The 123,322-nt window shown below is 43.6% G+C and overlaps 2 protein-coding genes and 1 pseudogene across 2 annotated transcripts; 2 read left to right on the top strand and 1 right to left on the bottom strand.

The window, feature by feature from the left end:
• Positions 1-4,397: 4,397 nt before the first annotated feature.
• LOC106573784 (interleukin-1 receptor-associated kinase 4-like) lies at positions 4,398-9,722 on the top strand (annotated as a pseudogene).
• A 98-nt stretch (positions 9,723-9,820) lies between these two features.
• twf1 (Twinfilin-1) lies at positions 9,821-24,061 on the bottom strand. Its single transcript, NM_001140132.1, is given in 9 exon segments — positions 9,821-10,988; positions 11,242-11,363; positions 11,536-11,686; positions 12,084-12,209; positions 15,365-15,469; positions 15,876-15,971; positions 20,808-20,986; positions 21,195-21,275; positions 23,995-24,061. Coding segments are annotated over 9 exon segments (1,053 nt in total). The 5' UTR covers positions 24,020-24,061; the 3' UTR covers positions 9,821-10,820.
• A 15,433-nt stretch (positions 24,062-39,494) lies between these two features.
• Positions 39,495-120,770, top strand: LOC106573612 (transmembrane protein 117). The gene is made up of 8 exons (XM_014148813.3): positions 39,495-39,661; positions 43,930-44,236; positions 70,010-70,142; positions 95,309-95,408; positions 103,103-103,200; positions 111,563-111,722; positions 117,227-117,356; positions 118,254-120,770. The coding sequence occupies exons 1-8, from the start codon at positions 39,572-39,574 to the stop codon at positions 118,931-118,933; spliced, it is 1,698 nt and encodes a 565-aa protein (XP_014004288.1). The 5' UTR covers positions 39,495-39,571; the 3' UTR covers positions 118,934-120,770.
• The last annotated feature ends 2,552 nt before the right edge of the window (positions 120,771-123,322 follow it).

Raw genomic sequence — 123,322 nt, forward strand, 5'->3', positions numbered from 1 at the left:
CAATTTCCAAATGCCTGAAGGTACCACGTTCATCTGTACAAACAATAGTACACAAGTATAAACACCATGGGACCACGTAGCCGGTCAGGAAGGAGATGCGTTCTGTCTCCTAGAGATGAAGGTACTTTGGTGCGAAAAGTGCAAATCAATCACAGAACAACAGCAAATGACCTTGTGAAGATGCTGGAGGAAACAGGTACGAAAGTATCTATATCCACAGTAAAATGAGTCCTATATCGACATAACCTGAAAGGCCGCTCAGCAAGGAGGAAGCCACTGCTCCAAAACTGCCATAAAAAAGCCAGACTACGGTTTGCAAATGCACATGGGTACAAAGATCATACTTTTTGGAAAAATGTACTCTGGTCTGATGAAACAAAAATAGAACTGTTTGGCCATAATGACCATCGTTATGTTTGGAGGAAAAAGGGGGACGCTTGCAAGCCGAAGAATACCATCCCAACTGTGAAGCACGGGGGTGGCAGCATCATGTTGTGTGGGTGCTTTGCTGCAGGAGGGACTGGTGCACTTCACAAAATAGATGGCATCATGAGAGAGGGAAATTATGTGGATATATTGAAGCAACATCTCAAGACATCAGTCAGGAAGTTAAAGCTTGTTCGCAAATGGGTCTTCCAAATGAACAATGACCCCAAGCATACTTCCAAAGTTGTGGCAAAATGACTTAAGGACAACAAAGTCAAGGTATTAAAGTGGACATCACAAAGCCCTGACCTTAAAATTTGTGGGCAGAACTGAAAAAGTCTGTGCGAGCAAGGAGGCCTACAAACCTGACTCAGTTACACCAGCTCTGTCAGGAGGAAAGGGCCAAAATTCACTCCACTTATTGTGGGAAGCTTGTGGAAGGCTACCCAAATCGTTTGACCCAAGTTAAACAATTTAAAGGCAATGCTACCAAATACTAATTGAGTGTATGTAAACTTCTGATCCACTGGGAATGTGATGAAAGAAATAAAAGCTGAAATAAATAATTCTCTCTACTATTATTCTGACATTTCACATAAAGTGGTGATCCTTTTCGTTAGAGCTTGTAAATAAGCATTTCACTGTAAGGTCTACACCTGTAGTATTCGGCACACGTGACAAATAAACTTTGATTTGAACTCTAAATTAAATAATTATATACGTAGCCTAGCTTACAAAACTAAAACAATCCATATGTTCCAGAGTCCCTGGTGCCGACAGATTCAGAAATCAAAAGATGGTTTATTATTTAGTTTAAAAGCTCTGACGAAGGCCAAGAGAACAGGAAACATTTTTCACTGAGAAAACAGAAATTCACTTTGTATAAACATAAATAAAAAAAACTTCTGTTTTCAAAGATGTAGCCTACGATGCAATGCTTGTGATCATTCTAAGGAGAACAAAAAATACTTAGCCTACATTAAAACACCACCATACAAGCTTTGGGCACATTTAAGCAATAAGGCCCGAGGAAGTTTGGTATGGCCAATATATCACGACTACGGGCTGTTCTTATGCAGGACACAACGCAGAGTGCCTGGATACAGCCCTTAGTCATGGTATATTGGCCATAAAACACAAACCCGCGAGGTGCCTTATTGCTATTATAAACTGGTTACCAATGTAATTAGACCAGTAAAAAAAATGTGTTTGTCATACCCATGGTATACGGTCTGATATGCCATGGCTTTCTGCCAATCAGCATTCAGGGCTCAAACCACCCATTTTATAATTAAGAAATAAGACCCGATGGTTGTGTGGTATATGGTCAATATACCAGGGCTAAGGCCTGTTCTTAGGCACGACACAATTTGGAGAGCCTGGATACAGCCCTTAGCCGTGGTATATTGACCATATACCACAAACCCTGAGGTGCCTTATTGCTGTTATAAACTGGTTACCAACATAATTAGAACAGTAAAAATAAATGTTTTGTCACACCCGTGGTATATGGTCATAAATAACACAGCTTTTAGCCAATTAGCATTCAGGGCTCAAACCACCCAGTTTATAATCCCAATTAAGAAGCCTAGTTTTGGCATTGGCTACTTGAAGAGAACTAGGGCCTATCACTTACAGCCTACCTTTTCCAATGCATAGAAATGTCATATACTATTAAACATTATAGTTTTGCATAGTGAGAATGCATCATGCATGATTTCATTGTTTCCTGCTATTCGTTGATTTTGGTAGCGCATCCCCAAATCTAATTGATCAGCTGTTGTCAAAGCCAAAATTAGTTTGACATCCGGGAATTTAAAGTATACTAGATTTTTGAAATGCCGCATACTATTAAACGTAACTTTTTCGCATACTCAAAAGCCTACTATTTAGGACACAAGTATGGGTATTCGGACGCAACCAAGGTCTGGGTATGTGACAAACCGTAACCTAGCAACCCTGACAATGTGGCTCCTTCACTGCCCCAGCACCGCCACAACACACTTTTGTTTCACTCACGGAGGTCCTTCCATCACATGACTTAGTATTACCACATCGTACACTCACTGGGTTTCTCCCTGGTGATAGAACCTGCGTTGGCACTTCTCTCCTCTGCCCTTGTTCCTAATCAGTAGGGGGATCCCCCTGTCTCCCTTCAGGTCAATTCAAAGGGGCTTTATTGGTATGGGAAACGTGTTTACATTGCTAAAGCAAGTGAGATAAACAATAAACAAAAGTGAGAAGACACAAAACAACATCAACAAAAAACTATTAGAATTTAACAGTAAATATTGCACTCAAAAAGGTTTAAAAAAGATAGACATTTCAAGTGTTATGTTATCAGCTATGTACAGGGTTTTATCAATGTGCAAATAGTTGTTGTATGAATAATAGGGGAAGATAAATAAACAGATAAATATTGGTGGTATTTACAATGTTGTTTGTGCTCCACTTGTTGCCCTTTTCTTATGGCAACGGGCCACAAATCTTGCTGCTGTGATTGCGCAACTGCAATATTTCACCTAACAGAATTGGGAGTTTATCAATGTTTGATTTGTTTTCAAATTCTTTGTTGGTCTGTGTGATCTGTGGGAAATACAGTATGTATCTCTACTGTGGTCATACATTTGGCAGAGGGTTAGGAACTGCAGCTCAGTTTCCATCTCATTTTGTGGGCATTGGGCAGATAGCCTGTCTTCTGTCAATAACAAGGCTATGCTCATTGCCCCAGAGTCTCCCTCCTCTCTCCCTAGAGTTCCCCATGTCTCCCTCCTCAGGCGTTTGGTCACTGTGAATTAGAACCCTGCTCTGGACCCAGACTGAGTCCCACTTCTCCCTCTCTGTTGTTTCTCTCTCTCTCTCTCTCTCTCTCTCTCTCTCTCTCTCTCTCTCTCTCTCTCTCTCTCTCTCTCTGTCATTTCTCTCTCTCTCTCTCTCTGTTGTTTTTCTCTTCCTCTCTTCCTCTTTCCCAATTTTCCAATCTTCCTCTGTCTCTCTCTCCCTGTCTCCCTCTCTCACTCTGCTCCAAGAATCAACACAAAGAAGAAACCAGAGCTGGCCTTACTCCCTGCGTCTGGGACTATGCGTGTGAAACGTGTGAGCGGTAGTGAGATCCTTGGGGGAAAACACAGGAGACAGTTAGGGACTTCAAAGGGTCCTGTGTGCAGGTGTGAGGGCCGTCTGACACAGAGCTCTACTCTGAGGGCCCTGTGTGCAGGTGTGAGGGCCGTCTAACTCAGAGCACTAATCTGAGGGCTGTTTGTCAGTTGCACACCCATGTCAAACATGGAACTCCTTTGAAAGTCTCTCAGGCATAATGCAATATCTTTACATTCCAAACAACACACCTAGTTGGGTGCACCCTCCAGCTTGTACACACACACACACACACACACACACACACACACACACACACACACACACACACACACACACACACACACACACACACACACACACACACACACACACACACACACACACACACACACACACACACACACACACACACACACAAGCAGGCACACAGACGCACACACTGCAGACACACGTACTGTAAGCAAACACACACACGCTCTTGAATATACAATGAACTCATAAACGTGTTGTATTTTGTCAAGGAAGGCCTCTATGAGAGACCCATATTTTCGGCCTCCGCCATTCTGTTAATGGTTTAAATTATGTTGTTTCATAGAAAATAAAAATAAATAAAACAATTTTACACATGGATGGTTTGCATTGTTAATTGAGTCCTCATATGCGTTATTGTTGGTAGATGTAATCAGTAGTAGTCTCTCTGAGGTGTCGTGAAATAATTATGGCCGCTGTGGGAACAGAGACAAATACAGTGTTTACAATGGAGAGTGTCACTTGGTCCCTTATGCAGGCTTAGTAAACAGAGTAGAGCATGTCAGTATTTCTCGGTCCTATCAGTATGGGTAAAGTACATACATCTGTATTCATAGGTGGCCATGGGTGGCCCTGTGGCCTCAGGGTCACAGTCAAGGTGGGCCTGACCCTTATGATTGTACTTCCACATATCAAATCAACCACAAGGTTCATAACTAAACACTGAGGCTATGAGTCACATGCACAGCACAACATCTCATCTATTCCATCTACAGAGTGGACCCTGGGCCTCTCCTTCACTCTCAACCACCCAGTCAGCCATACAACCTACCACCCAGACTGACCAACCCACAACTCCAGTCATCCATCAAGCCAGCCAGCCACCTTGCCAGGCTACCAGAACCCAGCATCAGCATGTGTAACTGATCATAAATCCTCAACCGACACACCCAGAGCAAATAGCAACTAGCAGGCCATAAACAGATCAGGTACTGCTTATAAAGAGAGAGATAATTAGTCTCACTGACTTCCAAATAACAATCAAATAGCAAGCACGCACAGCATTCTGTCATGGTTATTTCATCATAATTGTTGATGTGTAAGTATGCGCCAGACCTCTGGACCTAATCACAACAGCATCTTGACTTGCATGCTTCCAACATTAATCTCGGATACAGGAATGGAAAGTCTGTCTTCTGTACTATATTAGTGGAGAATAGTGGAACTTTAAAATCCCTGCAGATATCGCAAGATTGCCCACAAGAGGGCACTGATGTTAACCTACATGCAACAGTAATGACGAATGTGAAACCAGGTCACATGGTGAGCCTAAAAGGTTAAACTTTAGAGATATTGCTATTTTTTTTAAAGAGTACTTCAATGAACAAGGACATAAATTATTTTGATTTCTACTCCATGAGTTTGCAAAATTTTAACATTGTAACGCTTGCCTTTGAAGTGAACCTTCTGGTGTAAAAAGGAACTGTCCAACATGTGTGATCATTATTTTCCAGGAACAATACAATAAAATCGGCTACATTTATTCGGAACCTCAACTATGTGGTTCGACGAAAATTCTCAGACTACTTGGACCCTCAAGAGAGCTGGAAAGACGTTCTTGTTTCTATACACAAACCCACAGGGGAGCCGAAGTACTCTCAGGTACTCGCATTTAAGGTCATGTGCTAGTCATCTACTGTACTTCGCTGATGGGAGTGACACCAAAGTTGTCATCTTTCATGACAAAATTGTTACCTTCTATCAAAGCTGTCTGTTACTTTGCAACATTAGCATTGTAATCATCAGATGCTGGTTTTTGGTTGTTCCAGTCATGGTCTGCTCTATTCTTGAACCTACCTTCAAATGACAGGAGATTTGAAGCTGGGGGACATCTAACAGCACTGTGGGAGAGGTGGCATCTTGATAAGCCACAGGTTAATGGCTGCAGCCAGTATTCTGCTACCGGGTATACTACGGTCAACGTGTGTGTTTCATCAAATATCTTGTATTGACTGTCTATTCCACTCGCTGGTCGTCTTGTATAGATTTCTTATCTATGATTTCACCCAGACATAAACAACCTCCGCTCAACCATCCCCCAGCCACATCCCAGCCACCTGTGTCTCCAGGGGAAAAAGAGACGGTAAACAACGCTGAAACCAGAACCTTGGGAAGGACAGAGGAACAGCCACTTCCAGACAGCACCTCAGAGCAGCAGGAGGACCCAATGACACTTCAGGTTTGGACTAATGTTGTATGAATTGCATATGCATGTGTTATAACCACTTGAGGTGTTATGAGCACCCAAAACATAGTAATACATGGGGTTATATAGATTATAGGTTATTTTACTAGATATGGTGACAAGAAGCTATTATAGATTGTGTTTAGTGAAATTTGACTGATCGATTGATCCTGTTCAGAAATGTGTCACAATGCACACAATATCCAGTAGATGGCAGCATTTGTGCAGTGCTCAAAAAAACGATGGTAGTGTACCAAGACTATCCCTTATGAACAGGTTGGTCCATTGATTCTCAGGTTTTCTTAGGCTTTCTTTCCAAGAGCTGAAGAAGATAACTGGTCATTTTGATGAGAGGCCAGTGAGTGACGGTGGGAGCAGACTTGGTGAGGGCAGCTTTGGAACGGTCTACAAAGGCCTCATCAATGGTAAACCTGTGGCAGTGAGGAAACTACTCTCAGTAGGTGCCAATATTATCTGTGGCAATAACACTATTCATATTGTACACAGAGTATACAAAACATTAAGAACACCTGCTCTTTCCATGACATAGACTGACCAGGTGAATCCAGGTGAAAGCTATGACCCCTTATTGATGTCACTTGTTAAATCAACTTCAATCAGTGTAGATGAAGGGGAGGAGACCAGTTAAAGAAGGATTTTTATACCTTTAGACAATTGAGACATGGATTGTGTATGCATGCCATTCAGAGGTTGAGTGGGAAGGTAACATATTGAAGTGCCTTTGATAAAGGTGTTCTTAATGTTAGGGTTAATGTTTGGTGTATTCAGTGTGTGTATGAGTTCTCCACATTTAATTAAACAGCACATTCTAAAAGGTTACTAAAACTTCAGTTTTTTACTCTTTTAGATGGAAGACATCTCACTAGAGGAGCTAAATGTTCAGTTCATTCAAGAGGTCCAAATTCTTATGGCATAAGTGTCTATTTTCCTCTCTTCTACTGTTCTATTGTAGGGAGTCCTTATAAACTAACTGACCTACTGTGCGACCATTTCATAACCATTGCAGCTCTATTTCTTTAACAGAAGCAATAGCTAGTGTGTGCTTAATATCTCAATAACGCAACTTAATGGGTCTCTACTGTAATAACATCAACAGAGAAATGTCCTGAGAGAATAGCTTTTACTTAGGAGCTGTCCAGATATCGGTTTTAGATTGAATGGATATTACTAGATTTGATTTAGCTTGAATTGTCTTTATGGTTTACTGATTTGGAAGAGAGATGTTTTACAGGTGCTTTCCCTTTAGGATGAATATGTTTGTGTGGTTGTAGGACCGTAGCCCTCCTATGTCCTGGAAACAGGAGATGTCTCACTGCCTTGGGAACAGCCAGAGGCTTGGATTATCTGCACAGCAGCAACCATGTCCACAGAGATGACAAGAGGTAACTGGAAGTTTTTAATAAATGCCTTTCCTATGCCACTTGATCAAATATTTGACATTTTAATCATAGTCAGACATGAAAATGAGTCTCCGCACACTCAGGATCAATGCACAATTTTCAATTTATTTAGGCAGAGTTTTTGGTCATCAGACCTTCATCAGAGCATGACAAAATGCATTTTAAATTGTGTATTGATCCTGAGTGTGCGGAGACCTTTTTATTTCAGCGTTACTCTTTATCCCCTGCACCTCAGCTAGGGGCGGATGTGCGACAGATCCTCTCAAAAACCATAGACAGACAACCTTGTCATATCAGTCTCAATAGTAGTTATTCATGAGTTCTAAACATTTGTGTCTGGCTGCAGAAATATTTTTCTGGATAAAGCATTGACTTTGGGCTGACACAGGCCTCGGCCATGCGGTCGTCTTCGACAGTGATGACCGAGAGGATTGTGGGTACAACAGCGTACATTGTAAATGAGGCATTCTGGGTTGAGATCACTCCCAAATCAAACATTTACAGTTTTTGGGTGGTACGTTGTACTTTACACAAACACAAATCTATGGAACTAACACAATATAAAGACATTATACAATGTTGTGTGAAATCCACACCAGCACTGATTTGATTATCACCATTGTGACACTACATGACAAGCAATTGCGACAGCACCTCATGTGGCTACACCCCTAAACATTATGCCAAACAGGTCAAGCCTTTCACACTATCACTTTAAATACCTAAATATAACCCAGAAGATACAGTGACAACAATATTGAATTGATGATGAAACTGCAACGTAAGTCAAACTCATGAAACTGAATTGCCAGTTCAGCGGTTTACCTCAGTGCCAGACTCCAAAACCTACTGACACACATAATTGTTGGACCCTTAAGTGAGAATTAATGCAAGTCAGTTAAGAACAAATTCTTATTTACAATGACCGCCTACTCCGGCCAAACCCTCCCCTAACCCGTACGACGCTGGGCCAATTGTGCGCCGCCTTATGGGACTCCCGATCATGTCCGGTTGTGACACAGTCTGGGAACAAACCAGGGTCTGTAATGACGCCTCTAGCACTGCAATACAGTGCCTTAGACCGCTGCGCCACTCGGGAGGCCTGCACTGAAACATGCACCTGTGCCCATCTACCAGCCAATTAATGTCAAATTAAATACCAATAAATTAAAGGTTGCTGCTCCTCAATGATAAAAGAAAACATGTTGGTAAATGTTGATGGAGGCTTATAATGGAAAGTGTGGGAACAGTACTGTATGACATAAATTATGTACTCTGTCAGCAGTCCAATGTGAGGCCAGGTCATCTGTGTGTTGGACTGATTGAACCTCATCATAAACCAACAGCTACTGTCAGTGTTCAGCCTGAACCCTGGGAACAGTAGCGTACAGTATCTTAGACATAGCCTGCTATATTATTAATGAAGGGTAATAGAGGGCTGTTGTTGGCTAGAGCCGGAGCCAGCCAGGTGGTTAATCTAAGGTCTCTGTCATCCACAGGTGTTGCTAGAAATATTGTCTGGAGTCCTGCCAGTTGATGAAAATCGTGATCCTAAGTTCCTGGTGAGTAAGCAGAACAATGGAAGCTTTCTCTTTAGTACTCGTCTGTCTTCATCATACAGTGGGATGAATGCATATGATCTGAAGAAAGAAAATATTTAACTTTTTGTATTTACTATGCAGTGTCAATCAAAAAGCTAATTACGCAGAATTACTTAGTTTCTACTCTTCGCTCCCTGTTGACCATAAGGCCACATTTGTACAGTATACAGTAGATGGCAGACAGTGTTGTATATCTCATCTGTCAGTGTAGTTACCACTGCAAGCAGTAGCTGAAGGATGTATTGCTGCTGTTGATTGGTATGACTTGTTATGACTGTCACAGATGAACATGAAGGATGAGATAGATGAGGAAGAAATGGCCCTGGAGGACAAGAGGATGCTGTCTCAATGACAGAAAGAACAAACAGCCACTGATGAAAGAGATGTGCGATGCCAGTACAGTTGCTAGCACTTTAGTTGACAGTACTGTCTCCACTGGTATATCAATGGGTACTTTGTGCTTCTTAGTTATAGCTGGGAGCCAACGCTTACTACCATGTGCTTAATTGTCTTTCTCACATTGAAATAATGTAAATATTTTAATAGGTCCTGACGGAGCTTGAAGATGTTGTCAAAAGCATTTCACTGGAACAGCTGGGACCCAAGAGGGAAGCAGACAACATGGAGACTATCCCATGCCTCCCACTTTTTCCTTAAACAAAGTTACTTTGCTCTAGAGCAGTGACCAACATTTTTACAGTCTTCTGTATTTTTTTTTGCTTTAAGAATAAACAGCATATTTATTTTTTTATATATGGAAAAACAGAGCATACAGTATGTTTGACGTAAATATTTTTATTTTTAAAAAGCGCTGTTTTAAGAAAAATAAACAACTTAAGACCAAACATGACAGTTCTCATGAGAGTGTATTCCCTTGTCCGAAGATGAGGTGTTAAACTAGTGATTTGCCAAATTCCATTTGGAATCACTGTCTCTGGGACTCCCACCTTGCATTCACACCATAGGAGCTGGCACAGTAGCATACTTAGCTCTGATTAGCATTCGAGGAAGCTATATCAATGATGTGAAATACTGGAAGCCCCTGTTCTCTCCGTTACGTGACCCTCATTGACACCATAGATAGACAGATCAGTACAGACAAACAATACCTTTTCATCACAGACAGAGCAGAACACCTACATGTACAGCACTTGCATAGAAAAATACGTTTCTCAGCAGATGTGTTTTATGTAAACCACAGTTATCAAAAAAGAAATGTTCCAATATAAAAACAAAATGAAAAATGACAGGAGCAAATATTACATCTTTAAGGGGGGTTTGGACCTCTTCATAGCTGTGCACACATCGATGGAGACATTTTACCAACTTTAGGTACAGGAAACACATAACAAATTGGCATTGATCTAAGAGGAATGCAAGGAATGATTGCAAGCATGTGAACTCAACTCATGGAGGGTTCGTCACATTGGCACAAATTCACATTAGTCGCACTAACATATTTTTTTATTCTCGGCAACAGTGTAAAAACCTTTCTTACTTAACTTGTTCTAACCTCTGAATAGCTCAGTAAAATACTTTGAATGAATCACAGGCTACAAATGGACATTCTCAAGTGTGTGTTTCAGCTCAGTTGTCCATTGGCGTGCATAGTTCAGTCTCTGGGTGGGCTTCGAGGGTTTAGAAGTTTATTTTTATTTTATTTTATTTTTTTACAAGAGGTTGTTTCAAATAATCTTTCCCTCCATCACTTGGAATGTTCCATTATGGAGCGTGTGGGTGTGTGGCGGGAGGGGGGGGGGGGGGGGGGGGGGGGTCTGTTTAGTCATCCTCTTCTCCATCTCCAGGCGGTCTGGTGATGCGGCGTCCTCCCTTCTTCCCAGCGGGGCCCTTGGGCTTGGCAAAGGCCTGCTTGTGTGCGTGCTGCTTGGGATGGACTTCCTCATACAGGAAGTCACCAGTCAGCTCTTCCCCGCTTTCAATCTCGAGCTATGAACAGTCACACACGAATAGTGAGGCGTTGGACTGTTAACCAAACCAGGGTTGGAGTCAATTCCATATAAATTCAGTAAATTTAGGAAGTAAACGCATTGAGAAAAAAATGTTAAAATAGTGTCAGTTTGCATCGCGAATTGAAACGAAATTAACCTGAACCAAACCTACTGATTTTTTTATGAACCCTAAGACACATGGAACACTTGTATTGGTGTTAAGATAAAACAATTGGTGTTTTGGTCCTTACCTTCTTCAAAATGTCAATTTGCATGTTGTTCTCCACCATGTCCACCAGGGGATTTTTGCAACTGGAATAGAGCATCCTCTCTTTGATGCTGCACTTGTACCCCGGCATGGAATAAATGAACACTGCAAAAGGCAAAATAACAATGGAGGATGTCTCATCACAATCACAGATATACAATGCAGTAAATATGAAAGATGTATTTTGTATATAGGTATGATGACAGCTGTGCTTGGTGTCTTCAGTTGGTTCTCTTCTATTGTTCTTTGTGAAAACAGTGAATGTAAATATATTCACCTGTGGACTCCAGGTAGTCTCCCTCGTGGGAATGATTGTAGCGGAAGAAGTGATAGCGAGCAGACTCTGTGGGGATCCTCTTGGGCAGGTCTTTCACCTCGGTTGGTTCAGTGTTAGACAACCTAATGAGTTCTTTGGCAAAGTCTATTTCCTATCGAGAGTAAAATTAAACCGTACTATGAATTAACCAGATATGACAGTCGGACAATTACGCTCTAATAAAGTGTCATTTCATCTTTGTGTGATTTATTGAATAGCTCTTTTGATAATATGCCCATTATGAGAACAGGGCAGAGCCGGTTCGACGTGTCACAATTATGCCTTTGTCCCCAAATCTGATCTTGTGACACAAGCCCTTGAATTTCAATGAGAACTGACACAATGACATTTTGGTAAACAAAGAAGAACCACATCGTACTGTTCTCAATAGAACTCCTGACACCAAAATTCCTTTGACAGTCTACAGAGAAGCCTGAGGATAAAAGAGGAACAGAACTTGTTCTCAACTGACTCACCTGGAAAAGCGACAGAGGGAGAGAAGTACTTACAAGTTGTACGTAGTTGACTTGCTTGTCTCTGAATCGTTTGAGCGCCTCGAATGCGTCTCCATGCATGGGGAACGCCACTCCCTGCAGTGTCTGCTGCTTGGTGTCTACACTGATGTCAGTCTGCACCTGAACACAACACAGAGAAAACAATGTAAGACAACTGAACCTTTACCATAGTCAACACACAGCTCGCTAGTGGTAGTGCTAGTGATTCCATCAATATTTCATTTAACCAGGAAGTCCCTTTGAGGTCATTACATCTCTTTCCAAAGGGAGAACTGGCCACCTTAAATGAATATGAAGTAGATATGAGGCAAACAAATCCAGAACATTTACTTCCTTACTTTCTACTGTTCAGATTCTCCACATTGGGGATAATGACTGATGGGGCTGATGTTTCTATATCTGGACAGGAGAGACAGGAGTGATGATAAAATCACCTTAAAGACTGGAAATGGAAGGGGATTATACTGATGGATTGCACCTATTTTTAGAGCCCTGCTGGTTCCCTCGGAATTAGAAGCTCTGTCGTGTACACATGATTGAGCAGCCGATGCAGTGCACCCACCTCATGTACCAGAAGGATTGGGGGTTTATCCATCAACTTAGTCAAGGCAGTCTCTCTCTCTCCTGGCACATGAATGATAAATACAGTTGAAGTTTACATATACCTTAGCCAAATACATTTAAACTCAGTTTTTCACAATTCCTGACATTTAATCCTATCACCACCTTATTTTAAGAATGTGAAATGTCAGAATAATAGTAGAGAGAATGATTTACTTCAGCTTTTATTTCTTTCATCACATTCCCAGTGGGTCAGAAATTTACATACACTCAATTAGTATTTGGTAGCATTGCCTTTAAAATTGTTTAACTTGGGTCAAACGTTTTGGGTAGCCATCCACAATAAGTTGGGTGAATTTTGGCCCATTCCTCCTGACGGAGCTGGTGTAACGGAGTCAGGTTTGTAGGCCTCCTTGCTCGCACATGCTTTTTCAGTTCTGCTCACAGATTTTCTATAGGATTGAGGTCTGGGCTTTGTGATGGCCACTCCAATACCTTGACTTTGTTGTCCTTAAGCCATTTTGCCACAACTTTGGAAGTATGCTTGGGGTCATTGTTCATTTGAAAGACCTATTTGCAACCAAGCTTTAACTTCCTGACTGATGTCTTGAGATGTTGTTTCAATATATCCACATAATATTCCTGCAATCTATTTTGTGAAACGCACCAGTCCCTCCTGCAGCAAAGCACCCCCACAACATGATGCTGCCACCCCTGTGCTTCACGGATATGGATACTTTTTTACCTGTTTCCTCCAGCATATTCACAATATCCTTTGCTGTTGTTCTGGGATTGATTTGCACTTTTCGCACCAAAGTACATTCATCTCTAGGAGACAGAATGAGTCTCCTTCCTGAGCGGTATGACGGCTGCGTGGTCCCATGGTGTTTATACTTGCGTACTATTGTTTGTATAGATGAACGTGGTACCTTCAGGCGTTTGGAAATTGCTCCCAAGGATGAACCAGACTTGTGGAGGTCTACAAATTTTTCCTCTGAGGTCTTGGCTGATTTCTTTTGATGTTCCCATGATGTCAAGCAAAGAGGCACTGAGTTTGAAGGTAGACATTGAAATACATCCACAGGTACACCTCCAATTGACTCAAATGATGTCAATAAGCCTATCAGAAGCTTCTAAAGCCATGACATCATTTTCTGGAATTTTCCAAGCTATTTAAAGGCACAGTCAACTTGGTGTATGTAAACTTCTGACCCACTGGAATTGTGATACAGTGAATTATAAGTGAAATAATCTGTCTGTAAACAATTGTTGGAAACATTACTTGTGTCATGCACAAAGTAGATGTCCTAATCGACTTGCCAAAACTATAGTTTGTTAAGAAATTTATGGAGTGGTTGAAAAATGTGTTTTAATGACTCCAACCTAAGTGTATGTAAACTTCCGACTTCAACTGTACATATTTCAAAGCCTCTTTGCTCCCACACAGATTAATGTTGTTTATCTTCCTTTCAAAAGCTGGTCAATTGGGAGAAATGCTAGCCTGTTTTCGCCTGTCTAGCTTGTTATTGATTGTATTTAGGAGTGTGACTGAATGCTTCTCAGACCACTTCCTTATATGGAGTTGGATACATTGTTCATGTCAGACAGTCACAGCAACTAGGTTGTTTCCTCTTTAAGAAGACTGACTTTGGTTTGGTTGGAATCACGAGCCACTGTGTGTTACTTTCTCTTTGGTTAATCACATCTTACAACTACCAAGAGAAATGCAAACTTGACCAGCTTCATTGTTAGTAGCAAGTCAAGCACTGGCTATCACATAACAGTGTACCCTGATCTTATCAGTGGAGCCAAGCCCAGGCAGTGGTGTGACCTTGTCCAAGTGCTTTCCTGGACAGAATTAATGCAAAGTATCAATGCAAATGAATGATCATTCATCAACTTTCAAAGGTGGCCCCTCATGTAGGCTGACTATACAGAACATTTTAGTTCAAGACCAGTGTATTTAGTGGGAGATCTCAACAACAACATCCTATTGCTTACAGTGCATTGTGTGGGGTTTTTTTTTACACACAGAAAACACCTATTTATATAGCTATGAGTCTCGACCCATACAGGGGTAATAGAGAAAGGGGATACCTAGTCAACTGTACAACTGAATGCATTCAACTGAAATGTGTCTACCTCATTTAAACCAACCCTTCTGAATCAAATCGATGTCCGCGTCATGAGAGCCCAGGGAATCATTTTGGTTGGAGGTTAACTGCCTTGCTCAAGGGCAGAAGAGCATTCGAACCAGCAACCTTTCGGTTACTGGCCCAGCGCTCTTAACCGCTAGGCTACGTGCCGCAGTTAGTTGTCCATCTGCCAACTTCCTGTAGTTCTAATGAATCACAGCACCTTACCAGTGACTCTTAGTGCCAGGTCGGCATTTTGCACAGCTGTATTGCTGACCTTGTGGTCTTATGGGGGAAGGTATCACCAGCCGTCATTAATATTCAACACTGTCTTTCGGATTGAACACAATTCAAAGCATATGCTATGAGTTTACTGTACATGTTGCTATGAGTTGCTCAGAATCACTCCCACTATTAAGAGAAATTTGGCTAGATGTCTTGGTTTCAAAGCTTATAGGTTTGAATGCACACCCATTTAACAATGACACTTTCAACCAACAGAATTACTTTTGCACAGAATCACTTTTAAACATCACAGGAAGTGTGAATACTGTTCTCTCTGTGTGTATTTGTGTGTACCTCACTGAGTTTGATCTGTCTCAGTTCCTCCTCAGCAGCAGTGAGTGGTAGTGGTGCGGCCTTGGTCACCAGGTACTTCTTGTAGCCACTCAGAGACACATCCTCCTGGGGGAGTGGGGATAATCAGGAGGGGAGAGGGGATAATCAGGAGGGGAGAGAGGATAATCAGGAGGGGAGAGAGGATCACATACCAGTTAGCCTTTTATATACACTATTATAAACTGGGTGGTTCGAGTCCTGAATGCTTATTGGCCGACAGCCATGGTATATCAGACCGTATACCACGGGTATGACAAAACGTTTCGTTTTACTGCCCTAATTACATTAGTAACCAGTTTATAAGAGCGATAAGGCACCTCGGGGGTTTGTGATATAAAAAAAATTGACATATTTCCATTACAACAACCTGAATGACAAAGCAGACAGAAAATCTGATCTTCAAAGTTCATTTCAGAAAAGCATAAGAGGATTTCACAACACAATCTAGGCTAATACAGATAATCTAACCAACCTTTGTAGTGCCAAAGAGCTCATCTTTGATAAGCCCCCCACCAAATTCCTTCTTTAGTGTGGCCCTGGTAGCAGCGTATAACATCTTATGTCGCACCTGTTTGAAATAGAATGTATTAGTGAATACACAAAGGGTACTGGAAAAGCAGTCTGTTTACATTTAACTATACCATCCACTTTCTATAACTCAATGACATTCAGTGATTTTATTAATTTCTGATTCTGATCTTGCTGCTGCAACATAAGCCCCCATTCTTTTTCCCCATAGGAGAGCAAACTGTGCCTGGATAATCACTAAATAAATGCATCCCATTTGGATGTTTCAGTGAGTACTTTTACATGCACAGTAATCATTTCTATATTAAACTGATTATGGCAGGTAGGCAGATTACTATTGCATAATGTAAACAGTATCTTAAATTGGATTACGGTCAAAATCGAAGTAAGCATACGCCAATTAAAACACCCGGTGTTCTGTGAAATCCTTTGAATTATTAGGACATGTAAACACCTTACTTCGCGTTCTTGCGATGTATTTGATCTGCGCATGTGCGAGCACCAGCCGAGCGAGCCTCCCTCTTTAGCGCGAGTGAAGTGAGTTCGGAACAACTGAATGTATGCATCTTAGAAGTAGTTCACACACAAACTTTTTATGTCCGAACTCAGAATACAATTTGCTTCACAAAAATTGTATGGTCGCTGTGGTATAACGTTTATTTTGATTGCCAATTTTCTGCATCAAGTGGCCTGATTTCGGGTGTGTCCATGTAAACAGGACTATTAGGGAAATCATTCTTCTTGAAAAGCATGTAAACGTTTTAAAGAAAGTGTTATATTAATCTGACTATCCACAATAAATCGGAGTATTGTGTGCATCAGGGTTTCCGTTATGAAAAGGTGGCACCGGACAATTGAGAAATTTCTCAGACCCATATGCATTGGGTGCGTACCCTGATTAGGGCGTCCACCCACAGTGCTCAGAATGACAGAAATCACATTTAGATTATGGTAATTATTTGTAACAAAACATGCAAATCGAGGACGCAATGACGTGTGTCCTTACCACGCACTTTGAAGATGTTAGAATAACTGTCCACATGTACTTTTCCACAGCCAACAACACGAGTAGCGAAGAGAAAAATCACTAGCCTATACATAGGCGGCGGGTGAGTTTCTAGTTTGAGGAAGCAAATTTTCACCATAAAAATGCACCTTTATAATAAAGCATTCCATGCATCATCGCATTTGCAGATTTATGTAAAATAGCCTACTATTCGTAATGTGAGAAGTAGATTGTATACCGTAGTCTTAATTTAGGCTAATAATGTAACTAGGCAACAACCCTACAGTGCATTCAGAAAGTATTTAGACGCCTTGACTTTTTCCACTTTGTTAAGTTACAGCCTTATTCTAAAATTAATAAAATCGTTTTTTCCCCCCTCATCAGTCTACACGCAATAACCCACAACGACAAAGCAAAAACAGGTTTTTAGAATTTTTGCATATTTATACTTAAAAAAAAAAAAATGAAATATGACATTTATATACGTATTCAGACCTTTTACTCAGTACTTTGTTGAAACACCTTTGGCAGTGATTACAGCCTTGAGTCTTCTTGGATATGACACTAAAAGATTGGCACACCTGTATTTGGGGAGTTTCTCCCATTCTTCTTTGCAGATCCTCTCAAGCTCTGTCAGGTTGGATGGGGAGCGTTGCTGCACAGCTATTTCCAGGTCTCTCCAGAGATTTTAGATCGGGTTCAAGTCCGGGCTCTGGCTGGGCCACTCAAGGACATTCAGAGACTTGTCCCGAAGCCACTCCTGCATTGTCTTGGCTGTGTGCTTAGGGCCGTTTGTCCTGTTGGAAGGTGGACATTCACCCCAGTCTGAGGTCCTGAGCGCTCTGAAGCAGGTTTTCATCAAGGATCTCTCTGTATTTAGCTCCCTCGATCCTGACTAGTCTCCCAGTCCCTGCCGTAGAAAAACATCCCCACAGCATGCTGCTGCCACCACCATGCTTCACCGTAGGGATGGTGCCAGGTTTCCTCCAGATGTGACGCTTGGCATTCAGGCCAAATAGTTCAATCTCGGTTTCATCAGACCAGAGAATCTTGTTTCTCATGGTCAGAGTCCTATAGGTGATGTTTGGCAAACTCCAAGCGTGCGGTCATGTGCCTTTTACTGAGGAGTGGCTTCCGTGTGGCCACTCTACCATAAAGGCCTGATTGGTGGAGTGCTACAGAGATGGTTGTTCTTCTAGAAGGTTCTCCCATCTCCACAGAGGAACTTTGGAGCTCTGTCAGAGTTACCATCGGGTTCTTGGTCACCTTCCTGACCAAGGCCCTTCTGCCCCGATTAATCAGTTTGGCCGGGCGGCCAGCTCTAGGTAGTTTCAAACTTCTCGGAAGTTCCAAACTTCTTCCATTTAAGAATGATGGAGGCCACTGTGTTCTTGGGGACCTTCAATGCTGCAGACATTTGTTGGTACCTTTCCCCATATCTGTGCCTCGACACAATCCTGTCTCAGGTCTTCGACCTCAGGCTTCGTTTTTGCTCTGACATGCACTGTAAGCTGTGGGAACTTATATTGACAGGTGTGTGCCTTTCCATATCATGTCCAATTGAATTTACCACAGGTGGACTCCCATCAAGTTGTAGAAACATCTCAATGATGTTCAATGGAAACAGGATGCACCTGAGCTCAATTTTGAATCGCATAGCAAAGGGTCTGAATACCTCTGTAAATAAGGTATTTCTGTTTTATTTTCTTTACAAATTTGCACATTTAAAAAAAAAAAATTGAATCGCTTTGTCATTATGGGGTATTGTGTGTAGATTGGATTAAATAGAAGTTTCCTCATCATTTCAGAATAAGGCTGTAACATAAAATGTGAAAAAAGTCAAGGGGTCTGAATACCTTCCGAATGCACTGTAAATATAACTAAATCACTGTTCACAAAAAATACAGTTTTTTGCATGGCTGAGCACTTGTAGCGTAGAAGCCTGGGCTATAGGCTATGTCAGATACATTTCTTATTTCTTTGCACAGGAATTACACATTTCATGCAATGCTACTACACTTTATGACTGGAGTCATTAGCAGAATCTTACATTTCTTAAAACAACAAATTATAGGGTAGCCTACTCTGCTGACACTGACAAACAGACCAAGAAAAACGACGTCGTCCATATAATAGGCCTACGAGAAGGGGAAACACGATTGGAATATGACGTCCATCTAAACTGGAGGAGGAAATTATTGTCCAAAAACAAACTTTTAAGTGCCACTGACCCAACGATAAAGAGTGAATATGTGAACTGCGTACTCACTGGAGATATGGCCGATGCTCTCCGCTGGTGCCAATAAGATAGGCTATAGGCCTACTGTTGTTCGCTCAATTAAGTTAGAATTTTGATAACTAAAAGACAGATTAGAGTATTTTCATTGTCTTCTCTTTAAAGCAATAACTATTTGCTTTCCAAACAATGTTTTCCCGCGATTTAATTTAGAAATATTGCGATATACCTGGTTGGGTCTCTACTTTTCACTGACAGTCGCAACTCAGCAATCATCTATTTGGTATTTGCCGCACACGCTGCCCAAATTGTGCATGCTGCCTTTCCTTCCGACTGTAGGCAATGCGATTTAAAACAACTTATTCATGTTTTAAGGCTAGGGGAAGGTAATGATCCACTGTGTCCAAATCATGCTTCAGTAGCATATTTTGAATTATTTTATTTAGTTCTGTACAGACAGAAGATTAATTAGGCTATATCATTTTGGTCATTTAAATACATTTACTTAGGGAAAGCTCAGCTTCCCCTAGCCTTATGGACGTGCTATAAGTTTCCAAAGTGGTGTATGACGCATTGATGAAGCCTGCCTTCCGTTGCTTATGCATTTGAAAGGCATGTAAATGGGAAGCGTGCTTCAATTACCAGTTGGGAAATAAAAATGGTAGCTATTTTTAATCGTTGCCCAAAAAATATTTTTAACACAGGATTGCATTTAGAATTGTTGCACAATGATTGGGCTTATAAAAGCGCTGACTAACAGATTTTCTGCTCAAAGGCTCTATCTGTATGCTGTGCGTGTGTGATGAGATATTTACATTTGTATATATTTTTTTATTTAACTAGGTAAGTCAGTAACCAAGATATAACAAATATACACGCACCAATTCAACTCCACAAAATTATGCAAACTAACCCACAGACCGGAATGCATGACCAGTCAAATGTATTTACATAAACTGCTATTTCCATCAATGAATAGACTAAAGAGTATTATTATTTCGCAATGGGACTTTATTTCTTCTCCCAGACAATTGGCCAGTGCCAATTTTATTTATCAGCTTTTCAAAAAAATAAAAATACTTCCAAAAGCCAGCTATTGGAAACTCTGGTGTACATGTAACTGTATTCAGTCTTAGAACATGTGCAAGTGTTTTGAAACCTCTGCAGCTTTCCAGACAAGCCTGGACCTGTGGCACTCAGCCTACGGATAGTGGGTAGGAATGTCGAGCCCTGTCTGCTAGAGTAGGATGCAGTCAGTTCTCCCTCGGTCTCTAGTCTCTGCCACATGTTATTCAGCCTACTACAGCCAGGGCACATTTCTCTCCTTGTCTGTGCATCATTCCTCTGTCTTAATTGTGCCAACTCATTCAATCTGGTAATGCTAAATTCCTTTCAGTCTCTGCCATTACATCAATTTGCAACAGTTGTGATGTTATCTGTATCAAGAGGTGGTCAAAAGCTAAATGTCACATTTGCACTTAAGTACAAACTACATATAACCAACAACAATCAGTAATAAACACAAAACATATCTGCTAAGGGTCTGTTGTGAGTCGTGAGCATGAAGAGACTTGTCATTGACATGACCGTGCAACATAATTAGCAAACATCTGTGTGTGAGAGGAGTTGCTTACAGGAGAGTGGTCAGGTGACCAGGCCATGAAGATCCACTCATAGCCCTGGTTGTTGGAGGAGTCCAGTCGGTACAGGATATAAGATGGCAGGTCGTCCTGTAGTAGAGGCAGGACTAACGAGTCATACTCTTGTTCCCATGTCTTTGATGCTTGCCTGGTCTCGCCCAAAGCTAGCTGCTCTGTAACACAAATATTATTAGAATTTAGTGGCTGAAGATTCAAAGTGAAAACATAATTTTGGTGAATAGAATCTCTCTGGGCTTTCCAACATTTCAGAAACTGTTTTAATTCTAAAAAAGATCTGTAATATATCCTTGAGAGACAACCTTGGTGACAAACATTAGATATGTTTATGGTCAGATCAGTAAAAAAATAAACACTTCTTACCATCCTCAATCACAATCTTTAAGAGTCGATATTGGTCTCCACACCTCGCACTGGCAAAGATGTCCTTCACGTCGTTACCAGCTAGAAAAACAGTGGGGAAGTGAGTTTGGTATCGGCACAAACATGCAATGTGTTCTACGATGGATGTTTCATAGTAGAAGCCTCACCACTGAAATTGGGCTTAAAGACATTTTTCAAGCTGTAATGACTTCAGTTAAACCCATGTTAAAACCTTCCAAAGAACAAACCATGCAATTATCTTCAGCCTTATCTATTTAAAACAATCTTTGCCACAGAAGTTTGGTCCACATATAGAGTTGAAGTTGGAAGTTTACATACACCTTAGCCAAATATATTTAAACTCAGTTTTTCACAATTCCTGACATTTAATCCTGTCTTAGGTCAGTTAGGATCACCCCTTTATTTTAAGAATGTGAAATGTCAGAATAATAGTAGAGAGAATGATTTATTTAAGCTTTTATATTTCTTTCATCACATTCCCAGTGGGTCAGAAGTTTACATACACTCAATTAGTATTTGGTAGCATTGCCTTTAAATTGTTTAACTTGGGTCAAACATTTCAGGTAGCCTTCCACAAGCTTACCACAATAAGTTGGGTGAATTTTGGCCCATTCCTCCTGACAAGAGCTGGTGTATCTGAGTCAGGTTTGTAGGCCTCCTTGCTCACACACACTTTTTCAGTTCTGCCCACACATTTTCTATAGGATTGAGGTCAGGGCTTTGTGATGGCCACTCCAATACCTTGACTTTGTTGTCTTTATGCCATTTTGCCACAACTTTGGAAGTTTTGGAAGACCCATTTGCGACCAAGATTTAACTTCCTGACTGATGTCTTGAGATGTTGCTTCAATATATCCACATAATTTTCCTACCTCATGATGCCATCTATTTTGTTAAGTGCACAAGTCCCTCCTGCAGCAAAGTACCCCCACAACATGATGCTGCGACCCCCGTGCTTCACAGTTGGGATGGTGTTCTTCGGCTTGCAAGCCTCCCCCTTTTTCCTCCAAACATAACAATGGTGATTATGGCCAAACAGTTCTATTTTTGTCCCCATGTGCAGTTGCAAACCGTAGTCTGGCTTTTTAATGGGGGTTTTTGGAGCAGTGGCTTTTTCCTTGCTGAGCGGCCTTTCTGGTTATGTCGATATAGGACTTCTTTTTCCTGTGGATATAGATACTTAGTGATCTGAGTAGAGATTTCCTCCAGCATCTCCACAAGGTCCTTTGCTGTTGTTCTGGGATTGATTTGCACTTTTCGCACCAAAGTACGTTAATCTCTAGGAGACAGAACGCGTCTCCTTCATGAGCGGAATGACGGCTGCGTGGTCCCATGGGGATTATACTTGCGTACTATTGTTTGTACAGATGAAAGTGGTACCTTCAGGCGTTTGGAAATTGCTCATAACGGGCCACAGTGGCTCGTGGGTCTGCGTACCAACATCCATACCCCTCCCTTTCCCTCGTGACAGCAGCCCCCCTCGTGATAAATACATTTAGTTTTAAAGTTAATTTCCTGCAATTTTATAACTAATTTCATGCAATTCTACTAATGTTGCCATGGGGTGGAAAGAAATGTGCATTTTCACAGCTAATTTCCTGCAATTCTATACATTTTTGCCATAGGGTGGAAGCAAATGTTTGCCGTTTTTAATATGACAACTGATGGTCACTGGGCTCCTCCCTGGTTGGTAATTAGACCATGCTTATTACAAGGTCAGATAGCTGGCCGCTAGACTAATTTACCAATCTAAAAATATTTTACTAACATGGGCTAATTGAGTGACTGCTGATTCACAATCACATTTCTAAATTGCACCTTGTGTATTCTATTATTTTAACTCTCAACAGTATATCGCGACCCCGACTGAGTTGCCCATCCCTGGCCTAAGCCTATCCCTCACATAAGCCCATACTGAGTATAAGCCCATAGTAGGATGAACGCATGCGACCTACAGCAATCTCCTTCCCACTCACAGATTTGAACAATGTGGCACACCACTATTTTACATGCATGTCGTCAAGTTCACCATATGAACCTTTTAACCCAAGTCGTGTGCGTGTTGCTTGGTGAGTAGGATCTTCACTTATTCCCCCCCCCCCTAAACAAAGGTCATAGTACAAAAACAGGATTTGAAAAAGACAAAAAACACTCCAATCTTTTTCTGACAACAAGCAGGAACGTTGGTGCCAGACAGCTAAAATACAAACACACATTGGCAAACTGGAGCAAGGCAATCAATCAATCAATCAAACACACACACACACACACACACACACACACACACACACACACACACACACACACACACACCACAACAGTATCACTTGCTTAAATAATTGTGCAAATGAAAAATACAATATTGATATCTGTCATTGGGTTGAAAGCACTCAGATACTTTGGTTTAGGCTATTTGTCAGCTAATTTCTTATGTAAATGTCTGTTACATTTGAATGCCAGATGTTTCAATAAAGGCGTTGCCCAAGTCAAAATGTTATTTTTTTACTAGAGTAGAAGCAGAGACAAACACACACTTTTAGGACACCTAGCTACATAACTACCGTTGCTACTTCTTAGCAGAGCATCAAATCAATTATCACAGATAGCTTGCTAGCTAGCTACCGGCGCTAGCTAGTACTTAACGTTACTGTACTACAGGATGAAATGGTGCATAAATAGTAAAACATTGTACATCGATTAAAAACAGATTTTTCAATTAAGATGTATACAGTTCAAACACGCTAAGAAAGCGACAACATAACTTAAATGAAATAGCTACCTTGTATGCCCGTTTGGTGGGACATTTTGTATTTTTATCGCAAAAAAGGTTGATGCAAGCAGAGAACCAAGCCAGGATAAGGAAGTAGGAAGCGGACTAGGCTAAATTCATGTGTCGTCATCATCAGCAAGGTCACGTGGTTCAACGGTGCAGGGGTGACGACGAGGTATACAACAACTCGTATTATTAAAATCCTGCGTTATTTAAATGGTAAACAGCAAATGCGATGCTTTGACCTCAGGAAGTCTATTGATATTCTACACATACACGCTAGACTGGAGGAGCTAGCTATTTTATAGGCTACTACCAATGACTGTATATATGAAGTCTAACGTTACTTCTCTGTCTAGCATGAGGGGATGCCACATTTGTTCCATTGTATCCGCTCCAGTCTAGACTGAAATGTAACGTCTGATCTGCAATGTTACATTTACAATGTTACATTTTGCAATGTTACATTTGTAACTTTTGCAATGTAGCCTATTGTTTGTGATGCAATGCTACCAGTGGCAGACTGGGACAAAAATTCAGCCCAGGCATTTCAGCCACACCAGCCCACATCACACTTCTACATTCATGTGGATGCTACCATGATTACGGATAATCCTGAATGAATTGTGAATAATGAATTACAGACACACAAATTATATATGATATTTATGCCTCTATAACTTTCTCAATCATCAATATTCATGATTTTTTTCAGGATTATCCATAATCAGGGTAGCATCCACATTAATGCATAAGGGTTTAGAAACATATTCTATTCTTATTTACAATAAAAGTGACTCTAAAATGACACAATAGATTATTTACCATTAATTTCTATTGGGCACAAAATTATTTGAAACACCCAAAACAAACAGCAAATGCATCCAACAAATTTGTAGTCACAAGCTTCATGTAATTATTGTGTGCTAGGAATATGGGACCAAACACAAAACGTTTGACTACTTTAAAAAACAAATAAGTGAATTTGTCCCAATACATTTGTTTCCCTAAACTGGGGGGACTTTGTAACCTCATAGTAACCTCATTGTATCATTTCAAATCCAAAGTGCTGGAGTACAGGGCCAAAACAACAAAAAAATATGTCACTGCAAAAAAATGTGGCAAAGAAATTAACTTTTTGTCCTGAATACAAAGCGTTATCTTTGGGGCAAATCCGACACCACACATCACCGAGTACCACTCTTCATATGGTGGTGGCTGCATCATGTTATGCATATGCTTGACATCGCAAGGACTATGGAGTTTTTTGGGATAAAAAGAAAAGGAATACAGCGACACGCAGGAAAAATCCAACAGGAAAACCTTGTTCAGTGTGCTTTTCAACAGACAGGGGGAGACAAATTCACGTTTCAGCAATAACAGGACAATAACCTAAATCACAAGGCCAAATCTACACTGGAGTTGCTAACCAAGATAACATTGAATGTTCCCGAGTGGCCTATTTACAGTTTTGACTTAAATCGGCTTGAAAATCTATGGCAAGACTTGAAAATAGCTGTCTAGCAATGATAAATTAAATCAAATTGTATTTGTCACATGCGTCAAATACAACAGGTGTAGACCTTACAGTGAAATGCTTACTTACAACCCTTTAACCAACGATGCAGTTTTAAGAAAATACCCAAAAAATAAAAATGTAGAAAAAAGTAAGAGATAAGAAAAACAAATAATTAAAGAGCAGCAGTGAATAACAATAGCGGGGCTATATACAGGGGGTGCCGGTACAGAATCAGTGTGCCAATGTGCGGGGGCACCGGTGTCGAGGTAATTGAGATAATTATGTACATGCAGGTAGGGTTGTTAAAGTGGCTATGCATAGATAATAACAGAGAGTAGTAGCAGCGTGGGGAGGTTGCTAATAGTCTGGGTAGCCATTTGATTAGCTGTTCAGGAGTCTTATGGCTTGGGGGTAGAAGCTGTTTAGAAGCCTCTTGGACCTAGACCTGGCGCTCCGGTACTGCTTGCCGTACGGTAGCAGAGAGAACAGTCTATGACTAGAGTGACTGGAGTCTTTGACGATTTTTAGGGCCTTCCTCTGACACCGCCTGGTATAGAGGTCCTGGATGGCAGGAAGCTTGGCCCCGGTGATGTACTGGGCCGTTCACACTACCCTCTGTAGTGCCTTGCAGTCGGAGGCCGAGCAGTTGCCATACCAGGCAGTGATGCAACCCGTCAAGATGCTCTTGATGGTGCAGCTGTAGAACCTTTAGAGGATCTGAGGACCCATGCCAAATCTTTTCAGTCTCCTGAGGGGGAATAGGTTTTGTCGTGCCCTCTTCACAACTGCCTTGGTGTGCTTGGACCATGTTAGTTTGTTGTTGATGTGGACGCCAAGTAACTTGAAGCTCTCAACCTGCTCCACTACAGCCCCATCGATGAGAATGGGGGCGTGCTCTGTCCTCTTCATAGGTGTTCCTTTTGTCCAGGTGTGAAAGGGCAGTGTGGAGTGCCATAGAGATTACATCATCTGTGGATCTGTTGGTGCAGTATGCAAATTGGAGTGGGTCTAGGGTTTCTGGGATAATGGTGTTGATGTGAGCCATGACCAGCCTTTCAAAGCATTTCATGGCTACAGAGGTGAGTGCTACGGGTCGGTAGTCATTTAGGCAGGTTACCTTAGTGTTCTTGGGCACAGGGACTATGGTGGTCTGCTTGAAACATGTTGGTATTACAGACTCAGACAGGAAGAGGTTGAAAATGTCTGTGAAGACACTTGCCAGTTGGTCAGCGCATGCTCGGAGTACACGTCCTGGTAATCCATCTGGCCCTGCGGCCTTGTGAATATTGACCTGTTTAAAGGTCTTGCTGACATCGGCTGCGGAGAGTGTGACAGTTATCTGGAACAGTTGATGCTCTCATGCATGTTTCTTGACAAAGCCTGAAGAGTTTTAAAAATAAAAATGTGCAAATATTGTACAATCCTGGTGTCCAAAGCTCTTAGGGACTTTCCCAGAAAGATTCACAGCTGTAATCCCTGCCAAAGGGATGTAAATACTTATGTAAATGGTATATTTTTGTATTTCATTTTCAATACATTTGCAAACATTTCTAAAAACATGTTTTCACTTTGTCATTATGGGGTATTGTGTGTAGATGAGTGACAAAAGAAACATCTAAAAAAATGTTGATTTCAGGCTGTAACACAAAAAAATATGGAATAAGTCAAAGGTTATGCATACTTTCTGAAGGCACTGTATATTAGACAAATAAGAAAATCACTGAATAAATGCCTTGTAGATGATCAGTGGCTTATATAATACCTTATAACAGCCTAACTACATATTTCAAATTATTGCATTTCAAGTGTTTCCCCTGCCCACATTAGATACGTGTTTAAATATGAGGCTACATATAATTCAACAGAATAAAACTGAGAGAGAGAGAGAGAGAAGGAGAGAGACACAGACAGTTCCTTCATGTTTTGTCTCTCTCTCCCTCTCTCTGTTCTTCTACTGAATTCAATATTAAACCTTCTGTGTTTGTCAAAGAACGATGCCGAGACTAGTTTATGTGGATGCTGGTAGTCTCTCTCTCTCCCTCTCTCTGTTTTCTTCTATTGAGTTCAATATACAACCTTCTGTGTTTATCAAAGAACTATATCGGGACTAGTTCATGTGGATGTGTATCTCTCTGCCAAGGAGTGACCAGGCTTTCAACAAATTAAATAATCTGGAGATAGGCGGGTCTTTTCAGCAATCAGTGCTGTGGCTATGTTATGTAATCCGACACCAGAGTTACTTCTTACTACAACTCATAAGCTCACATGCTGGGCTGAGACTGAGATTCAGAAGTGAATAAACATTGATAAAACAATAAAAAATACACAGACAGTCCCCAAATGGACCTTTATTGTAATACATGACAACTTGTGTTTACTAAAAAGCACTGTATGTATGCCTAGTAAATGACTATTGCCTTACCTATGTGTTATAAAAGCCAATCTAATGACTTGCTACGTTATTTTGTACACTAAGTGTACAAAAAGGGAGTTGCATCCCTTTTTCCCTCAGAACAGCCTCAATTCGACGGGGCATGAACTCTACAAGGTGATGAAAGCGTTCCACAGGGATGCTGGCCCGTATTGACGCCAATGTCTCTCACAGTTGTGTCAAGTTGGCTGGATGTCCTTTGGGTGGTGGACCGTTCTTGATACACACGGGAAACTGTTGAGCGGGAAAAACCCAATAGCGTTGCAGTTCTTGAAACACTCAGACCGGTGAGCCTGGCACCTACTACCATACCTTGTTCAAAGGTACTTAAATCGTTTGTCTTGCCCATTCACCCTCTGAATGGCACACACAAAATCCATGTTTCAGTTCTCTCAAGGCTTACAAATCCTTCTTTAACCTGTCGCCTCCCCTTCATCTACGCTGACTGAAGTGGATTTAACAAGTGACATAAATAATGGGTCATAGCTTTCACCTGGATTCACCTGGTCAGTCTATGTCATGGAAAGAGCAGGTGTTCCAAATGTCTTGTACACTCAGTATTTAATTAATACAATATCCAGCCAAAATATTAGACCTAACTGGCAGTAGTAGGGTAAATGATCTGTGTCAGTGTGCGTGAGTGTGTCTTTCTCTGTTTTCTACCACAGCAAATTATCTGTCATTCCTCACAGACACAGCAGAGACTTTTTTTTTGGTCTCTCTAACTTTTTTGGCACCACCCTTCCGTTTTTCTGTATTGACTGAGTGACTGACAGTGTCAGATCGGGTCTCACTCTCTTTGATGATGCGCATTTAACTTTGAAAGTGAATTTGCGCCACCACAGCAAATCAGAAAACTGGGCTGGCCCATCTTGGTAGGGGGGCTAGCCGTTTCCCACTGGTCAGCTAAATGGTCAATACAGACGATTATGACAACAGAGAAATAACACAAAAGTCTCAGGCTCATGGGCCACCGTACATGTCCATTTTTAAAAATAATTTATATATACTTTTTTGGTCAGTTTAAACCAGCCAACCCTAATAAAAGATGATCCCGGCCCTCTGGAAGTTGCCAGAATTGCCAGACCACCCATGAATGTTACAAAATAGCATTACATCACCCATTTAATGATATTTTCAGATTTACTGTTTAAAATCTAGTCACTATAAATTAGCCTGTTTGCTGTCTCTGTTCAGCTATTCTACTCCAAAGACTCTTTGGCAGCCCACTGGGCACATATGTCAATTCAACTTCTGTTCCACGTTGGTTCAATGTCATTTCATTGAAATGACGTGGAAACAACTTTGATTCAACCAGTGTGTGCACAGTGGGAGGAATGGAATGTTAGCTAAAGATAGGATCAGTCTGCACATTATAGTCAGTATCAGTAGGCTATTTGTTGGCTGTGGACAATAACTTTAACTATAGACTAGGCTAAATATAGGCAATAGGAAGATTTATTACACATTGCAATGACTAATAGCCCCAGTGCCTTGGGAAAGTATTCAGACCACTTGACTTTTTCCACATTTTGTTACGTTACAGCCTTATTATACAATTGCTTTAATCGTTTTTTCCCCTCATCATTCTACACACAATACCCCATAATGACAAAGCAAAAACAGGTTTTTAGATTGTTTTGCAAATGAATAAAAAATGTAAAACTGAAATGCAACATTTACAGAAGTATTCAGACCCTTTACTCAGTACTTTGTTGAAGCATCTTTGGCAGTGATTACAGCCTCAAGTCTTTTTGGGTATGACACTAAAAGATTGGCACACCTGTAATTGGGGAGTTTCTTCCGTTCTTCTCTGCAGATCCTCTCAAGCTCTGTCAGGTTGGATGGGGAGCATTGCTGTACAGCTATTTTCAGGTCTCTGAAAAGATGTTAGATCTGGTTCAAGTCCGGGCTCTGGCTAGGCCACTCAAAGACATTCAGAGACTTGTCCCGAAGCCACTCCTGCGTTGTCTTGGCTGTGTGCTTAGGGTTGTTGTTCTGTTGGAAAGTAAACCTTCACCCCAGTCTGAGGTCCTGAGCGCTCTGGAGCAGGTTTTCATCAAGGATCTCTCTGTACTTTGCTCCGTTCATCTTTGCCTCAATCCTGACTACTCTCCCAGTCCCTGCCGCTGAAAAACATCCCCACAGCATGATGCTGCCACCACCATGCTTCACCGTAGGGATGGTGCCAGGTTTCCTCCAGATGTGACGCTTGGCATTCATTCCAAAGAGTTCAATCTTGGTTTCATCAGACCAGAGAATCTTGTTTCTCATGGTCTGCTTTCCGGAACACCTTACAGAATCATCCCATTGTCTCAACACCCAACATGATACCATTCTAAATAGCTTAAGAACACCACTACATTAAACACAGAATGAATGACTTTTCCTCAAACTCAAATTGTCCTGAGACCACATTTTTTCAGTCGATACTGGCAAATTGGGACACCTTGGTTGGCAAAGAGGTACACTTAATTATTTATTGTAAAGAATGATAAATCAGAGAGTATATGAGTAATTTTAATATTTTAATGATAAACTTGAATTATAAATACAAATGAAATGTATTAAAACATTCTTTAAATCAAATCAAATGTTGTTGGTCACATACACGTGTTTAGCAGATGTTAGTGCGGGTGTAGCGAAATGCTTATGTTTCTAGAGCCGACAGTGCAGTAATATCGAACAAGTGATATCTAACAATTTCACAACATTACACACAATACACACAAACCTAAAGTAAAGGAATGGAATTAAGAATATATAAATATCTGGATGAGTAACGTCGGAGCGGCATAGACTAAGATACATTTAACATTTAAGTCATTTAGCAGACGCTCTTATCCAGAGCGACTTACAAATTAGTGCATTCACCTTATGATATCAAGTGGAACAACCACTTTACAATAGTGCATCTAAATCTTTTAGGGGGGGGGGGGTAGAAGGATTACTTTATCCTATCCCAGGTATTCCTTAAAGAGGTGGGGTTTCAGGTGTCTCCGGAAGGTGGTGATTGACTCCGCTGTCCTGGCGTTGTGAGGGAGCTTGTTCCACCATAGGGGTGCCAGAGCAGCGAACAGTTTTGACTGGGCTGAGCGGGAACTGTGCTTCCTCAGAGGTAGGGGGGCCAGCAGGCCAGAGGTGGATGAGCGCAGTGCCCTCGTTTGGGTGTAGGGACATATCAGAGCCTGAAGGTACAGAGGTGCCGTTCCCCTCACAGCACCGTAGGCAAGCACCATGGTCTTGTAGCAGATGCGAGCTTCAACTGGAAGCCAGTGGAGAGAGCGGAGGAGCGGGGTGACGTGAGAGAACTTGGGAAGGTTGAACACCAGACGGGCTGCGGCGTTCTGGATGAGTTGTAGGGGTTTAATGGCACAGGCAGGGAGCCCAGCCAACAGCGAGTTGCAGTAATCCAGACGGGAGATGACAAGTGCCTGGATTAGGACCTGCGCCTCTTCCTGTGTGAGGCAGGGTCGTACTCTGCGAATGTTGTAGAGCATGAACCTACAGGATCGGGTCACCGCCTTGATGTTAGTGGAGAACGACAAGGTGTTGTCCAGGGTCACGCCAAGGTTCTTAGCACTCTGGGAGGAGGACACAATGGAGTTGTCAACCGTGATGGCGAGATCATGGAACGGGCAGTCCTTCCCTGGGAGGAAAAGCAGCTCCGTCTTGCCGAGGTTCAGCTTGAGGTGGTGATCCGTCATCCACACTGATATGTCTGTCAGACATGCAGAGATGCGATTCGCCACCTGGTTATCAGAAGGGGGAAAGGAGAAGATTAATTGTGTGTCGTCTGCATAGCAATGATAGGAGAGACCATGTGAGGATATGACAGAGCCAAGTGACTTGGTGTATAGCGAGAATAGGAGAGGGCCTAGAACAGAGCCCTGGGGGACACCAGTGGTGAGAGCACGTGGTGCGGAGACAGATTCTCGCCACGCCACCTGGTAGGAGCGACCTGTCAGGTAGGACGCAATCCAAGCGTGGGCCGCGCCGGACATTCCCAACTCGGAGAGGGTGGAGAGGAGGATCTGGTGGTTCACAGTACCAAAGGCAGCAGATAGGTCTAGAAGGATGAGAGCAGAGGAGAGAGAGTTAGCTTTAGCAGTGCGGAGAGCCTCCGTGACACAGAGAAGAGCAGTCTCAGTTGAATGACCAGTCTTGAAACCTGACTGATTTGGATCAAGAAGGTCATTCTGAGAGAGATAGCAAGAGAGCTCGCCAAGGACGGCACGTTCAAGAGTTTTGGAGAGAAAAGAAAGAAGGGATACTGGTCTGTAGTTGTTGACATCGGAGGGATCGAGTGTAGGTTTTTTCAGAAGGGGTGCAACTCTCGCTCTCTTGAAGACGGAAGGGACGTAGCCAGCGGTCAAGGATGAGTTGATGAGCGAGGTGAGGTAAGGGAGAAGGTCTCCGGAAATGGTCTGGAGAAGAGAGGAGGGGATAGGGTCAAGCGGGCAGGTTGTTGGGCGGCCGGCCGTCACAAGACGTGAGATTTCATCTGGAGAGAGGGGGGAGAAAGAGGTCAAAGCACAGGGTAGGGCAGTGTGAGCAGGACCAGCGGTGTCGTTTGACTTAACAAACGAGGATCGGATGTCGTCGACCTTCTTTTCAAAATGGTTGACGAAGTCATCCGCAGAGAGGGAGGAGGGGGGGGAGGAGGATTCAGGAGGGAGGAGAAGGTGGCAAAGAGCTTCCTAGGGTTAGAGGCAGATGCTTGGAATTTAGAGTGGTAGAAAGTGGCTTTAGCAGCAGAAACAGAAGAGGAAAATGTAGAGAGGAGGGAGTGAAAGGATGCCAGGTCCGCAGGGAGGCGAGTTTTCCTCCATTTCCGCTCGGCTGCCCGTAGCCCTGTTCTGTGAGCTCGCAATGAGTCGTCGAGCCACGGAGCAGGAGGGGAGGACCGAGCCGGCCTGGAGGATAGGGGACATAGAGAGTCAAAGGATGCAGAAAGGGAGGAGAGGAGGGTTGAGGAGGCAGAATCAGGAGATAGGTTGGAGAAGGTTTGAGCAGAGGGAAGAGATGATAGGATGGAAGAGGAGAGAGTAGTGGGAGAGAGAAAGCGAAGGTTGCGACGGCGCAATACCATCCGAGTAGGGGGCAGAGTGAGAAGTGTTGGAGGAGAGGGAAAAGGATACAAGGTAGTGGTCGGAGACTTGGAGGGGAGTTGCAATGAGATTAGTGGAAGAACAGCATCTAGTAAAGATGAGGTCAAGCGTATTGCCTGCCTTGTGAGTGGGGGAGAAGGTGAGAGGGTGAGGTCAAAAGAGGAGAGGAGTGGAAAGAAGGAGGCAGAGAGGAATGAGTCAAAGGTAGACGTGGGGAGGTTAAAGTTACCCAGAACTGTGAGAGGTGAGCCATCCTCAGGAAAGGAACTTATCAAGGCGTCAAGCTCATTGATGAACTCTCCAAGGGAACCTTGAGGACGATAAATGATAAGGATGTTAAGCTTGAAAGGGCTGGTAACTGTGACAGCATGGAATTCAAAGGAAGCGATAGACAGATGGGTCAGGGGAGAAAGAGAGAATGTCCACTTGGGAGAGATGAGGATTCCAGTGCCACCACCCCGCTGGCCAGATGCTCTCGGGGTATGCGAGAACACGTGGGCAGACGAGGAGAGAGCAATAGGAGTAGCAGTGTTATCTGTGGTAATCCATGTTTCCATCAGCGCCAAGAAGTCGAGGGACTGGAGGGTAGCATAGGCTGAGATGAACTCTGCCTTGTTGGCCGCAGACCGGCAGTTCCAGAGGATGCCGGGGACCTGGAACTCCACGTGGGTCGTGCGCGCTGGGACCACCAGGTTAGAGTGGCAGCGGCCACGCGGTGTGAAGCGTTTGTATGGCCTGTGCAGAGGGGAGAGAACAGGGATAGACAGACACATAGTTGACAAGCTACAGAAGAGGCTACGCTAATGCAAAGGAGATTGGAATGACAAGTGGACTACACGTCTCGAATGTTCATAAAGTTAAGCTTACGTTGCAAAAATCTTATTGACTAAAATGATACAGTACTGCTGGCAGTAGAATAGATACAGTAGAATAGAAAAGAAAATAGAATAGAAATAGAATAGAAAATAAAACAGTATACATATGAGATGAGTAATGCAAAATATGTAAACATTATTAAAGTGACTAGTGTTCCGTTATTAAAGTGGCCAGTGATTTCAAGTCTATGTATATATGGCAGCAACCTCTAAGGTGCTACTGATAGCTATTTAACAGTCTGATGGCCCTGATATAGAAGCTGTTTTTCAGTCTCTTAGTCCCAGCTTTGATGCACCTGTACTGACCTCGCCTTCTGGATGATAATGGGGTGAACAGGCAGTGCCTCTGGTGGTTGTTGTCCTTGATGATATTTTTGGCATTCCTGTGACATCGGGTGCTGTAGGTGTCCTGGAAGGCAGGTAGTTTTCCCCCGGTGATGCGTTGGGCAGACCGCACCACCCTCTGGTGAGCCATGCGGTTGCGGGCGGTGCAGTTTCCGTACCAGGCGGTCATACAGCCCGACAGGATGCTCTCAATTGTGCATCTGTAAAAGTTTGTAAAGGTTTTTGGTGCCAAGCCAAATTTCTTCAGCCTCCTGAGGTTGAAGATGTTCTGTTGCACCTTCTTCACCACACTGTCTGTGTGGGTTGACCATTTCAGTTTGTCAGTGATGTGTACGCCGAGGAACTTGAAACTTTACACCTTCTCCACTGTGGTCCCGTTGATGTGGATAGGGGGGTGCTCCCTCTGCTGTTTCATGAAGTCCACGATCAGCTCCTTTGTTTGGTGACGTTGAGTGAGAGGTTATTTTCCTGGCACCACACTCCCAGGGCCCTCACCTCCTCCCTGTAGGCTGTCTCATCATTGTTGGTAATCAGGCCTACTACTGTTGTGTCATCTGCAAACTTGATGATTGAGTTGAAGGTGTGCGTGGCCACGCAGTCATGGGTGAACAGAGAGTACAGGAGGGGGCTGAGCACGCACCCTTGTGGGCCCCTATGTTGACGATCAGCGAAGTGGTGTGGTTTCCTACCTTCACCACCTGGGGGTGGCCCGTCAGGAAGTCTAGGACCCAGTTGCACAGGGCGGGGTTCAGACCCAGGGCCACGAGCTTAATGATGAGCTTGGAGTGTACTATGGTGTGGAATGCTGAGATAGTGTCAATGAACAGCATTCTTACAGTACATAGGTATTCCTCTTGTTCAGATGGGATAGGACAGTGTGCAGAGCGATGGCAATGGCGATTGTATCGTCTGTGGATCTATTGGGGCAGTAAGCAAATTGAAGTGGGTCTAGGGTGTCAAGGTAAGATGGAGGTGATAAAACCTTGACTAGTCTCTCAAAGCACTTCATGATGACATAAGTGAGTGTTACAGGGCGATAGTCATTTAGTTCAGTTTCCTTTGCTTTTTTGGGTGCAGGAACAATAGTGGACATCTTGAAGCATGTGGAGACAGCAGACTGGGATAGGGAAAGATTGAATATGTCTGTAAACACTCCAGCCAGCTGGTCCGTGCATGCTCTGAGAATGCGGCTAGGGATGCCATATGGGCCGGCAGCCTTGCGAGAGTTAACACACTTAAATGTCTTACTCACGTCAGCCACAGAGAAGGAGAGCCCACAGTCCTTGGTAGCAGGCCACATCGAAATACGGACTCCACTTTGTCTATATACTGACGTTTTGCCTATTTGATTGCCTTACGGAGGGATTAACTGCACTGTTCATATTCGGCATTTTCCCAGTCACCTTAAATGCGGTGGTTCGCACTTTCAGTTTTGCGCAAATGCTGCCATCTATCCACAGTTTTGGTTAGGGTATGTTTTAATAGTCACTGTGGGTATGTTTGGTGACTATACACTTCCTGATAAACTCAGTCACCATATCAGTGTATTCGTCAATGTTATTTATAGCTTCCCTGAACATATCCCAGTCCGCGTGATCAAAACAATATTGAAGCGTGGATTCCGATTGGTCAGAACAGCGTTGAATAGTCCTTAGCACTGGTACTTCCTGTTTGAGTTTCTGCCTATACAAAGGGAGGAGGAAAATAGAGTCGTGATCAGATTTGCCAAAGGGAGGGCAGGAGAGGGCCTTTTAGGCATCCCAGAAGTTGGAGTAGCAGTGGTCAAGTGTTTTAGCAGCGCGAGTACTACAGTCGATGTGTTGATAGAACTTCGGTAGCATTTTTCTCAAATTTGCTTTGTTAAAATCCCCAGCTACAATAAATGCGGCCTCAGGATATGTGGTTTCCAGTTTGCATGAAGTCCAGTGAAGTTCTTTGAAGGCTGTCGTGGTATCAGCTTGAGGGTGAATATGTGACTATAACCAAAGACAATTCTCTTGGGAGTTAATACGGTCAGCATTTGATTGGGAGGTATTCTAGGTCGGGTAAACAAAAGGACTTGAGTTCCTGTATGTTAACACAATCACACCCTAAGTAGTTAATCATGAAACATACACCCCCGCCCTTCTTCCCGGAGAGATATTTATTCCTGTCTGCGCGATGAACTGAGAACCCAACTGGCTGTACGGACTCAGACAGTATATCCCGAGAGAACCATGTTTCCGGGTAACAAAGTATGTTACAATCCTTGATGTCTCTCTGGAAGGAAATCCTCGGGCTGAGCTCATCAACTTTATTATCCAGAAACTGAACATTAGCGAGTAATATACTCAGAAGCAGAGGGTGGTGTGCACGCCTTCTGAGTCGGACTAGAAGTCCACTCTGAATACCTCTTCTCCGGCAGTGTTTTGGATCAGCTTCTGGAATCAGTTCAATTGCCCTCGGGGTTACGAACAAAGGATCCGATTCGGGAAAGTCATATTCCTGGTTGTAATGCTGGTAATGCTGGTGAGTTACCGTCGCTCTGATATCCAAAAGTTCTTCCCGGCTGTATGTAATAACAACAAAAATTCTGGACTAATAATGTAAGAAATAACACATTTAAAAAAAACAAAATACTGCAAAGTTGCTTAGGAGCTAGAAGCACGGCTGCCCTATCTGTCTGCGGCATTTATTTGTGGAAATTGTTTGTGGAACTTTAAGAATTTAATGTACTATTATTATTATCATTATTATTAGTATTATACTTGATTATAATTATGATGTAGCCTATATGTAATTATGTAGCCTATAAATAAAATAAAATGGGCTTCATCTAGGCCTATCAGCTCAACATTCTCAACACTACACTATAGAGTACATTTTTTGTTGTTGAATGAAACCAGAAAGACCTCATCCCTCAAAAATGACAATTCATATTTTCATCAGGGTCAAATACAGCAAAATAAACTTTTTTAGTCATCATATACCTGTATGGTTATGAATATAGCCAGATAGGATTTTTATTGTTAGTGGGGTAATATCTTTCTAAGTAAAATGCAGCTATGCTACTGTAGCTTTTGCTAGCAAGTTAGCTGATAGCAGATTAGAGGAAAATGAAATGTAACATTTGATCCTATTTAGAAAATGTACTTCATAATCCCCAGAAATATTTTTTCTGCATTAAAATGGCCTAGAGGAGTGTCCCAGTTTGACAGTAACAGGTTGTCCCAGTTTGACAGTAGGTGATTGGCATACTGGTGTCACGTCCTGACCATAAAGAGCTCGTATTTTCTATGGTAGAGTAGGTCAGGGCGTGACTGGGGGGTTTAATCTAGTTTATTTAGTTCTATGTTGTTTTGGTTCTAGTTTATTTTTTCTGTGTTGGGATTTTTGTATGATCCCCAATTAGAGGCAGCTGGTCATCGTTGTCTCTAATTGGGGATCATATTTAAGTAGTTGTTTTTCCCACCTGTGTTTGTGGGAGATTATTTTGAGTTAGTGCATGTTGCACCTCTTTTGTCACGGTTTGTGTTTTGTTTGTAGTTTATTGTTTGCTTTGCAAAGTTTCACATTAAAATAAAAGATGTGGAATGATACACACGCTGCGCTTTGGTCTCCTTCCTATGACGAACGTGACAATTGGGACACTGTCAAAATGTCAATATTCTAAAAAGGTGAGAGTAGTAAGAAAACCATTTACAATCATTTTGATTTACAATTACATCCCATTACAAAAAACACTATATATACAAAAGTATGTGGACACCCCTTCAAATGAGTAGATTTGGCTATAAAGACGAGCACACAGCCATGCGATCTCCATAGACAAATATTGGCAGCAGAATGGCCTTACTGAAGAGCTCAGTGACTTTCAACATGGCACCATCATAGGGTGCCACCTTTCCAACAAGTCAGTTCGTCAAATTTCTGCCCTGCTAGAGCTGCCCCAGTCAACTGTAAGTGCTGTTTTTGTGAAGTGGAAACGTATAGGAGCAACAATGGCTCAGCCGTGAAGTGGTAGGCCACACAAGCTCACAGAAAGGGACCGCCAAGTGCTGAAGCGCATAGCTCGTAAAATTGTCTGTCTTCGGTTGTGACACTCACTACCAAGTTCCAAACTGCCTCTGGATGCAATGTCAGCACAAGAACTGTTCATCAGGAGCTTCATGATATGGCTTTCCATGGCCGAGCAGCCAGCGTCAGCTGGAATGGTGTAAAGCTCGCTGCCATTGGACTCTGGAACAGTGGAAACGTGTTCTCTGGAGTGATGAATCATGCTTCACCATCTGGCAGTCCGACAGACAAATATGGGTTTGGCAGATGCCAGGAGAACGCTACCTGCCTGAATGCATAGTGCCAACTTTGAAGTTTGGTGGACCAGGAATAATGGTCCGTGGCTGTTTTTCATGGTCCAGGCCCCTTAGTTCCAGAGATGGGAAATGTTAACGATACAGCATACAATGACATTCTAGACGATTCTGTGCTTCCAACTTTGTTGCAACATTTTGGGGAAGGCCCTCATCCCCAACACCTTTGGGATGAATTGGAACAATAACTGCAAGCCAGCCCTAATCGCCCAACATTAGTGCCAGACCCCACTAATGCTCTTGTGGCTGAATGGAAGCAAGCCCCGCTGCACTGTGGAGGCTGTTATAGTAGCGAAGGGTACCAACTCTATATTAATGCCCATGATTTTGGAATATGAGATGTTTGAGGACCAGGTGTCCACATACTTTTGGTCATGTAGTGTATGTTGTAATGAGACGCTGAATATCATTTCTTAGTTTTCTATAACCATAACATTATTTAACTCAGAACCCTATGCAGTGTCGATTTTAGCATGTAAATCACCCTAAATTTGCCGGCGTTCTATAAGAACTCCTCCGTGTTCTGCCACCAGCGTGCGCCATTCGCCCTCGTGCGACAATGTTTGCAAACACAGAAAGGGGTAAATATTTGTATGTTCTATGAACATCACCATGCCGTCAGTGGGAAACTCAATGTGTTTGCTATATTGCAATGCACTGATGGTATGCGCCAGTCGTGGGGATAGAAGCATCCAGCCATCCACCGCGCGACTCTCCAGCTGCATCACTCATCATCATCATCATCATCATCACACATAGAAACCTGCGAGCCGCTCCGGCTGTGCAAAGCAGCGCCTCGCTGCCCTGCCACGCCGCTGCATGGACTGCCAACACAATGGCAGAGGATTTGGGGGTGCATCTGTTTTAGCAACAACAGATAGCATGGATAATCCCGCCTCAACCGATTCAGCTCTCGTCGTTACGATGATTAGAGCGTCACTGTCGCCTCGCGGGGCATGATAGGCAGGAGAGAGAGCCGTGCGGGAGCGGGGCTTCTCGTTTTGACAGTACTTTTTGAGAGGGAAACGCAAAGAAGCGTGGAACAGGTAAGTGCGTGGAGTGCGTGTCTGAAGGCCTATCCATATCAAAATACCATTGTGCACTGAGGTAGGTTTCAATTTTGTAATCAGATAATTCCATTCGGGATTGATAAAGCATATGGATTGAGTATTATCTGAGATGGGCTAGATGTGCCCTGTCATTAGACACAGCATCGCTTTTGTGACGATGGGGAGGTGCATCTGTGTATCCAGTTCATCGGATTAATAGAGTTGATGTCTGCGCCCACGCGGAAACTTAATTAGCATAATACAAAAATCCCCATCAAAATCTGTTTGTTTATACTAGAGAGATCTGTTTTTGGGGGGGAGTTGGCTGTCTCAACCCACCGCACCAGCCAATGGTGGCCTTCTGCATCTGCTGTGGAAGGAGGCCGAGTTACAGCGGTGTTTGTCAGATCATGAGACATCCCGAAAATCGGTCTTCTCACTTAAAGGTCTGTAGCGTCCGAACGGTTTGCTCTACTTGGGGCTCCCACAAGCGTCTGAGGTCGGTACCGCCGATCTGCCAACTTCCGTCTGTAGGTCCGAACAGTTAGGGCTACACACTAATACGTCCCCTCTATGGAAAAGGAAAGACTCTCAGGAACAGGTAGGCCTACATGGGTTGTTCTGCTCTAGAACGCTCACAAGCCTGGTTGTTTTGCTGTAAGACACATACAAGCCTCATAATACGAGTCTGAGGGTAGCCAGTACAAGTTAAAATTATTAATGGAAGTATACACTAAGTATACCACAGTTGTGTCAAGTTGGCTGGATGTCCTTTGGGTGGTGGACCATTCTTGATACACACAGGAAACTGTTAATAAGCTTGAAAAACCCAACAGCATTGCAGTTCTTGACACAAACCTGTGCACCTGGCACCTACTACCATACTCTGTTCACCCTCTGAATGGCAAATATAGACAATCCATGTCTCAATTTAACCTGTCTCTTCCCCTTCATCTTCTGAGTCGCGCAGTGATCTAAGGCACCGTATCTCAGGGCTTGAGGCATCACTACAGACCCTGGTCTGATTCTAGGCTGTATCTGTCACGGTCGTGATAATGGACGGACCAAGGCGCAGCATGTGTTGAGTTCCACATCTTTATTAAAAGTAAAACTTCTCAACAATAAACAAGCACCGAAACGTGAAGTAACGTAGCGCAACAAGCACATACACAAACAATATCCCACAAATGCAGGTGGGAACAGGGACACGTTAAGTATGATCCCCAATTAGAGACAACGATAATCAGCTGCCTCTAATTGGGAACCATACTCAAACCCAAACAGAAATATATCGACTAGAACACCCCCTAGTCACGCCCTGACCTACAACACCATAGAGAACCAAGGGCTCTCTATAATCAGGGTGTGACAGTATCACAACCTGTCACACAATTGGCCCAGCGTCGTCCGGGTTAGGGTTTGGACGGGGTAGCCCGTCATTGTAAATAAGAATTTGTCCTTAACTGACTTGCCTAGTTAAATAAAGGTTAAATAAATATATATATATATAATGCTATGCTAACTTAATTATGCTAATTAAGGTTCCGCGTGGGCGCAGACATCGACTCTATTAATTCGATGAACTGGATACACAGATGCACCTCCCCATCGTCACAACAGCGGTGCTGTGTCTAATGACAGGGCCCATCTCAGATAATACTCAATCCCTACTGACTGGAGTGGATTTAACAAGTGACATCAATAAGGGATCATAGCTTTCACCTGGTCAATCTACCTATGTCATGGAAAGAGCCGGTGTTCTTAATGTTTTGGATGCTCAGTGTATATGGAAGTAGTTTTGTGCCAAAAAAGGGGTTAAATATGGGTAAAAAATATATAATAATTTCCTGATCTTTCTTATATCGCTCAGATATACACTACATGACCAAAAGTATGTTTTTCTGCTCTTTTGCACACCAGTATTTCTATTTGCACATCCTCATCTGCACATCTATCACTCCAGTGTAAATTGCTAAATTGTAATTACTTCGCCACTATTGGCCTATTTATTGCCTTACCTCCTTACTTCATTTGCACACACTGTATACAGATTTATCTATTGTGTTATTGACTGTACGCTTGTTTATCCCATGTGTAACTCTGTGTTGTTGTTTATGTCGCACTGGCCAGGTTGCAGTTGTAAATGAGAACTGGCCAGGTTGCAGTTGTAAATGAGAACTTTTTCTCAACTGGCCTACCTGGTTAAATAAAGGTGAAAAAAATATATTAATGTGGACAAATGCTTGTCAAACATCACATTCCAATATCATGGGCATTAATATGGAGTTGGTCCCCCCTTTGTCGCTATAATAGCCTCCACTCTTCTGGGAAGGCCCTCCACTAGCTGTTGGAACATTGCTGCGAGGACTTACTTCCATTCAGCCACAAGAGCGTTTGTGAGGTCGGCACTGGTGTTGGGCGATTAGGCCTGGCTCACAGTCGGCGTTCCAATTCATCCCAAAGGGGGTTCTAGAATGTCATTGTATGCTGTAGTGTTAAGATTTCCCTTCACTGGAACAAAGGGGCCTAACCCGAACCATGAAAAACAGCCCCAAACTATTATTCCTCCTCCACCAAACTTTACAGTTAACACTATGCATTCAGACAGGTAGGGTTCTCCTGGCATCCTCCAAACCCAGATTTGTCAGTTGGACCGCCAGATGGTGAAGCATGATTCATCACTCCAGAGAACGTGTTTCCACTGCTTCAGTCCAATGGCAGCGAGCTTGACACCACTCCAGCCGACGCTTGGCATTGCGATGGTGATCTTAGGCTTGTGTGCAGCTGCTTGGCCATAGAAACTCATTTAAAGCTCCCGACGAACAGTTCTTGTGCTGACGCTGCTTCCAGAGGCAATTTGGAACTCGGTAGTGAGTGTTGCAACTGAGGACAGACGATTTTTATGCACTACGTGCTTCAGCACTCGGCAGACCTATTCTGTGAGCTTGTGTGGCCTACCACTTTGCGGCTGAGCCGTTGTTGCTCCAGACATTTTACAAACTGACTTGTTGGAAAGGTGGCATCCTCTGACGGTGCCACGTTGAAAGTCACTGAGCTTTTCAGTATGGCCATTCTACTGCCATTGTTTGTCTATGGAGATTGCATGGCTGCGTGCTCGATTTTATACACCTGTCAGCAACGGGTGTGGCTGAAATAGCAAAATCCACTCATTTGAATGGGTGTCCACCTACTTTTGGCCATGTAGTGTAGGACAGACACTTTAAAACAAACTTCTTTTTGATAAATGTTTTGACTATCTGTTTTTCCATGTATGAATCTGTTATTCAATGGGCCATGGGCTTATAGCAGTAAGGACAAATTCAATGTTTCCTCATAAAATGTTTTTATATATATATATATATTCTAAATCAAGTAGCTTAAAAAAATCCATATGTTAACTTATTTGTCATAAACCTCCCCTGAGTCATAACATCAACAACACCTAGGGTAGCACATTATACCAAGGGTACCACATTATACCACCACATGATGCTGGTGAAATGTAATATCCACATAGCCCAGTTTGACACTGCTGCATATCTGGGGCCTTACATCATCATACAAATTCCCAGTATGGATATTTTAGGAAACAGGGTCGGAGGAGACCGGAGGGAAAATATTTGAGACCGCCAAGAATGTGCACGGCAGTGAGTGAGTGACGAGGTGGAGTCCTGGAGCGAATAATAGTCCACAGATTTAAAAATACTCACTGTCCTGTTGAGAACTGACCCAAGCACTGCCTGGCAGTGGAACCAAAATATCAGCATGATGGTGCTAAATCTGAGGGTGGGAACAAGACAAGCAGCTAGGCAGTGAATGTGAGGGAGCTCCAAGAGACTGCCTTGTGTGATACTGTATCTTTAGATCATTTTATTGATTGAGTGAATGGTCTCTGGAAAACCTCTGATGTCAAAGGTCATCCCTGGCGAAGTAATAGATTAAAAGGAAGAGAAATGTAAAATAAATACAAATGTGACACCATTTGAGGAGTAGATGACCATAATGATGCTCTGAAACTACACTGTTGACCCGACTGATAGACGTTTCTCAGATAATCTCAGTCTGGATGATAGACCACTTGTCTGTCCTGCTGCTCTTAGTGTGGTGATCACGCTACAGAATAATCTGAGTAGTCTGAATATAGAATAATCTCAGTCTGGATGGACGTCTCTAGTTTTTCCTCTGTAATCTCATGAACTCTGTAGTATTTCCACTGTAATCTGTTGCAGATTTCACTCAGGCAACAATCTTCTCTCCCTCTTCAGGTGGACTGTGGCTTGGGGTCCTTCAAAATGGATATAGATCCCTGTTTGCGGTACTATTTCCAGCATCCCTGGTCTCGTCTGTTTGTGGCCTACCTCGTCACTTTCTGCAACTTCCTTATCTTTGCTGAGGACCCTGTCTCCCACAGCCAGACAGAGGCTCACATGATAGTGGTGGGAAACTGCTTCTCCTTCATAGTGAACAAGTACCCTGGTGGAGGATGGAGCGTCCTCAAAGTCATCTCGTGGCTGATGGCCATTGTCACCGGAATGTTTGCCGGGAAGTTCATATTCCACCGCAGGCTCTTTGGTAAGTCATCAGTCAATCATTTCAATGTATTTATAAAACCCTTTTTACATCAGCAGATGTCACAAAGTGCTTGTACGGAACCTAGAGAGCAAGCAATGCAGATGTAGAGCCACGGTGGCTAGGAAAAACTCCCATGAAAGCCAGGAACCTAGGAAGAAACCTAGAGCGGAACCATGCTCTGAAGGGTGGCCAGTCCTCTTCAGTCCTCTTCTGGCGAGCCTTAATGAGAAATACAGCCCTACAAAGACAACTGAAAAGTATTTTGTCATCTTAGGGTAATGGTTAGAGTGGCAAAGAAAACCACGTGACATGCTAAGCACGGACACACGCGCACACACGCGCACACGCACACACACGCACACACACGCACACACACGCACACACACGCACACACACACACACACACACACACACACACACACACACACACACACACACACACACACACACACACAGAGCATAAACAGGATATGAAGGGATCATGACTCTATTCCATGTGCTGCTCTCTATAAATATTGAATGGTGCAGTCTTCACTTAGGCCAGGAAAGAGAACATGTCTTGAGTGCTATTATGTTTCCTCTATGCGGAAGAATAGGTATCTGATAATGTAGCTACTCTGTCCTTCCACATTTTTCAAGCCTTAATCTATTGAATTACCCTATGAATTACCTGGATGATTCCACCATTTACTTTTAGACTAAAACTAAATGTCAGAGTTTGAAGCCACTTAGCCATTTCCCTCCTACACAAAAGCAAGCATCTTAAATGCATTTACAACACTATAGTTGCGTTGATCGTTCATAATTGCTAGGATTATTATGTCTTCAATCGGCATTCAGCTTGGCTTTCCTTTGAAAGTCATGTCAAGCCTAACTGCTTGTCTGGTTCCCACCCTCAGATTCAGCACCATTATGACGCAGCAGTCTAAGCCACTGCATCCCATTGCAAGAGGCGTCACTACAGTCCCTGGTTCAAATCCAGGCTGTTTCACATCCGGCCGTGATTGGGAGTCCCATAGAGCAGCGCACAATTGTCTCAGTGTCGTCTGGGTTTGGCCAGGGTAGGCTTTCATTGTAAATAAGAATTTGTTGTTAACTGACTTGCCTAGTTAAATAAAGGTTAAAAATAAAATTAAAAAATGGGGGCAGTCTATTCAGATCAGAGTTTAACACTTAAAGCCCAGAGCTTCAGGGCACATAGCGGGAACAGAGAGCAGAGTAGACCTCCCATCTCTCTCTCTCTCTGGAGCTGGAGCCAGGTAGGGCCAATGCACTTCACAGGCCACAGGGTAGAGCAGCGCAGGGCACAGAGTGCAGGAGGAACAGATGGGGGTGTGTGTGTGTGTGTGTGTGTGTGTGTGTGTGTGTGTGTGTGTGTGTGTGTGTGTGTGTGTGTGTGTGTGTGTGTGTGTGTGTGGGCTTGAGTGAGTGTGAGATAGGGAAAAGTGGGGGGAGATACACATGGAGAAATGGAACATGAAGAGCGATGGTGAGCGACAGAGGGGGCTTCAGCACAACATTTCTGCAATGGCGTTATGTAATCCTAAAAATGAGAGATGAGCAGAATATAGAGCACTCTATACAGTACTCTGCAGCTCCTCTTCTCTCCTTTACTACCTACACTACAACATGGTAGGCATGCACACTTAGTTAATTACAAGTACAGTAATGTCTCATTTATGAAGAATTCTTATGAGAAATTCAGAGTGTATTTATAATTGTAATGAGAGTCATTTGTCCAATAAATGCCAAGCTTTTTATCTGGTCACTGATATTTCAACTTATTCTTTGTTTATTTGTTTTATTTTTCCAAATGAAAGCCCTTGTCTTTCCTGCGTAATAGATGAAGTTATTCATTCTGCTATTTCCATTTGTATTCAACTATGTATCAATTTGTAACTAAATGGAAACCAGACAATGTGTTGCTTGCTGACACATTCCGCTGCATCATTTATAATTTATCATGGCCTAGAAAAAAAATCGGAATATCACAACCACAAATTTTACGTTGAATTACACCAACTCATCCCACTGGCAATGTTGCTTTTTCACAGAGGACTATACGCAATACACAATTTACCTTGTTTTTGTTAGCAATAACGTTGGCTGCTACCTAGTGGAATGAGAGGAGGTGGATGGAGATCACAGTGGGTTTGGTTTTTATTCTCCGGTAGCACAGCCAGCCACTTATCAGTTTCTCTCAAAGGTGATGGATGGTTCGTGACAGACGAGGTTTAAGACTACCTCCCAGGCATATATACTACCGATGCTAATTCACCCAGCCACTAAAGGCTATGTGCTCTCCCATTGAGTGGCATGTCTTCTGGTCATTCAGTGAGAGCTTGTCTGTCTCTGTGCCTTTGTTATTACAACAAGGACATGGGGAATTTGATTTGTATGCCCATGTGAGATTGTATTGTATTCCATTTTGTATACTGCGTTTTCTGTGTCGTAAACCAGTAGGCATACAGTACATACAGCATACCTTTTTCTTTTCCTCCCTGATCCAGCACAGCACAGCACAGCATTTCATGCTTACAGCCTTCATTGTAAAACAAAACGCCTTTTCATCAAGGTAATGCAATGGAATCTGCTTCTCATTCCATGTTGTGCAGCACCAGTTTCAGATTAACATAATGTATGCACTTTTGTTTCCTGTGCATTTTCCAAGACTTGTGTTCTCAGTGAATGTTTAGCATCCTAACAGGAGTAGGTATCCCATTGACCATCTTTGATTCAGTACTATGAGCACAGGGCTTCTTTGCTTTGAGTCATCACGGTGGATTTTCCAGCTCACACAGCCGCTCAGAATAGTATAAACCCGTTTGAGAAAAGACTGAAATGGGAGACCCAGTTTTTTTGGGATACTTTGATGGTTGAAGATATTTTGAAGTTAACATCAATGCCCTGCTGTGAATGTGTGACTATTGCCTATGGTTGTTCCATTGTTAAAGCGCTCTCCACTTATGAATGCTCCTCCTGCCTGATCCTGATCCTTGACTGGAGCTGTAGCCTCAGAGATGCCATCTGGACTCTGTGACATGTTGTTACAGTAGTGATTTATGGGTACGATGGCCCTGTGCTGTGGTGGCCAAAGGTCAGAGTTTGCTTGAGCGTGTGGGTTTAAGTCTGTGTGTGTTTACTTTGCATACGTGTGTGTGTGTGTGTGTGTGTGTGTACATCTGGAACACAGCATATAACCCTATGCCTCCTTGTTGTTTCTTCTGTTTAATACACAGCAACAATTAAGTTTAGACCTCCCTATGTTAGTTGTCACTCAGAGGCTGGCCTTTCACAGTAAATAATAGAGTATTGTACTAGTGCCAGGACTCAAATATTTAAGACATGGACCAGCAGGCCGGCTGCTGTGTTGAGACGGATGGGTTGTAATGTAATATTGATGTTTGTAGCAGAGATTTGAGCAGAGGGGAATCTGCCACTATCATAGACAGTAGCTCTGTCTTACATTGGCATGTTGTTGTTTTAGAGTGAATGGATTTTTTATGTTTTGCTGTTTGATACATTTTGCATAACAGCATTAAATACGCATTAAATATGCACTAAATACGCTATATTTAGCAGAATCTTAAATGTGGTCATGATCTATTATGTGTCCAGGATCAATTGTAAACAGTGAAGTTTATCCACAAGACTGGTTTACACTCAAACATTAATAAGTAACCTCCTTTCTTGTCTTGTATTCAGACAATGAAAAGTGTTTTATTTTTTTGTTATTCATGAAGTAAACTAACTCTAAACATCTGTCTGCTTTGAATGAAAGATAAAATGGTCCAGGTGTTTGCAAAATCCAGGGAGAGAGAGAGAGATTGAGAGTGTGAAAGAGAGGAGGCAAACAATAAATTGGGCAAAGGAAATTGCTTGTTTACTTAAGATTAACGAAGTCTTTGGTACAATACTGTAGCTCTTACGACTGGGGAAATGATTTAACAAACCTCTCTGGCAGTAATCAGATGTGGCTGTTAAAACAGCCCCAGCTAGACACTGGAACAGCTGCTTTCTATTGCACATTGGAGGGAGGGAGGGAGGTAACGATGGAGGGAGGGAGTCTCAATCTTACAAGTACGCCCGCCTGTCTCTGTTTTATTGGGGAGACTTGTAGTTACCAAGGGCTGCAACTCTGGGGATCCCGGCAATGTTGTCATGGTAATTCCAATGTTGAGTGTGACGCCTTGGCCACGGTAACACAGCTGGCGATGTAATAACAGGGGGCTGCAGTGTAAACTCTGTGATATCCAGGTGGAGCGGAGCAGGGCTCTCTCCTCTTCTATCCAGCCCATCTAGGTTTGTCAGAGGGAAGCAAGTCGTCTGTTCTAGGGTCCCTAAGGAGGGCAGTAACTGTTGTTATGTATGTGTGTGAGTGGACTAACAACCACTTTGATGGTACAATACCCCAAAACAGGACACCCAGTTATAGACTCAACAGCATGTAAATTAATTGGGCTATTTTTTTTTACCCGGTAAGTTGACTGAGAACACATTCTCATTTACAGCAATGACCTGGGGAATAGTTACAGGGGAGAGGACAGGGGATGAATGAGCCAATTGTAAACTGGGGGATGATTAGGTGGCCATGATGGTATGAAGGCCAAATTGGGAATTTAGTCAGGACACCAGGGTTAACACCCCTACTCTTACAATAAGTGCCATAGGATCATTAGTGACCACAGAGTCAGGACACCCGTTTAACGTCCCATCTAAAAGACAGCACACTACACAGGGCAATGTCCCCAATCACTGCCCTGGGGCAGATTTCCATTGGGGCATGTTTTCTTGACAGGACCTACGCTGCACAATTATTTTTAAAACTAGAACCACTGGGCCTCGATGGACCCCCACTTCAAGCTAATAAGCAGTCATTCTGAATGCAACATTCTAGCAGTGTAATTAATACATGTCATGTACAGTTGAAGTCGGAAGTTTACATACACCTTAGCCAAATACGTTTAAACACAGTTTTTCACAATTCCTGACATTTAATCCAAGTAAAAATTCCCTGTCTTAGGTCAGTTAGGATCACCACTTTATTTTAAGAATGTGAAATGTCAGAATAATAGTAGCGAGAATGATTTTTATTTCTTTCATCACATTCCCAGTGGGTCAGAAGTTTACATACACTCAATTAGTATTTGGTAGCATTGCCTTTAAATTGTATGACTTGGGTCAAACATTTCGGGTGCCTTCATCAAGCTTCCCACAATAAGTTGGGTGAATTTTGGCCCATTCCTCCTGACAGAGCTGGTGTAACGGAGTCAGTTTTGTAGGCCTCCTTGATCTCACTCGCTTTTTCTGTTATGCCCCAACAATACCTTGACTTTGTTGTCCTTAAGCCATTTTGCCACAACTTTCGAAGTATGCTTGGGGTCATTGTCCATTTGGAATAACCATTTGTGACTAAGCTTTAACTTCCTGACTGGTCTTGAGATGTTGCTTCAATATGTCCACATAATTTTCCTGCCTCATGATGCCATCTATTTTGTGAAGTGCACCAGTCCCACCTGCAGCAAAGCACCCCCACAACATGATGCTTCCACCCCCATGCTTCACGGTTGGGATGGTGTTCTTCGGCTTGCAAGCCTCCCCCTTTTTCCTCCAAACATAACGATGGTCATTATGGCCAAACAGTTCTATTTTTGTTTCATCAGACCAGAGGACATTTCTCCAAAAAGACGATCTTTGTCCCCATGTGCAGTTGCAAACAGTAGTCTGGCTTTTTTATGGCGGTTTTGGAGCAGTGGCTTCCTCCTTGCTGAGCGGCCTTTCAGGTTATGTTGATATAGGACTTGTTTTACTGTGGATATAGATACTTTTGTACCTGTTTCCTCCAGCATCTTCACAAGGTCCTTTACTGTTGTTCTGGGATTGATTTGCACTTTTCGCATCAAAGTACGTTCATCTCTAGGAGACAGAAAGCATCTCCTTCCTGAAGGGTATGACGTGTTTATACTTGCGTACTATTGTTTGTACAGATGAATGTGGTACCTTCAGGCATTTGGAAATTGCTCCCAAGGATGACCCAGACTTGTGGAGGTCTACAATTTTCTTTCTGAGGTCTTGGCTGATTTCTTTTGCTTTTCCCATGATGTCAAGCAAAGAGGCACTGAGTTTGAAGGTAGGCCTTGAAATAAATCCACATGTACACCTCCAATTGACTCAAATGATGTCAGTTAGCCTATCAGAAGCTTTTAACGCCATGACATAATTTTCTGGAATTTTCCAAGCTGTTTAAATGCACAGTCTACTTAGTGCATGTTAACTTCTGACCCACTGGAATAAGTGAAATAATCTGTCTGTAAACAGTTGTTGGAAAAATTACTTGTGTCATGCACAAAGTAGATGTCCTAACCGACTTGCCAAAACTATAGTTTGTTAACAAGAAATTTGTGGAGTGGTTGAAAAACGAGTTTTAATGACTCCAACCGAAGTGTATGTAAACTTCCGACTTCAACTGTATGTTCAATTGTATTTTTCATACTATAAAATAATGCCACTGAATTCTAAGCAAATCTTGTCTGCTAAATGAACCAGTGTAGCCCACAGCCAAACTGTATGGCATAGCCAGATCAGGGCCTAACCTATGGACAACTCAGAGTATGCTATTCTGTTCTTCGGTAATAGACTACATTTTCTTCATATCATGTTTCTTTAGACCTGTCTAAAATAAATAATGGATTTATTGTGATGGTGTAGGCTATATTTAAATGGATTTATTAGACTTTTTAAAACTTAGATGTTCCAGAGGTCTGCATCAGTGGCTTGTAGGCTATGCGTGGATGCCAGGAGATGATAAATGTGTTTATGTTAATTAACGGTCAATTCACACCCCTTGATTTTTCCCCTATTTTGTTGTGTTACAGCCTGCGTTTAAAATGGGTTAAATTGAGATTTCCTGTCACTGGCCTACACATAATACCCCATAATGTCAAACTGGAATTATGTCTTTAGACATTTTTACAAATTAATAAAACATAGGGCTTTGGGGGTTTCCAATGCTTCACAAAGAAGGGCACCTATTGGTAGATGGGTAATAATAAAAATAGCAGACATTGAATATCCCTTTGACCTTTGAACATGGTGAAGTTATTAATTACACTTTGGATGGTGTGTCAATACACCCAGTCACTACAAAGATGCAGGCGTCTTTCCTAACTCAGTTGCCGGAGAGGATGGAAACCGCTCAGGTTTTTCACCATAAGGGCAATGGTGATTTTAAAACATTTACAGAGCTTAATGGTTGTCATATGAGAAAACAGAGGATGGATCAACAACATTGTAGTTACTCAACAATACTAACCTAATTGACAGCGTGAAAAGAGTGAAGCCTGTACTGATGTAAAAATATTCCAAACATGCATCCGGTTTGCAACAAGGCACTTAAGTAATACTGCAAAAAATGTGTCAAAGTAATTAACTTTTTGTCCAGAATACAAAGCGTTTGGGTCAAATCCAACACCACACATCATTGAGTACCACTCTTCATATTTTCAAGCATAATAGTGGCTGCATCATGTTGTGGGTTCACCAGGACAATAACCTTCACCAGGACAATAACCTAAATCACTAGGCCAAATATACACTGGAGTTGCTAACCAAGATAACATTGAATGTTCCTGAGTGGCCTAGTTACACTTTTAACTTAAATCGTCTTGAAAATATATGGCAAGGTTTGAAAATGGCTGTCTAACAACCAACTTGACAAAGCTTGTGTGCAAAGCTCTAAGAGACTTACCCAGATAGACTCACAGCTGTAATAGCTGCCAATGGTTGATCTTCCCGTCTAGGATGGAGAAGCTGTCATCATTAAAATATGGGGATTCTATAGGGGGAATATTGGTAGCACACATGAGGACATTTTGCTCCGTTGAGTTAATTTCCTTATTTATTTCTAGCCAGATGTAAAATGCTTCTGGTTTGACTAATTTAATAGAGTGGGTTAGGACTGATTTATACCAAGTTAGCATACCCCCAGAGCCTCTTCCCTGTTTCACACCTGGTACAGTAGTGGATGGGACTATCAGCTCTCTGTAACCTAGATGGCAACCAGTGGGTCCGTCTCCTCTATACCATGTTTATTGTAGGATGACAATGTCTGTATTTCCAATTTATTTGATGAAGTCTGGGTTCCTGCTCTTTCGGCCAAAGATAGATGACATAAGACCTTGTATATTCCAGGATGAGATAGCAAACGCATCTGAAAAATAATCAGAGTCAGCGAAACAGCGCCTCTCTGTCTTACTATATCTAGCCCATGTATCTGATGCTGTCTGGACAAAAATAAATTATCAATATTTAAATATTTGATTTGGTTGGGCAAGGAGGAACGTTAGGTGTGCCAGGCCCACTAACGCCTGCACATTACACCGGCCCTTAATATGTGTCTTTTTAGATCATCAAATAAAACGATCAAACTATTTTGTAGTTTACTAAATGAATTGAATTGAATACAGCTGACTATAATAGAAGGCCCTTTCCACTGTCAGCCCTCCACCCCTACCCTCCTGCTACGCCTGCAGCATAGCGCCCTGTGGTGGCCCCTCCTGAGGGCCTGCAGTCTCCTCTGGAACCTGTCACTGGCCAGGATGTACAGCATGGGGTCCAGGCAGCAACTCACACTGCACATGGCCTCCAAGAACTCATAGGAGGCATAGAGGACGTGCACGTTGGCGGGAGTTACCTGGTTGTGGATCCTCATGAATACCAGGGTCATGATCATGACGTGGTAGGGCACGAAGGACACCACGAACACCAGCAGGGCAGCGGTGATGAGCAGCAGGGGCTTCCCCACCCACTGACACCCGCCACAACCCCTTCTCTTTCCCCGGGGCATTCCTCGTAACACCCGCACTGTCATCACATAGAAGGCCAGCATGACACTGAACGGCAGGGCGAAGCCCAACAGAGTCCTGATGATGGAGATGGTTTTGACGTAGACGAATGGACCCTGGATGTGGTCCATGCACACGGTCACGTTCCCCGGTCTCTGGATGGCGAAGGTCACGAAGAGTTCAGGGATGGAGCCCAGGAAGAGGAAGACCCAAACGCAGGTGGAGCAGAGCTTGGCTTTGCCTACGTCCCACCACAGGCGGGAGCTGATGGGGTGCACGGTGCCGGCGTAGCGATCGAAGCTGATCAGAGTCAGGAAGAGAATACTACCGTAGATGTTGATGTTGAAGAAGATCTTCTTGAGTTGGCAGAAGGTCTGGATGGCCTTGAGGAAGGGCCTCTGGAGGCTGAAGTAGATGGTGAAGGGCAGGGTGAGGATCCAGGCAGAGTCACACATGGCCAGGTTGAGTAGGAACACATTGCTGGTGGACAGACTACGTGTCCTCCTGAAGCAGGTGTAGTTGAACAGAGCCACCACGTTACCCAGGATGCCCAGGGGCAGGGTGAAGGTGAAAAGAACGAGGAGGACGTAGCAGTACCAATGGCCGTTCTTAAACTGGCTGCAGAACGCTTCCGACTGGTTTAGGGGCAGGAACGGTACTGTGGGGGTGGGAAAAGACAATAGACAGCCACTTAAAAAACATATTGATTTCAAACAGCTTGCATTTACCCCAAAACATTACCTCTGTTGTGGGATGGGGACATTTACAAGATCACTTAATACAGTATAAAAACATAATCAAGGGTAGCCTTTCATGCCATATATAATTACATGCATTTCAGTTGATCCACATCAAGGTTATTCTAGCCAAGGTTCAGCCAGGATATATCATTATCATTAAATCAGTCCCCTGCCTGCCTGTCTCCAAACCTTCTCAACCCCATCCACCCCCTCAGTCCTGCTGTGACCAGTCACCAGGAAGTGACAGTCTGGCTATTGTACTGTATGTGCTGAGAATAATGAGCCCTGGATTCCACTGTTGATCTATTACCTTCAATATGGAAACGTGCTGTTTGCTTTCAATCAAGACTGGCTATTTATGTTGACTATGCATGCAAAGGTTACATTAACTTTTATCACATTTCAACATAGTGTCTGTGACGCTGAGAGTGACAGGATAGTTTTTTCTCTCTCGATCTTTAGAGATGTAAACACTAATTCTGAACTTTATACACATGGAATGCCCTAAATGTGTTATTAAGTATTTTTTGTGGACATTTTGAATTTTCTGTCATCTTTCTCATCACAAAACTTTCCAAACATACTGATAAGCATTTTGCTAATTAATACTATACCCATTCAAAAGACCACATTAGGTGCATCAAAGCTGGGACTGAGAGACTGATAAACAGCTTTTATCTCCAGGCCATCAGACTGTTAAACAGTCACCACTAGCCGGCCTCCGTCTAGTACCCTACAGTGAACCTTAGTCACTGTTACTAGCCGGCTACCAGCCGGTACTCTACGCTGCACCTTAGCGACTGCTCCCTATGTACATAGTCATTGAACACTGGTCACTTTAATAATGTTTACACTAATTTACCCAATTTATATGTATATACTGTATTCATGCCTCATCCTATATAACTACTTCAGTATACACCTTTTCTATTCATATACTGTCCATACTGTCTATACACACCATTATTTGTATATATATTTATATAGATTATACAGTATGTATTTATATTTATATTCTGGACTCTGACATTGATTGTTTTGATATTTCTTAATTTCTTATTTAAAAAATCATAATCGATTGGTGGATTATGTGGGTTTTGTTTTTATTGCTAGGTATTACTGCACTGTTTAAGCTAGAAACACAAGCATTTTGCTGCACCTGCGATAACATCTGTAAATCTGTGTACGTGACCAAAAAACTTCAACACCAATAACACAATAAATAATGTTTTGGTGGCCACAAACTACCGTCATTGCTCAAAAATATATGTATGAATGTATCTGTACAGGTATACACCATGATGTGTCAGTGAATCATAATGTGGGTGTGAAATAATGAATGAGGAGCTGTTCTTACCATGTTTAATAAACAGCGAGTTATTGATGAGCAGTGGTATCATGATGACAGGAGAGACAGTGTTCGGGTCTCAGGTCTCACTCACTCATTCTGTCTGTCACTCACTTAGTTGAACACCTCCACCAGCTGTGTACTTCTCATCAGTCTGGGGCTGAGGTTGGTGACAGGCTGCCTGTCTGTGTGTGACGCCCACTGTGTGAGTATGTGTGTGTGTGTGTGTGTGTGTGTGTGTGTGTGTGTGTGTGTGTGTTTGATTGATTGCCTTGCTCCAGTTTGCCAATGTGTGTTTGTATTTTAGCTGTCTGGCACCAACGTTCCTGCTTGCCTGCTTGTTGTCAGAAAAAGATTGGAGTGTTTTTTGTCTTTTTCAAATCCTGTTTTTGTGCCATGACCTTTGTTTAATGTTCATTATCATTTATTATTCCACTGGTTTGCTAGAATTAAACAGGGAAAACAGCGTGGTCATGCACATACCACGTTTAACGATTTCCACATTTACATGATGGTCAATGTTAATGCTGTATAATTACAAAAGGGGCCCCTTTTCAGTTCTGTGGGACTATCACTATATCACCACTAGATGGAAACAACCACACATTTTAGAATTTTGATGGAAGTTGTAGTGGCCAAGAGTCAGAGTTTCAAAATTGAATCAGATTTTATTTGTCACATGCTTCGTAGACAACAGGTGTAGACTAACAGTGAAATGCTTACGGGTCTTTTTCCAACAATGCAGAGTTAAAGATAAGATGAAAAATGACATCAAAAATAGAAATTGTGACAAGAGGAATAAATACACAGTGAATAACGAACAAAAATAAGAGTAAAAATAACATGGCTATGTAAAGGGAGTACAAGTACCGAGTCGATATGCAGGGGTACTAGGTAATTGAAGTAGCTATGGACGGCTCATAATAATGGCCGGAATGGAGTAAATGGAAGTGTATCAAACACATGAATGGGTTTGTTACCATTCTATTCACTCTATTCCAGCCATTAAAATCCATTCCAGACATTATTATGAGCTGTCCTCCCCTCAGCAGCCTCCACTGCTGTACATATAGGTAGGGGTAAAGTGACTAGGCAACAGGATCAGTAATAGATAGTAGCAGCAGTGTATGTGGTGAGTGTGAAAGTGTGTGCATGTTATGTGTGTGTGGGCGTATGTAGTATGTGTGTGCTGGGGTGTCAGTGTAAGTATGTGTGGGTAGTGTGTGTCCAGTGTGTGTGCATAGAGTCAGTGAAAGAGAGTTGGTGCAAAATAGAGTAAATGCAGGAGGTCCGGGTAGCCATTTGATTAGCTATTTAGCAGTCTTGTTTAGCAGTCTTATGGCTTGGGGGGAGAAGCTGTTCAGGGTCCTGTTGGTTCCAGACTTTATGCACGGGTACTGCTTGCCATACGGTAGCAGAGAGAACAGTCTGTGGCTTGGGTGGCTGGAGTCTTTGACCATTTATTGGGCCTTCCTCTAACACTGCCTGATATAGAGGTCCTGGATAGCAGGGGGCTCGGTCCCAGTGATTTACTGGGCCATATGCATTATACTCTGTAGCGCCTTGCGGTCGCATGCCAAGCAGTTGCCATACAGTACCAAGCAGTGAACCAGCCAGTCAAGATGCCCCAGATGGTACAGCTGTAGAACTTTTTGAGGATCTGAGGGCTGTCATAACTTTCCCGTGAGAATCCAAAGATCAGGTTACAATGGATCAGGTCTACCAGATCCCTCTCACCCGCAGAGGGGAGGAGGAATTGATGTAGGGGTTTTGTGACACCTCACGCCCGGTTGTAAATTGTATGTAAATTGGACTCTTTTTGGTCTTTAGTAGTGGTGATTGGAATGTCCCTTTGTTAAAGAGGCATTTTGCCGTCCAAAAACTCTAATGTCCAAAAGTGAACACTGGGACAATATTTCTAACATCTGAATGTGGGGAATGATGAGAGATGGTCTATGGAAAACTAATGTTGATTTGTGATGTCATTAAAAATGGTATAAAAATGTTATGACAAAAATATTGTAACTTGAACTGTATATGTCAGGTTTTCGTCCTTACGCGTAGGAAATATCAAAGATGATGAGAATATTTATGTTAAGATATGAATTTGAGTTTAGTTTTTAAACGAGATCATAGTTTTGATGATACATTGCCCAGTAAGTAGCCATGCTCGAGGGAGCTCAAAGAGCGTGTCAGCATGATGGAAATGCCCCCTTTTTGTCAGAGTGTATAAAGGATGAGTTGAGAATTAACATATCAGACCAGAAGGACTCTAGCTGCAGCCTAGATCTCCATTGGTTAAGACGAGGTGAAGACGGCAAAGTAGCCTCTCTAGCAATCAATGTTACGGCTGAGTAGCTGTTCTAAGTACTGTATCTAAGAAAGTGAATTTAAGTAGGACCATCCTATTACTCTCTTCAAATCCTTGTCAACTACACTACTCTCATCACCCCACTGGGGATCATTGACACGGCTGATTAGCTGCGTTCAGAGGACCCCTCTCCCTGGGAGTGAAAGTAAACAATACCCTGTTAGTCTGCTTCAGACTACAGGACAAGGACATTGTGACCTCTTGTGTACAATCAGAGCCTTACACTTAAGAGCTCGGGAAAAGGCCAACGGAACCCTTTTCACGAAGGCATGGGTCCAAAAGAGATAAACGACGAAGGAAGACATTCAAACACGTAAATACATTCATTACTTCTTACCCCAAATGGGCGTAGTTCCAAGTATATAAGTTTGTCTCTCTTTGATTCTCCCTTTGTTCCTCTCTACTCCTCCCTCTTTTGATAAACAAGCAGTCATGTTGTTGTTAGTCCGCAAGGGACCTGTTTCCATCGTATTAAGTTTCTAGTCAATAACCTATACCGTGTGTGTGTGTATCCTGTGTTATCATGTAGTTAGGTAGTAAATCAATAATTAAATACATTTTTGTGGTACGGAATGATCTGTAAAGCTGGGGTTTGTGCATATGCAATGAGTATGTGACGTTCCGAATTATGAGACTGATATGAGGTAATATTAATAAATTACTTTTATCGATATATATCATCTGAACTTTAATTTGGGAAATTGTAACTCGTTAAACAACTTCTTCAGTGTTGCACTAAATCCTAATGAGTTAACTGTTACATGATGAATTTAATCGAGTAACAATTAAACCTAGTTAGTTGATTTGATACATAACAGTCATCAGATGAATGTTTAGTCACGTCACAACAGGGCCCATGCCAATTCTTTTCAGCCTTTTGAAGGGGAAGAGGCGTTGTCGTGCCTTCTTCACAACTGTATTGGTGTGTTTGGACCATGATAGGTCTTTAGTGATGTGCACACCGAGGAACTTGAAGCTCTTGACCCGCTCCACAACAGCCCCGTCGATGTGAATGGGGGTGTGCTCGGCCCTCCGTTTCCTGTAGTCCACGATCGGTTCTTTTGTCTGACTGATATTGAGGGAGACCTTGTTGTCCTGGCACCACCCTGACAGGTCTCTGACCTCTCTATAGGCTATCTCATCGTCGTCAGTGATCACCGTTGTGTTTTTGGCAAACTTAATGATGATGGCCACGCGGCCACGCAGTCGTAGTTGAATAGGGAGTACACTGTACCTCTGAGGGGCCCCAGTGTTGAGGGTAAGCATGGCGGATGTGTTGTTGCCTACCCTTACCACCTGGGGGTGGCACAACAGGAAGTCCAGGATACAGTTGCAGAGTGAGGTGTTCATTTCCAGGGACCTTAGCTTAGTGATGAGCTTCGAGGGCACTCTTATCCAGAGCGACTTACAAATTGGTGCATTCACCTTACGATATCCAGTGGAACAACCACTTTACAATAGTGCATCTAAATCTTTTAGGGGGGGGGGGGGTTAGAAGGATTACTTTATCCTATCCCAGGTATTCCTTAAAACCTGTTAGGGCTAGGGGGCAGTATTGACACGGCTGGATAAAAAACATACCCGATTTAATCTGGTTACCACTCCTACCCAGTAACTAGAATATGCATATACTTATTACATATGGATAGAAAACACCCTAAAGTTTCTAAAACTGTTTGAATGGTGTCTGTGAGTATAACAGAACTCAAATGGCAGGTCAAAACCTGAGAGATTCCTTTACAGGAAGTGGCCTGTCTGACCATTTCTTGAACTTCTTTTCCATCTCTATCTTTTACTAAGGATCTCTGCTCTAACGTGACACTTCCCACGTCGTCCATAGGCGCTCAGAGCCCGGGAAAAAACAGAATGTCGTCATTCCAGCCCCAGGCTGAAACACATTATCGCCTTTCTCAAGTGGCCGATCAAGGGACTCTGGGCTTATGCGCATGACCCGACCGCCCCTGCCTTTGTGATTTTTTCCTCTGTTTGCCGAAAAGGAGATTCCCTGTCGGAATATTATCGCTTTTCTACGAGAAAAATGGCGTAAAAATTGATTTTAAACAGCGGTTGACATGCTTCGAAGTACGGTAATGGAATATTTCAAATTTTATTGTCACGAATTGCGCCATGCGCGCGACACTTCTTTACCATTTCGGATAGTGTCTGGAACGCACGAACAAAACGCCGCTATTCAGATATAACGATGGATTATTTTGGACCAAACCAACATTTGTTATTGAAGTAGACGTCCTGGGAGTGCATTCTGACGAAGACAACAAAAGGTAATCAAACTTTTATAATAGTAAATATGATTATGGTGAGTGCTAAACTTGCCGGGTGTCTAAATAGCGAGCCCGTGATGCCTGGGCTATGTACTTAGAATATTGCAAAATGTGCTTTCACCAAAAAGCTATTTTAAAATCGGACATATCGAGTGCATAGAGGAGGTCTGTATCTATAATTCTTAAAATAATTGTTATGCTTTTTGTGAACGTTTATCGTGAGTAATTTAGTAAAATGTTAGCGAATTCCCCGGAAGTTTGATACATTATGAATATGGTATTCAGGTGAGGTTATCTATGAGATTATCGGTTTACTGTTGTGCGCATTCAGTTTGCCTACAAAATAGCTTTACACACATACCTCAATGGAATATTAAACTTTGTGTAACACAGAGCCGTAACAACATCATGCTAGTATGCTAGTTCTGAACGTCACATGCTAATGTAAAAAGCTGGTTTTTGATATAAATATGAACTTGATTGAACAAAACATGCATGTATTGTATAACATAATGTCCCAGGGTTGTCATCTGATGAAGATCATCAAAGGTGAGTGCTGCATTTAGCTGTCTTCTGGGTTTTGGTGACATTATATGCTGGCTTGAAAAATGGGTGTCTGATTATTTCTGGCTTGGTACTCTGCTGACATAATCTAATGTTTTGCTTTCGTTGTAAAGCCTTTTTGAAATCGGACAGTGTGGTTAGATTAACGAGAGTCTTGTCTTTAAATAGCTGTAAAATAGTCATATGTTTGAGAAATTGAAGTAATAGGATTTTTAAGGTTTTGAAAATCGCGCCACAGGCTGCAAGTGGCTGTTACGTAGGTGGGACGCCAGAGGTGGGGTTTCAGGTGTCTCCGGAATGTGGTGATTGACTCCGCTGTCCTGGCGTCGTGAGGGAGCTTGTTCCACCATAGGGGTGCCAGAGCAGCGAACAGCTTTGACTGGGCTGAGCGGGAACTGTGCTTCCTCAGAGGTAGGGGGCCAGCAGGCCAGAGGTAGATGAGCGCAGTGCCCTCGTTTGGGTGTAGGGACTGATCAGAGGAGGAGCGGGGTGACGTGAGAGAACTTGGGAAGGTTGAACACCAGACGGGCTGCGGCGTTCTGGATGAGTTGTAGGGGTTTAATGGCACAGGCAGGGAGCCCAGCCAACAGCGAGTTGCAGTAATCCAGACGGGAGATGACAAGTGCCTGGATTAGGACCTGCACCGCTTCCTGTGTGAGGCAGGGTCGTACTCTGCGAATGTTGTAGAGCATGAACCTACAGGATCGGGTCACCGCCTTGATGTTAGTGGAGAACGACAGGGTGTTGTCCAGGGTCACGCCAAGGTTCTTAGCACTCTGGGAGGAGGACACAATGGAGTTGTCAACCGTGATGGCGAGATCATGGAACGGGCAGTCCTTCCCTGGGAGGAAAAGCAGCTCCGTCTTGCCGAGGTTCAGCTTGAGGTGGTGATCCGTCATCCACACTGATATGTCTGCCAGACATGCAGAGATGCGATTCGACACCTGGTTATCAGAAGGGGGAAAGGAGAAGATTAATTGAGTGTCGTCTGCATAGTAATGATAGGAGAGACCATGTGAGGATATGACAGAGCCAAGTGACTTGGTGTATAGCGAGAATAGGAGAGGGCCTAGAACAGAGCCCTGGGGGACACCAGTTGTGAGAGCACGTGGTACGGAGGCAGATTCTCGCCACGCCACCTGGTAGGAGCGACCTGTCAGGTAGGACGCAATCCAAGCGTGGGCCGCTCCGGAGATGCTCAACTCGGAGAGGGTGGAGAGGAGGATCTGGTGGTTCACAGTATCAAAGGCAGCAGATAGGTCTAGAAGGATGAGAGCAGAGGAGAGAGAGTTAGCTTTAGCAGTGCGGAGAGCCTCCATGACACAGAGAAGAGCAGTCTCAGTTGAATGACCAGTCTTGAAACCTGACTGATTTGGATCAAGAAGGTCATTCTGAGAGAGATAGCAAGAGAGCTGGCCAAGGACGGCACGTTCAAGAGTTTTGGAGAGAAAAGAAAGAAGGGATACTGGTCTGTAGTTGTTGACATCGGAGGGATCGAGTGTAGGCTTTTTCAGAAGGGGTGCAACTCTCGCTCTTTTGAAGACGGAAGGGACGTAGCCAGCGGTCAAGGATGAGTTGATGAGCGAGGTGAGGTAAGGGAGAAGGTCTCCGGAAATGGCCTGGAGAAGAGAGGAGGGGATAGGGTCAAGCGGGCAGGTTGTTGGGCGGCCGGCCGTCACAAGACGCGAGATTTCATCTGGAGAGAGGGGGGAGAAAGAGGTCAAAGCACAGGGTAGGGCAGTGTGAGCAGGACCAGCGGTGTCGTTTGACTTAACAAACGAGGATCGGATGTCGTCGACCTTCTTTTCAAAATGGTTGACGAAGTCATCCGCAGAGAGGGAGGGGGGGGGGAGGAGGATTCAGGAGGGAGGAGAAGGTGGCAAAGAGCTTCCTAGGGTTAGAGGTAGATGCTTGGAATTTAGAGTGGTAGAAAGTGGCTTTAGCAGCAGAAACAGAAGAGGAAAATGTAGAGAGGAGGGAGTGAAAGGATGCCAGGTCCGCAGGGAGGCGAGTTTTCCTCCATTTCCGCTCGGCTGCCCGGAGCACTGTTCTGTGAGCTCGCAATGAGTCGTCGAGCCACGGAGCAGGAGGGGAGGACCGAGCCGGCCTGGAGGATAGGGGACATAGAGAGTCAAAGGATGCAGAAAGGGAGGAGAGGAGGGTTGAGGAGGCAGAATCAGGAGATAGGTTGGAGAAGGTTTGAGCAGAGGGAAGAGATGATAGGATGGAAGAGGAGAGAGTAGCGGGAGAGAGAGAGCGAAGGTTGCGACGGCGCAATACCATCCGAGTAGGGGCAGAATGAGAAGTGTTGGAGGAGAGTGAGAGGGAAAAGGATACAAGGTAGTGGTCGGAGACTTGGAGGGGAGTTGCAATGAGATTAGTGGAAGAACAGCATCTAGTAAAGATGAGGTCAAGCGTATTGCCTGCCTTGTGAGTAGGGGGGGAAGGTGAGAGGGTGAGGTCAAAAGAGGAGAGGAGTGGAAAGAAGGAGGCAGAGAGGAATGAGTCAAAGGTAGACGTGGGGAGGTTAAAGTCACCCAGAACTGTGAGAGGTGAGCCATCCTCAGGAAAGGAACTTATCAAGGCGTCAAGCTCATTGATGAACTCTCCAAGGGAACCTGGAGGGCGATAAATGATAAGGATGTTAAGCTTGAAAGGGCTGGTAACTGTGACAGCATGGAATTCAAAGGAGGCGATAGACAGATGGGTCAGGGGAGAAAGAGAGAAAGTCCACTTGGGAGAGATGAGGATTCCAGTGCCACCACCCCGCTGGCCAGATGCTCTTGGGGTATGCGAGAACACGTGGGCAGACGAGGAGAGAGCAGTAGGAGTAGCAGTGTTATCTGTGGTAATCCATGTTTCCGTCAGCGCCAAGAAGTCGAGGGACTGGAGGGTAGCATAGGCTGAGATGAACTCTGCCTTGTTGGCCGCAGACCGGCAGTTCCAGAGGCTGCCGGAGACCTGGAACTCCACGTGGGTCGTGCGCGCTGGGACCACCAGGTTAGAGTGGCAGCGGCCACGCGGTGTGAAGCGTTTGTATGGCCTGTGCAGAGGGGAGAGAACAGGGATAGACAGACACATAGTTGACAAGCTACAGAAGAGGCTACGCAAATGCAAAGGAGATTGGAATGACAAGTGGACTACACGTCTCAAATGTTCAAAAAGTTAAGCTTACGTTGCAAAAATCTTATTGACTAAAAAGACTAAAATGATACAGTACTGCTGGCTGGTGAAGTAGGCTAGCTAGCAGTGGCTGCGTTGTTGACTTTGTTTGAAAGTGTAGCTGGCTAGGTAACCTCGATAGTTTCAGTACTACACCATTATCATGGTACAAAGGCAACTATGTAGCTAGCTAACATAACCCTAATCAAGACGTTCCTTTGTAATGTATTTAGTTTCTACAATGCTGCCTGTCGGTAATAGTTGGCTAGGTTTGGAAGATGGAGTCGCGCGGGACGAAAATAGCTGGCTAGCTAACCTCGATAATTACTCTAAACTACACAATTATTAAACTTTGACAAAGACAACTATGTAGCTAGCTAACGCTACACTAGTCAAATCGTTCCGTTGTAATGTATTCGTTTCTACAGTGCTGCTAGTCGGTAAAGGTTGGCTAGCTAGCAGTGGGTTTGATGATGACTAGGTGTGTTGACTAAGTCTGGAGTCTGGAGAACGGCGTCGCGGCGCGGCGGACGAAAATAGCTGGCGAGCTAACCTCGATAATTACTCTAAACTACACAATTATCTTAGATACAAAGACAGCAAAGACAACTATGTAGCTAGCTAACACTACACTAATCAAATCGTCCCGTTGTAATGTATTAGTTTCTACAGTGCTGCTAGTCGGTAGAAGTTGGCTAGCTAGCAGTGTTGACTGAGTTTGGAGAACGCGTCGCGGAGGACGAAAATAGCTGGCTAGCTAACCTCGATAATTACTCTAAACTACACAATTATCTTTGATACAAAGACGGCTATGTAGCTAGCTAAACAAAATTGCTCAGATCAAACATATCAAACCGTTGTAATGTAATGAAATGTAATATTACCTGCGGAGCGAAGTGCAGCACGACTACTCGCTCCAAACCCACCCACGTGGTTTTGAATCTTGAGCTGTAGTCAATGAACAGCATTCTCAGGTAGGTGTTCCTTTTGTCCAGGTGGGAAAGGGCAGCGTGGAGTGCAATAGAGATTGCATCATCTGTGGATCTATTGTGACGGTATGCGAATTGGAGTGAGTCCAGGGTGTCTGGGATGATGGTGTTGATGTGAGCCATGACCAGCCTTTCAAAGCTTTCCATGGCTACAGATGTGACTGCTACGGGGCGGTAAGGGAAAGGGGGATACCTAGTCAGTTTTAGACAGGTTACCTTGGCGTTCTTGGGCACAGGGACTATGGTGGTATGCTTGAAACATGTAAGTTAGGGATCATCCACCAGATTCAGCCGTGGGACGAATTTTTCTTGATTGGATGGTCGGGGGGCCGGAACATAATTACAAATAATTTGTAGTTGGACTATTGACCGCAAGAAGCCCAAACAGATATAATGTTTGACTAAAACATAATCATTTTAAACCTTGCTGTCATAAGCGTAGTAAGGTACAGACCAAGGCGCAGCGGGTATAGTGCTCATCTTCTTTCTTTATTTAGAGTGAACACTCAAACAAAATAAACAAACGACCAAACAGTTCCGTAAGGCACACGGCTATACAGGAAACAACCACCCACAAACCCAAAGGAAAAAAGGGCTGCCTAAGTATGGCTTCCAATCAGAGACAACGAAAGACACCTGCCTCTGATTGGAAACCATACTCGGCCACACATAGAAAACGAACATAGAAAATGACAACTAGAACAAATCCCCTCTAAATAAACCAACCCCAAAACAACACCCCCTGTCACACCCTGAACATACTACAATGACAAATGACCCCTTTACTGGTCAGGACGTGAGAGTACCCCCCCCCCCCCCCGGCCAAAAGCCGGCTATTACCGTCTAATGGGAACCCTGTCCTGTATTGACACTTTGCCTGTTTGATCATTTGTCGGAGGGCGTAGCGGGATTTCTTATCAAATCAAATCAAATGTATTTATATAGCCCTTCGTACATCAGCTGATATCTCAAAGTGCTGTACAGAAACCCAGCCTAAAACCCCAAACAGCAAGCAATGCATGTGAAAGAAGCACGGTGGCTAGGAAAAACTCCCTAGGAAAAACTCCCTAGAAAGGCCAAAAACCTAGGAAGAAACCTAGAGAGGAACCAGGCTATGAGGGGTGGCCAGTCCTCTTCTGGCTGTGCAGGGTGGATATTATAACAGAACATGGTCAAGATGTTAAAATGTTCATAAATGACCAGCATGGTCAAATAATAATAATCATAGTAGTTGTCGAGGGTGCAACAAGCACGTCCGGTGAACAGGTCAGGGTTCCATAGCCGCAGGCAGAACAGTTGAAACTGGAGCAGCAGCACGGCCAGGTGGACTGGGGACAGCAAGGAGTCATCATACCAGGTAGTCCTGAGGCATGGTCCTAGGGCTCAGGTCCTCCGAGAGAAAGACAGAAAGAGAAAAAGAGAGAATTAGAGAGAGCATATTTAAATTCACACAGGACACCGGATAAGACAAGAGAAATACTCCAGATGTAACAGACTGACCCTAGCCCCCCGACACATAAACTACTGCAGCATAAATACTGGAGGCTGAGACAGGAGGGATCAGAAGACACTGTGGCCCCATCCGATGATACCCCCGGACAGGGCCAAACAGGCAGGATATAACCCCACCCACTTTGCCAAAGCACAGCCCCCACACCACTAGAGGGATGTCTCCGATAAGCGTCCGGCTTAGTTTTCCACTCCTTGAAAGCAGTAGCTCTAGGCTTTAGCTCAATGCAGATATTGCCTGTAATCCATGGCTTCTGGTTGGGATATGTATGTACGGTCACTGTGGGGATGACGTCGTCAATGCACTTATCAATGCACTCATCAGCTGGTGACTGATGTGTTAAACGCCTTAATGCCATCGGATGAATCCAGGAACGTATTCTAGTCTGTGCTAGCAAAACAGTTCTGTAGCTTAGCATCCGTTTCATCGGACCACTTCCGAATTGAGCGTGTCTCTGGTACTTCAAGTTATAGTTTTTGCTTGTAAAGCAGGAATCAGGAGGATAGACTTACGGTCAGATTTGCCAAATGGAGGGCGAGGGAGAGCTTTGTATCCATGTAGAGTTTTTTTCCCTGTAGTTGCACAGGTGACATGCTGGTAGAAATGAAGTGAAACTGAGTTTTCCTGCATTAAAATCACCGGCCACTAGAAGCACTGCCTCTGGATGAGCGTTTTCTTTTTGGCTTATGGCCCTATATAGCTCGTTGAGTGTGGTCTTAGTGTCAGCATTGGTTTATGGTGGTAAATAGTCAGCTATGGAAAATTGTTTGCTTGAGCATGTGGGTTTAAGTGTGTGTGTGTGTGTGTATGTACCTGTGTGTGTGCGTGCCTGCGTGGCTGTGTGCGTGTGTGTCCAGCCTGGCTGAATGGTGTAGAAGGGGTTCATGAATCACTCGTTATCAGGCCTTCACTGATTGGCTCTGAGAGGCTTGCCACCGTGTTCGCTGGCTGGGCTGGCCACTTTAAGAGTCAGATCTGCCGATACTATGCAGGCTGCACCTAGATCAGAGCTAGGGCTCACTGGCACTGCAATTAAATTAATCCACACAAACCAATTCAATTATGGTGCTGTGATGAACCTCAAAAAACCACAATCCACACTAGCTAGGCACCTGCACATCGATTCATCCACAACTTTACAACTGTTTGAATGGGGTTGAAAACAATTTGGTTTCAGGGAATGTAGCCAATTTAATCTCTTTCTTCAGTATAATGGTACAGTATGCCACCACTGCTTTGTTGCATCTTACACAGTACATGGTGCATTGAGTAGTGGAGACCTCAATTTGTCTTCTGTATAAAGGCTGTTTAAGAATGCATTTCAGTATGAAAACCCAAACACAAACACACAGTGTCTGTACACCTGAAGGGAGATAATGGATATCTTTATTACGGATGTAAAACAGCATTGGAGGACTCCATCTCTCTGATGCAGTCTCAGCGGCTTTGGTTTTATTAGGGAGAATGAGGTGAGCGAGCTGGAATTGAACAGCATGTTAGGCACTCGGAGAGAGGGAGCCTGAGAGTGGGAGCCTTTGGCCTTGTGGTAATGGAAAAATAAACGGAGCATTGGAGTCCTGTCTTTGTGGCTGCTACAGCGTGTGGACACAACACTACACTGCAGCTACACAACACTACACTACACAACACACCTCCCAGGGGCTGCAACTCTTAGAGAGACTGGGGCAGACCAAAATAAAGAGTTGTCTCTGAGAGAAGCAGGCTGCTGGTACTGGGCTGGCACTGGCTGAGGTTTCTGAGGAGGAACCAGAAGGAGAGAAAAAAGCCTGCTGTGTGTGTTAGTAACACCTATATTTTAGAGGGGCCTCCCGGTGGGGAGAGAGGACTTGGGGTCAGGGCCACTGACATGGCATTGTACTGTACTGTATGAGCACTGAGCAGCAGGAGTGAGATCAAAATTGTGGTATACACTAGCCATAGTCCGATTGTACATCCCCAAGGAAAATAACATTTTCTGTTTTGCAGTGACATTAGCTTAAGCCACTATTCATGCAAAATGTTTATGTTTAGAGTTGTCATATGGATTATATTGCCTGGTTTGAATTTATTCATATTATTACCATGCAACATTTCATCTGAAATAGACGGCTGTCAAAATGATACAAGCCTTTTAGGCTATGCACTTACTTTATTATTTTCTGGGCAACGCAATCCATGGATTAGTTTAACAGATGGATTCATTCAAATTCCAAAATAACAATGTTGTAATGGAACTCAGTGTCTTCATAAACTGTGTAGAGGATCTCTGGCACCAGAGGCCAGCTGTGATTATGTATTCTGGGCAGAAGGTGGACTGCCTGAATCAATCTCATGCTCTAGCAGAGAGATATTTCCCAGTAATTGAATTCCCAGCCAGAAGAATGGAAAACACCACAGGTCACAAATATCAGCATAATCTATCTAATCATGCTGAACTGTCCTCATGGAACACAATCAAGGCAGCATCAGAGGCTTGGAACACAACAGGGTCTCAGTCAGATTGCTAAAAATCATGTTACCTGTTTAGACCAAAAAGCCAGTGATATACCAAAGAGCACAGACAAGGCAGTCTTTCCCCTATATGCATTCAGCAGTGGCGCCCTTTGCCGCTGCTAAATCACGGCCACCGCTGCAAAAAATAAAATACAAAAATAAAATGTATAATTATATACAGTACCAGTCAAAACTTTGGACACACATACTCATTCAAGGGTTTTTCTTTATTTTACTATTTTCTACATTGTAGAATAATAGTGAAGACATCAAAACTATGAAGTAACACATATGGAATCATGTAGTAACCAAAAAAGTGTTAAACAAATATATATATTTTGTATTTTAGATTCTTCAAAGTAGCCACCCTTTGCCTTGATGACAGCTTTGCACACTCTTGGCATTCTCTCAACCAGCTTCATGAAGTAGTCACCTGGAATGCATTTCAATTAACAGTGCCTTGTTGAAAGTTAATTTGTGGATTATCTTTCCTTCTTAATGCGTTTGAGCCAATCAGTTGTGACAGTTGTGACAAGGTAGGGGTGGTATACAGAAGATAGCTCTATTTGGTAAAAGTCCAAGTCCATATTATGGCAAGAACAGCTCAAAAAAGCAAAAATGACGGCACATCGTTACTTTAAGACATAAAGGGCAGTCAATCTGGAAAATGTCAAGAACTTTAGAAGTTTCTTGAGGTTAAGGTGCAGTCGCAAAAAACATCAAGTGCTATGATGAAACTGGCTCTCATTAGGACCGCCACAGGAAAGGAAGACCCCAAGTTACCTCTGCTGCAGAGGATAAGTTCATTAGAGTTAACTTCACCTCAGATTGCAGCCCGAATAAATGCTTCACAGAGTTCAAGTAACAGACACATCTCAACATCAACTGTTCAGAGGAGACCGCATGACTATCTATCTAATCTATTCATTTTAAATTGTTGATTACTTTTCCTTGCTATTATCATTCACCTGATTATAAGACAAAACATGTGAAAAAAATGTTTTGCTAATGTATGACGGGTGTCCCTGGCTCGCGGGTTTACCTGAGAGGGTTTCCCTGGGCAAGAAAAGGTTGAAGATCCCTGTACTAAGGAGATGCCATTTTAGAACAGTCAGTTCAGTTGGCAAGGTTTAGTTCACCAAAATAAATTGCACTGAAATTCGAAGGGAGGATATAGTGCTCCAGAATGGTCTTCAATCATAATTTCAATGCTTTAAAGGCTGAGTTTCTGACAAATGTTTATTTATGTGTATGAACACAGCCTATCATTTCATCCTTGTTTGTTGAGCTCATATTTGCTGGTACAGCAGACACGGGTTGCATCTATAATGGTAGCCTATTCCCTATATAGTGCACAACTTTTGACTAGTGGTCCTGGTCAAAAGTAGTACACTGACTGAGAGAATATAATGTCCAGTGAATGGACCCTGCCACTGAAAAAGTGTGTCGTCCTCATGCCCTCCTCCTATAGGTCGATATCTGCGTCTGAAAATGTTCCGTGAGGATCACGGCTCCTGGATGACCATGTTCTTCAGCACCATCCTCTTCCTCTTCATCTTCTCACACATCTACAACGTGATCCTTCTAATGGCAGGAAGCATGGGGTAAGCCACCGCTCAATGTCTCATCCTTCTCTCTCATTCTCTCACTGCTGCTTTCATTTGTTAGAGCCTCTGTCTCTCTCAGTCCCATCAATCACCTCGAGACTTTAATTCAGGGGTGGAGGAGATGGAGTTGGGATGGGTGGGAGGGCACCTGAAAGATCACCTTCAGCACCACCATAATTCTTCAATGATGATCAGGGCGGCCATCTTGGTTTATTGACAACATAAAGTCAAGAGTCAAGATGGCTTCCCCTTTACCTGCTGTTCTTCTGGTTTACCTACACTCAATGGGTAACCAGCTGCAGAGCCGTGTCAGTCACACACATCAAGCCAGTGACAGGAATCCATTTTAGCGTTTGATGTTTCAGTCAGTCAGAGAGAAGCTCCCAGTTAACAACAAACGTTCCCACAACTTTAGAGAACGTACCCTTAAGAGTCTCATTAGGTCATTAACTAACGTTTTTAAAGGAATGTTCCCGTGATGTGCAAGCAATGTTTCCAAGGGACCATTCCCTTAATGTCATAAAATATTAATGTTCTAGATGTTCTAGATTAAACGAGAACATTGCAAGAACATTCATGTGTCCAGTTTTTTGTGGGTTAGGAGAATATTTCATCAATGTCCCACCAAACATACACAGAACGTGGTTGCCATGTTCTCAGAATATAAGATATAAAAATTCTAGACATATATCATGGGAATGTTGCAAGAACATTCGTGTCCTGTTTTCTGAGTGTTAGGAGAATATTCCATCAATGTCACATCAAACATACGCAGAACATGGTTGCCATGTTCTCAGAATATAAGATATTATTGTTCTAGACACGTTTCATAGTATGCTGCAAGAACATTCATGTGTCCAGTTTTCTGTGGGTAGAGAGAATATTTTATTGATTTCCCACAAAACATACACAGAACATGGTTGTCATGTTCTCAGAACATAAGATATTAATGTTCTAGAAATGTTTCATGGGAACTGTGCAAGAACATTTATGTGTAAAAAAAATGTCATTACACATTACACCTCTTGTTACTGTCATTACATCTCTTGTTACTGTTGCTGAGCCAATCCAAGGCTCTGATTGGTGAACCACTGATCCAGTCATAGATCTTTGTCTGTTGGCAAGGTTAGGGTTGTTAAAATATTAAATAAATAATTAAATATAATAATCAATTTTATATTCAGGCTGTAACAATGAAATGTGGAATAGGTCAAGCACAGAGTGCTTGTAACATAGTGTTTTCAACTTAGTGTTTTCAACTTAGTGCCTTCAGAACATATTCATACCCCTGGATGGACTTATTCCACATTTTGTTGTGTTACAGCCTGAAAATTAAAAAATATTAAATGTATGTTTTTCCTCACCCATCTACACAGAGTACCCATAATGACAAAGTTGTAAAAAATGTTTTTATGTTTTACAAATTTTGTGAAAATGAAATACAGAAATACCTCATTTACATACAGTTGAAGTTGGAAGTTTACATACACTTTGGTTGGAGTCATTAAAACTTGTTTTTCAACCACTCCACAAATTTTTTGTTAACAAACTATAGTTTTAGCAAGTCGGTTAGGACATCTACTTTGTGCATGACACAAGTAATTTTTCCAACAATTGTTTACAGACAGATTATTTCACTTATAATTCACTGTATCACAATTCCAGTGGGTCAGAAGTTTACATACACTAAGTTGACTGTGCCTTTAAACAGCTTGGAAAATTCCAGAAAATGTCATGGCTTTAGAAGCTTCTGATAGGCTAATTGACATTATTTGAGTCAATTGGACGTGTACCTGTGGATGTATTTCAAGGCCTACCTTCAAACTCAGTGCCTCTTTGCTTGACATCATGGGAAAATCAAAAGAAATCAGCCAAGACCTCAGAAAGAAAATTGTAGACCTCCGCAAGTCTGGTTCATCCTTGGGAGCAATTTCCAAACGCCTGAAGGTACCACATCTGTACAAACAATAGTACACAGGTATAAACACCATGGGACCACGCAGCCGTCATACCGCTCAGGAAGGAGACGCGTTCTGTCTCCTAGAAATGAATGTACTTTGGTGCAAAAAGTGCAAATCAATCCCAGAACAACAGCAAAGGACCTTGTGAAGATGCTGGAGGAAACAGGTACAAAAGTATCTATATCCACAGTAAAATGAGTCCTATATCGACATAACTTGAAAGGCCGCTCAGCACTGCTCCAAAATCGCCATAAAAAAGCCATACTACGGTTTGCGACTGCACATGGGGACAAAGATCGTACTTTTTGGAGAAACGTCCTCTGGTCTGATGAAACAGAAATAGAACTGTTTGGCCATAATGACCATCGTTATGTTTGGAGGAAAAAGGGGGAGGCTTGCAAGCCGAAGAACACCATCCCATCCGTGAAGCACGGGGGTGGCAGCATCATGTTGTGGGGGTGCTTTACTTCAGGAGGGACTGGTGCACTTCACAAAATAGATGGCATCACGAGGCATGAAAAATGATGTGTATATATTGAAGCAACATCTCAAGCCATCAGTCATGAATTTAAAGCTTGGTCGCAAATGGGTCGTCGAAATGGACAATGACCCCAAGCATACTTCCAAAGTTGTGGCAAAATGGCTTATGGACAACAAAGTCAAGGCATTGGAGTGACCTTCACAAAGCCCTGACCTCAATCCCATAGAATTTTTTGGTGCGCAGAACTGAAAAAGCGTGTGCGAACAAGGAGACCTACAAACCTGACTCAGTTACACCAGCTCTGTCAGGAGGAATGGGCCAATTTTGACCCAACTTATTGTGGGATGCTTGTGGAAGGCTACCCGAAACGTGACCCAAGTTAAACAATTTAAAGGCAATGGTACCAAATACTAATTGAGTGTATGTAAACTTCTGACCCACTGGGAATGTGATGAAATAAATAAAAGCTGAAATAAATTATTCTCTCTACTTTTTTTCTGACATTTCACATTCTTAAAATAAAGTGGTGATCCTAACTGACCTAAGACAGGGAATTTTTACTTGGATTAAATGTCAGGAATTGTGAAATACTGAGTTTAAATGTATTTGGCTAAGGTGTATGTAAACTTCCGACTTCAACTGTAAGTATTCACACCCTTGAGTCAATACTTTGTAGAAGCACATTTGGCAGGGATTATAGCTGTGAGTCTTTCTGGTTAAGTCTCTAAGAGCTTTCCACACCTGGACTGTGCAACATTTGCCCATTATTATTTTCAAAATTCTTCAAGCTTTGTCAAGTTGGTTGTTGATCATTGCTAGACAAACATTTTCAGGTCTTGCATTAGATTTAAGTCAAAACTCTAACAGCCACTCAGGAACATTCACTGTCTCCTGGGTAAGCAACTCCAGTTTAGACTTGGCCTTGTGTTTTAGGTTATTGTCCTGATGAAAGGTGAATTAATCTCCCAGTGTCTGGTGGAAAGCAGACTGAACCAGGTTTTCCTCTAGGATTTTGCCTGTGTGTGGCGCAATTCTGGTTATTTTTTATGCTGAAAAAACTCCTCAGTCCTTAACAATTACAAGCATATGCATTACATGATGCAGCCACCAGTATACTTGAAAATATGGAGAGTGGTACTCAGTAATGTGCTGTATTAGATTTGCCCCAAACATAATACTTTGTATTCAGGACAAAAAGTCTTCACCTCCCTTTATGGAGGTGGAGGCACCAGACGGACCGCTCGACACGGGAATCCTCACGGCCCAGTTAGAAGACCCCTACCTCCAGAACATGAGGGGCCAGGTGATCGCGGTGGACAGCGCACTATTATCCGGGGTAAGTGAGTGGCGCTACCCCCACTTTACCATCAAGCATAATTTATTGTATCAGGTAGTCAAGCACAATGGGGAGTCTAAAGACTTGTTACTCATACCCACCCAGTATGTTAGGACTGTCTTGCAGCTCACCCCCACACCCACCTTCTCGGGGCACACCTGGGGATGTAGAATACCAGGGAGCGGATTGGGAATCGGTTCCACTGGCCCGGAGTCAAGAGTGCCGTTGAGGACTACTGCCGTACCTGCCCGGAGTGCCAGATCACAGCTCAGAGGGTACATTATGGAAACCCTTTGGTTCCCTTGCCCATTATAGGGGTGCCGTTTGAGCGTGTGGTGATGGATCTGGTGGGTCCGTATGTGAAGACCGCGAGGGGACGCCAAATACATCTTGGTAATCATAGATTACGCCACCCGGTATCTGGAGGTGATCCCATTACGCACGGCGGCAGCGAACGTTATCACGCGGGAGCTCTTCCATTTATTCAGCCAGGTGGGTATTCCGCGGGAAATTCTGTAGGACCAGTGCCCGCATTCATGTCTCGTGTAATGAAAGAGGTCTGAAATCTTTTATGAATTAAACAAATGAGGACCAGTGTGTACCATCCACAAACGGATGGGCTAGTCGAACACTTCAATAAGACCCTAAAACAGATGCTGAAGAATGTCATCGAGAGAGACGGGAAGAAACTGGGACCAGCTGCTGCCCTACCCGATGTTATTGGTGCGTGAGGTACCCCAAGCGTCCACTGGGTTCTCCTCATTTGAGCTCCTGTATGGCCATCGGCCCCACGGACTGCTGGACCTAGCCAAGGAGGTATGGGAGTACCAACCGACCCCCCTTCACAGCATGGTGGAACACGTGGAGGAGATGAGGGAGACGATGACTGCGATTTGGCCAGTGGTGAGGGAGCACATGGCCCAGGCGCAACATGCCCAGGAGCGCATTTACAAACGGGGGGCCCAACCACAAGAGTTCCACCCAGGTGAGAAGGTCTTGGTGCTGATCCCCACAACGGAGACCAAATTCCTGGCTACGTGGCATGGGCCCTATGATATCGTTGAGCGGATAGGCAACGTCAATTAAAAGGTCTGCCAACCAGGGTGGAGAAAACCCCTCCAGCTTTACCATGTGAACCTACTGAAGAAGTGGCACGCACTAGAGGCGCTGTGCGCAATGTGGACCCGGCCACAGCAGAATTCGCCTTCTGTCGAAGTCTCCATGGGGAAAGACCTCAGCCTGACCTAACGACAAGCGCTCTGAGAGTTGGCCCAGCGGAATACGGCTGTGTTCTCCGAGGTGCCGGGGCGCACGGATCTCGTGGAACATCACATCTACACAAAAGTGTGTAAACGGCCATACCAGATACCAGAATCCCGGAGGAAGGCGGTCCAGCGGGAAGTTACAACAATGCTAGAGACGAGGGTACTGGAGGTGTCCCACACTGAGTGGTCTAGCCCTAATGTGCTGGTACCGAAACCGGACAGAACCGTCCTCTTCTGCAACGACTTCTGGGAATGAGGTCAGTAAATTCGACGCCTACCCCATGCCCCGGATGGATGAACTGATTGACCGCTTGGGGAAGGCAAGATACGTCAGCACCCAGGACCTGACGAAGGGGTACTGACAGGTGTCGCTGCCAGCGGTCTCCCCGGAGAAGATGGCTTTCTCACAATTCCTGGAAGCTAAAAATGTCCCCTTTTCTTCCATGGCCTGCATACTGACCAGACGTGTCACCCATTGATCATGTTTGGGATGCGCTGGATCGACGTGGACGACAGCGTGTTCCAGTTCCCACCAATATCCAGAAACTTCGCACAGCCATTGAAGAGGAGTGGGACAACATTCCACATGCCACAATCAACAGACTGATCAATGCTGCATGAGGGAAATGGTGGTCACACCAGATACTGATTGGTTTTCTGATCCATGCCCCTACTTTTTTTTAAGGTATCTGTGACCAACAGATGCATATCTGTATTCCTAGTCATGTGAAATCCATAGATTAGGGCCTAATGAATTTATTTGAATTGACTTGAGTTTCTTATATGAACTGTAACTCAGTAAAATCTTAGAAATTGTTGCATGTTGCATATATTTTGTTAAGTGTAGGTTAGTATTGTGGAGTAACTACAATGTTGTTGATCCATCCTCAGTTTTCTCCTATCACAGCCATTAAACTCGAACTGTTACGTTCACTTTTGGCCTCATGGTGAAAACCCTGAGTGGTTTCCATCCTCTCCGGCAACTGTTAGGAAGGATGCCTGTACCTTTGTAGTGACTGGGTATATTGACACACCATCCAAAGGTTAATTAATAACTTTTTTTACCCATCTACCTACATAGCCTCACAGTGGAGGTGTCATAATACCCATAAAACCTAGCCGTCAAACAGTGAAATGGTTCCAATCATTTTTCTACCATTAATTTTTCCCCTTAGGCGATTTTAGAAACACTTAAAATAAGATCTGTTTCGAGTGGACTTACCCTGGCGGGCCGTTTTGATCATGTAAATCTCTCTCGGACAAGGTGACTTTTATCAATATATTCAGCTTTATTTAATCTCAGATTCGAAGATGGTAATTAGCATCAAAGAAGACATCATGCAAACCTACAAATCCCTGCAAGCTCTTGCACGCCATTTCTAGCTGACACCTATGCTAACAGTTATTGTGTCAATTTAAAACTAGCACAAGACAGTTTACAGAATTGTCCTTTTTTAAAGAAATGTTGCCTATTTATTCATTACTACATTTCGCTAACATTAGATAGTTAATACAGAGATTCTTACCTTTGCCTCAATTTGTCAGTCTCGTCCGGGTCATCATGGAATTTGTAGTTCTTTATGATAGTCACATTAGCAGCAAATTAGCATTTCATTTTGGGGGGATAAATACATGTGAATATATTGATAAAAGTCACCCTGTCCTAGAGAGATTTAAACAACGTCATGCCAGGGTAAGCCTACACGAAACACAGCTCTTATTAAATTTGCTTCTAAAATCTCCTATGGGAAAAAATGAATGGTGGAAAAAACTATTGGAACCATTTGCCTGTTTCACCGCTGGGTTTTATGGGTATTATGACTCATACTGTGGTACTCTACAGGTGCCCTTCTTTGCAAGGTATTGTAAAACCTCCCTGGTCTTTGTAGTTGAATCTGTGCTTGAAATTCTTACAGATAATTGTATGTTTAGGGTACAAAGATGGGGTAGTTATTCAAAAATCATGTTAACCACTATTATTGAATATGGGATGAGTCCATCCAACTTATTATGTGACTTGTTAAGCACACTAAGTTTGCCATAACAAAGGGGTTGAATACGTAATGACTCAAGACATTTCAGCATTTCATTTTTATAAAAAAAATTAAAAGAACATAATTCCGCTTGACATTATGGGTATTGTGTGTAGGCCAGTGACAAATTCTAAATTTAATCCAGTTAAAATACAGGATGTAACACAACAAAATGTGGATAAAGTCAAGGGGTGTGAATACTTTCTGAAGGCACTGTATTTGACACACTTTAACATACAGTGCATTCGGAAAGTATTCAGACCCTTTGATTTTTTCCACATTTTGTTACGTTACAGCCTTATTCTAAAATTGATTAAATCGTTTTTTCCCCCTCATCAATCTACACACAATACCCCATAATGACAAAGCAACAAGAGGTTTTCTTACATGTTTTCTTCTTTCTTACATGTTATATATAAATGTATATATATATCACATTTACATAAGAATTCAGACCCTTTACTCAGTACTTTGTTGAAGCACCACTGGCAGCGATTACAGCCTCGAGTCTTCTTGGTTATGACACTACAGGCTTGACGCGCCTGTATTTGGGGAGTTTCTCTCATTCTTCTCTGCAGATCCTCTCAAGCTCTGTCAGGTTGGATGGGAAGCATCGCTGCACAGCTATTTTCAGGTTTCTCCAGAGATGTTCGATCAGGTTCAAGTCTGGGCTCTGGCTGGGCCACTCACGGACATTCAGAGAAGCCACTGCTGCATTGTCTTAGCTGTGTGCTTAGGGTCATTGTCCTGCTGGAAGGTGAACCTTTGCCCCAGTCTGAGGTCCTGAGCGCTTTGGAGCAGGTTTTCATCAAGGATCTCTCTGTATTTTGCTCCGTTCATCATTCCCTGGATCCTGACTAGTCTCCCAGTCCCTGCCGCTGAAAAACATCCCCACAGCATGTTGCTGCCACCACCATGCTTCAACGTAGGGATGGTCCCAGGTTTCCTCCAGATGTGACGCTTGGCATTCAGGCCAGAGAATCTTATTTCTGTCACGATTACCAGGATCAGTAGAGAGGCAGAGTCAGGTGCAGGAGACAGAGGTCCGGAGTAATAGTGGGATTTAATAGAAAATCCGGGAACAACACAAGAAGCCGAAAGGCGCAGGGCGCACATAAATTAAACTCGGGAAAACACGTTCCCAAAACAAAAGACGCACGGGGCGCAGCCCAGTAAATATAATTAACAACGAGCGCAGCACTCACTCCAACTGTCCAGAGTTGACATAAAACAATCCCGCACGAAATCCTGAACTGAAAAGACACACTAAATAACCTAACTAATGACAGACAAGAAACAGGTGCGGATCAGACAGACAAAACCAAAAGACACAGAAACATAGATCGGTGGCAGCTAGTAGGCCGGCGACGACGACCGCCAAGCGCCGCCCGACCGAGGAGGGGCGCCACCTTCTGTGGATACTGTGACAGTTTCTCATTGTCTGGGAATCTTTAGGTGCCTTTTGGCAATCTCTAAGCTTGCTGTCATGTGCCTTTAACTGAGGAGTGGCTTCCGTCTGGCCACTCTATCATAACGGCCTGATTGGTGGAGTGCTGCAGAGATGGTTGTCCTTCTGGAAGGTTCTCCCATCTCCACAGAGGAACTCTGGAGCTTTGTCAGAGCGACCATCGGGTTCTTGGTTACCTCCCTAACCATGGCCCTTCTCCCCTGATTGCTCAGTTTGGCGGCCAGCTATAGGAAGAGTCTTGGTAGTTCCAAACTTTTTCTATTTAAGAATAATGGAGGCCACTGTGTTCTTGGGGACCTTCAGTGCTCCAGATATGTTTTCGTACCCTTCACCATATCTGTGCCTAGACACAATCCTGTCTCTGACCTTTACGGACAATTCCTTCAACCTCATGACTTCGTTTTTGCTCTGATATGCACTGTCAACTGTGGGACATATAGAAAGGTGTGTGCCTTTGCAAATCATATCCAATCACTTGAATTTACCACAGGTGGACTCTAATCAAGTTGTAGAAACATCTCAAGGATGATCAATGGAAACAGGTGTGCAACCTCAAAGCTGAGCTCAATTTTGATTCTCATAGCAAAGGGTCTGAATGCTTATGTAAATAAGGTATTTCTGTTTTTGATTTTTGTATAAATTTGCAAAAATGTCAAAAAGACTATTCTTACCTGTTCATTATTGGGTACTGTGTGTAGATTGATGAGAAAAAAACATTAATTTAATCAATTTTAGAATAAGGCTGTAACTTAATAAAATGTGGAAAAAGTCAAGGGGTCAGAATACTTTCTGAATGCACTGTATGTGATTGCATTGTCCATGTTCATTTATACCTTAATTATTATTCAACATTTTGTCACCTGGGATGTGAACTCACAACCTCTTAGTTCACGAAGTTCCGATCTTCCATTTTACGCCACCATGTCCGTGTCAGGTATCAGGTAATCAGACTGTTCTTTTATCATTTGTTTTATTTACTAATTGTAGATATGTAAGGGCTTCCTGTATAGTTGTCTAATGCCGGTGGGGCATATTAACCTGTTTTAATGATAGCCCTGAAAATGTAGTGTACTTTTTCCATAGCTGAGATTTACTTCAAAGTGCATTTACCGTATTGCTTACACATATCAAGTTGTTCCAGATCTACACAAATGCCTAGGGTTAGGGTTGCTTCTGGACAGGGCCTAACTATACTGGCCCAATAAGCACATGCAATAGAGATATCCCTTATTGGGTATTGAGTATCCAAGGTCGAGGGCTTGTGATTTACCATTTGTTTGTTTTGGTTGTAAAACATTAAAATGAAATTACATATTGCAAACATGCTGTCAGTGGAAGTAGACTGGGCAGGCTAATAGCTAGGGGTAAGGTGTTGTTGTTCTATACAGGGGTGGGGAATATGCTTGTATAATCTGTCAAACGGGCCAGAGCTGTGACAGTGACATCCATCATGCCCGCTCTTTCTGTTTGGCAGGAGGAAGGGAAACGCAGAGATGCATGGCTGAACGGAGCAGCAGGTCCGCTGAGACGATAAATGTTACCCGCTACCACTCTCCCATTTCATGCTTTACCATAATAGTGCCTGTACTGCCTTCAGCAAATCAAATTGTATTTGTCACATGCACCAAATACAATACAGTGAAATGCTTATTTACAAGCCCTTAACCTACAATGCAATTTTAAGAAAAATAAGTGTTAAGTAAAAAATAGATAAGTAAAAAAGAAATAATAATAATAATAATTAAAGAGCAGCAGTAAAATAACAGTAACAGCGAGGCTATATACAGTGAGTACCAGTACAGAGTCAATGTGCGGGGGCACAGGTTAGTCGAGGTAATTGAGGTAATATGTGCATGTAGGTAGAGTTAAAGTGACTATGCATAGAAAATAAACAGAGAGTAGCAGCAGCATTAAAGAGGGGGTGGGGGGTAGCCATTTCATTAGCTGTTCAGAAGTCTTATGGCTTGGGGGTAGCAGATGTATAGAAGCCTTTTGAACCTAGCCTTGGTGCTCCGGTACCGCTTGTCGTGCGGTAGCAGAGAGAACAGTCTATCACTAGGGTGGTTGGAGTCTTTGTCAATTTTTGGTGCCTTCCTCTGATACCGCCTGGCATAGAGGTCCTGGATGGCAGGAACCTTGGCCTCAGTGATGTACGGGCCGTACGCACTACCCTCTGTAGTGCCTTGCAGTCGGAGGCCGAGCAGTTGCCATACCAGGCAATGATGCAACCTGTCAGGATGCTCTCGATGGTGCAGCTGTAGAACTTTTTGAGGATCTGATGACCCTTGCCAAATCTTTTCAGTCTCCTGAGGGGGAATAGGCTTTGTCGTACCCTCTTCACAACTGTCTTGGTGTGTTTGGACCATGATAGTTTGTTGGTGATGTGGATATCAAGGAACTTGAAGCTCTCAGCCTGCTCCACTACTGCCCCTTCGTTGAGAATGGGGACGTACTCGGTCCTCCTTTTCCTGTAGTCCACAATCATCTCCTTTGTCTCGATCATGTTGAGGGAGAGGTTGTAATCCTGGCACCACACGGCCAGGTCTCTGACCTCATCCCTATAGGCTGTCTCATCGTTGTCTGTGATGAAATTGCAAAGTGGAGTGGGTCTAGGGTTTCTGGGATAATGGTGTTTATGTGAGCCATGACCAGCTTTTCAATGCACTTCATAGCTACAGACGTGAGTGCTACGGGGCGGTATCATTTAGGCAGGTTACCTTAGTGTTCTTTGGCACAGGGATTATGGTGATCTGCTTGAAACATGTACGTATTACAGACTCAGTCAGGGACAGGTTGAAAATGTCAGTGAAGACACTTGCCAGTTGGTCAGCGCATGCTCGGAGTACACGTCCTGGTAATCTGTCTGGCCCTGCGGCCTTGTGAATGTTGACCTCTTTAAAGGTCTTACTCACATCGGCTACAGAGAGTGTGATCACACAGTCGTCTGGAACAGCTGATGCCTTCATGCATGCTTCAGTGCTGCTTGCATTGAAGCGAGCATAGAAGTAATTTAGCTCATCTGGTAGGCTGTGTCACTGGGCAGTTCGCGTTTGTGCTTCCCTTTATAGTCTGTAATAGTTTGCAAATCAAATCATATCCAATTGTATTGGTCACATACACATGTTTAGCAGATGTTATTGCGGGTGCAGCGAAATGCATGTGCTTCTTGTTTCTGACAGTGCAGCAATATCTAACAAGTAATATCTAACAATTTCACAACATATACCCAGTACACACAAATGTAAGTCATATATAAATTAAGAATATATAAATATATGGATGAGCAATGTCAGAGCGGCATAGATTAAGATACAGTAGAATAGTATAGAATACAGTATATACCAATGAGATGAGTAATGCGAGATATGTAAACATTATAAGTGACATTATTAAAGTGACTAATGTTCCATTTAATAGAGTTGCCAATGATTTCAAGTCTATGTATATAGGCAGCAGCCTCTCTGTGCTAGTGATGGCTATTTAACAGTCTGATGGCCTTGAGATAGAAGCTGTTTTTCAGTCTCTCGTTCCCAGCTTTGATGCACCTGTACTGACCTCGCCTTCTGGATGATAGCGGGGGGAACAGGCAGTGGCTCGGGTGGTTGTTGTCCTTGATAATATTTCTTCACCACACTATCTGTGTGGGTGGACGCTGAGGAACTTAAAACTTTCCACCTTCTCCACTGCTGTCCCGTCGATGTGGATAGGGGGGTGCTCCCTCTGTTTCCTGAAGTCCACGATCATCTCCTTTGTTTTGGTTGACGTTGAGTGATTAGGTTATTTTCCTGGCACCATACTCCCAGAGCCCTCACGTCCTCCCTGTAAGCTGTGTCGTTGTTGTTGATAATTAAGCCTACTAATGTTGTGTTGTCTGTAAACTTGATTATTGAGTTGGAGGTGTGCTTGGCCACGCAGTCATGGGTGAACAGGGAGTACAGGAGGGGGCTGAGTACACACCCTTGTAGGACCCCAGTGTTGAGGATCAGCAAAGTGAAGGTGTTGTTTCCTTCCTTCACCACCTGGGGGCGGCCCTTCAGAAGTCCAGGACCCAATTGCACAGGGTGGGTTTCAGTCCCTTGGCCTCGAGCTTAATGATGAGCTTGGAGGGTACTATGGTGTTGAATGCTGAGCTATAGTCAATGAACAGCATTCTTACATAGGTATTCCTCTTGTCCAGATGGGATAGGGCAGTGGGCAGTGTGATGGCGATTGCATCATCTGTGGACCTATTGGGACGGTAAGCAATTTGAAGTGGATCTAGGGTGACAGGTAAGGTGGAGGTGATATCATCCTTAACTAGTCTCTCAATGCACTTCATGATGACAGAAGTGAGTGCTACGGGGCGATAGTCATTTAGTTCAGTTCCCTTTGCATTCTGTGGGTACAGGAAAAATTGTGGCCATCTTGAAGCATATGGGGACAGCAGACTCGGATAGGGAGAGATTGAATATATCCTTAACTTGTTATGGATAGGGGGCAGTATTTTCACGGCCGGATAAAAAACGTACCTGATTTAATCTGATTATTACTCCTGCCCAGAAACTAGAATATGCATATAATTATTAGCTTTGGATAGAAAACACTCCAAAGTTTCTAAAACTGTTTGAATGGTGTCTGTGAGTATAACAGAACTCATTTGGCAGGCCAAAACCTGAGAAGATTCCAAACAGGAAGCGCCCTCTCTGACTATTTCTTGGCCTTCTTGATCATCTCTATCCAAAACAGGGGATCTCTGCTGTAACGTGACATTTTCTAACGCTCCCATAAGCTCTCAGAAGGCGCCAGAATGTTGAATGATGACTTTGCAGGCCATGGCTGAAAAACAGTAGCGCATTTGGATAGTGGTCGATCTGACAACAATGAGACTGGGGGCGCGTGCACGAGCCGACTCCATGTTTTATTTTTTGGTCTTTGAACGAAAACAGGGTTTCCCGGTCGGAATATTATCGCTTTTTTACGAGAAAAATTGCATAAAAATTGATTTTAAACAGCGTTTGACATGCTTCGAAGTACGGTAATAGAATATTTTGACATTTTTTGTCACGAAACGCGCCGGGCGCGTCACCCTTCTTTACCCTTCGGATAGTGTCTTGAACGCACGAACAAAACGCCGCTATTTGGATATAACTATGGATTATTTGGAACCAAACCAACATTTGTTATTGAAGTAGAAGTCCTGGGAGTGCATTCTGATGAAGAACAGCAAAGGTAATCCAATTTTTCTTATAGTAAATCTGAGTTTGGTGAGTACCAAACTTGGTGGGTGTCAAAATAGCTAGCCATGATGGCCGGGCTATCTACTCAGAATATTGCAAAATGTGCTTTCACCGAAAAGCTATTTTAAAATCGGACACCGCGATTGCATAAAGGAGTTCTGTATCTATAATTCTTAAAATAATTGTTATGTTTTTTTGTGAACGTTTATCGTGAGTAATTTAGTAAATTCACCGGAAGTGTTCCATGGGAATGCTAGTTCTGAATGTCACATGCTAATGTGAAAAGCTGGTTTTTGATATAAATATGAACTTGATTGAACAAAACATGCATGTATTGTATAACATAATGTCCTAAGAGTGTCATCTGATGAAGATCATCAAAGGTTAGTGCTGCATTTACCCCCCCCCCCCCTCTGAGGACGACTTTGTCAACCACTTTGAAAGAAGGTTGATGACATCCGCTCCTCATTCACTCAGCCTATTGAGTCCACTGGTCCTACTCACACATAACTTTCTTTCAAATACACTTGAGTGTGCTGTCTCTGAACAGTTCTCTCGCTATCTCTCTCTCAATGATCTTCTTGACCCTAACTAGTCAGGCTTCAAGACAGGTCACTCAACTGAGACTGCTGTTCTCTGTGTCACGGACGCTTTCTACACTGCCGCAGATGACACTCTCTCCTCTATTCTCATCCTCCTAGATGTATCTGCTGGCTTCGACACCGTGAACCATCAGATTCTCCTCTCAACCCGCTCAGGGCTGGGCATCTCAAGCTCTGCACACTCATGGATTGCATCTTACCTGGCAGGCTTTTCCTACCAGGTAGCGTGCAGAGGATCTGTCTGCTCCACATACTCACTACTGGTGTCCCCGAGGGCTCGGATCTAGGCCATCTCCTCTTCTCTCTATACACCAAGTCACTTGGCTCCGTCATATCTTCACATGGTCTCTCCTATCATTGCTATGCGGATGACACTCAGCTACTTTTTTACTTCTCCCCCTTCTGACACTCAGGTGGCGACACACTTCTCTGCATGCCTGGCAGACATCTCAGCTTAGATATTGGCCCACCACCTCAATTTCAACCTTGACAAGCCAGAGATGCTCTTCCTCCTGGAGAAGGCCTGCCCGTTCCAAGACTTCTACATCACGGTTGACAACTCCACGGTGTCCCCCTCCCAGAGTGCAAAGGACCTTGGCTTGACCCTGGACAACACCCTGTTGTTCTCTGCAAACATAAAAAAAGTGACTTGCTCCTGCAGGTTCATGCTCTACAACAGGGGTATTCAACTCTTACCCTACAAGGTCCGGAGCCTGCTGGTTTTCTATTCTACCAGATAATGAATTGCAAGTACCTGGTGTCCCAGGTCTAAATCACTAGAGGGGAACAATTAAAAAATGTAGTGAAACTGGCTTCGAGGTCCAGAGTTGAGTTTGAAGCCTCTACAACATCTGTAGAGTACAACCCTAACTCACATAATCCAGGGACTTGTCATCTTCTGTCTGGACTACTGCGACTTGCTGTTGGCTGGGTTCCCCACTTGTGCCATCAAACCCCTGCAACTTATCCATAATGCTGCAGCCTACCTGGTATTCAGTGCCTAGTCAGTGGTTAAGTTATCAGGTTGCTAGCTAGCAAGCTAGCTAAACAATGTTGTTTGTTATCAAACCAAAGAATTGCGTCTTGCGAGTATTTTAAAATGGCTTATGACATGCACACAAAAGAAAAAAACATATCTCCGGTAATATTGGCCAAATCTTTTACATGATTTTGGCTAGAGGCACACGGTCTTCAGCTATGTAAAGGTGCTAGCATTGACTGTAGCTGTGTTCTGTGTTGTGTTCTGCACTTAAAAGGTTACATGCCATTGTACTATAACAATGACAAACGGTGCCCACAAACTGTTAGGGCCTACATAAAGCTGTCCTAACAGCAGTCCCAACATCTTACCACTGCTACACCTGGCTATCAGCGGAGCCTTGTCTGGCAACAAAACAGTTCATTCAGCCTCATTTACTGCCTTTTAAATCTTGCTTAAACAAATGTGGTTTCTAATGACAATTGAGATCTACAAACTATGGCATAAGGGGACGACAAGGGGATAAGAGGCAATCCGTAATTTCGATTAAGACATTAATGAGCATAGCATGGACAGACGTAGTCAATATAACTATTTGTTCAGCACTTTTGAAATGTACAGCGACAGAATTCAGAACATGGGCCCTTCTTACAGTGTTCTCCCTGTACACCAAGTCAGAACCATAAGCTAAATAAAGGGGGCATATAAGCAGACAATGAAAACTTACAATATTCGATGATTACATTTCTCAAAACAGGTTATAGGCTACATGTGCACCACCAAGTCAGAACAGTGGGCGAAATTAAGAGGGGTAAATAGACCAAATTATTAGGGTGAGCACATGGGCTACTAACATCTTACTACACAGCATACACATAGTATTACTTTCTTAGCTACAGTATACATATATCCCAGACATATTACATAATTTATGCAGCAGCATACAATGTATTTTTGAACTCACCTTGTTGTGCTGTGCTCACTTGAACAGGAAGGTGGCGCGGCGGTCCTTCATCTGCAAATTTTGTCATCAAAGTCTGGCATTCTCTGGATTTATGGTGCTTTCAAAACAACTGGGAACTCTGAAAAAAACAAGGTCGAATCATGATGACGTCATTGATCTTCAGGTCGTAGCTCTAGAAAGTGGCCGGATTTACAATTTTGAGTTGGATGACCGTTCAAAACTTATTTTCCCAGTCGGAGCTCGTTTATTCCTGACTTCCCAGTTGTCTTGAACTCACTGAAGTGACTTTTTCGCAGTTCTGAGTTAACAGTTGTTTTGAGCATGGCACAAATCATGCTTCATTGACAGCATTGCCAATGTTGAATGTTTATCAGAGCTCCTTAATCCCAGAAAGGGGCTACCACACAGCCACTGTCACTGATTCCTTCCAAATCAGTCATTGTTGAATTTGCGATTTCCAACTTGTTGGGTAATATGTATGTCCAATGGCCGATGAGCACCGATACGTTTTATCTATAATTTCTCTTCATTATTTCTCTTCATAGGATTAAAAAGGATTTGCCTGTAGATTGTTGACTTGATTAATGATGATGACTGCTAGATAAGCACTGAGCTAGGCTGTAACACCTATGATTTTGGAGCTGCCTTACTCAAGAAAACAAAAAAGAGACCATGTTTGTAATGCGGCTTTATTAACTCAATGATATATATATTTTTTACGTTGTTTGCAAACTGATATGTGTTACGTATTAATGCCAAAATAACATGCAAAACAGGTAAGCCCCCCCCCCCCCCCCCAAAAAAAAACAGCTAGAAATGTGGGGCTCAAAACGGCCCTTATTGACGAGTCGCCACTGTGTGCGATGAAGAAATGTCCCAAAAATGACTGCCCTACTTTAAATAGAACCATGAGGAAACCTGTAGAAAATGTTATGCTGAATTACTGAAATTCCCACAGAAGAACGTTGTTTCTTAACATTCTCTGAACATTCAGAGACCTTGACTTTAAATTGAACCACAAGGAAACCCATAGGAAACATTACGCTGAATTTCTGAAATTCCCACAGAAGGATGTTGTTTCTTAACGTTCTCTGAACTATTTCAGAATATTCCCAATGCCAAACCAGTTGGATAACGTTACTAGAACATTACTAAAATGTAAATTAAATGTAACCATGTTTGAACTTTGAGAAGTTATGTTAAAGTACTGAAATAGTGATGAAACATATTTTTTTCAAGTTCCTTAAATGTGCTGAGAATGTTCCCAAGCCAAGCAACTATGATTCCCAGAAAGTTGTGGGAAGTTTGTATGCAAAATAACAATAGGAAAACCACACTCTCACCAAGCTCTAAGAAATGGTTCTCAGAATGTTATGTGCTAGCTGGGTGGAAATCCTCATTTACCCCTCACTGTGAGCTGTAAACACTAAATGAACAGAGATACAGTGCAGACACAACGAGCCAGGTACTTTCAATTGGTCAACTCTATGTCCCAGACATAAAAAATAATAGTCTCCCTTATGTAACAAACTGCCTCTGATGTGACAGTTCCAATGACATCACATAGTCATTTCAGGTTGTGTCTTTTCAGATCGATAGATGGTGCTGTTGTAAAGCAAGTGAACGCATCGAGCCAGCAGCCCACCAAGAGGCAGTAGGAGCCAGCAACCAGCCTTTTCTCTGCTCTACTCCTCTACTCCACCACTCTGCCTTTTTTCCCTGACTGTCCTGTCCTGTTTCCTCCCGGCACCTCCTGTCTTGCTCTTTCTCTGTGTCCTCTTAAGGCTGGCGGTCTGCCAGAGATGACTAGTGTTTGCATCTCTGTTTAAGGCGGACCTATAAGAGCAGTGTTCACATTCTACCAGAGAGGACCAGGACACGCCTCAGAAGAGATGTGTTCGGGTCTCTGATGGCAGCCAATGCAGCAGTTAGCAGAGAGGGGAGGGAGGTAGAGCGGGAGGAGGATGGATGGAGAGGAGAATGGAAGTGTTCCAGCTCTGATGATGCAGTGAAACTTAAGTCTTTTGATCCGTGTCCAAAGCTTTTCTGCATCCATATCCCACGTTCCCTTACTCAATATGAGGCCGTTGTAATTTTACTGAGGCAAAGCATAAAAGAGAAGTACAATAATATCCCTTTGTGGCAAATAGGATAGGAAGCGTCTGTGTGGGAATTAATTATATTTTCCTTTTCATTTTTTGTTCAGAGAGGATAAGGCACAGTTATTGCCAAGGCTCTGTAAAGGCCATCTGCTGGCATTGGTTTCCCTCAGAATAATGATGTCTTTGAAAAAACACACCATGATGCCTTGCGCTCGGCATCCAACTGTGATGGAGCGGTGCAGGAGAGGTCCAACTGCTCGTTTGCCCCCCCCCACACACACCACATATTGTTTCTATCTCACACCCCTTTGTAGAGGTCTGGCTGTGTCTTGTGTGTGTCTGACTGTGTGTGTCTGACCTGTGTGAGTGTGGCTGAGGGGGAGGTGTGTCTGTCTCCGTGCTCTCTGACCTGTCACCGTATGCTGTCCCTGACCCAGTGCTCATTGATATGCTTTCATTTTCTTTGACCTTTCAGACTCCACTGAGCTTGATTCAATGACAGGAATTTATATATTCTCTAGGAATTACCTAAAACTTACTTATTCAAATTCAATTCATTCAAATATGATAAATGATGAGAGCGACATGTCATTACCTCCATGTTAGATGTGTCCATCAGAATTTAGAGCTGTCCAGACAAAGGACATTGATCAAACATGTAACCATGAGAGCCAATGTTTAAACATAACCCATTGTCATCAGCTATCAACCAGTTACCTTCATTCATATGTAACACCAGGAAGCATCCCTCCATTGTGGCTCCCACAGCACACAGTGTTATCCAGAGCCACACTTGTTACCGGGCGGCTTTCACATCTGGGCCATTTGCATTTTAATGTAAGTGTCAGATTAGGGGGCTTTTGTTTGTGTGAAAGCAGAGGAGTGTGACCGCCCAGGGAGTTTGACGCCCTTCACCAGCGCTCCGTCATGCCGCCTAATCCCATTCTGGCATTTTACAGCACCATTACCTGCAGAAAGAAGCCCCTAATTAGGCAGTGTTATTTAATTAAGAGAGCCCAATGTGTGGCACCGCACATGTTCCTCATGACTAATTTAGATGAGGGGGGACTCTGCTATTACCAGGCTACACTGCTGCATGGGACGGGTGGAGGCAGGGGGCGGCTGCCTGCGTGCCCCATGTCCTCACCCAGTGGCGGGACGGAGGGAGGCAGATGACCGCAGCCACCCTTTTGACTGAGCTGGGTTATAGCAGCACATAAGAACATTGTCTCTGTTTACCACCATGCCTCTGTGTTCCTTGCGGTAGAGTCCCTGTCTAGCTGAGCGGGCGTAATGCCATAGACTAGCAGATTTAAAAGGCAGAATAAATGGCATGTTGTGGTATTTAGGTTCCCTCCTGTTGACGGGAGGGATTGCCTGCCGGAGTACCAAACATAAACATGACCAGGGGTGGAGAGACCATGCTATTTTTTGTAGCTGAGGGTCGATAGTGAGAGAGAGAGAGGAGAGACAGGACTGTCATTACCTTAGTATCATAAGCCCACCTTCCCCTGCTGTTATCTGGGACAAGGGGGAGAGGCCTCACTGGGAGTTGGCCTCTTACAGGTTATCCTCATGCAGAGACATACAGACAGCTACTATCAACAGCATAGCACATTAACCTTGACAACTCTATGGGGAAGTCCACTTGGAACTGCAAATAGGAAAAAGCCTAACACAGTGTGTGTGCGTGTGTGTGCATACATCTGCATCAGTGGAGGCTGCTGAGGGGAGAACCGCTCATAATAATGGACGGAACGGAGCAAATGCAATGCCTTCAAACACCTGGGAACCATCTGTTTGGTGTATTTTATACCATTCCACTTATACCGCTCCAGTCAATACCACAAGCCCCTTCTCCCCAATTAAGGTGCCTCCAACCTCCTGTGGTCTGCATGTGTGAATCTCTCTACCTTTTCATTATGTTTCACACCAGCCAGTCATGTCATTGATAGCATTTCAAAATCTTGCCTTAAAGGCTACAGTTTTGCAAGCACTGTACTATAAATTGTTTGTGCTGCTCTGCAGACAATTTGCGATTAAAATATGATTTATAAAATGTGTCCTGACATTTCTAAATGCCACACAGTGCAGAACCAATCTTCCCTTGAGGGACATCAAACAACATGAAACGTGTCTTTTAATCAATATTTTAAAATTTGTAATGCATCTACAAGCAATAATTTTTTTATAAATGCTTACCACAGTTGATTTTGTGTGTGTGCGCGCGTGCATGTGTGCGTGCCTGCCTGTGTGTGGATGTGTGACTTTATGTAAGTACTTGAGCACTTTCCCATCTCGAGAGGAGGTGGAAAGGTAAACTCAGAGCTTGTCTTGACTATCAAGTATAAAGTCATGGTCTGGCTGTGTTTATCAAGTAAGGCAAAGCTACAAAGCCTGTCTCACCCACATGTTTGTAGCCTTAATTAGCAGGCATACGCCAGCATCTACAAGCAATACTTTTTATAAAAGCTTATCACAGTTGATTCTGTGTGTGTGTGTGTGTGTGTGCGCGTGTGTGTTTTATCACTTGTGACATTGTAAAGCCCAAGTCAAGTGGATTTATAAGCTTCTAGGACTTGCAGACTACATTTAAGACTAGTTTAATGGAAGACTGATACAGTGGATAGATACTGGTGCTGGCCTGGAAAGTGCCTGCTGGTTATTTACTCCCACTCCCCCACTGTATGAGCCAGTAGAGTGATAAGAGACTAGAGAACTCTATCTGGAGGAAGTATAATACAATATGTGGGCTGAGGTCGCTGTGACTACAAAAGAGGGGGATGGATGGAGATAGAGATTTGAAGTCGCCTTGGGAGATGATTTGATGATAGGAGAGAGGCCCTTCCATGACAGCTTGATATTCTTCAGTCAACCATTCTCCAGTCCAAAGCTGTGTATACTGTCAAATGTGTGCTCTTATGTACTGTACACACGGAGGAGACAGAAAAACATCTCAATGTAGATGACGGAGGAACCAATGCCATGTTCGTGTACTGAAGTAGGCTAGACACCTCCGAGGCTTCAGAGGTTACACACCTGCCAGGTTCTTCCACAATCACTGTTCGTGAAATTTAGAACACAAGTACAAGAATCAAGCTTGGACACTAGTGGGCAGAAAGGAGCAGGGAAGAGAAAGGAGGGGCCAGAAGGACTCAGTGGAGTACAATCTCTCACTGTGATGAATTTTATACCCCTGTAGGTACAGTTGAAGTCGGAAGTTTACATACACTTAGGTTGGAGTCATTAAAACTCGTTTTTCAACCACTCCACAAATTTTGTTAACAAACTATAGTTTTGCCAAGTCGGTTAGGACATCAACTTTGTGCATGACACAAGTAATTTTTCCAACAATTGTTTACAGACAGATTATTTCACTTATATTCACTGTATCACAATTCCAGTGGGTCAGAAGTTTACATACACTAAGTTGACTGAGCCTTTAAACAGCTTGGAAAATTCCCGAAAATTATGTCATGGCTTTAGGAGCTTCTGATAGGCTAATTGACGTCATTTGAGTCAATAGGAGGTGTACCTGTGGATGTATTTCAAGGCCTACCTTCAAACTCAGTGCCGCTTGCTTGACATCATGGGAAAATCAAAAGAAATCAGCCAAGACCTCTGAAAACATCTGGTTCATCCTTGGGAGCAATTTCCAAACGCCTGAAGGTACCACGTTCATCTGAACAAACAATAGCATGCAAGTATAAACACCATGGGACCACACAGCCGTCATACCGCTCAGGAAGGAGACCCGTTCTGTCTCCTAGAGATGAATGTGCTTTGGTGTGAAAAGTGCAAATCAATCCCAGAACAACAGCAAAGGACCATGTGAAGATGCTGGAGGAAACAGGTACAAAAGTATCTATATCCACAGTAAAATTTATTTCTTTGGGGTGGTAGCGGGTGACTTTCAGATGAGTCCCGTTACACTTGTGGGGGAGCAAAACGAGAGTCTCCCTTTTCCATAGTGGGGTGATATTCAGTTGTAGCCCAAACGGTTTGGACGCTACAGACAGAAGTTGGCACATCGTGGGGCTTGTGGGGGTCATAGAGCAAAACAGAGAACACTTTCCATGGAGTGGTCATAGTTAGTAGGCCAAACCGTTCGCTGCAGACATTTTTGTAAGAAGACCGGTTTTCTGGATGTCTCCTGGTCTGACAAAGAGGACTGTAGCTCTGTCACTTTCCAACGCTGATGTGGAAGGCTGACTTAGGCGGATGTGGTGGATTGAGACGCAGCCCATGCAAAAAAACATTAATCTTTATATCTCTCTCTTAAACTGATGGATTTTGATGTATATATGTTAATTAGATTGACACACGGGTGCGTCAATAGCTCTTAAGGTGTCTTAAAAATCCAATTGTGTTCCATTGAAAGTGCAGATTGTGGCGTAACTGGTTCACTGCTTTGTGCCACAGGAGCCATTTTGGATCCGATTATTCATGGTAGTTAGTGTACTGATGTTCCACCAGGAGGGAGCCATTTTGGATCTGATTATTCATGGTAGCTACTGTACTGATGTTCCACCAGGAAGGAGCCATTTTGGATCTGATTATTCATGATAGCTACTGTACTGATGTTCCACCAGGAGGGAGACATTTTTGATCTGATTATTCATGACAGCTACTGTACTGATGTTCCACGGCTGCCGTGAACCCTCTCATTAGGTCAGAGGGTTCACGGCAGCCGTGGAAGTGTTGCCTTTAATCACACTGAGAGAAGAGTCCCCAAACTCTTCCTCTGTGCTCTTCTGCTGTCCAAAGAAAAAAGGGCAAACATTGCTGCCTGGTAGAAGAGGTGCAATGTTTGCCCAATTAGATAACCGTGGAGGAGGTGGAGAGAGGGCAAGTGTTTTCTCTGACAAGGCCAGCTATCGGCTAGATTTAAGTCTGAGTTGTGCTGGGCTAGACAGCGTTTCCAGGACTATCGATTATAATTTTGCAGTGGGTACACGACTCCCTGTGGGATCTCCTAGGCAACTGGACCGGGGCCAAGCTGCTGAGCATCTAACTGACTTAATGCAGGTAGGCCTATAAATCCCCATTCTAATCAAGTTTTGTTTTATTTACGGGCGAGGTGATAAGTCACCTATGCCATGCCCCTCACGTTTTTGTTAATCAAGCCCTTTCACGGCAACCTAATGAATAGAGTATTGATGTCATATGATTTATATTGTAGCCTACCTTTAATGCAGCATCTTAATTGTATTTTTTTTAACAATCTATCTGTTTTCATGACTACAGAGACTGTCTATGTAGGCACAAGAAAACAGGTGCCATTTGGGGTCAATGGTTTGTCATAGGTTCTAGGAGACACTTGAAACAGGACAGTTAGATGGTAGAACTTTTACTCTACACTGAGCATGCACAGAATGACAAGTCAGACAAAAAAAAGGATGGGTAGGAATAAATTATACCACACCCTATCATATTTAACACATTCATTTTCAAAAGCAGCTCATTTTCAAACAGTGCCATTTGGGTTCAGGGGTTTGTCATAGCTGATAGCAATTCTGCCCCAGGACCACCTTCAATTCTTTGTTATGTTTTGTTACTAAGGGGAATTATGAGTTAATGGGTGAGAAAAGGGAGAGCAATTATCATTAATTGGAGATGAATACATATTCAAGTTTAATTTAAACATGCCTAAGCTCTTTAATAGGATTTAATGGGATAATCCTGTACCGCTTTGAAAGAGTTGTATTTTCATTCACAAAACCAATGTCATGTACAGTCATTGTAAACACTAATAACATATCAAATAAATGCATGGGAAAGTAAAACAGGCATGGTTGTCATTTTCCAGATGCCTCTGTCCACATAGCCAAATAAATATTTCATGGGTATTGTGTGGCAGGTTGGAAAACAGCCACAGAGCCAAAAGAGGATGAGTGGCGCTATTGACTTCAGAAACGACCCGCTGGAAAACCGCAGTGACCAGTCAGGGGTGGGAGAGGGAGGGAGGGAGGAGACCGCATCTACTGTACTTACTGCCCCCCAAAGAGAAGAAAAGAAGGATGAGGGAGGGAGGAGGCCCACCTGCTCCACTCAGCCTCTAAGATGCTGCCAGGAGATCAAACCCCTCCCTCCCTCATCCTTCTTTTCTTCTCTTTGGGGGGCGGTAAGTACAGTAGGTGCAGTTGTCATATAGACCTGGCTTGTGACCCAGTTTCTCCCAGTGTTATTACCAGGATAAGTTGGAAGATTAATGAATACCCTGAACAAAAGGCTCCTGCTCCCATCTCCACCTACAACAGGAAACAGAGGAGGAATAACTAGGACTTCAGTGAATGCATGTCATCTTTTTCCCTGCACCAAAGACAAACTGCATACCATGGTGGCATGTCGCTAAGTAAAAATGTTCTGTTAGTTCCGACAACCAACGGAGACATCTCATGCTTTTGGATAATGCTGATTTCAATTCACCTAGACACTGGTACAAATTTGCGAAATGGAAAGATAATTCTCAAACAGTAGGGAGGTAAACAATTTCATGGAAGCTCAGTGTATATTGTTTACAACCCTGAGGGCCCCACGAAGGTAGAACCGCTTGGCGCACACTGTTTTCACAGGGCTAGTTTGATTTGAATGGGATCTGACAGTTAGCATCATGACACTTAGCAGCCGCAGTGACCGTTTTCTATTTTTCCCTCTATTGACTCCCTCCCTTTCTGACCCCCCCTCTCTTTCTGACCCCCCCTCTCTCTCTCGCTCTCTCTCTCTTTCTTTCTCTTTCTCTCTTTCTCTTTCTAGGCCTCACATGGTGACAGAGTACATGGGTATCAGGAACGAGAGCTTCATGAAGATTGCAGCAGTAGGGACGTGGATGGGGGACTTTGTGACTGCATGGATGGTAAGAGAACTACCCAGTAGTAGCCCAACACTGATTAGAATCAACTAGAATATCAGCACAAAGACAGTGGGATGAGGGTTTATACCCTTAGCACCTGATCTCAGCCCAGATCAAACAGAAGTAACAGGAACAGAGCAAGAGTGCGAGGTTACAGGAAATACAGAGAAACATAGCGGCACAGCGAGGGGTGGAGTGGAGTAGAAGAGAGACAATGAGGGGTGGAGTAGAGGAAAGGAGAGACAGCGAGGGATAGAGTGGGGGGAGAACCCCGCACTCCCCTTGACGACCCCCTCGCGCCCCACAGTTTGGGAACCACTGGAGTAGAGGAGAGACAACGTGTCACGCTTCCTCAGTCTCCATTATTATTCTACTGTACGAGAGAGAGAGAGAGAGAGAGAGAGAGAGAGAGAGAGAGAGAGAGCGAGAGCTGAATCCAGACATTACTCTGGCTTTTTTTTCTTATTTCTTTATTTTTTTTTTACAGTTGATTAATTCAACAAGGCACTTTCAAGATGACCTCTGTGTGTCTCCTAGACAGAGCAGATATTTTGAATGTGCCATCGGGAGATGAGTGAGCAGGAAATTTGTGTTTTTGCAACACTGCTCATAACAAAAATTATTAAATGATTTTCTCTACTAGGGCTGTGGTGGTTATGAAATATTATCAGCCGGTGATTGTCAAGCAAATAACTGCCAGTCTCACGTTATTGACCGGTAATTAACATAAACACATTTAGCATCTCCTGGCTTCCACGCATAGCCTACAAGCCACTGATGCAGACCTTTGGAACATCTACATTTTAAAAAGTCTAATAAATTCATTAAATATATCCTAGACCATCATAATAAATCCATTATTTATTTTAGACAGGTCTAAAGAAACATGATATGAAGATAATGTAGTTATTTCCGAAGAACAGAATAGCATACTCTGAGTTATCCTTATGTTAGGCCTTGCCATATGGCTTTGGGCTACAGTAGATCGTTTAGCAGACAAGATTCGCTTAGAATTCCGTGGCGTTATTTTATATTATTTTAGAGTATGACGAAAACAATTGAACATAGCTAAATAAAATAGAAAGGATATTTTCTCCAAATGATTTCCGAGGGAGTGAGAGCATTCTGTGTTGAGCAGTTAACGAAGAAACAGGTCCTCCTATATGCTTAATTTAGTGTTATTTATGCAACTTTAGTTGTGATACAAACGTTGGCTGCATGGCTGATTTGAAAAAAGTCGCATGAAAGGCATGAACTCTGCTTTGTTTCTTGTGCAGGCTGCACACACTCTCAGTCACAATTTGACAAGCACTTGGTAATATTCTCACCAGGCCTCGAATGTCATGGCAGCATCCCCCTTGTGTGGCCGTAATGCCCTTGGGCTGAATATAATAATTATAGCCTAATTCCCTTCTCACGGCTGCCAGTCTCCGTGCTCCGAGGCACCTCTCGCTCACATGGCTCTCTCAGATATCTCAGTTCTTATTAGCCAATGTCCGTCACGTGATCGGGTCCTTCTCACAAGCATCTCAGTTCCGAAGTAGGCTACAAGTGAAGACAGACACATCTGGGACGCAACTGCACGTGTCTTTCTTAACGAATTCTGAGGCGCATACTGTCCACATGTACTTTTTCATCAGCCAACAAGATGAGTAGGCCTAATGAACAGCAAAAGCATTAGCCTATGTCAATCTACAGTCGTGGCCAAAAGTTTTGAGAATGACACAAATATTAATTTTCACAAAGTTTGCTGCTTCAGTGTCTTTAGATATTTTTGTCAGATGTTACTATGGAATACTGAAGTATAATTATAAGCATTTCATAAGTGTCAAAGGCTTTTATTGACAATTACATGAAGTTGATGCAAAGAGTCAATATTTGCAGTGTTGACCCTTCTTTTTCAAGACCTCTGCAATCCGCCCTGGCATGCTGTCAATTAACTTCTGGGCCACATCCTGACTGATGGCAGCCTATTCTTGCATAATCAATGCTTGGAGTTTGTCAGAATTTGTGGGTTTTTGTTTGTCCACCCGCCTCCTGAGGATTGACCACAAATTCTCAATGGGATTAAGGTCTGGGGAGTTTCCTGGCCATGGACCCAAAATATAGATGTTTTGTTCCCCGAGTCACTTAGTTATCACTTTTGCCTTATGGCAAGGGGCTCCATCATGCTGGAAAAGGCATTGTTCATCACCAAACTGTTCCTGGATGGTTGGGAGAAGTTGCTCTCAGAGGATGTGTTGGTACCATTCTTTATTCATGGCTGTGTTCTTAGGCAAAATTGTGAGTGAGCCCACTCCCTTGGCTGAGAAGCAACCCCACACACGAATGGTCTCAGGATGATTTACTGTTGGCATGACACAGGACTGATAGTAGCACTCACCTTGTCTTCTCCTGGAGAGAAGTGGCTTTTTTGCTGCCCTTGTTGACACCAGGCCATCCTCCAAAAGTCTTCGCCTCACTGTGCGTGCAGATGCACTCACACCTGCCTGCTGCCATTCCTGAGCAAACTCTGTACTGGTGGTGCCCCGATCCCGCAGCTGAATCAACTTTAGGAGACGGTCCTGGCGCTTGCTGGACTTTCTTGGGTGCCCTGAAGCCTTCTTCACAACAATTGAACCGCTCTCCTTGATGTTCTTGATGATCTGATAAATGGTTGATTTAGGTGCAATCTTACTGGCAGCAATATCCTTGCCTGTGAAGCCCTTTTTGTGCAAAGCAATGATGACGGCACATGTTTCCTTGCAGGTAACCATGGTTGACCGAGGAAGAACAATGATTCCAAGCACCACCCTCCTTTTGAAGCTTCCAGTCTGTTATTCGAACTCAATCAGCATGACAGAGTGTTCTCCAGCCTTGTCCTCATCATCACTCACACCTGTGTTAACGAGAGAATCACTGACATGATGGCAGCTGGTCCTTTTGTGGCAGGGCTGAAATGCAGTGGAAATGTTTTTGGGGGATTCAGTTCATTTGCATGGCAAAGAGGGACTTTGCAATTAATTGCAATTCATCTGATCACTCTTCATAACATTCAGGAGTATATGCAAATTGCCATCATACAAACTGAGGCAGCAGACTTTGTGAAATTTAATATTTCTGTCATTCTCAAAACTTTTGGCCACGGCTGTACTATCTCCCATAGTACAAAAGTTAACCAATTCTATTGGTCAACTTGTCCAATATAAATATTGAAATAGAAATATTCCAAACAGTTGTGGGATGCGATAGATCCCAAATTAATCAAACCACTCGCATCAAAAATGCAACAGATCAGAACATTTAGCTTAAAATGTTGATAAACTATTAAGCTATTTCTTCACATAATAAGCGCAGCAATGCTCACATGGCAGTAAAGTTGCAAAAAAAGCCATGTGCTGTTTCTTGCCTTACTGCAAACACTGGGCATCATTCACAAGTGGTGTAAAATGGCGCTGATAGAGAGGGCAACTGTGCTTCTATCCCCTAGACAACTTTGCAGTATTTCTTATGTGTTATTTCTTACATTATCAGGCCAGAAATGTTTTTGTGTTATTACATACAACTGAGAAGAACTTCTGGATATCAGAGCGGCGGTAAATCACCAGCAATACCAGCATTACGACCAGGAATACAACTTTCCCGAATTGGATCCTTTGTTCTACCCCTAGGGCCTAGGGCAATTGAACTGATTCCAGAGGCTGACCCAAAACATCGCTGGCGGAGAAGAGGTATGCGGAGGGGACTTTTAGTCCGACTCAGGAGGCGCACACACCACCCACCGCTTCCGAGTATATTACTCGCTAATGTTCAGTCTCTGGATAAAAAAGTTGACGAGCTGATAGTGAGGATTTCCTAACAGAGAGACATCAGAGATTGTAACATACTCTGTTTCACGGAAACATGGCTCTCGGGATCTGTCTTAGTACGTACTGCCAGTTGGGTTCTCAGTTCATTGCGGCGACAGGAATAAATATCTCTCCAGGAAGAAGGGCGGGCTGTATGTTTCATGATTAGCTACTCATGGTGTGATTGTGATAACATACAGGAACTCAAGTCATTTTGTTTACCCGACCTAGAATACCTCACAATCAAATGCCGACCGTATTACCTCCCAAGAGAATAATCTTCGGTTATTGTCACAGCCGTGTATATTCCCCCTCCAGCCGATACCACGACGGCCCTCAAAGAACTTCACTGGACTTTATCCAAACTGGAAACCACATATCCTGAGGCCATATTTATTGTAGCTGGGGATTTTAACAAAGCAAATTTGAGGAAAGTGCTATCGAAGTTCTATCAACACATCGACTGTAATACTCGCTCTGCTAAAACTCTCGACCACAACTTCCAGGATGCCTACAAGGCCCTCCCTCGCCCTCCATTCGGCAAATCTGATCATGACTCCATTCTGCTCCACACTTCCTATAGGAAGAAACTCAAACAGGAAATACCCGTGCTAAGGACTATTCAACGCAGGTCTGACCAATCGGAATCCACACTTCAAGATTGTTTTGATCACGCGGACTGGGATATGTTCCGGGTAGCCTCTGAGAATAACATTGACGAATACACTGATACGGTGACTGAGTTTATCAGGAAGTGTATAGGAGATGTTGTACCCACTGTGACTATTAAAACCTACCCTAACCAGAAACTGTGGATAGATGGCAGCATTCACTTAAAAATCTGAAAGCGCAAACCACCGCATTTAACCATGACAAGGTGACTGGGAATATGGCAGAATACAAAGTGTAGTTATTCCGTCCGTAAGGTAATCAACGTAAAAAAACTTCAATATAGAGACAAAGTGGAGTCGCAATTCAACGGCTCAGACATGAGACGTATGTTGCAGGGTCTACAGACAATCACGGACTACAAAAGGAAAACCAGCCATGTTGCGGACACCTATGTCTTGCTTCTGGACAAGCTAAACACCTTCTTCGCCCGCTTTGAGGATAACACAGTGCCACCGACACGGTCCGCTACCAAGGACTGTGGGCTCTCCTTCTCCATGGCCGATGTGAGTAAGATATTTAGGCGTGTTAACCCTCGCAAAGCTGCCGGCCCAGAAGGCATCCCTAGCCGCATCCTCAGAGCATGGCAGACCAGCTGGTTGTTGTGTTTACGGACATATTCTATCTCTCCCTATCCCAGTCTGCTGTCCAAACATGCTTCAAGATGGCCACCATTGTTCCTGTACCCAAGAATGCAAAGGTAACTGAACTAAATGACTTTCGCCTCATAGCACTCACTTCTTTCATCATGAAGTGCTTTGAGAGACTGTTCAAGGGTCATATCATCTCTACCTTACCTGACACCCTAGACCCACTTAAATTTGCTTGCCACCCCAATAGATCCACAGACGATGCAATCGCCGTCACACTGCACACTGCCCTATCCCATCTGGACAAGAGGAATACCTATGTAAGAATGCTGTTCATTGACTATAGCTCAGCGTTCAACACCATAGTACCGTCTAAACTCATCATTTGGGCTCCTGAGTGGCGCAGTCGTCTAAGGCACTGCGTCTCAGTGAAAGAGGTGTCACTGCAGTACCTGGTTCGTATCCAGGCTGCATTACATCCGGCTATGATTGGGAGTCCCATAGGGCGGCGCACAATTGGCCCAGTGTTGTCCGGATTTGGCTGGGGTAGGCCGTCATTGTAAATAAGAATTTGTTCTTAACTGACTTGCCTGGTTAAATAAAAAAAATGAAAATGTAAACAATTAAACTTGAGGCCCTGGGTCTGAACCCCGCCATGTCCAACTGGGTCCTGGACTTCCTGACGGGCCGCCTCCAGGTGGTGAATGTAGGAATAAATATCTCCACTTCGCTGATCTTTAACACTGGGGCCCCACAATGGTGCGTGCTCAGCCCCCTCCTGTACTCCCTGTTCACCCATGACTGTGTGGCCATGCACGCCTCCAACTCAGTCATCAAGTTTGCAGACGACAACAGTAGTAGGCTTGAACTTTGATTTGATTTGATACCAACAATGACGTGACAGCCTACAAGGAGGAGGTGAGGGCTCTGGGAGTGTGGTGTCAGGAAAACAACCTCTCACTCAACGTCAATAAAACATAGGAGATGATTGTGGACTTCATGAAACAGCAGAGGGAGCACCTCCCTATCCACATCGACGGGACAGCAGTGGAGTAGGTGGAAAGTTTCAAGTTCCTCGGCGCACACATCACAGACAAACTGAAATGGTCCACTCACACAGACAGTGACATAAATGTGAAGAAGGCACAACAGCGCCTCTTCAACCTCAGGAGGCTGAAGAAATTTGGCTTATCGCCTAAAACCCTCACAAACTTTTACAGATGCACAATCGAGAGCATCCTGTCGGGCTGTATCACCGCTTGCTAAGGCAACTGTACCGCCTGCAACCGCAGGGCTCTCCAGATGGTGGTGCGGTCTGCCCAACGCATCACCGGGGGCAAACTACCTGCCCTCCAGGACAGGTACAGCACCCGATGTCACAGGTAGGCCAAAAAGATCATCAAGGACATCAACCACCCGAGCCACTGCCTGTTCCCCCCGCTATCATCCAGAAGGCAAGGTCAGTACAGGTGCATCAAAGCTGGGACTGAGAGACTGAAAAACAGCTTCTATCTCAAGGCCATCAGACTGCTAAATAGCCATCACTAGCACATAGAGGCTGCGGCCTATATACATAGTCTTGAAATCACTGACCACTTTAATAAATGGAACACTAGTCACTACATATCTTGCATTACCCATCTCATATGTATATACTGTATCCTATACTATTCTACTGTATCTTATTCTATGCCTCTCTGACATTGCTCGTCCATATATTTTTAGATTCTAATTCCATTCCTTTACTAGATTTGTGTGTATCGTGTATATGTTTTGTAATTGTTAAATAACTTGTTAGATATTACTGCACTGTCGGAGCTAGAATCACAAGCATTTCGCTACACCTGCAATAACATCTGCTAACCATGTGTATGTGACCAATAAAATGTTATTTGATTTGAGCCTATAGAAATGTTGCGCAACATGATCTCATGGGTTCTCATGAAGTGTTTGATTATATTTTCGATTACATTTGCATTGATGTCAGAGAAGTTTGGTAGGCTGCTAATGACCATCAGCAGCATCAGAGCTCGGAGAAGCCTAGTTACCGTGACCAAACGGTCACGTGGAATTTGACTCTGGTCATGACTCGTGCCCTCTGGTGTGGCGGTAATACGGTCACCATAACACCCCTATTCTCAACAAAATCTTTCTCCACTCTCTCTGCCTGAAGGAGATGTGGCCTGCTGACAAATTACCCTCGCCTCAATGAAGTCCCTTCTCCGAAAGTCTGGATTTGCATAGTTGGGTATAACAACCCTTTAAAATCTAAATTAATGTTGATCGAAAATAAATAAACCTAGATTACTTTTAATGGTTCACTGTATAGCATGGGAATATAAACAAAGCAATGCCATTTGAATTGATTATGCCATTCCATTGCGGCGTTCCATCGGCAGAATGGCAAATTCTAAACATCCATTTTAACACTGTATTCACAATGAAATAACACAAGCTCAATCCTGTACAAATGTGATTCTGTGAATGAATTTTTGCCTCATTCAGAGATCACTCAGAAATTAATGATTACTGGAAACACTATCTCAGTTTGATGTTAGTTTATTTGTCCCTCACACATATCACGTGTTAAGTTATCCTGTTTTATTCCCAGGTCACTGACATGATGCTCCAGGACCAGCACTACCCAGACTGGGGAAAAGCTGCCAGAAGGTTCTGGAAACAAGGCAACCACAGGATCATCCTCTTCTGGTATGTTCTATTGTCCAGTCTAATGCATTTACAGTATGCTACCTCTGAGCACAATCAGTGTATGTGTACATGTGTGTGCACATGTGTGTATGCTGGGGATTATGAGTATGTGTGTGTGGGTGCTAGGGTTCATGAGTATGCGTGTGTGCATTAGTATGCATATATTCATTAATGTATTGGTATTCAGACAAAGCCCTGTGCTCCTCGTGGGGTTATACACAGTAACACACAGTCAATAGCCCTGTTAATCTTTCACCTTTAATTAGAAGAACAGGAAGAGGAAATCAATAGACACAGCAAGGTCACGAGGCCAGCTATACCCCTGCCTTTACACACACACGCACGCGCGCGCACACACACACACACACACACACACACACACACACACACACACACACACACACACACTGCTTTACCTCACTGAGCCAGAGCCAGGTCTATAACCCACTGAAACTGTTACACTGTGCAGAGGAATGCTTATTACAAGGGAGCGGTCAATGGTCGTTTTAGACAGTCCTGGTCTAAATCTATCTCACGGTCACCTGTGGTCCCAGAGGGGTTCACTCCACCAGGTGAGCATGAAAATGGTTCGCTACTATATTAAATCCAAGATGGCGTAGCAGTCAGACGTCTTTGTCTTTGTCCTGTCGTGTCTCTTGTATATATCTTTTTATATATTTTTCTTTGCATATCTTTTTAAAATATTTTCCTAAACCTCCACTTCTAAATACTCTCCTGCAACCCGCCTCACCCAACGTTGATCTGTTTTTTTTCCTAAAGTATTTCTATTTACTTCAGATCTGGAATCAACTGAAGCTAGCCAGCTAACTACCTACCAGCTATCAGTCAGGAAACCACTGCTAGCGGTCATCAGCTAACCTTTAGCTCGGAAAGCTCTCACCAGTTTGTTCAACGTGACTCAAACCAGAGCATAACGGACCTCTTTTTTTTCTCTCCATATCCCCGGATTCCTACTGCAAACTCTGAACATTTTCATCTGGATCTTCGCAACTAGCTAACCACAATCCCGGGTGACTACTCCTGGCTAGCATTTCCATCCCGGAGCAAGCACCAATTAGCCTGAAGCTAGCCCGGCTAGGGCTCCTGGGCTACCACCGAAGCACACTCCTGGGCTACAATATCCGGACCCCTTCTACTGCCGGTACGGGGCACGGAACCCCGCCGATCCTCTACGACTGGAATACCGACATAATCTGCCCGAGGATTCCAACAGGCCCCTCAGGCGCGACGTTCGCTGAAGGCCCATTCTGCTAACCACGGCCTGCTAGCTACCTAGAGCTACTTGGAACCCTACTAATCCACGACTGGTCTATCGACGTCACCGCACGAAGAGGCAAAAACAGACTTACCTCCATCGTGACGTCCCCCAAAGGCCCTTCTGCTAACTTGCTAGCCCCGGTCTACTAATTGCTAGCTTGCTAGCCCTGGTCTGCTAACTGCTAGCTTGCTAGCCCCGGTCTGCTAACTGCTAACTTGCTAGCCCCGGTCTGCTAACTGCTAGCTTGCTTTCCCCGGTCTGCTAACTGGTTGCTTGCTAACCTAATCTGCTAACTGCTAGCTTGCTAGCCCCGGTCTGCTAACTGCTAGCTTGTTACCACCGGCATGCTAACTGCTAGCTTGTTAGCCCCGGCCTACTAACTGCTAGCTTGTTAGCACCAGCCTGCTAACTGTCTGAATCGCCGTGTCCCCAGCCAGCCCAACCACTCACTGGACCCATATGTTCACTTGGCTACGCATGCCTCTCTCTAATATCAATATGCCTCGTCCATCACTGTCCTGGTTAATGATTACTGCCTTATTTCTCCTCTGTTCCTCTGGTGATGTAGAGGTTAATCCAGGTCCTGCAGTGCCTAGCTCCACTCCCACTCCCTAGGTGCTCTCATTTGTTGACTTCTGTAACCGTAAAAGCCTTGGTTTCATGTATGTTAACATTAGAAGCCTACTCCCCAAGTTTGTTTTACTCACTGCTTTAGCACACTCTGCCAACCCGGATGTGTAATGCGATGCTACTGGCGGCAGAGAAGTCAGGCGCAGGAGAGCGGAAACTGATTTACAACGGTTGTGTTTAATAACCATAAACCACCGTCAACAGAACAATACAATAAATGGGTCAAATAAAACCCGGTAAATACCAGCATACCGTGCACAAGCACTACAACAAACAATTACGTACAAGGACATGGGGGGGAACAGAGGGTTAAATACACAACATGTAATTGATGGAATTGGAACCAGGTGTGATGGAAGACAAGACAAAACCAATGGAAAATGAAAAGTGGATCGGCGATGGCTAGAAGGTCGGTGACGTTGACCGCCGAACAAGGAGAGGGACCAACTTCGGCGGAAGTCGTGACAGGATGTCTTAGCCGTGTCTGAATTCTGGCTTAGGAAAACCACCAAAAACCCTGAAATCTCCATCCCTAACTATAACATTTTCCGCCAAGATAGAACTGCCAAAGGGGGCGGTGTTGCAATCTACTGCAAAGATAGCCAGCAGAGTTCTGTCTTACTGTCCAGGTCTGTACCCAAACAATTCGAACTTCTACTTCTAAAAATTCACCTTTCCAGAAACAAGTCTCTCACTGTTGCCGCTTGCTATAGACCACCCTCTGCCCCCAGCTGTGCCCACGATACCATATGTGAATTGATTGCCCCACATCTATCTTCTGAGCTCGTGCTACTAGGTGACCTAAACTGGGACATGCTTAACACCCCGGCCATCCTACAATCTAAGCTTGATGCCCTCAATCTCACACAAATTATCAATGAACCTACTAGGTACAACCCCAAATCCGTAAATACGGGCACCCTCATAGATATCATCCTAACTAACTCTCCCTCCAAATACACCTCTGCTGTTTTCATTCAAGATGTCAGCGATCACTGCCTCATTGCCTGCATCAGTAACCTGTTAGGGCTAGGGGGCAGTATTGACACGGCTGGATAAAAAACGTACCCGATTTAATCTGGTTACTACTCTTGCCCAGTAACTAGAATATGCATATAATTATTGGCTTTGGATAGAAAACACCCTAAAGTTTCTAAAACTGTTTGAATGGTGTCTGTGAGTATAACAGAACTCATATGGCAGGCCAAAACCTGAGAAGATTCCATGCAGGAAGTGGCCTGTCTGACAAGTTGTGTTTTATCTTGGCTCTTTTTATTGAAGACTGAGGATCTTTGCAATAACGTGACACTTCCTACAGCTCCCATAGGCTCTCAGAGCCCGGGAAAAAGCTGAAGGATATCGAGGCAGGCTCTGGCTGAAACACTTTATCGCGTTTGGCAAGTGGCCGATCAGAGTACTGTGGGCTTAGGCGCGTGCCCGAGTCGACCGAATGCTTTATTTTCTTTCCTCTGTTTACCTAAATGCTGATTCCCGGTCGGAATATTATCGCTTTTTTACGAGAAAAATGGCATAAAAATGGATTTTAAACAGCGGTTGACATGCTTTGAAGTACGGTAATGGAATATTTAGACATTTTTTGTCACGAATTGCGCCATGCTCGTGACCCTTATTTACACTTCGGATAGTGTCTTGAACACACAAAGAAAACACCGCTATTTGGATATAACAATGGATTATTTTGGACCAAACCAACATTTGTTATTGAAGTAGAAGTCCTGGGAGTGCATTCTGACGAAGACAGCAAAGGTAATAACATTTTTCTTATAGTAAATGTGACTTTGCTGAGTGCTAAACTTGCTGGGTGTCTAAATAGCTAGCCCTGTGATGCCGGGCTATCTACTGAGAATATTGCAAAATGTGCTTTCACCGAAAAGCTATTTTAAAATCGGACATATCGAGTGCATAGAGGAGTTCTGTATCTATAATTCTTAAAATAATTGTTATGCTTTTTGTGAACGTTTATCGTGAGTAATTTAGTAAATTCACCGGCAGTGTTCGATGGGAATGCTAGTCACATGCTAGTCACATGCTAATGTAAAAAGCTGGTTTTTGATATAAATATGAACTTGATTGAACAAAACATGCATGTATTGTATAACATAATGTCCTAGGGTTGTCATCTGATGAAGATCATCAAAGGTTAGTGCTACATTTAGCTGTGGTTTGGGTTTATGTGACATTATATGCTAGCTTGAAAAATGGGTGTCTGATTATTTCTGGCTGGGTACTCTGCTGACATAATCTAATGTTTTGCTTTCGTTGTAAAGCCTTTTTGAAATCGGACAGTGTGGTTAGATTAACGAGAGTCTTGTCTTTAAAATGGTGTAAAATAGTCATATGTTTGAAAAATTGAAGTTTTTGCATTTTTGAGGTTTTTGAATAACGCGCCACAGGATTACACTGGCTGTTACGTAGGTGGGACGATTTGGTGCCACCTAGCCCAGAGAGGTTAATGGGTCTTCGACCAAACGTCCACCCACAATCACTGTCAAACGCTCCCTAAAACACTGCTTTTCTAATCGACCTGGCCGGGGTATCCTGGAATGACATTGACCTCATCCCGTCAGTAGAGGATGCCTGGTTATTCTTTAAAAGTGCCTTCCTCGCCATCTTAAATAAACATGCCCCATTCAAAAAATGTAGTAGTAGGAATAGATATAGTCCTTGGTTCACTCCTGACCTGCCTGCCCTTAACCAGCACAAAAACATCCTGTGGCGTTTTGTATTAGCATCGAATAGATATAGTCCTTGGTTCACCCCTGACCTGCCTGCCCTTAACCAGCACAAAAACATCCTGTGGCATTCTGCATTAGCATCGAATAGCCCCCGTGATATGCAACTTTTCAGGGAAGTTAGGAACAAATACATACAGGCAGTTAGGAAAGCTAAGGCTAGCTTTTTCAAACAGAAATTTGCATCCTGTAGTACAAACTCAAAAAAGTTCTGGGACACTGTAAAGTCCATGGAGAATAAGAGCACCTCCTCCCAGCTGCCCACTGCCCTGAGGCTAGGAAACACTGTTACCACCGATAAATCCACTATAATTGAGAATTTCAATAAGTATTTCTCTACGGCTGGCCATGCTTTCCACCTGGCTACCCCTACCCCGGTCAACTGCCAGGCACCCTCCACAGCAACCCGCCAAAGCCCCCACCATTTCTCCTTCACCCAAACCCAGATAGCTGATGTTCTGAAAGATCTGCAAAATCTGGACCCCTACAAATCAGCCGGGCTAGACAATCTGGACCCTTTCTTTCTAAAATTACCTGCCGAAATTGTTGCAACCCCTATTACTAGCCTGTTCAACCTCTCTTTCGTATCGTCTGAGATTCCCAAAGATGGGAAAGCTGCTGCGGTCATCCCCTTCTTCAAAGGGGGTGACACTCTAGACCCAAACTGCTACAGACCTATATCTATCCTACCCTGTCTTTCTAAGGTCTTCGAAAGCCAAGTTAACAAACAGATTACCAACCATTTCGAATCCCACCGTACCTTCTCCGCTGTGCAATCTGCTTTCAGAGCTGGTCATGGGTGCACCTCAGCCACACTCAAGGTCCTAAATGACATTATAACCGGCATCGTTAAGAGACAGTACTGTGCAGCCGTATTCATTCATCGACCTGGCCAAGGCTTTCGACTCTGTCAGTTACCACATTCTTATTGGCAGACTCGACAGCCTTGGCTTCTCAAATGATTGCCTCGCCTGGTTTACCAACGACTTCTCTGATAGAGTTAAGTGTGTCAAATCGGAGGGCCTGTTGTCCGGACCCCTGGCAGTCTCTATGGGGGTGCCACAGGGTTCAATTCTCGGGCCGACTCTCTTCACTCTATACATCAATGATGTCGCTCTTGCTGCGGGTGATTCTCTGATCCACCTCTACGCAGACGACACCATTCTGTATACTTCTGGCCCCTCTCTGGACACTGTGTTAACTAACCTCCAGATGAGCTTTAATGCCATACAACTCTCTTTCCGTGGCCTCCAACTGCTCTTAAATGCAAGGGAAACTAAATGCATGCTATTCAATCGATCACTGCCCGCACCTGCCCGCCCGTCCAGCATCACTACTCTGGACGGCTCTGACTTAGAATATGTGGACAACTACAAATACCTAGGTGTCTGGTTAGACTGTAAACTCTCCTTCCAGACTCACATTAAGCATCTCCAATCCAAAATTAAATCTAAAATCGGCTTCCTATATCGCAACAAAGCATCCTTCACTCATGCTGCCAAGCATACCCTCCTAAAACTGACCATCCTACCGATCCTCGACTTCGGCGATGTTATCTATAAAATAGACTCCAACACACTACTCAACAAATTGGATGCAGTCTATCACAGTGCCATCCGTTTTGTCACCAAAGCCCTATACACTACCCACCATTGCGACCTGTACGCTCTCGTTGGTGGCCCTCGCTTCATACTCATCGCCAAACCCACTGGCTACAGGTTATCTACAAGTCTCTGCTAGATAAAGCCCCACCTTATCTCAGTTCACTGGTCACCCTAGCAGGACCCACTCGTAGCACGCGCTCCAGCAGGTATATCTCACTGGTCACCCCAAAGCCAATTTCTCCTTTGGTCGCCTTTCCTTCCAGTTCTCTGCTGCCAATGACTGGAACGAACTGAAAAAATCACTAAAGCTGGAGACTCATATCTCCCTCACTAGCTTTAAGCACCAGCTGTCAGAGCAGCTCACAGATCACTGCACCTGTACATAGCACATCTGTAAACAGCCAATCTATCTACCTCATCCCCATACTGTATTTATTTATTTATCTTGCTCCTTTGCACCCCAGTATCTCTACTTGCACATTCATCTTCTGCACATCTACCATTCCAGTGTTTAATTGCTATATTGTAATTACTTCGCCACCTTGGCCTACTTATTGCCTTAACTCCCTTATCTTACCTCATTTGCACTCACTGTATATAGACTTTTTTGTTTTCTTTTTTCTACTGTATTATTGACTGTATGTTTTGTTTATTCCATGTGTAACTCTGTGTTGTTGTATGTGTCGAATTGCTATGCTTTATCTTGGCCAGGTCGCAGTTGCAAATGAGAACTTGTTCTCAACTAGCCTACCTGGCTAAATAATGGTGAAGTAGATATATAAATAAAACTGCAAGTCAAACATGACAGTTTGATGCCCTTATCTCAAATCAAAGTTTATTGGTCGCGTACACAGTTTAGCAGATGTTATAGCGGGTGCAGCGAAATGCTTGTGTTACTGGCTCCTAACAGTGCAGTAAAAAAATTCCAAAAAGTACACAAATAATCAATAACAAGAAATCAAGAATGTCCAAACGAATCTAATTAACAACCCCAAAAGTACTGTATCAGTAATCCAAATGCAATCTATGCTGATAAACTATATATATATATATATATATATATATAAACTATAAATATATATGTACAGCACTAGATATATTACAGTGAGTTATGTCAACAATCCAGTATATAAATATGCAGTGTGTATAAACAGTGTATCAGAAATCCAATGTACAGTAGTAGATCTATGTCCCTAATGGTGGTTATTGGACAAGACACTAGGGTCACTACTGGGATGCGGATATTTGAGCTTATGTACAAACATCAACATGTGTTGGAGTAGTTTGGAATTATCTGAGCATTTCAATTGGTAAATTACCAAGAAATGGAAGTTCAAAGTCACACTCTCCAATGCATTATGTTTCCCATAGAATTGATTGTTCTTCTATTTTAGGATGCAGGGTGTCGAACTATAGTCTCTGTGGCTCCTCTGGAAGCCTTTGTCTTATTACTGAATGCCCCCAGTCTGACTGTCACAATCAATGTGTACTCTTGGGAGAAAGTATGATTTGTAAATCTCAAATACTGGTTGAGAAAGTATGATTAATAAATATGTTGAGAAATGTATCTTGACATTATGCGACAAAGAATCTGGGTAAATCACAAACGACAGTGCCAAAAATGTGTAATCTGGACTGGAGGGGAAAGAATCCACTTTAGATTTTTAAAATGCAAACTGTGTCTCACAACATTTGAAATATGATATGATGAACTTGGTGCAAGCTACCGGCAACGCAGCCAGTCACCATGGGGATGCAACAACCCACACAACACCAGTGTAATAATTACTGAATGACATTGAAACAAGTACAAAGAGGAGCCAAATATAGTTTGCTAAATCCAAAGTCTGTAACACACAGATAAACATCAAATGATACCTAACAGAATGATTAACCATCATTAATATTTACATAAACCTATGATAACTTCCTGTTGTAATTATATTGTTGTTGTGTACTTTAGAGAAATTAGCAGAAGGCAAATTATTGTCGTCCGCCGTAACAAATGGACTAATAAAGTGGTAATTAGTAAATCTGTGGAGTGTACCAGGTTATTAACAGGAAAGTAATGCGGTTTTACTTCCTGTCTCCTCCAGGACGGTCCTGATCACTCTGACATCAGTGGTTTTGCTGGTCATCAGCACTGACTGGATCAGCTGGGACAACCTGAACCGGGGTTTTCTTCCCAGCGACGAGGTCTCCAGGGCATTCCTGGTATCCTTCATCTTGGTCTTTGACCTGCTCATTGTCATGCAGGTAGGGGCTTCCATTTCATGGCCAATTAAAAACTAGCTGGACTCCTATACTGTCCCCCACTTTTTCCTCTATCTCTCCCCTTCCTCACCCTCCCTCAGTCACGAGGCGGCAGGTAGCCTAGCGGTTAGAGCATTGGGCCAGTAACCGAAAGGTTGCTAGATCAAATCCCCGAGCTGACGAGATAAAAATCTGTCATTTTGCCACTGAACAAGGCACATAGGCTGTCATTGTAAATAAGAATTTGTTCTTAACTGACTTGCCTAGTGAAATAAAAAACGGGCACTGTGGTACTTGGATGAAAGAGGGAGACATTTACTCTGTCTGAGCCTGCATGTCTACAAACCCCTCTGCTTTACATCTTTACCCCTAATCCACCATCCCATCATCCACCCAGCTATCCAGCAATCTGGCCAGGCTTCAGGCAAGGACCTACACCCTCTCCTCCTCTGTGAACCCAGGCCTTCCTTAATGATGACTCATAAAATGTTATGTTTTCTTTCCTTTTTTCCACCCAATGTTCTCCATCCCACAGGAGACTATACATCAATGAAGGATTTGTCAGTGGCATACTCATGAATATGCAAATGTTTTGTCTGGGTAGAAAATGCATAACAGTGTTTCAAAGAGCTTTCAACCCAACCAAGCTAAATGGAGACTGGTTGGTTTGTAACGCAAGCCAGATTTAGTTTGGCTTCTGCTAATGTTTAATGAACATACTTTTGTATATATAGTGTATGTGGACACCCCTTCAAATTACTGGATTTGACTATTTCAGCCATACCGTTGCTGACAGGTGTATAAAATCGAGCACACAACCATACAATCTCCATAGACAAACACTGGCAGTAGAATGGCCCGTACTGAAGAGCTGGGTGACTTTCAACGTGGCACTGTTATATTGTAGGATGCCACCTTTCCAACAAGTCAGTTCGTCAAATTTTTACCCCGCTAGAGCTGCCCCGGTCAACTGTAAGTACTGCTATTGTGAAGTGGAACCGTCTAGGAGCAACAACGGCTCAGCCGTGAAGTGGTAGGCCACATAAGCTCACAGAATGGGACCGCCGAGCGTTGAAGTGCCGAGTACGTAAAAATCGACTGTCCTTGGTTGCAACACACACTACCGAGTTCCAAACTGCCTCTGGAAGCCACGTCAGCCCAATCACTGTTCGTCGGGAGCTTCATCAAAATGGGTTTTTATGGCCGAGCAGCCATACACAGGCCTAAGATCACCATGCACAATGCCAAGCGTCGGCTGGAGTGGTGTAAAGCTCGCCGCCATTGGACTCTGGAGCAGTGGAAATGCGTTCTCTGGAGTGATGAATCACACTTCTCCATCTGGCAGTCCGACGGACGAATCTGGGTTTCGTGGATGCCAGGTGAACGCAACCTGCCCGAATGCAAAATGTCAACTGTAAAGTTTGTTCCCCCATAACAAAGCGAGGTCCATACAGAAATTGTTTGTAGAGATTGGTGTGGAATAACTTGACTGGCCTGCACAGAGCACTGACTTCAACCCCATCGAACATCTTTAAGATGAACACCTTTGGGACGAGCCAGACCTAATTGCCCAACACCATCGCCAGACCTCACTAATGTTTGTGGCTGAATGGAAGCAAGTCCCCACAGCAATGTTCCAACATCTAGTGGAAAGCCTTCCCAGAAGAGTGGAGGCTGTTATAGCAGCAAAGGGTTGATCAACTCCAAATTATTGCCTATGATTTTGGAATGAGGTGTTCGACGAGCAGGTGTCCACATACTTTTGGTCATGTAGTGTATTTCCACAGCTTTGTTGTTGCTTATTAAAGGATGTGGAGTAGTCTAATCTGTAGTATCCCTTAAATGTCTGTTTCTACAGTATTCATTATTGAAACTACCTAGTAGCTGCACATATATAAGTGCACAACCTTATTGTGTCAATAATACTTCAGTCTACCTTATTCTGCACACTTGGCACCTGTTGTTACCACACTTTTATTATAAGCACAAATGATTTATCTGTAGTACAATAACTGACAAAACTATATAAGAACAAATCCGATATAATGTATTTTCAATGCTATTTCATTTCCCTCAGCTCAGCCATTCAATAGTTTTAAATGACTTTATTACAAGATTACAACTTTTCACAACTTCTTACCATGCCTGCTTTTGTTTGCATAGGCCTCCTTGCTTTTCACCAGGGTCCCTTTCCATCTCAGAAACAAGCCAAGGCATAGTGACCATCTTGGTCCTGTATGGCTCAGTTGATAGAGCATGTTGTCTGTAATACCAGAGTTGTAGGTTTGATTCCTGGGGCCACCCATATGTAAAATGTGTGCATGCATGACTGTAAGTGACTTTGGATTAAAGCGTCTCTTAAATGGCATATATTATTATTATTCAGCATGCTGTCAGTTTCAGTTCTCATCTCCTGCCTCATGACTACAGCAGTCTCCATAGTATGACATCCCTATTTTGACTCCCTGGCCCCAGCCAGTACCCAACTACTCACCAATCACATCACTCCTGCATTTTTCAGATTCCGTTGTTTATGATTGCTAGCCTCCTCTCGTTTTCTGCTCTGTGTACAGCAAGCAAGTTTACTGCGGTTATTTATGATTTCAATTAGTTCCCGCCGGTAGTGCTCACATGGATCTGAGGCTGCCTGTCCATGCACTTTACTCTGGTAAAGTCAATAAACACTCCTCTACTCCGCCTCTATGTCACGGCCTTTGAAATGGCTTCATTCACCTTCATATGTACGTGTTCTGTCTGATATAGTCTCAAAAATGTTGGGTTGTTTGGATGACCCAACTGCTGGGAGCAGGCATTGGGCCACTTAGTTGGGTTGTTTTCTAAAAAGAGCAAGATTGAGTTGTTAGTGCTGGGTTATTGATGCGGGGTTATTGAGATATGACCCAGTGGGTTAGATCAGAAGACTGGAGGTGTGGCTTAGTAGAGTTGTGGCTTTTAGATAGTTATGTTTGGCCACCTGTGAGTATAAGCAACTCTGTTCTGTTGTTTTGTTATCCCATGGTAAGGTTGAACACAGACACTTTTGAAGCTTTACTGAAACTAACAGAGTTCCTTAGAAGCCTATACAAATCTCAATGTTGTGATAGACATCACCTTGTTGCAATGTGTAAAAAATCCTGTTATTAATATTATAGTAGAATATGTAATGTGTAAAAATATTTAAGGAACATTTTTATTTGCAGTGTACAAACTTAAAGTGGCACTCCAGTCTCCTTTTTACCTAATATGTCATCTGATTTACAAAAGGCACATCTCAATAGGTGGTCCAGGTAAGTCATGAACTAGCACAAGTGAGGGGGGTGGGCCTTTCCTCTTTTGTTCTCTGTTCTTCCTCTATTGTTCCTCTATTGTTCCTCAAGCGAGGGGCAAGGCCGACGACATCATGACGTCCCATCAAACCAACTCCTTGAATGTCCTACTCCTTGAAGTTTGCAATTGTCTAACCACTATATTTCTCAAAACATATCTTTTTTTACCTTATAGTGTGTGTACTGTATTTATATTTGAGATAAAGCTTTTCAACAAGAAAAGTAAAAAACATGATGAACAGGAATGACATTTACTCTCACGGATGGCCAAAAATAACTGTCGGAAAGCCACACCCCTAATAAGCCACACCTCCTGAAAAGAACCTGAGGATTACGTTAAAAAAGACCCAGCTGCTGGGTCAACCCAGCATGAAAATGAATAAAACCCAACTGATGGTTAAATTAACCCATGTTTGGGTTATCCCAACACTAAACAATACATTAATTGCACCATAACGGCGACAAGCGATGCCCACAAACTGTTAGAGCTTACATAAAGATGTCCCAACAACACAATGGAGTGAATCCTTACCACCACTACACCTGGCTATCAGCAGAGCCTTGTCTGGCAGTGAAACAATTCATTCAGCCTTGTTTACTGCCTTTTTTTAAAACATAACTGATATGGCTGACCATATCTCCCTGCATATTACATCATATAAGACATTTTTGGACTCACCTTCTTGTGCGTGGCAGTCCTTCATTGGCAAATTTGGTCATCAAAGAAAAATATTTACAATTCCGAGTTGAATGACCTTTCAAAACTTATTTTTTCAGTCTGACTTCCCAGTTGCAATGCTTGCGGTTAGCCACTGTCACCGATTCCTTCCTAACAACTCATTCATGAATTTGCGATTTCCAACTTGTTGTGAAATGTTTATGTCCAATGGCCGATGAGCACCGATACGTTTTATCTATAATTTCTCTTCATTATTTCTCTTCATATGACAAGCATTAAAAAGATTGTCTACTTGATTTATGATGATGACTGCTAACTAAGATTTTGAAAGTAAGATGTTGTCCAGTCAAAGCTACTGTAGATATCACGTGATTAGACCAAATTTTATCTGTGGCCAATGACATTGAGCTTTCTTGGAAGGGCACTTCTAATGCAACTCTATGGCAACACCCAAAGGGCTCACATTCTTGATGTCTACCTTTACTAAAGGCAGGTGACGTAGTGTCCCCATGAGTGACACAGCCACTGTGTGAGTGTCTCTTCCAAAGAATCAATTGTGACCTAGCGAGCTTGTAACTATTTTGTGTGCTTCTGTGCGTGCGCATGCATGTGTGCGTGTGTGCACTGTTTACTACAGTATGTCCTAGAGACTCATTATTTATTGTGAGGGGGGCACATGACTTAAATGTCAAGCTTATTAGTGGGACTGTATCAGGAAACGAAGTACAGTTGAGTAGGTGGAAGGTCTAATTAATATCAAGGGGGAAATCCCTTCTCATATTTTTCCATATGAACATTCATACATATGGATTCTTCATTCACCCTAACATCTTAAAATGTCTAGAATTTTATAGCATTAGAAATGGCTGCTGTTTAGGTACATAACTAGACTGTTAGAATCTGAGGAAAATGCAGCTATTCATAAAAAGATGGAAAGATCTCAGTGTGCTTTTGTTGTCTAAGATGACCAGTATGTCCCTCTATCTGTTCAGCACTCATCACATTCTTCCCAGACATTATCGCTTGTTTATTTCAGACAATGTTCCATCTATACAATATTGAGTCTGTATTGACTATTCCAAAGCAAAGACTGAGACAGGGAGGGCAACTTATAGATGTCTGTGAGTGATTCCTGAGGTGTTTTGACATGAGAAAACCTCAATGCACACAGGCACAATACAAGGCCATGTAAGCACACACTGTGCACTGCAGGTCACAGTTAGGCTTTTGACCTCTGTGGTAACTTACCTGTCAATGGACAACTCCTCTGAATCCCTAGTTAGTATCATTTTATAAATGAAAATAAATCCCTGCTACACACGCACCATTAGACTTTGGAGCCTGTGTGTTGTTCAGATTCTTCTTTTGTCTTTGCTTTTATGCTAGGTATTACATGATGTATGTTGTTTACTTCAGTAAAAGCTTTCACTATCAGTAAATGATTTTGATGGGCTGCTGTATTTTGTATTTGCATTGTTTGATCATATGTTTGATGCCATTAGGATTGGGATTTTCCTCAGTTCATGGGCGACCTGGATATGAACCTGCCTGGCATGTCCACCACTCAGCTCAAGTTCAAACTTCCTGTCTGCAAGAGCATCTTCAAAGAGGAGTACCACATCCATATCACAGGTACATATATTAGCAAGCATACTATATAAGTAAACATACTATACTATCCCAATTGATTTAGGTGGTATAGAGGGTTACCACTATTACTTCAATATTTTTACATTCCATCTGACCAGCTGTGTTTGGATGGTTGCACCATGACACTGGCCTAAGATGAATACAGATCAGATATACCCGTTCTGACATGTGTCTTCTTCATCCTACCAGTGTTGCTTGTTTCTTCCCCCCACCCCCCCCCCCCCCCGCACCTAGCATTCCTACTGCGTCAGACAGAAAGGTGCAATGTGTATAAACATATGAGAGTAAACTCTTCCATTTAAACAATCACCTAGGTTTCATTCTGTTCCACAGCATGCCCCAAGTATTGATATTATTAAATGTGTTGCACTTGTTTTCTTTAATTTTAAGTAATTTATTAAACTCGTGGGGCGACAGGTAGCCTAGAGGTTAAGAGCGTTGGGCCGGTAACTGAAAGGTCGCTGGTTCAAGTCTCTAAGCCGACTAGGTGAAATATCTGTGGATGTGCCCTTGAGCAAGGCACTTAACCCTAATTGTTCCTGTAAGTCGCTGCCTTTAGATCAGTAAACCTGGAGAGATTGCTACCATTAATATTATGACCTCATTTCATTAAGTGTCAATGTTGGACCTGATACCTACAAATAAATTCTCATACGCCTTAACACACATACTGTCTGTCTGTCTGTGTTTTGTCAATTGATTACCTTAAATTCATTTGATTCATAAAAGCTTTAGAATTTGTCCCAACAGTACAGCAATCAGTGAACTAAAGAGCATGTCAATGTCAGCTTGGGCACAATAAATACAATAAAACTGGATTTTGACATCTAGAAATGACCCTCCATATTGTTTGACCCTCTATATTGTTTGTCCCTGCAGGTAAGTGGTTCAACTACGGCATCATCTTTCTGGTGTTAATCCTCGACCTGAATATGTGGAAGAACCAGATCTTCTACAAGCCCTACGAGTACGGCCAGTACGTTGGTCCAGGGGAGAAGATCTTCACTGTGGAGGAGCCCCACACGCTGGGCAACTTCAACCGCAGCACGCTCACCTACAAGTGGCGCTCCAGCCACGTGGACCCGCTGACCAACCGCTCGTACGTGCATCGCGACATGTTCCTGCATAGCCGCTACGTGGGTGCCAGCCTGGAAGTCAAGTGCCTGGCCTTCATCCCCAGCCTGGCTGCCTTTGTCCTCTTCGGCTTCTTCATCTGGCTGCTGGGACGTTTCCAGGACAGCGAACCCTTCCCGGAGGGCCAGGTGGACAAGACGTACGAGAGGATCAAGAGGAAGTCTCCATCTGAATATAGTAAGGACATGGGACTCACGCCAGAGGAGGTGCACATCTCTATGAGTGAGGCGCTCAAACGTTCCGGAACCCCCATGCTGCTGTCGGTGGACGGGCATCACTTTGCTCTGCACTCTGCCACCTCCACCAACTCCACTTCGCCTGTTTCCATGGAGACCCAGGAGACGCATCCCAGCATTGTCATTGAAGGCGCGGAGCTGAGAGAGCCGGCGGTTTCCTTTGATGTCGGCAAACTGTCACCGCCCTGACCTTACTGCCCTGAGGGGAAATACTGCTATACGTCTACTAACAGACACACAGCCTGGAGGGAGGAGAGGAGACACAGGAGAGAGACCAAACTGAAACTCAATTTTAGTCTAGCTCTTTTTCAGTCTGGGTAGATTTTGAACCCAACACTGATTGAGTACTCCTGGAGCAGGAGGATGTAGCTACAATGGCCACTTTGTTTTGCTACTGTGATATCCCTGATGGCTTTTTATTATTATTATTTATTTTAATTGTAAAACCTCTAAGCTGACACCAACACAATGACAAACAGCTTATTTTAACCTCCCTCACTGCGAAGTTCTATTGTCAACATGGTGCTCTCGCTAGATTTGACGTTTTTATAATATCAACATGTTTTCTCTTATCATGACATTTTGGTGCCTATATGGGGAACTATTTCTACAGTCGATGTATGACACAATGGTCATGGCTAGTTTATATTGTAAAACTAGAGTATTACAGTTGAAGAGGTGCCTTGATAACCCACGTCCACTAAAGGACAGCAACATAGTCTATACTATAGGCAGCAAAACAGAAGATGTCTGATAATGTGTCTGTCTTGTTTATTTCAATGTTCAACTTCACAATGTTGGACAATGTTTACCCTTTCAGACTTTATCACAGGTTTTTGAATTAATTTGTTATCTTGATAATATCTCATCTCCCATCTTCACGTGTCTCTTCTCTTGTAGTCATAGAAATGACTGGATTGCTAAACATCGTTATGATGATGATAATACTATATGACCACCTCTTCATTTTCTGGTTGTATTATCAAATGCAAGATAAAAGGCATAAGCTATTTTCAAATAACATTCAAAAGTCACCTCATGATTGCTTATCTGGTCATTATACTCAGATGTAATGCCAATTAGGTCAGAAAGGTCATTTGCCCTTGGCGGGGTAAATGTGCTTTTGTTATAGAAGGAGCGAGAAGTACACCAAATCTAACTGCTGCACCTTACCCATATCATATCCCCCAGCAGTATATGTACCACAAGTACGACCTTTGTTCGAAGCCAGTATTTGGGTATGGTTTGGTTTGAGAGAGCACATAGAGAATGTGACCTCTTACAGCTGACAAGCAAAAGAGAGTGGGAGTTTTTAGTATTTATGAGAGTTATGAGCGTTATTATATCACATACGTTAAGTGTGCAACTACTGTGTACCAATGCTCTGTTATTTAAGTGTTGTCTAACAATGTGTTGTGCGTCTGAGTTTGTGCGCGCGTGCGTATGTATGTGTCAGATACAGCGAGAGCTGACAATTCTGTGAAGAGGTCAATGTAGTTAATGTAAGTGGTGTATGGTCCTTGGTTCAGTGATCCCCCTTATACACTATACAGGTCAGAGTCCTCATTACAGCTCAACTTATTCCATTTTGGAGACATGGCCTCGCAACAAGGGAACAAATTGCTAAATGTATGGGGCAATGGCTAAATGAGTGTGTTTATCTCACTTGAAGTGATCAAGTGATATGTTTGTAAAATATTGTGCTTTGGTTGGAACTGAATTGTCAAGCCCTGACCTTAGAGATCCTTTTTATTCTCTATTTTGGTTAGGTCGGGTGTGACTAGGGTGGGTTATCTAGATGTTGTATTTCTATGTTGGCCTGATATGGTTCTCAATCAGAGGCAGCTGTCTATCGTTGTCTCTGATTGGGGATCATATTTAGGCAGCCTTTTCCCACCTGTTGTTTGTGGGATCTTATTTTGAGTTAGTGCATGTTGCACTTCTGTCGTCACGGTTTGTTATTTTGTTTATAGTTTAGTGTTTGTCTTGCGAAGTTTTCACATATTAATAAAGATGTGGAACGATACTCACGCTGCGCCTTGGTCCTTCTCTACAAACAACCTTGACAGAAGATCCCACCATAAACGGACCAAGCAGTGTGGCCAGGATGAGTGGACATGGGAGGAGATCATGAGTGGAGTGGGGCCCTGGACGCGAAGTGGAGAGTATCGCCGTTCAAGGGAGTAGATGGAGGCAGCAAGAGAGGAACGGCGATGATACGAGGAGTTAGAACGACAATGGAAGCCCGAGAGGCAGCTCCAATTTTTTTGGGGGGGGGGGGGGGGGTCACATGGGGAGATTGGCGGAGTCAGGGTTTAGACCTGAGCCAACTCCCCGTGCTTACCGTGGGGAGCGTGTGACCGGTCAGGCACCGTGTTATGCAGCGATACGCACTGTATCTCCAGTGCGCATTCACAGCCCGGTGCGCTCGTTGCCGGCTCCCCGCATTTGCCGGGCTAGAGTGGGCATTCAGCCAGGATGGGGTTGTGCCGGCTCAGCGCTCCTGGTCTCCAGTACGTCTCCTCGGTCCAGGATATCCTGCGCCGGCTCTACGCACTGTCGCCAGTGCGCCTTCACAGCCCAGTGCGTCTTGTGCCAGCGCCCCGCACTTGCCGGGCTAAAGTGAGTATCCAGCCAGGACGGGTTGTGCCAGCTCTATGCTCCAGACCTCCAGTGCGCCTCCATGGTCCAGTATATCCTGCACCGGTTCTACGCACCAGGTCTCCAGTGTGCCTCCACAGCCAAGTACGTCCTGTGCCTGCTCTTCGCACTCTCCCTGAGGTGCGTGTCACCAATCTGGTGCCACCTGTCCCGGCTCCACACACCAGGCCTCCAGTGCGCCTTCCCAGTCCAGAGCTTCCGGCGACAGTTCCCAGTCCAGAGCTTCCGGCGACAGCCCACGGTCCGGAACCTCCTGAGACGGCCCACGGTCCGGAACCTCCTGAGGCGGTCTCCGGTCCGGAGCCTGCGGCGACGGCCGGCGGTCCGGAGCCTCAGGCGACGGTACCCCCCGAGAGGTGCGGACTCCGGCCGCAAAACCTGACTATAGGGGAGGGTTCGGGTGGGCATCTAGCCTCGGTGGCGGCTCCGGTGCGGGACGTAGACCCCGCTCTGCTCACGGATCTGCCATCCTCGGTGGCGACTCTATTTCGACGACGGCCGGCGGTCCGGAGCCTGCGGCGACGGCCGGCGGTCCGGAGCCTCAGGCGACGGCCCGCGGTCCGGAGCCTAGGGGAGGGTTCGGGTGGGCATCTAGCCTCGATGGCGGCTCCGGTGCGGGATGTACACCCCGCTCTGCTCACGGATCTGCCATCCTCGGTGGCGACTCTATTTCGGCGACGGCCGGCGGTCCGGAGCCTCAGGCGACGGCCCGCGGTCCGGAGCCTAGAGGAGGGTTCGGGTGGGCATCTAGCCTCGATGGCGGCTCCGGTGCGGGACGTAGACCCCACTCTGCTCACGAATCTGCCATCCTCGGTGGCGACTCTATTTCGGCGACGGCCGGCGGTCCGGAGCCTGCGGCGACGGCCGGCGGTCCGGAGCCTGCGGCGACGACCCGCGGTCCGGAGCCTCCGGCGACGATCCCCGAAATAGAGTCGCCACCGAGGATGGTAGATCCGTGAGCAGAGCGGGGTCTACGTCCCGCACCGGAGCCGCCACCGAGGCTAGATGCCCACCCGAACCCTCCCCTAGTCAGGTTTTGCGGCCGGAGTCCGCACCTTTGGGGGGGGTACTGTCACGCCCTGACCTTAGAGATCCTTTTTATTCTCTATTTTGGTTAGGTCGGGGTGTGACTAGGGTGGGTTATCTAGATGTTGTATTTCTATGTTGACATGATATGGTTCTCAATCAGAGGCTGATTGGGGATCATATTTAGGCAGCCTTTTCCCACCTGTTGTTTGTGGGATCTGATTTTGAGTTAGTGCATGTTGCACCTCTGTCGTCATGGTTTGTTATTTTGTTTATAGTTTATTGTATGTCTTGCCAAGTTTTCACATATTAATAAAGATGTGGAACGATACTCACGCTGCGCCTTGGTCCTTCTCTACAAACAACCTTGACATGAATGTTCCCCCTGCTGTTATACATGGTTTTGTGTTTCATAACTGACAGCTATTTTGCATTCTTGTGTGTGTGGTTGTGTGTTTTTTTAAACAAAGAATATCTCTTTTTAACATGTTGACGCAATAAATGTCTGCCGAGTAATGGTATCAATAAAATGTATACATTTTGCTACATACTAGGTTTCCGATGCCCTTATTAACTGATATACTTTGTGGGATTGAAGAATATCAGTGTGAGATAGTATGAGGTGCCTATCTGTTACATAACCTCAATGCTGAAACTAGTTCATATTTTATATACAGTAGATATAGCGCACATTGACACTGTTGCCAAGCAACTCCTCAGGTCAACTTCATACAGCTGCTGACCCAATTACATGGAATATGTAAGATTACTGTTGCATTGTCAAGAAGGAACCTGCAAGTAAACATTTCATTGGACGGTGTATACCAGGTGTATCCTGTACATACAACTAATAAAACTTGGAAAACGACAGAGATAGTATAATTATATTAG

This window comes from Salmo salar, chromosome 16, assembly GCF_965601325.2.
Source record: "Salmo salar chromosome 16, fSalSal1, whole genome shotgun sequence".
Classification (NCBI taxonomy): domain Eukaryota; kingdom Metazoa; phylum Chordata; class Actinopteri; order Salmoniformes; family Salmonidae; genus Salmo; species Salmo salar.

What these genes read in the sequence shown, in the direction of transcription:
- LOC106573612 (XM_014148813.3), top strand. Translation starts at nt 39,572, where the DNA reads ATGATAGGCAGGAGAGAGAGCCGTGCGGGAGCGGGGCTTCTCGTTTTG. An exon ending in CACAGGATCATCCTCTTCTG is followed by an intron (nt 103,201 to 111,562) that starts GTATGTTCTATT and finishes TGTCTCCTCCAG; the next exon opens with GACGGTCCTGATCACTCTGA. An exon ending in ACCTGCTCATTGTCATGCAG is followed by an intron (nt 111,723 to 117,226) that starts GTAGGGGCTTCC and finishes TGATGCCATTAG; the next exon opens with GATTGGGATTTTCCTCAGTT.